The following is a 144,179-nucleotide window of genomic DNA, read 5'->3' on the forward strand; positions in this document are numbered from 1 at the left end:
AAAACACCAATCATTCAAAGAAAATTCAGAATTGGACACAGTAAAAGGTCACGACTGTCTCTGAAATTCGTGCCAGTCTTTGTATCAGGAGCTTCACAAGTTAGTTTTGGAATTTGCAAACAAAAAGCCTCTGCAGGTGTGATTTGAATATCTGGATCTAAATATCAGGGAATAACCTTTATTTATCATTTGTTCCAGTGGAGAAACCTCCATTGCATGCCATCATATCGCTACATTTCCCTCTGGTCTCTTCCCACATGTGTTTCCAGAGGTCACCATGCTCCATTGTCCCATATCAGGATCCATGTATCTGTTTTAGTGTATTATTTTCTCTAATCCTTCTCCAAAAATCATGTCTTCCTCCATCTCTTTCTTCCGCCCCTGAAGCCACATGTAAAGCTCATGAATAACATTTCTCTGCCACACAGGGAAGCAACAAAGCAGCAGATATTCGTGGAATGTGTTCCAGGTTTGAACACCCTGGGGTCGCCCACTGTGGGTCGCCCACTGTGGCTCCACCACAACCAGAAAGTGGGTGGAGCTTTTTGCCATGACATCACAGGAGGAGAGGAGCAGTATATAAGAAGTAACAGAGTTCAGGCACCTCCAGGCAAAACCACAGCAGCACATTAAACACACCTCTGTAACTGGATACATAGAAGATCCTCCATGCAGAGCTCCATCCTTCAGATATCAGCCATGACTACTCAGAGCAGCATTCTTCTCCTCGTCACAATTTGGGCTTCAATGCAGGATGGTGAGTCTATTTTTAAAAATGCATCTTAAAAAAACAGGGATCCTGCTTTAGTAGGATGTGCATAGGTTGAGCTGGAAGTTCATCAGCAGCCACGATCATCTGTATTTCAGCTAAAAGAGTGTTTTGTGAGGCTGCTTTGGAGACTGTGACTCCCATACGTACTCTGGCATTAATCTCAGTCACACTGTGCACACAGAAGCAATGATCGCTGCATGTTGGTGCACATACATGTTTTGGCAAAAAGCTTGTGAAACATACTAGGATCCATTTATCAAACAGTAGTTCAGTTTAGCTTTCAAAGGTTTTTTTTTTTTTTACTGTTGTGTTGACATACAGTTTGGAAATGAAAGGCAGCAATGATAGTGACATATTATGAAAGTTTTGCATTTGAAACAATGATGATGTTTGTGACTTTTGTGGATTTTAGCATGTCATAGCCAAGAAATCCCGATTATTTTATTGTTTATTTGTTGATGCGCTCGGTGTTGTAGAAAAAAAAATTGAATTTGTGAAGAAAATGCAAATATATAATTTAGTGTAACACATCTGTCTGTGCTATTACTTTGAAAAACACACGTCAGATAGTGACATGTGGCTGAAATTGATGCTGTGTTTGTTTTGCTGTTACTGACTGACTCTTTGACTCTGACCAGGTTTGGGTCTTCCGGTGACGAAACAGCTGGAAGTGGAGGTCACTGATGGTGTCCCAGCACACAAAGTGAGGACCAAACGCTGTGCCTGCAGCAACCTCCTGGACTCTGAGTGCCACTACTTCTGCCACCTGGATATCATCTGGGTCAATACACCCAGGTGAGCATGAAGGGAAACAAAGATGTTTTGACACATGTGGAACTGCAGTGTTATCAGTTAGTGAGATTGAGCTGGATTGCAACACCGAGCATCTCATTATGAGCCCAGAAGCTGCAGAATCATCCCGCTATCACCGTGCAATTAAATGCGCAGTGGCCAAGTATCAAAGAGCAAAGTCTGCAGAGTGTTTAAATCATGACTTTACCTTCCTCCCTCTGCAGCAAGACAACAGTTTATGGCCTTGGCAGTGCTTTGTCTCGAAGCAGAAGGTCCACCAGCCGTTGCGCCTGTGCCAACCCCGACGATCAAACCTGCACCACCTTCTGCCATCTCAGGTGAGCATCTCCTCCAACCAAAACAGTTAAAGTCTCAGAAGTTCTGTTTGTAGAGGCAGGTGTTATCTTTCTTGAAGGAGGGCAGTGAGTGGAGGAGTGTAAGGGAATAGCTGCTGCTATTATTAGCCTAAATGTGTTGTTAGTGTGCCAGTGAGGGTGTGATCACCAAAATAATACAGCTGAGGGCCTGAGGGACTGGAATAAATCAAAAGTTGGCACAGGTTGTTTTTTCATTGGCTCTGAGGAGTGAGATGTGTAGGAGGCTGGTGGAGGGAGTGAAAAGTTAACTAAGTAATATGTAGAACCAAAGACAGTAGGCAACACGTGAGAACAAGCAATGAAATCTGCTGATCTGGTCGCAACATAAAATGCTTAGTGAGCCCCGTAAAGATAAGATCTGTTTTTTAGGTTACTGAGATTGTTAAAAAGAATTAGATGTTGCCATGCAAACAGCTACAGGAGCATCAATAAAGTATTTTAAAGTAGCAAACAGGAACATAAAGTGTGTTTCAAAGTTGGGGGTCAGGTTGGTTAACTCTGTTGTTTCCTTGTTTGCAGCTCCGAAGGCAAATCTGTGAAGAGACAGCAGCTCCACATACTCGACATCCTGAGGTGAGCTTTGAAAAAATGCTAAATAAAACAATGAGGACAGTTTGACTTAAATTTTGGCTACATTTAGTGACTGACTTTTTGTCCCCGTGCAGAGCTACAGTCAAGAAAGCTCCAGAGGCCCCTGATTCAGGCAGAGATGAGTCTTCTGGAGCTCAAAGGAAGATCACTCGCTAAAGAGAGTGCTGAGGCAGTGAGAGTGAAAGAGAGCAGCGAGCACCTGAAAAAATGACCCTCCATTTATAGAGAGGAGGGAAACAAAGGGCTGCTGAGAGACGCATCCAATGCAGGAAGGCCAAAGTGCCACAAAGGTGTCTGTTTGTACCCGCGATGACAGAGAGGGCGAAAAATGCGACAGAGTCCTGCAGATGCATGATGGAAACAGATGTGGAGGATGAGAATTGATAGGAGCTACTATCAAGTTCTGTTTGACTCAGGCTGTCTGGTTTTAAAGCGCAATTGTCTCTGTGTCACTGTGCAAATCTAATAATAATAAGGCCAGACAAGCACTGAGAAAAGCCATGGAAAGGACATGCATACTGTACATGCAAGTACAGGAATTTCTGGCTTACATATCATATTTATTGTTTGTTTGTTGCCTTGTATTTTGCATTTGTCACTTATATATTATAGATCATAGAGTTATTTATAAATATTACTTTTGTTATGGGATACCTAAAGGATTTTGATTGAAAATTACTGAAAATAGTGTCTCTGTGTCATGGAATTTTGCTTGCAAAAGGAAATAAATTTGAAATATAAGTCTGTTTTTGTAGTTTTTGAATGTAAATTATAAATCTAGTTTCAGGTAGCCTGTCTAGTCAAGCTGTGCCTACAATAAAGGCAAAAAAAGCCCTAAAAATGATGTTTGTGTGGATTCTCAGTCATCCAAGTCATGGTAATCATAGGAGCATCAGTAGAAATCAACTGTTGATTACGATCTCGAAAAATTGTGTTTTCAGACCGACATCTTCTTTTTGTGTCATATTTGCAAATTTATAACCTCCTCTGTTTGCTTTAGCAAAGCAAATAAAGTGACTACTGTGAAAGAAATCGTACGTAAAGTCTAATTTCAGGCAAAATAAACCCTCCCGGGCAGCATGTGTGATTCAGTTGTGCGAGTAGCAAACACATTTCTGACTTCTAAGAGGAGGCCTGACGTGGATGAATGGTTCAGGAATTCTCGGCTCACATCAATAAAGGCGTTTACCTGCTATTCAAAGGGCGGTGCGGCCTGTGTTATCATAAGGATCTGTGGAAAGAATGCAGTGTTTTGTAACTGGAGGGGGTGAGAGGGGAGGTACAAAAGAGCACCGTCACCCTTTTACAGTACATACGGTCCATGCAAACCTGAACATGCAAGAAGGAAACGTCATTTAAAGAATAAAGCGATTTGACCTGCTTTTGCTGTCTAATTAAATAACACTGATGAGCAATAGCATGTGCATTTAATTTTGGGAGTTTTTCTGTTTGACTGAGTCGCATTTCTGCTTTTTCTGAGGAGACCCCCTGCAGCCATCTTTCCCAAACAGGCCTGAGCAGAGCCACAGTGAGGCTTCAGGCTGCATCATAAATAGGCTCCCCGCATCCACGGAGTTCTGCAAAACTTCATCTGCTACGCCACCATCAGCATCCGGAACTAAACGGTCATCTGTATCTTGCACAGCAACCCTGAAAACACTCGGTTCCAAAGACGAGTTAGAAGGAAATGACAGGAAGCCTTTATGCTGTCACTGCGGATTGATGTTGTGGTGATTCATTTCAAACTGAGATATTTCCTTGTCCCAGTTGCGAAGAACAATAGTAATAAACACAAGTATTGACTAGACTGTAGAGCGATAAAGATCATATACAAGAAAACACTGAAATGCTGATTAAAGATTAACTGACAAGAGGGAATTTGACTCCATCAGCTCTGCTTTGAGAAAACCTCCAGCTGCCGCAGTGGAAAACTCTGTCCATGGTGCTGGAACTGGAGAGACACCAGTGAACCAACTGACTGTCGCCACCACAGATGGATGGATGAAGTTTACTGGTTTCCAGCAACACTTTGTAACTGTTACCAGTTCAGTGAGTGATTCTGTGTAGAGCCTGTTTAAGCCGTGTCCAATGATCAAGCACATATTTTTAAATATTGCTTTTATCTTTGTTGCACAATTGCAGTTGTCCGTCAAATTGATAAAAATGTCAATGAATTAACCAGACTTTATTTGTATAGCACTTGTCATAAATGTGGGCTGTAGCATAAAGTGTTTTCTGGGACAAACAGGAGCAAACAGCGAAAAACAATCCCCACCCAATCCTCCTGTAAACAATATGTTTTAAATAAAGGACTCAATAAAACAAGGGCCTGAGGATGTACATAAATAAGTGAATACTGTCATAAATGCAAATAAATGCAATGAGGAAACACCAGAAGTAGGGCAAGTTGGAAAATGGAAATAACAGTGAAGTAAACTGTTAAAAGGCAGATAAAACACACTAAAATGTATCAATATAGAGACAAATTTTAAAAATGAATAAATAAATGTTAAAAAAAAAAAAAATCAATAAGGTCTATTGAAAGCCATATTAAACAGGTAGATCCTGCTGTTAAAAATATCAACACTCTCTGCTGCCCTCAGGCCTTCAGGAATGTTGCTCTAGAGACCATAATAACAAAACACTTCCTCATTGTGGGTTTTTGTCCTGGCTTTGGGTTTAATTAAAAGGACACAACTAGAACACTCTACGGTTCAAGGGATAAAAGTAAATCAAATAAACAAGTAGGACAATTAAGAGTTTTATAAACCAAGAAAAGGATCTTAAAATCAATTCCAAAGCAGGCAGGCAACCACCGCAGTCTCATTTAAACTGGTATAATGTGTTCTCTTCCTCTGTCAACACAAGCAGTTGCAACTGAGATTAATTCTTCTTGAGGAGGGCAGATAACAGAGCATTACAAGCCTACAGGTAGTTAAAACTTCTACTTGCCTGACAATATACAGAAATGGTCGCACACAAGCAACGTTCTTTAAATGATAAATGCAGTTATGCTTCTAACGTAAGCCTCAAAACCGAGATGTGAGTTGAATATGAGTGTTTTTTTTGTCTTTAGATTATATGTTGAAATTGCAATGTAAGTGTAAAAATGTGGTCTAATTTCTTCTAAACACCACAAAAACACTAAACATGTGTGTGAGCTGCACTGGATTCAGTATTCTAGTAATTTAAAAATACTGGTCTCACAACCTTGCATTGTTTGCACAATTCTACATGAGATAAAAGCAATATTACTGCAGTTGTCTCATCTCAATAATGCATCTTCATCAGGTTTCTGTCTTACAAATAATCCCAGGTATGCGTTAAGTTTAGTAAATCAAGTATGTATCAAGATATGTATTTATTTGAAAGTGTTTTTGTGGCATTATTAGCAATTATAAGCAATTTTCCCAGTGATAGGTAGCAACAGATTTACTTTATAAACCTGTTGTTCCTAAGCTGAAAGACAAAAAACAACCACAGAACAACAATTACACAATGTAAAACACACACAAGATGATAAATTGAATCAGTATTATAAATTCAAAACTATGATTGGTGGGGATATTTTTGTTGAAGCTAGATACTGCAAAGTTTTTTTGATATGGATTCCGCTTCCGAACTACTTAAACCTAGAAAGGAGAGACGAAAAACGATATTCCTGCGGTCACCTCCTGTAGATTCTCTGCACCACATCAGAATAAAATAAAAAGTCATCAAACTTGAGGATATTATATTTTCTCAGGATATTATTATGATGATCTGTGGGTTTTTTTTTTTATTATTATCTCTATGTGAAAACAGTTCTTGGGAAATGAACCAGACATAACCCCACGAAGGATTATCAGTGGAACCTGCCTCTCCCCTTTACTTTATGGAGCTGTATAGTAATTCTCAGCTGACTGCTCAGCTCAGCTGCAACTTTAGTGCTTTGCGTCACTCTCACCACTCTCATAACCTGAACAGACAGCTGTTTTCAGTGGCAACATTTTTTCTAAAACGTCTATGTACACTGCCTGCACCAGCACCAAACAGCACACTAGAGCTGGTGAACATGGTGGAACATTTGGTAGCAAAATAATTCTTCCACAGGAGATAGTGTGGAGACAAAACACAAAACTAAAAGAGAGTGACTATTGGATATATGTTCGCTGTCTACAGATAAATGGCATTATTGCTGTGTGTGAGCCAAATGTGTTAAAAAAAAAGGTCTGTCTAAGAAAAAAAGCTGGTGAGACAGTGAAGTTGTCAACAGTAAAAATATGTCACTGCAACTTTTGAATAAAGACAGATAACTCGCTGTCATATTCAATTCTTTTTTTCCTGTGATGTTTGTTGAATTGTTGCAGAGAGAGATGAACCACTGTTACTGTTATTAGTAGCACCTATTGTCTTCCCTCTCAGAGAAGAAACATTTAAGGCTGTATAAAAAGGCAAAGGACTCTTAAAGTCTGCTTGGTTAACAGTTTATATTGGCAAAACAGACATTAATTCAGAAACTGTAACAATGCCACCCATTTTCTTGGATAAAAAACTATTAAAAGCAATAGTAGAAAGACTGGTGTGAATGAATCAATATGACCAAAAATATGATCAGACATTCATGCAAGTTCTGATGGTAGATAAAAAGAACCCAATTAAACACTTTATGAAAAAGCATGGTCATTTGTGCATTAAGGTTAAGGATGCAATGTTACACATCTGTGAGTGGGAAAAGCATGTGAATCCCAAGGATGAGCAGGTAATTTGAAGGTGAAATTATCATCAGGTATTTTGAATCAAAGAGATGACAATCAGGTGAGTGGGCACCTGTTTTATTTAATGGAACTTGATCTATGAAAGTCTGATCGTCACAACACATGTTTGTGGATCATGGCACAAATATAAGAGATCTATCAAAGACTTGATGCTCATAAGGTTGGAAAAAAAACTTCACTGAATGTTTGAACTCCACCAGTCTGCAGTAAGACAGACTTTATACAAATGAAGGTAGAATCAAAACCAGCGTTGTCCTCCCCAGGAGTGGTTGATTGACAAAGATCCTTCCAAGAGAAAGGCCTGTAAAAATCTGCAAGGTCATAATGGGTTGGATATCGAAAGTCCTCTCTCCTATTGATTAATGTTGACATTCATGAGTCCAAAGGTTTCAAAAAGACTCCTGCACACTGTATAATTTGCAAAGATATATTCACTAGTGATGTTTCGGTACTACACCTTCATTGAGCAAATGGTTTGGTACAAAGAGAAGCCATCTAAAACAGGGAGTGGCTGTAACTCCACCAATGAACATTATTCATATACCATAGGGAGGCATGAATTACAAAACATTCCACTGAATCACAGTTTTAAATAACAAAGAATCATAAACACATGCCAAAGCCTTTTTAAACAGCACTGGAAAATCCTTGTATATAAAGCCCACCAAGGGCCTAAAGCACATTCTCAAAAAAACCTAGACATGTAGGTTGCATGTGTAGAATGACCTGCAACTGCAATGAAGAAAATCCCCCCAAATTACAGCTTAAGTAGATAACATTAAGCAACACAAAGAGGTAAGGTGAACATCAATTATAAATCACCACAACAATACAGTTCCCTCCTCAAGTACAGTACAAGGCTAGCTTTCCTGAGAATTTAAACATTTTTTTTGTGAGTTTTGAGATTTTTTTAAAATACTTTTCTGAGGTTTTTCTTTTAGGATTTGGGACCCTGGTGGGCTTCAAGCATTCATAACCTACGATTTTACTAATGAAGAACATTGCTGCCTGTCAGCAGTTTGATAAAGAAGCTGTTGAAGAAAATGTTGACAAGATTAAAATATAACTATGGTTGAAATGAGAAGCGGTATATATGAAAAAAGAAAAGCACTGAACTAGCAGAAGAAACTGACCTATCTGTAAGGCATGTGGTGGTTGATGGCATCATGGTGTGGGTTTGTTTTCCTGCATCTGGGCCAGAATGGCTCACCACCATTGCTGGAACAATAAATTCTAAATTTTACCAGTGAACTCTAAAGAACAATGTCTTGACAATATCTAGACATCTGTTTGTGAACTGGATCTCAGTGGAAAGTGGGTGATGCAGCAATACGACCACCCTGAGCACGCAAGTTGTTCTACCAAACAACAGTTAAAGAAGAATAAGGACATGTTTTGGAAAGGACAAATCAAAGTCTTGACCTAAATTCAGGAGAAATATTGTGGAACCACCTGAAGCAAGCAGTTCATTTGAGGTAGTATGTACGAAGGAATGGACTAAAATTTCTCCAAGTCATGTACAGGATTGATCAACAGTTACCAGAAACATTTTGTGGCTGCACAAGATACTACTGAGAGCAAAGTTTCACTAATTCTAATAAATAAATTACTGTTAGGAAGCATGAGCTCATTGCCAGACCACATGCAGATCTTTTGTGTAGAGAGGAGGACTACTTTGTTTTTCTGTTTAGTTGAGTGGCTACAGGGAAAATTTTTTAAAGTTGCATTTTCTTGCCTAATTAAAATGACCAGCCTGTTTAAAAAAACCATAAAGCTGCAGAAGTCATCATCTGACTTTCTTCCTGCAAAGGCCATCTTGTCCTGGAGGTTAGAGAAGGGGCACAGCTCCATAGAAGCTCTTTTGTCAGGTTCACTGGGTAGGTGGGATCTCACATGTGATTTGATCAGTGATATATCCTGGTTGGTTAGTTTAAACTGAAGAGGCAGCCCCTTTCCCTACATGTAACAGGATACTGGGAGAGAAGAGAGGGAATGGTGTTGTTCAGAAAGCAGGACAAAGCAGCACTCCTGACTGCTGAATGCAATTTGTGGACGTTTTCAAGTAAGGTTTTTGTTCTTATTGCTATTCCTTTTGGAAATGTGCTGTTTGATTTTTTTAGTTTTTTAATGCAAATGAATACAGCTTCCAATTTACAAGTGCATTTTGTTCACTAGCATGATCTTTGTTTTCCTCATGCCGTGCAAGGCAACCTAGAACCCTCCTTGCAACAATTAGAAGGATGAAAAATTATGTCCCATTTGTTTAACTGGGGTGGCACAGTGTTGAAGTGGTTAACACTGTCGCCTCACAGCCAGAAGGTCCTGGGTTCAATTCTCGACCGTGGGTCATTCTGTCTGGTGTTTGCATGTTCTCACCAGGTGTTTCCTCCCACAGTCCAAAAACATGCTGAGGTTAACAGGTGATTCTAAATTGTCTGTAGGTGTGAATGTGGGTGTGCTTAATGTGGTTGTGCTTGTTTGTCTCTGTGTGTGGCCCTGTGATTGGCTGGAAACCTGTCCAGGTGTACCCTCCCTTCATCCTAAGTCATCTGGGATGGGCTCCATTCAACCACAACTATCTTTATTATCACCTGTTGATTATCATGGGTGTATTGCAAGTACAGTACTCAAAACATGAAGTCCTCTTCCCTGTCCAAACAAACTTGCGCCTCTTCTTCTGTTGCTATCTCTTGTGTTGTTTGGTTCTTTTATATACTTTGTGTGACTATAGTGTTGGTCTGTGAGGAGTAAAGGTTAAACATTATTGCTTTTAGTTGCCCTGCTGAAGAAAAAATAAACAGATAATACACTTGCATTCAAAACTACAATGACAACAGCCCCGTCCAACCTGAACTCTCTCACTCAAGTCGACACTCCCTTACTGCTCACTATGCTCAGCTAACAAAAGGCACCTGATACAACCACCACAACAGGGCCGGTCAAGAGATGGACTCTTGTCCTCTGTGGTTCTCCGGTGGTGGAACGAGTTACCAATCTCTGTTCAATCTGCAGAGTCTCTCTCAGTCTTAAAGACTAAAAATCCTGTTCTTCACTAAACATTTTTTGCACTTAATAGAAAGCAAAAAAAAAAAAAAAAAAATTCCAATTACATCTGCACTGCCTGACTGCCTGAAGGCACCATGGTCCTATTATCATACTTGAACTTGCTTTATGGCACTTATCCAGGTTGTTTTCTCCTGACTAGATCCTCAGCTATTATGCTCTTCACCTGTGGAACACCTGAGGTCTGCTCAAACTGTTGGATCTTTTAAATCAGACCTGAAACCTATATTGTTTACTGACGCTTTCTCTTAGATGCTCAGTCTATTTTCTTGTCTTTTAATGCACTTTTAAGATATTAAAAACTACTTTTATGTTTTATTTCTATAATTTTAATGTATGTCTACTTTTAAAAGATTTTTCTGAATGTATTTCTTTGCCATTGCAAAATACCTTGAATTGCCTTGTGTATGAATTGTGCTATACAAATACATTTTATTTGCCTCGCTTGTGTTGTATCTACTCTCAGATGTATGTCGCTTTGGACAAAAGCATCTGCTCAGTGAAACTGTAGAATATGTAATACCAGACTTAAAAACAGAAGAAACTGCTGGCACACATTACAGCATGATGCTGCTGCTTTAAAATTATAATTAAATTGAAATGATCTGCTACAAGATGAGAAGGGTTTACTTTACAACACAGCATAAAAAGGGATCATCGAAGAGATATCTAAGATATGAACATTCATAGCTTTACAATCAAAAAAATTCTTTTTTTAACAGCTTTACTTTCCACGTCATTGTTCAGGTTGACCCAGGATGATTCAGATTCTTTACGGAGTTGCCAAACATTTCATTTAAGGATATACATGATTCTGTCAACAAAAATAAAATCACTTATGCCGTGTAAGAAGTGTTTTTGGAATGTCATAGTAAGGATTTATTAAATACTTTATTAATTCATCTGGGACATCCTGGTGGTCAAGTGGTTGAGCTACATGCCATGATTGCAATGTCCCCAGGTCACATATGTTGAGACTTTTGTACTTCTTAAAAAATTTTCATTTTTATTTCACAAAAGAGGCCAAATACTCTCTCCAGGCTGCTGCTTTCTGTAATCCATTTAACACATTTCGATGTCTTTTCCATTTGGATAAATAATGACAAAAAAAATCAAAACAAAGCTGAATTTTGTACATTGTGACTTAGAGCAGTTATATAACCAACACTGAAAGGTGTAATTTTCCCCTGATGAATTCCCTGTCTCTCTGTAATCTTATCACGAGATGCCGATATTGCATATATGAAACATGAAGTCATAACTCAATATTTATTCGGAAGAAAATCTTTCCATAAATACCATGTCTTCCTTTGCAGGTACAGTACAGTCTGTGTCGGGGGAAACCGTGTGCTCTCTAAAGTCATGACTTTGGGTTTAACCTCTCTACTGCTGCTAATATCACTGGTGTAGTTCCTAATATTAACACAGAGAAGTTTAACCTGACTGCTCTCCAGATATCACTCATGTAACTGATATATTTATATGCCTTAAGGTTGACTTCATACATGTGTAGCATAGATGTACTATTAAGTTACAATCTCATTCATTCATATGAATGAAAAGCACTAAAACTCTCTGAGAGATTCATTTAGTGTACCCCCAATGACCCCGGTGGTACATTTATCTGCCAATGGTCACATCACATAACACGGAAGCCATGCTGATTCTACTCACTCTGTAAACATTCCTTAAATGCTTTAGTGCATTGCGTTCTGTTTAACTCCACAGGCATTTTTGGGTCACAGCCAACTGGCATTGATCAGGATTGGAAACAGCATGTTCCCTCTCCTAAAATAGCCCTCTGTATCGTACATCTTTTCAGCTGAGTGAACGGAGCACTGCAGTAAATCAAGAAAGTTATGCTCATATGTTAACGCTGTAAAATAATAATGTGCCTTTAAGAAGTACTCCTGCTGGTCATCATAAGTCAAATGTGGCCTGCTACTGTATTTATGAGCATTTGTTATAGTACAGGAGTGCAACCTATTAGGCCTCCATATACATTCGTAAGCACCCCATTCATCAGCAGACATGTCAGACTAGGTTCCTGGATTTGATGCTGAACAACCCTGATGTGGTCAAATATTCCACAGCTGTTCCCAGAGAATGCACAGCGCAGCAACAGCCCAGTGTTTCACCCACATACACATACATACAACATGCACAAACACACAACTGTTGCTGGAGACTTTACCATGGGGGTTGTTTTGCAGAAAGGCTGTACAGCGGATCTCACAGTCCAAAAACTAACCCTTACAGCAAAAAACAAGTGTGTGTTTTACCCTCCGCTGTGCATTGCAATGATTCTTTACCACCAGGGCACAAGATCGAGTTTCCATGTGTGGGCTGAGACAGCTGTCTCTCCTGTTCATGTTAACATCGGAACTGCTTAAATCATCTGGGAAAATTCCATACTGCGCTGCACTGTGTGGTACGAAGATGTTTGTCAGAGTTAACAAAGAGGAATGGTCAACAAAGTAGGACAGAGGGATGGATGATATAATCCTTTATAGTGAGGGAGCTGTTACTAAAAACAACTATATATATTGTGATGAATTTCTAATTTGGCAACCTGAACCCAGTTAAGAAAAAAAGGAAGTTAGCGTAGAGTCCATGATCTTCAGTTCAATTGTAGATCGATTGTATGCCACAAAGACTCGCCTGCAACAAACTGAGGTGGTCTTGAGGTCAACGAAAGTTGTCACAGGAAGCATCAGCTTAAATAAGATTCTTTATGCTGCCCAAAGTGCATCATAGATCTTCCCAAAGTTTAATTATCACCTGATTCTCGCCTCCTGTCATGAGCTGCATCCCCACCATTGTGCCTGATCATCTTGGCAGGCTTTTATTTACATTCAAATCCTGTAAAGTCTTTGTTCTCGGTGCATGTTGTGACCTGAAAGTAAGGCCTCCTACCAATGATGCACCGAAGGCTCACACAACATCCTTCTCAAAGCTTCTTTTCACACTTCACATACAGGCCATCGATTTCAAAAATCTCAATGTCTAACCAACCCACATGGGCTTTTCCTATATGTAAACATCATCCTTAAAATTTATTCGTGTGGTTTTCACTCATCTTAGATTTCTTATAATCCTTTGTTGTGCCAGTTAGCACAACAAAGGTTGTGAATCTGCCAAGTCAGCAGTGACTCAAGATATTAAGGCTGGTGAAACTTTCTGGGGAGAGACCTGATCACTGTGTTATAGGTGCTTGATAAGTGATGTTGCAAACCCCCTCCTCTCTTCTAAGATGGCTGTTCCAATTTGACATAGATGGCTTCCTTTATTCCGCTCTCAAACCATCTGTCCTCTCTGTCCAAAATGTGGACATTGCTGTCCTCAAAGGAGTGTTTTTCATTCTTCAGATGTAGGTGGACTGCTGAGTCTTGTCCTGAGGAGCTGACTCTCCTGTGTTGAGCCATCCGTTTGTTAAGCAGCTGTTTAGTCTTTCCAATGTACAGTTATGGGTCTCCTGGATCACTGAGAATCTACATAGATTTCTTTTATCATTTCCAACATATTGAGTTGTTTCATCACATCTATTCTGTTGCAGAGCTGCCATGCGATGGAACAACAGCTATGTATTCCCCTATGTAAAAAAGAATCAATTCAATCTACTGAAATCTTACATAGTGCATTTATGTTTTTTCAAGACAGATAGAAATATACAGCCATTAATTGTCTTGTATGATGTTGGGCCACAACGAGCTTTAGAGTACCTGGGCATCAATTCTTCAAACTTCAGGAACTTTACTTTCCTAATAATATCCAATAAATATTTCTTCATTTGGTGTATTGATAATGGTGGCAAAGAGCACTGTCATTGGTCCAAAATCTATCGTGTTCAGTTGGGTTGAGATCTGGTGACTGCAAAGGTCAAAGCATATGATGCATCATTTTCATCAAGCCATTCAGTGACCCATCATGTTCTATGAATTAATGCACTGTCATCCAAGAAGAGATCACTCCCAACTGGATAGAAAGGTTTCAATATAGGATAAAGGTTATCACTATTGTATTGATTAGCAGTGACGCTTCCCTCTAAGGGGACAAATGGATCCAATCCACTGGATCCATCAAAATGTCTACCATGGCGTTTCAGAATCACCAGATCCCCTCATTGTAGCGGTCAAACAGTCAGTGTCACTACTCTATCATGATACTCATGATGCTTGAATTTCTACTCCATTTTTTCATGACACTGCTTGAGTGAGTGTTTCAAAAGGTCTTGTTATCACTGGTGATGCCATTCCAAAGAAAGTGCTCCATTTATGACGTTATGGGCAGTTTATCAGTGGTATCTGTTTCACTCTGAGATACCGGCCAAATCTGTATCTGCTGTTTTAGGCCTCTGGAGATAAACATACCCCTGAAGATATTTCACAGTGCAAAAGGGTATCTTAATTCAAACCTGACAAAATGTGCCCTTTCTGTTGTAATCTGAATGTATACTTATTATTGCAGATTTGGACTCTGGGTTGACTTCATTAGGTACACTTGTACAGTGTAAATCAATCCAGTACTGCCACCAAAAGTTGCATTTGTGGTGTCTACACACTTTATTTTTTGTTTAATTAATCTTTTTAACACAATGACACTTCACACAATGACAATACAGCGATAAACCAAATGATTCCCTCTGAGCAGGGACTGCTGACACAGTAACCAAGGTGTTCATTTAATAATATATTTTACCATTAGGGTCCTGGTTAGTGGTAGTTATATTCTGTCCCACTCATAAATGTAAACTGAAAGAAGAAATACTGAGAAATATACTTTAAAAAACACAAACAAAATAACATACAGTTCAGTACAAAACTGTATATTGTCATTTTTACTGTGTCAGAACCGAAATATTTAAAACTTTCTGAAACAAATTGTGTCCATTTTATTTCAGCTTAATCAAAAATTGTCCATCCGTTGTACACAAACACAATAACAAGCTACAGATAAACGATGCATTAGTCTCTGCAACATTTACAGGCTATAAAAAGTGAATATTGACTAAAGGTTCTCTGCACATGCAGGATCATCCTGCCCCAAGCTTCTCTTGTGCTTATCTAAGTTAATATATAATATGATTTATCTTTTTGTGTTACCAAACAATATTGAATACGATTACATCACTGGCATTTCATATGTAATTTTAAAAGTATAGAACAAAATTATCATCCAAAGAAATAGTTTAATGACAGGTACCAGGAGCTTAACTGTTACTGTTTCTAATCTCAAACATTAGGGAACTTAAGGATTATGGCCACCTGATAAACTATTGAACCAGGTAGAATTTCAGATATTGCGCTATTGTATTTGTGCCATCAAACACCCACAAGGACATAAAACAAAAGGGGAAAAAGATTTTATTGGTTTGGGTTTTCTCTTGGATTCCAATACTTCCTTGTATTGGTGTTTTAGTAGCTATAAAAGCTATTTATTATCTTTTATTGGGTTAATACGTTTTCCACTACCTTTACAACATAGCATCAAACTTAACCTTGATATTTTGCGCTGATGCATGCAAAAAAGATCTTCAAGCTGCAGTTTAACTCTGTGTTTATAGTTCTGGGGTAAATCTGCCTTATGAAACCAATGGAAGAGCATGTTATCACTGCAGTTGGCCAGCAGATGGCGTCTGGCTACCATAAACTCCAGACTAGAATCATTTCACTTAGACTGCAAAAAGTGTTACCTGGTTTCTCAACCACTTCAAAACTTGCTGCTCTGACTTACAATGAAATGTGAAAAGGCTGAGTATTGTTGTTTATCAGTTTCCTTATGCTTCTCTATGTTGAAAAGAGCAAAAAAACATGACTTATTTCAGCCATACAGCCATCAGCAATTCTGTGCTTTTGCATAAATTTGAGCATTTTTGAAAAAGTTTATATGAAGCAAAAACAGTTAAATACAAACCCTGCAAAAACACACAGTAAAATAAGTCCCTATTCAAATTTTTATGTACTCTTACTTTACTTGAAATATGTATTTAAAATTTTGTAATTGCAGCATGTGCAAGGAATCCTTCTACTTCATTTTAATTCAGTTTTATTATGACTTTTTTTTTAGGACTTATAGGACTTATATTATGACCAATGTGACAGGAAAAAATTGCTCCTGAATTATTTTTCAACATAGTCTCCTTTAACTTCAATGTGCTTGGTCCACCAATATCCAAGCTTTGCTATATCCTTGGGGAAGCAGGTCCAAATTTGAGCCTCCAAATACCCCTCAACAGCATGCATGGCTTCATCAGTACTCTGAAAATGGTGAAGGGGGATTCTACCTTGTGAAACTCACCCGACCTGATGGCACCAGGTCGGGTGAGTCAGGTTCATGGTGCAACAGTTCAAAGCCACATGTGGCAGCTTCTGCCACCTGTGCTGTATGAATAGATGCATTATTCTGGAGCAACAGCAGCCAGTCCAAGCTTTCCTCTCTTTTTTTCTTTGACTTCATCAAACATTTGAGTTTTTGTGGACATTGATATAAGTCTTTATAGTATACACTAATGTGCACAAATGGGACTTACACCACTTGTTTCCTGGTGAGGCTGAGAGCTTTTGAAGTTACCCTTGTATTGTAATTCAAGTGGTCTGAGAAGAAATTAGACTTCTGCACCTCTGCCTAGCTTTGCTGTCAGGCTTTAGAAAAGCTTGCCTATGATGGGAGAGCTTTGCCAATCACACAGTTTTTCATCCAGAGCAAGTGACATAGTATAAATAGCAACAAAGTCCATGGATGGGCAGGAAGGGGGTGCAATGGGTTAAATGGAGGACTTTCAAGTGGAAGAGTGGGATTTGAACCACAGGTGAAGCAACAAGTTAGCCTGACAATCTTTGCATTTGAAGCATTTGTTCGTTTGGTAGGAGGAGCTCAGAAGAGAGGGGGGCTGTATATTTTCAAGTTCTTCTGTTTTTTCTGCTTTTTCCAGATTTCTTCCTGATGCAGCTTTAAGGAGATCATTGGAAATCCAAGTAAAATCTAGAATTCTAAGAAAACTGTCAAATAAAAGTGGTGCAGCAGTGTTGATGTACCAACAACTTCTGCATGGGAGAGTCATCAGAAGCAAACCCTACCTGCATCCTCATCACGACGCCAACATCTGAAGTATGCAAAGCAGCTGGATAAAACAGAGTCACTCTGGAAACAAATTCAAGCTGAGCCACAGTCACCAAATGTAAATTTGAGAGGAAAAAAGGAACAACATTTGATGAAAAGAACATGCTGCCAACTGATTATCATGGCGGTGGAAATATTCTGGTTTTGAGTTGTCTGGCAGCCAGTAGCACGAGAACATTACACAGACTGAAGGATGGATGGATTCCACTAAATATTCACAAAGATTGCAGTCAGTCAAGAAACTGAAAACAAGCCGATTTCTACACAAGGCAATGATCCAAAGTAGCCTTCAAAATTTATCATTTAAGAAACTCAAGCTGAAAACATTTGAATGACCCTCACTGACCTCTGAAAATGTGTTGGTAGATCCTGCTGTGCATGCAAGACAGCCTAAAAATATCTCAACTTGAAGTGATCTGGAAGGAACAGTGACTGAAAAAGTAAAATCAAGAACAGGAAAACTCTCAGCTGGTTGCATCAAGCATTTAAAGGGGACGGCACAAATGTGTAGCTGTTGCTGGTATGGTTGGTTTCTACGCTTTCCATCCTTTGTCAATGTAAGCAGCCACACAATGCATTCTGGTAGCAACTCAGTACATTTTGGGTAATAGAGCATCAAGTTAAACACTCCTCATTTGCATAAAGTTGAGGTCTTGACTACTTTATGCAAACCAGCAGCTGCCACGTACCACCTCTGGATAGGCCCAAAAATATTTTAATGAATGAAACCAAATTAATCAGGTGCATGACTTATTTCTCAACTCCAATATTTTCAGAAACACATTTGTGATGATCTATTTTCCTCATAAGTGAAAGTTTCAAAATGAGCCACTAAGCAGTTCAAAATCTGGGGGCAGAAAGCCGATGAGTGATGTATTCATCCAATCAGTTGTAGCCAGAGGTTCTAGGAGGGAGCTGCTTGTATTGGTTTCCTGTTGGAGATTCACAAGCTGATCTCTATCTCGACACAAACATCCAATACTGGAAAGCAGCGTGACTCCTCGTGTTTTAAAACACCTGAGCACACATAGCATTATATTGCTTTTCTAGTCTGCTGCAGTCCCCAGTGAGGACTCTGGTCCTGTGGTCTAACTGTGTTTCACAGATGCACACTGCTGCTGAACACACACACTGTCGCTCTTGTAGCTTCGGTGCTGCATGGACACAAATTTTGCCGTATGTGAATGTCTGCAGATGGGTCAGTATGGACTCTCACAAACATGGGGAATGATTAAGTTGACATCATGCGTACTATTCCACAAGGAAAGCATGATTGGTCTTGATTATACTCCAGTGTCGATGCACACACAAACACCTTAAGGCACCCATGTGGGCGTGTAGTTGTTGTGATCATATTACTTTTTCTAATCTGTCAGAAGTCAGCTTGGAGGTTTAAACCCCAGCACTGTCAGGCTGCCACTGTTGGGCCCTTGAGCAAGGCCCTTAACCTTATCTGCTCCATGGCTGATCCCGCTCTGACCCCAGCTTCCTAACAAGCTCAGATGTGCCAAACTGCATTTCATTGTACTCTGTGCTTATGTTTTTAAGCTTATCTTATGTGCAGAGCCATGCAGATGCTTACAGATTTGGGAAGATGATGAAATTTACATCAGGCCAAACCTTGCAGACCCCTGCTAATGTGGAAAGTACAATAAGAGCCTCAAGTGTGGACACCCATGGTTGCACAGTTGTTGATGTAATGCACATTTTCTAATCTGCCTGAGTCTTCGTTCCATGCATGTCTAGTCGGATGCATCTACGTATTCTGCTTGTTGCACAGTACCGCTCGTGTTGCATTTTCACCATATTGACACAAATTTTGGGTTGCACATTGACATCTGTGGAGGAGGTTGTGCAGATTCTCGTGGTCTTGGGCAGGTCAAAGAAATGACATCACATGTACACCTGTATAAAAAAGCATAACACTTGCCTTAAGCTTTGATTTTACTCCAGTACAAGCATACACACCAACTGCTATAGACTCCACAGATGTGTAGTTGCTGTTGGAGGACTTGGTTTTATATATGTAGGTCACATTTATGTATTTCATGCATACACAAGACAGCCGAGCATGACAACTATTGATCTGATGACTAAATGTTCTCAAATTTTAGGCTGCATGTGGACATGTGTGGATCCTAGTGAACCATTCCTAACTCACGAATGGAAAAATTATGACATAGGCCTTAAAGGTACCAAATCATTTTACATGCCCCAATTACTTTATATTCTGTTTCTTATATGTTTATGAAATAGGACACAGCAACTGAAGAATGCTTCATTTTTGATGTGATTTGGGGTTTTATTAACTCATTTTCACTTCAAAATTCTGCAAAATGTGGAATGTACCTTAAGTGTTCGCATAATTGCAAATTAAACACATAAAGAACACATTTTAAAATGAGAAAAAAAGCAGAAATGAGAGGAAACAAACAAACAAAAAACTACATAACTTAACTTTTCAGCTGTACTTTTAAAGGTAACCATTTTAACACAACATTATAATGTAAGACACGAGGCAGATAAGGTGCCATGTAGAGGATAAAATCTGTATACTGGAGTTGTCCTTGCATTTTTTGTTCCATGATTCATAAAGGGAGAGCAGAGTGAGCAGAGTCCTCAGTCATCCTCACAGTGAGAAGCTGGACAATATAACGGTATGCTCCTCCGCCCCCCTCCCCACCCCCTAATCAGCGCACCGCAATGCCTGCTGGGTACTGAAGTCTTCGCCAAACAAAGAGGAGCCGCGTTTGCCACGCTGCCCGGAGAGCTGCAGCCTCCGCCGAGAACTACCAGTACCGAGATGCTCGGCTCGGGATGCTTTCCGGTAAGTGCGTAAAAATGTTTGGACCGGGCGCTGGAAGAGGGGGGAAAGTGTGAGGTGAGGAAATGACCGGGCTGCTATTTTTAAATTGGCTGTAACTAAATTCAAAGGAGGAGGCGGAGGAGGAGAGCGGATCGGGAGGGATGCAGGAGTCCCGCTGACCCCCCGGACGAGCCGAATCACGCCGCGGTGAGTTTTGCAGGAGGGAAGATTTCTCCGCAGACAATAACCTGCAAGTTGCGCTCCAACTTGGCCGATGCGAAACAAGCAAGAGTAAAAAAAAAAAAGAAGAAGAAGAAGCGCGTTTTCGATGCGACGCTGTGCGCAAATGTGCCTGTTTTCTGCACAGTCCAGAGGGTCACTGTGATTTTTCTGCTGAAATCGCCGCCGCTGTTTCGCCACCTGAAACTCCATTTTTTCCCCCCACTGATGCTCTGCTCCGTGCACAACAAAGGATGAGTGTGATCAGCAGGATGTAGATGGTGTGTGTCGATGATTGCAGTCGGTTTGTGGGCTGCACCTCCTGCTCCCTATGCCGGTTCTGTCTTTTTGCACAACTGCGCGTCATGATGTGGGGAAAGAAAGCATCTATAGGCCTCTGAAACCTTCTCCGTGCATGTGTTGCATCTTCCAGGAGGATGCTGCATTTGTCTGAAAATATCACTTTCAACATATTTGTCACTTTGAGCTGTAATTTAAAGCTTGAAGGTGCTCAGATTTTGCACATCTATACATTTAAGGGCGGGGAAACCAAATCTCCTCCACTCGCAGTGTTAATCAGCTAATTAATATGTATGTTTATATTCGCTTCAAGGCTTCTGTTATGTGTGTGAGTTCATGAAAAGCACAATGTGGTTAAAATGTTAGGAAAAACGAGAAACCTCTGCGTGACAAATCCCACTTTTTGTCTTTTGAGTTAATTATGAAGCTGAAGTTGGTTTCTGAATCGACACTTAAGGGAAAAGTTAAGGGAAACTCAACTCGCAGTGCTGTGACCAATTCTGTTATTTTTCACTGCATCTTCATAATGTAAAAGCGTGTTAGACATTGCATGTAAACGGTTATTGCTATTTGAAACCCACTTTCACATCTGGATGGCCTCTATTCTATTTGTGAAAAGGTGAGGTTTTTTTCACTTCAGACCAGATCCAGATTGAAAACTAGTACATATAGACTGGTCAGATCTCGATTAGATTGCCCTACATAAGCTAAATAGTCTTTTAACACTGTCTCTGATTCATGAAACCTTTGTTCTATTTGTGGAAATTCAAAGAACAGCAACATTTCATTACATTTTTTTTCTTTACATGAAAACCACATTAGACCAGGTCCAAATCTAATATCACTATATATAGATTGGTCAAAACTGGACTAGACTGTTCTAAAGAGGCTAACATATTATTTAAAACACAGTCTGTGATTTATGAAACCTTTATTATATTTGTGAAAATGAAAATTGACCAGTCTATATAGGGTGGTATTGGATCTGGACCTGGTCTAATGTGGTCGTTGTGCAAAAAAAGCAGTGAAATCTCCCTTTTTTGCACCAAAACATTAAAGATTTCACAAATATGAAAGTGGATTTCAGACAACAGTAAAGATTTATGCATAAAAATAAGTTCTTCCCTGTTTTAACAATGTCTCAGACATTTTATGTAAACCTTTAAAGCTGCATGAAACCCACTTTCATTCTTGTGGAGCCTTTTTTGTGTTTGTGAACATCCAAAAAAAGGGAGATTTCACTTCTTTGACGCATCAGGACCACATTAGATCAGATCTAGCCGAATTTAGGACTGATCAAATCTGCGTTTCACAAGCAGTATAAAGGTTTTACAAATCAAAGACTGCATTCTAACGAACCTTTATGCCTAGTCCAGATTTTTCGTTTTTTCCGCTGTCACACAGTAAAGGCAGAGCACACTGTGATAGGATGTTAAGGATGCAAATCTGAAATTATTTTGTTAGTCTTTCTTAACTTCTCCTATCCTGATATTTCTCTTTTAATTAACTGATGCATGATTTGGATCATGAAGGCGCCTCTGTAATATCTGCCATTGAGATATACGATCATCAACCCAAATACGTAACCTTTTGAAATAGCTTGGATGCAGAAATGCAGTTTTATTTCTCAGTGCATTGCAGAGCTGTTCAGTTGTTGGATTGATTTTAAGACGTTTATTGTATTTATGGTACGTATTATGTATGAAAAATTGTATCAGACAGGGACTCGGAATCTGTAAATACTGAATATTAAATGACTTGGATCAGATCTGGGCAAAAGTACTTGATTTGATCATCGCTTGATACTAGGAGTAGATCTGCATCCTGTCTAATGGGATCTACATGGGAAAAAACTGTGAAATTTAAAATGTTTGCATTTTCACAGATAGAATAAACGTTCCATAAATCAGAGACTGTGTTCTAAATAATCTGTAGTCTCTGTTGGAGAATCCAGCTCATATTTGACTTTTCTGTAGTGGTTTTGGATCTGAGTCAGGTCTACCTGTGAATAAAGCAGTGATATCTCCTTTTTTGCCTTTTCACAACTAGAATAACAATTTGACATGTGTAAAAGTGTGTTTCTAACCATATTAAGGGCTTACTTTAAACGTCTAACACCATTTTCCACATTATTCATCGCTGCAAATTCAGTTTCCCTCAAACTCCCCAATCGGAAACCAACTTCAGCGTCGTGCGTAAATTGTAGTATTGTGCACCAAACGTCGCAGACTACGTGCACTGACAGCGGCTTTAAGTTGAAGTGTGTTCCTGGATGTGGCTGTGTTCACCGTGGAGGACTTGACTGTGGCTCGCTCGGCAGCATCTTGGCTCGGCTGCAGGAGTTTCCTCTCGGCGGGGAGAGAATCAGGAGCAGGTCGGTGTTTGGACGCTTGACGCACGGCTCCGTTTTCCTCCTTCTGGCGGAGGAGTCTCAGCTCCGCTACTGATGCTTTTCGTACGACAGACCGAGTCAACCCGTCAGGTAATTTGTGTGTTTTTCCTCAGGAAAGAAAGCGGTTAAGTAATAGTGAGCCTCATCTCGGCGATACAATTAGAAATCTGCGCTCCATTTAGATCTAATTAGGACATGGATTGTTAGGGCAAAGATGGAAGACGTGATACACTTGGCTCATCATTTTCAAGGCAAAGTCTCATCGATATTAAAGTATAATTCGAGACATAGCAGCCTGGTGAAGCTGTTTAGATTTTTTTCCAATTAATTCCTTGTGTCATATATGGACTCTGTGTTTCTCCATCAAGGACATAATAAGATCTTGCCTCAGGGAACAGTAAATTATTCAGATTGTAAGTGTCAGCTGAAGAGAAGGCAGACACACTTCTTCCTCTATGAGAAGCTACTGCCACAATGCATATAAAGTCTTTCTAATTATTATTTTACTTCCTGCGTTTCATTTTATTATGTTTATTCTAATGGAAATGGAAGTGAAAGAGTGTGATCAGGTGCCTCCTCTTCCTTTGCATTTCCTCTGCCCAAGGCGAAATAGCTTCTGAAGTTAATTTGCTCTTCCGAGAAAAGAAAAAAGCTGCCTCATGTCTTGTGTTGCAGCTTTTCCACTTCCCACTGGAAGAAGTCCCCACTTTAATGGGCCATTAAGAGGCAACCGCGATGGTTAAGCTGTCATCTGGTCCTGATTGATTCGGTTAGACCACGAGATGAGACTGATCTGTGCATGGGATTCCTCTGAAGCTCTCTGCTGAACCTCTCCAAGAGATTTTAACCTGGCTTTGAGACTTTGGAGGAATCTAAAACAACATGCGTGTGTGCAGTGCTTGTTGATCTTCAGTGTTTCCCCCTCTGCAGTGCAGCCTGCTCACAGGTGGAGGAAGAAAAGTTTAGCAAAGGCGAGGAGCATTTTGGGCTCCTTGTAAAAAGTGGGCCACCGGTCCCTGCGGTGAATGTTGCTTTTCTGGGGCAGGCTCGGTGATGACGCTCACCCTGCCCGGATTGGGAACAGACACCCTCCGTCCGTCCATTTCGGAGAGAGGTGTGGAAGCTGCAGAAACGTCCGAGCAGAGACACTGCAGCTCTACTCGATTGCAACTTTTCCCAATTCTATCCTTGATACCTCTGCGGGACGGGCCTGTAAGTATGCTTCACCTGACTTAGATATCAGATCAGTTATCTGTGTCTCTGAAAAGGGGACAACAGTCTTAAGTAACGATTTTCTTCCACTGACTTGGCGGCGTTTTGTGCCCAAAAACCCGCACCCTGGAGTGAGAAGCGAGCTGCTATTTAAAGATGGCACAACCCAGCCAGCTGCTGCTGTTTCCGCTCCCATCGTAATTGAATCAGCGCTTTGCAGAGTGCGCCAGTGAGGGTGTGTGCGCTCCACAGAAGATTACACGGTCGGGACCTCGAGGCGGTTCTGCAACGGCCACTTTCGCATACCTGATTGGCGGCTCCTATTCCTGGTGAGCGCCTTTGCGGTACGGAAGCTGGGAAGAGGACAAAAAAAATCAAAGCGGGTATCATCTGCCACACGTGAAGGATGTGGCTTGTTAAAGGGAGGTAGTTGAGCCTGATTGTATAGAGTTACAGTCCATTATAGCGTGAATAGTGATTGATGAGGTGAGTTTGCCTCGTTTATTTAGACTTCCGTCAGAATATTTTAGCTCTAATTGGGAGGTGTGTGTCATTAATTGTGTCTTCTTCGATTTGTTTGGCCGTGAGGAGACTTGCAGCGACTTTCAAAGGCCTCAGAGAATGAGCGACAAAGGTCCTGCACAGTTCGGACACTCGTCACCTCCATATTGATCCGTCCTGCGCGTTGGAAGGCATTGAGAGGGTTAACAACTCAAAAAGGAACTGGGCCATGAACATCCCGTTTTTTTTATGGCCACATTCTGAGAGTGGCTGTGAGCGTGACAGAAACAGCAAGTGAAACAGAGCGATATTTGACGGTGGAATGTGTCCGCTAAAGCCAGTCCTTAGTTGTAGTTGACTTGGAGTTTTCCATGTATGAGGCTGTGGCTGAATAGCTGGAATAGTCTGTGTGTTCTGTAGGCCTCCCCCCTCACTGCCTTTAATCCGCTCTTACTTTCAGACTCCACAGATATTTTCTCTTTCCGTGGAGCATTCACCACTCGGCTCGATTATTTTGAGTCATCCAGCCGAGGCTGTGGCACTGGGGGGGAGTGTAAAAAATTTCATCTCAGGCCACGAATGCATCTGTCTCGTCTCGACGGCGTTGGGGTTCTCCTCAAGTCTGTTTGCATGGCTGCACTGTGAAAACTCCAAGACTTTAAAGCCCCATTCGTTTGCTCCCAGGCAGGATTATTGGCCTGTTTGATGCCAAAGTGTTGCTACTCAGGGTTCTCCTTTTAATGTGGAAGTTCACCTTTGATCCTACCAGTAAATTGGCCTGTAATAGAAGAGAACGGCAAAATTCTGATTATACTTGTACAGGTAGGAAGCAGTTTCCCGTTCGTGGATTTCACTGCCGTACAATCACATATTTCCCAGACATTGATCAGTGATTACATTAATAGTCTTGCCAAAGGGCCTCCTGCACCATCTCAGTCTGCAGGGAGTCTTTCTCTTTTCTCTCCATTGGTGGAAGATAACATGAGCCCACGAGGCAACGAGGCTACAATTTGGTTAGACCAGTAATTCACTCAAATGTAAGATGATCCGGAGGCCTGTTCGACCACCAGAAGGTTACCTTGCAGAGCTGAATTCAGCAGTAACGCTGAGAGAGAGAGAGAGAGAGAGAGAAGCTGAAGGAATTCTGAGGGCTCATTTAGGTTGGACGGTTACAGCCTGAAATTTTTCTTTCCCACCATATATTGCTTTTTGGGTTCTCAGGCAAAGCAACTATTTGTGCTTGTTTTTCTCAGCTGCCCCAAAAGATGTGGCTTCTACAGTACTGCAGCTTTTTTTATTGCAAAAAAATGCATCATTTTCATCCCGCTGTGTAATGAGGTTGGGTGTCTTATTCTGCAACAAATGATTACTTTCATTTCAGTTTTAGCAAGAATAACATCTAGAAAATGCCTGGAAATAGTTCACATAGCAGTTACTCAAAGCCTAAGATGACATCTTAAAATTGCTTCTTTTTTTTATTTTACAATAAAGTCAAAATAGTGTAAAATGCTGCAAAGCAGCAGATCCTCAATTAGAAAAGCTGCCGCTAGTGAAGGTTTGGATTTTTACTTCATGAATGGTTTAATCGATTAATCAAAAATGATTGGCTTGATCATTTAACCAAAATAGTGATTTGAGTTGGGCCTGTAACTAATGACCGTTTCCATTGTTTTATATATTGGTTGATCCTTTTTTTAAAATATCATCTTTAAAATGCCAGAAAATGGTGAAATATTTCCCCAAACTTAGCTCAGATGCTTTGTTTTAATGCCTCAAACCAAAAGAAATTTAGTATGCTGCCATGTCTGATCACGAAAAACATCAAATTCTCACATTTGAGAGTCTGAAACTAATATACGTTTCACATTTTTGCTTAAAAATGACTAATTGAGCATCAAAATAGTCTCAGATTTGTTTTCTGTCAATCAGCCAATCTATCAATCAGCTAATCTTTTTAGAGAATTTAAAACTTTCTATCATCCTTCCATCTTCTCAATACCACTTAGATCTCATTCATCATGTTTCCTGTTTTAACTTTGGCTTTACTCGGTAGTCAGTGCATTTAAAACCTGTGATGGAGCGTTTCCACATGAGATACCATCCAAAAGTGGCACACAAAGAGGACAAATTTGTTAAACCACTGACAGTTTATACCCAAAGTTGGACACTGCATCTACCCTAAATGGCAGCCTTTGCAATTGGCTGCTTGCTTTGTGATTTCAATTTGAAAGCATCTATGCAAATTCTGGTTCTAACAGCCACTGTCAGCCTCCTCTCTGATCTGTGTCATATCACAGTTAACTCTGTTTCTCCACCAGCTGTGTTGTTCGTTAAAGATGCATTCTTATCCAGCTTCAGAAACAGGAAGTTCCTCCAGTTTAAACACGTTGATTAACCTTTAAATGTGCATACCTGTATAGGGTTGGACACGTAATCAATGTCAAATCGAATTTGTGATCTGAAACTGTGCAATTAGCAGATAGCAAAGGCTGCGTCTGACGTGCAGCACATACATTATGCAGGAGGTCTGACTCTGGCTTTAAACTGCCGTGTCAATAGTTTCACAGATTCATGCCGTCCTTCTTGTGTGATCGTCACATTTCGGATGTCAAAAATATCACGTGCGGTAATACTCTACCGTGTTTTATATCTATAGCAAAGTGAATAATAATCTGAAACTTTAAAAAATGGTATCACAATTGCAATATCTGCCAAAAATAGTTCATTCTTACTTCTATAACAGACTTGCACTTTGGTTTGCTTAAGCATAGGCAAGAAATGGTTATCTTTTAGAAGTGACTTTGCAAGTAAAGCTCTTTGGTTCTTTTCTACATGTGTGATCTCATCTCGGATTGACTCCAGTTGCATGAAACAGCGGTAAAGAAACTGAAACCATTGTCATGATTAGTTGTTTGATGTTGTGAGTTACGGTTGTCCTGTGTTAACTTTTAAAAACACAAAGACGGAACTTGAACCAAATCAAAGAGAGGATGCACAATAACATGTAGAGAAGCACAAGCACTGCAGTGTGTAGTCCTAAAGAGCTTAACAACTTGTGCAGCACCTGGTCCAGCTTTAGAAGCCTGGGACCAGCAGGACAATTCCATCATTTCTCACTTTATTTTGGCAGAAAACCATGTAGCTGCCTTTCAGTATGTCACTATGTTTCTTTTATTTTTCTAAATTCTAAACTTCTCAAATCCCACAAAAATTTGCCCTGCATTATGACCCACTTCAGGCACCAAAAAGGATTTGTGTGTAGTTCACTTAGCCAGCATAAGCGTTTAATTACGTAACTGAAGTGTTTTGATGAGTGTTTTGACTTTTAACACGTGAACAGAGCAGAGATGCTCAGTTGGAACACAAAGTCTGAATGTGTGCCAGGAAACCGTTCTCCAACCACCACCGGCGTGACGTAACAGAAACGGATCCACACTTCAGTCATCCATTTTTGAGATCCCTGTAGTGTTCTTTTTCATGTTTTTACCAAACTGTGTGAGATGTTCTTACACATTGAGCTTCTGAGGGGGCTTTGTTGTTTTTTCCTGCTTCCCACTTTCTCCACCCTCGTTCAAATACATAACAGTGCAAATTGCCTAAATCGTTTTTCCTGTCTCTTGTTTCATCCAAACTCACATGCGTCTTTTTTTTGTCTTTAATTTACTGTCCTAGAAAGGGGGGAAAAAGGGAAACCCTTAAAAATGAAACATTTTTTCCTAAGATGTGATATTGTCCATCAGGCTTGGATACACAGAGATCCTGAGCTGTGTTCTCAGGTCTGGTCATTCTGCTTTAATGTGTTTGTGTCTTTGCAGCCAGTTTCTGGGAATCAGTAGAACACCATTAATTTTTGATCGTAACTCCTTCTTGGCAGTGCTTTGACTCACCCTGATGTCATCTTTCCTTTTTATTGTTTTTCTCTTTCAGAGGGGATGAGATGGGTGGAGCTGCCATCATCAGCATGCTGGAGACCTGAGAACATTCTGCTGGACTGAGGACCTCGACCACCCCCACCCATGACTTTCTACACTGTACGTCTACACCTTGTTATATTTACACAAATGTACAATTCATGATGGTAAAATCACTCACAAAAAATATCAAAAGGATGTGTATTTAAAGTATTTAGGGGTAGAATAAAACACAAACGTTGTTTTATAAAGTTTGCTGCATAATCACCAACAATTTTCATAATCAAATAACCAGTTTGAGTCATTTTTAGGGAAAAAAAAATCTTAAATTTGAAAATTTTCATCTTTTTTTACCCCCTTCATAACATTAAACTAGATGTCTTTGGGTTGTCGACATAACAAGACATTTTAGGACGTCAAGTTTGGTTTTGTGAATTGCCGTTCGACATTTTATCAACCAAACAACTAATCGATGGATTGATCACCAGAAAAATAATTGTTAGCCGCAGTACTTAAAAAGCATATTTCACTATGCAACAAAAGACGTAAGTATAGTAGATGGTAAATATATTTTATTGCTTGATATTTTTTTAATGCTTCTCAATTCTTAAAGTGTTTAAGAATTGGTTCAAGTAAAGAAACTTAAACGTATTATTCACCATGCTGTATTTACCATTTGATTCTTTTAGCAAATTAAAAGTGACTGCACATTTTGTGTCTTTTCTCCCTTGAAATTTGCCTTAGATTTATTTTTTGGATTACTGGAGACTAATTAATGCTGTTAGGATGTGGGGCTGCCTCCTAACCCTCTGAACCCCAACACCCAGTGGCAGGTTTGAAAGACATGTTACCTTTTACAAATTTAAAATAACACCATTTATCCAAGTCAAAAACAGAAAAAACAGAATTGCTTAATTTTGATTTATGGTCCATGTGTGGCCATTGCAAAGGAAAAATCAACCAAACCTAAGCTTCAAATTATGATATTTAATCAAAATCACTTTATTTAGCATGTTTCATTTAAAAATACGCCAAAAATACATTGTTTGCTCTGACAAGATCCACAGAAAACCAAAAATTCTGTATTCCTCTCCACAGCTGTGAAGCCATTAGTGACTCGTTGTGATCAATAGTCATGTGACAAAAATTCCCAGATTTTTTTTCCCCAGAAAAACTGCAGGCTGTGCTTATGCAGAGCAGATAGAAGACAACATGGAAAGAAATAAAAATTTAAGTAGTAGAATATTAATAGTATGAAGAGACCTCATTTAACTTTGCAAGGTGTGCCCTGCCTTTTGGATAGACAGATGGAGTCACCATTTTTTTCAGTATTGTCAACATCAGAAAAGAGTTGCACATGCTGATTCCATTTTTTTAAATCTGTAAAATAAAGAATCAAAGAAACTTAACTTTTGTTTTAATTGGCATTGTAGCTCTGTTACACCAGACAACACAGACATTTTTGAGTTCTCTCTGCTGGTTGTGCTATTTTCATAGCAGACAGTGAGTAAAAATTTAGCAAAAAATGGCAAATAAAGACCAGAAACTGCTTGAGGTTCAGAGGGTTAAATCCTAAACTTCAGCGTTGATTGCATAAAAAAAAAAAAAAAATCACTTGTGTCAAAGTTTTAAAGGAGACACAGAATAACAGCGACAAATACATTGTTTATCTGAAAGTGTCTCTGCTCACATGGTGAACTGTTGTTGACGCTCCGACTGCTGTTTTTCAGGAACCGTTGATTGGTGTGCCTCAAACTCTGTAATGGAAAATCGCGGTGAGTAGCAAGTTACTCGTTGAGGTTTGTTAAGTGCAGTGTTAATGCTGTGGAGAGAGCTGTAGATCCACTCATCTGGCTGTACATCCACTGTGTTTATGGGGTCTGTCTAGCCTCTGCGTGTTTTACGAGCCACTCAGGACTACAGCCATACATCCTCTCAACATCAAGGATCAGTGTCCCCTCCCAAAGCTTGGGTTTTTCAGGGTTTTCCTTGGTTGCCATGGGTCTGTGTGTTTATATGCGAGCGCTGTGTTGCAAAAGAGAAGCTCCAGTTAACATCTATTGTGTCAAATTCCACTGAATTTATTTTTTTTAATAATATGAGTTGCTTTGTATTAAAATGAGTTGCTTTAGTCTCCTATTGGTAACAGTTTTTGCACAATCGTCTGGCAACACTGGTCCTTCCTCCTCTTATAAACCTGGTGGCTGACTGACTGTGCAGGAAAAGGAAGTAATAACCTCGATTATGTGTACAGGTGGTTTTTGTTCACCGTCACCTGTAGCTGTGCAGTTAACAAGTTCCCTTCCTTCAAACAAAAGCTGCCTGAAAAGCACTTAGAATGTCATAAATACACTCTGCACATTAAATTAAGTCCCTTTCAGACTTGCATTCCTTTCCAAAAACCTGACGGATCTGAGTGTCGACTTCAGGTCTGAATGCTCACTCTTCTGTGAGTCGCATTGGAACTCTTGCAAAGTTGGACATTGTAACATTTCTTTATCACGTTCAATGCGGCACATACCTGAACTGAATGCCATCGCATTCATGGGTATGCACGTACAAGCAACTTGCTTTGAGCTGTGCTTTGGAGAAGACATTTTCCAGATATCGGTGCCAATACTGACCCAAAAATATCACACAGAACACAAAAGACAACAAACACCTCTCTTATTCACTTTGCTCCACAGTTTCTTATCTGTTACGTACTAAAATGTTCATCAAAATATAACTTTACTTCGTTGAATGAAGCTCAGAATAATGGGTCTTAACAACATTGAATGTAGTCTGGGTTTTGGCAAAATGTTAAAAGGAGCTAAAGTTCAGTTTGTTGCTTCCAGCTGTTTGTAGGAGTCTTTCCTCCAAATGTATTAAATACCTGCAGCTTTAGACAGCAGCAGAATCCATATAGAGTCGTGTGCATTAAAGTACATGGAGCAACAGCAGTCGCTTTATAAATTACCTAATTATAAGAACAGGGATGCAAATTTTAATCAGTTTGGTTAACCAGTATTCAGCAGCCTTATCAATGAACAATCGATTAATCCATAACACGAAATGAACTCAGTCGATATCATCCCAACTACAGTGTTAAACAGTAAGAGGCTCCATCTGTTGGTGCAATGAGGTACTACAGCTAATCTCCAACACATTTTCTGTCATGCATGTCCTTTGCCTTTTGCCACATCAGTTGATATATTTGAAACTGGTTAAATTAACCAATTGTCATTAACATCCCTAATTTTAAATGATCCTTGACATGGAGATGGGATTAATGAAGATTTAATAAAAGACAGTTTGTACTTGTCACACACAGAGTACCAGCTCCACCTCGGGATATTTTGACTCACTGCTGGTAAAGTAATAGTTAAATTATCATCACACATTGACACAATTTCAAGCATTTAGGAAACCATAAATAAACTAGACTATTAGCGATTTGGACAGCTTGATAATGACTTGATGGGCTGTTTAATCTTGCGTGAATGACAGATATTGTTTGCATACAGTGACTCTCTTTGTCACTGTTGTGGGTATGTTGGAATGAAGCCATGACCAGAAGTGACCGATGTCTGAATGACAGAATGCTGTCACTTAAACAGATTGATGAAGCAGCATCTCTTGTCTGAAAAGGGTTTATGAAGCTTTCGCCTGCAGCCTGTTAGCCTCAGCTGTCAGGATTCTAGTCTAGAGGTAACACAGTCGGCCCAGTAGCGCCTCTAAAACTCACTAACTAACATGCTACATCTAATTTAAAGTTTATTATGAGCCAATCTCTGTGCCAAGCCAACCGGATGATGAAAAATAATTGCCTTGATCCCTGTTCTGCTGCATATTAACTTGCATATACACTCCCATGAGCAGTTCAGGTGATGGCTTAAATCAACACGTTTTTAAAAAAGGTTGGTTTTATGTCCTGAATAAGCAGTGAGCTTTAAAGCAGCACTCTTTCAACCCTCTCCCCATGTCGGACAGGCCTGGATACGTATGTGCTCGTACATGCTTACCTGACTTTTTCTGGCTGCCTGATGAAGTAGCCTGGCCCAGTCTGTTATCCAGGTCAGGCCAACAGGTTCTGGGCTCATGCGGATTGGCTCAGTTCTCTCTGGAAGCCGGCCCGGTGTGGAGGCTGTATGTGGGGCACAGGGAGAGAAAAGGAACGCTGCCGAACACACTAGTTCTCCATCTTTAGAAACGGCCTGAGATGCAGCCAAACGCTCAGAAAACTCTGATCTATCCAGGCATAATGACACAGCTTGGTGCACTGGATTCCTCTGAGGCACAAAACAAGTTTGGGTTTTTTTTGGTTTTTTTGAAGACACTCAAACCTCAAAAGGAATCAAAGCACTAATTCAGGGGGTCCAGCTCGCGCTCCTGCTTTTCCTCTAGTTTAGAGAAAGTGGTCTTTTTTTTTGCTCTGCCTTTCTATATTCAAGCCCAAAACAGGACAGCTCTCCTTGGCAAACATGTTTCAAAGTCATGCTAATGCCTTCAAGTCTGTTCAAATTGTGATAAGAGACTTGGAGATGTGAGTAAAATGGTGTCTGCAGGAATTAAAAGAGGTGAGCAGCATGATAAACACCCTGCTAGTTCTGAACAACAGCGGTGGCCTAATATTAGTGTGCATACAGAATACAGAAACTTTGCCATATAGCTGATCAACACATCTTTCTATTCGTCTGATCAGTTTTGTTGACTTGATTGACATTCTACTGAGATTCATGTACAAATGTTGAGAGGGAGCAGCATCTCTGGCATACTTGACCTTTACGCAGCTCCTGCAAAAATCATGGCTGATCTCATGTAACATCTCTCCTGATTGAAAGAATTGATTGAAACTGTTTGTTTTTCTCCTTAGAGGTTTTGCTCGTCAGGTTAGAGGCATTGCTAATTACAAATGTTCCTATACTGTATCTTCTGAGCTTGCCAGCTCTAGAAAGGCCTACATACTGACGCTTTTGTGTTAGCAGGATAATTGTTTTGTGGACATGCAGTGTGGTCAGAGCTCTGTGGCTTCAAGTCTAGTTTCCCCTGTGATGTTGAAGTCTTTTCCTCTTACTGTCTGGCCTGAATCATGAAAGTCTTTCTTCTCTGGAGACACACTATACCACGAAGCATACTTTTACATCATACATACATTATTGCACGCACACATCGCACCGCATACCACAGCGCTCCCGTCAAAATTGAAAACATAACTCGTCTTCCTCCCAGGAATGGTAGGCATCTGTCAGTGAATGCTGACCTGTGCTGTGAGCCAAGGAGGGAGGGTCAGCGAGTGAAGGAGAGAGGGAGTCCAGCTCCTGGAGGGAGGGAAGGTCTTAAGGAGATTGTGAGAGGGAGGGACTGAAGTGGAAGGCATCGAAGAAGAAGGGCAGATGAGAGAGAATATAGAGAAGATCTGAGAGAGCAAGAGGACTTTGTTGAAGAAGAAGAAGGAATGCAGGTGCAGCTGCTGATCTGTCCAGCGTAGTGAGCACGTTTCTGGGTGCAGGACAGGTAGAGGCCCCTCAGGGGCTGGATCATGGGACAGAGCCTTCGTGTGGAGATCCCAGCTCAGGACCCACAACAACACAACAATGGCGGTGAGTTTCTGGACTCACTTCTGCACTCTCCTCAGTTGTCTTTTTCTTCCCTCCACTCCTAACATGCACAGCATATAATTATTTTCCTCTTTGATAGTTTTTCAGTGAGGAAAGATGAGGTTTGAAGATTGTGTAATCAACTTTGCACAGTCTCCCCTCTCTCCCTCCCTTCTTCCCTCCCTCAGCCCCTCCTTCACTTTCACCACCACAAGGAATGTTAAATCACTGGCATCACGTGGATAAATCTCAACACTGTTTTTACACTCTCATGCATGTGTTGCGCACTTATTTTCTAATGTTACAGTGGAAAATTAGGTCGGGATTTATGTCTGATTTAGAGTTTTTACATAAATTTCAAAAAAATCACAGATTAGTGCAGTTTTTTGGACAAAATAATCACCTCCCAGACATGGATTAAGACTAATCATAGACTAAAGAGAAAATTCTATGAAGTTTTTCACTGAAAAAAATTCTTAGTCTTTCACAAGGCTTAATCCATGTCTGGGAAACTGAACCTTTGAGTTAAACAAATGAGACCACAGTAAAAAAATCGCTCATACTATGGCATGTTCCGATGCTATTTCTTTGGCTTCCCACTACTAGTGAACAATTTAGTGAACACAGGTTTCCACAATGAGCAATCACAGTGATTCTAACTGCACTGTGCAGTCAATTAAGCAGATTAAATTTCATAATCTGCCCTGGCATGGGTTGAGGTTATAATAAGGCTGGAGGTATTTCCCAACTGTTTCACCTCCGCGGACTCCGGTTTCTTATGTAAGGGTTACCGGTGTCCTTTAAAATAACAAACTACTTTAACTACACGCTCACCTGACCTGACTAGTCGTGAGTCATTGAATCATGAGGTCAGAGGGATTCTTGGGGAGATGTTTCACAGATCAATAGGTGTGGCTTCATGATATGATGGACTACGTCAGAGGAACACATAGAAAATCACATCCCCATGTTTCCTGACTGGTGCCTTATCTTGGCAGAGCTCATGATTGCAGAGCATGACTTCAACAATTGCAGTTTGGGCCTTGTTGTGAATGGAGTATGTTTTATACCATCATTCATTAGTTTCACCGGTGTCACCCACCTTTAAGCAGCGTATTTCCCTGAGCTGGACTGTGTTATTGAGTATGAGGGGAAGAGGCAGTCTTTGTTCTCAGGGAGGAAACGGCACTCCACCCTGATTCTGTGACTGTTTCCAGCTTGCCCCCCCTCAACATAATGTCTGTACTTTTTCTCCCTTTGTAGCTCTTTTGTTTTTTTTTCCCTTTACGTCACACACAGCTGTAGTGCCACCACACACCAGACCTCCTCTCACTACGGTTGAAACAATGGCTTGTCGGAGAGTTTTTCTCAGTATCTGTGAAGAATAGTTTTGAGTGGATCCACAGCTTTCTTGAATGTGATAATTGAGTTGGATGATCTGTACTTTTTTCCTCTTTTTTCTTCTTTTTTTGTGATGGTAGATTGACACATTTTGTAATCAGGCTTACGTCTCCTAAGGACATGGTCAGTCATCTTTTTCAAGCGGATGCTTGCTGCATGTCCTGAGTCCTGTGCGATCGTCATCTCTGCAGTGCTTTGGAGTGTGCAGGCCTGGCACAGCCAGCTCTTATCCTGCTTCACTGGCTTCAGCTGAGCCACTGTATCAGAGGCTTCTCTGACAGAACAGTCTGCTGTCTATGAGAACCTCAGTTCTGGATCACAGAGACGCTGCCTTAAGCAATGCTTAATCTGGATGTTATGGCAGCTGGTCTGAATCTTCAGATTTCTACCTCGCCAAGATAAGCTGGATTTCCATGGTGTGGATATGTCCCTTTAACCCGGAGCCTCTCTGCTGTAGTTTGGAGCAGCTCTTCTGCATTTTCTTCCTCTGTGATCTGACTGCTGGAATATACAGGATAGTTGATTTTTGGGGTTGCTGAATGCTCCCTGCTTCCCCATGGCATGTTGTTTAAGGTCCCACCACCATGGAAGCTGGACACTTAACACCTCTCTTCCAGGTAGATTCTGTTTGTCTGAGTGTAGTTTAAAAACTTGCACTTGAATTCTGATTGTAATTGTTTTACCACCCCAGGTTTTGCAGTTTGCCAGGCTTCTAAACTCTGTGTTACAAGCATTCAGTTCAAATTTTACCCTGCCAGCAGTGTGGAGTTAAACACTCTGTCCTTCAGCTGCAAAAATGGGTTTGAGTCTTGTGTCAGCAACCATCCACCATGCTAAAATGTCCCTTAGTAAGATACTGAAACGCTGCCAGCTCCAGGAGTGCTGGGATGTAGCTAGCGAACCCCGACTTGCTGTGTGTTTGTGAAACGAAGAGTCGGTTTCTATCCAAGTATAATGTTATTGTGTTCCTGTGTCCTTTATTGGACGGCTAAGTAAGCCACATCAGTATTGTGTGAGAGCATATTGTTGTGGGAATCGAACTGCAAGGCATTACTGTCGCCTAGACATCCTGTGTGTGCATGAAGCTGGACCTTTCAGATCGGACTCTGTTCTCCCTCCGCTGGTAAATATTATGTCTGCTGAATCCAGCAGCTGCAGCTTGTACAGAGAGCGAATGTTTGAAAGTCTCTTCAAGCTCAGCACTCTGTCAGGTGGCCTGTCAATCATGTAACCCAGAATATTTAGCCATTACTGCAGAATGCCATTTAATGGAGCACTTCGAGCCCTGGTGACATCTCATAATGATCGGCGTTCTCTAAAAGGTTTCACTTTTTGGCTGCTAATTCTATGTATGTATCATGACTGGCAGCCTTTTTCTGCTGCTTATGACTGCATCCATGTGTGCCCTGCCTCTCCACAGAGGACTGAAAGGCTGATAAGGCACTAGTCTCCATCTAGCTAAGGAATGTGAGCACTTGACAGTGAGAAATCCTGGCTGAGTGCCAGTGTCAGACCTCTCCTGTTAACTGTGGATATGTGGAGGAGTCCATGAGCTCTCAGCATCACCCTGCCAAGGCACACTCAGTCCCAGAGAACTACCAGCTAAAGATAATAACAGCCGTAATGATCCTGGCCCTGGTTACAAAGGCAGCAGATGAGCTCGGTTAGAATAGAAAGTTCTGCTGTGGGGTGATATGCCTGCTGATGGATCTATACTCTTATTGTTCATGCCACAGTTTCTGGTTTTAAAAAAAATCTTGTTAATGCCTTAATCGTCTGAACCTCAATCAGTTTCTGAGCATTTTTTGCTCCTGTCATATTTGTACTCACAGGCTACAACATAAAATCCTGCACCTCTATGGAAACAGTCAGGGATGTCCTGATCAAGTATACCATTTTCCTAAATGATACACACTTTATGTATTGTAAATTAGCTGTAGTACCTGGTTGTGCCACCAAGTGGGACCTCTGACTATTAAATACTGTATTGACCAAAGGAAGTGGGTATTTCTGTGTTGGCAAGCAGAGAATATTGAGCAGGTATAGCTAGTAAAGAGGCACCATGACAACGTCTTCTGTGAGACTTGATGACCTCCATCCAGCGCATAATTCTTAAACTAAGTTGAGACTGTTTAAGGCATTGTTCCTATGTGCCAGTCACAGCTTGTATCATGTGTCTGCAGCTTCACCACTAATAACGTGTTGCCAATAAAGAATTTGCTCAACTTATATTATCAGTTATTCAGTCATGGATTGATATTGCGGTATTTAGTAAGCTGTTTATTCAAATTTACAACACGTGTCTGACAGCAGTTGCAAACAAAGGATGAGGCTTATGATGATGCCCTTACAGATCATTTGAATGGTGCCTGGATTGGACTCAGTCTGGATCTAAGGATGGAGTTTGGGACATTATTTGAAACAACACAACCATATTTAAAAGTAGACAGAGTTTAAAAATGTAAAGAATGAAATTAAATTGGATTTCTTTGATTATTTATTCCCAAAAATGGGAAAAAAAAAACTTTGAATCAACATGTACTACATTTTAAAGCTCCTATTAGTGCTACTGATACTGGGGAAATGGTGGTTCTTCAAGCTAGAGATACTTCACTACTTATGTGTTTCCTATTAGTCTCTGTGTAAACACTGCCTGCAATTCAACACAGTTCAGTCACTCAAATTTTGTGATGGGACTTTTGATCTCAGTTGAGTCACTAATGGCTTCACGGTTGCACCACGGAATGCAGGATATTTTGTTTTTTGCGGAATCTGGGTAGTATAAATGGTTTATTTTTGGTGAGTTTTTTAAATGAGTCGTGTAGAATAAAATGATTTTGATGAAATATCACAAATTTAAGGTTAGATTTGGTTGATTTCCCCAGTGATAACAGAAGATATTATGTCTTTCAAACCTGATGGGTGGTTTGTTGGTTCAGAGGGTTAGAACGAATGCATTTCTATTAAATTATTATTTTTTCCTTTTTTAGATGATGAAGCTGAGCAGCACCACAGCACAATGGTGGGAGAGGGGGGCAGCATGGGGGACAGCACCCCTCCCCCAAAGCGCAAAGGCAAGTTCTCGACCCTTGGCAAGATCTTCAAGCCGTGGAAGTGGCGGAAGAAGAAAAGCAGCGAGAAATTCAAGGAAACTTCCGAAGGTTTGTGCTGTAAACTCATTGTGTTTGTGGTATGAGTGAACCCCACCCCTCCCTCTTCACTGGCCATATCAGTTATATTCAACTTTCATCAGAATTCCTCAGTGCATGTGTTCCTGCTCCAATGGCCAGTTTGACTCCCTTGATATATTCAATGCACATAAAACAATAAGCTGCAAACACAATATCCTGTTGAGTGATGGTTTCTAAGCTTGCATCTTCACCTTCTGGAGCCTGAGGTCACCGCAGTGTTGTTTCTTGGGGAGGGAGGACATTTGATGTGTAATTCTGTTTGTTGTCTGCAGAGCTGGAGAGAAAGATGTCGACGAGGCGTACGCGACAGGAGCTCATAGAACAGGGAGTGCTGAAGGAAGTCCCGGACAACGGTAAGAAGACTTCTGTGATTCATCTGATCTCTTTACACAGTGGTGTCTGTTTCTGACAGCAACAGGCCCTGAGGCAATCACACCCACGCAGGCGCTACAGTTAAGTCATCAGTGCATTATGGCAGGAACGCTGTCGTCCCTGCATCCGGCAGGTGTCGGAGACATATTTAAAAAAGGCAAATTTACTTTCACCTTGCTGTTTTTCAAAGTAATGCAATATCTGTTTAAAATGACATGCCACTCTCCAGAGCTGAGGGAAAGTGGAACGAATCGCACCCTGCAGCAAAATAGCTCTGAGAGGGGTGTGTGCGAGCGTTCTGCAGGCCCCGCTGTAGCAGAGGCCCATTTATTAAACCTACAGCTGCTCCTTCATCACACCAACAAACACTGACTCTGTCTGTGGGGCTTGGGCTAAGGACACCTTCCTTTTTTTAATATGGAATGACTATGTTGGTAATTTTTTCAACTAATTTTGCCGTCAGAACCTAAAAAAATACCCATCAGTTTATCTGAGAGCCACCAGCAGAATGAACAAGCACCAAATCTTGACTTGACATTTGAGAAACTAGAAACAGCAGGTGTTGTATAATCTAATGGATCAATTGACTCATCATCAGTTTAGTTGTTTGGCATTGAGTTCATTCAACAGTATCAAAGAAGACAGTACAAGTATGTCATTGGTGTAATTTGATTAATTTAGAATCGCCAGATATTTGATGACGCACACACTTGATGTCTCAGAATAACATTGAAACTTGTCATTTTTGACTTGTGTATTCATCGAGGATCAGTCTGACTCACTGGATGTAGACTTCAGGTGTAAGCCTGCAATTTCCTCTCCTCCCCTTCCATTATCTGCATGTAACTGTTTCCAGTCTCAAGCCAGCAACCAACCAACATGTTGAAGTACTGAGAAGATTATCCAGGTCATCAAAAAGCTGTAGTTGAAGGCAGCTGGACTTGTCTTTTTGGTGTTTCACCTCTCTTTTGGAGCTTTAGAATGAATTTTTGACTAAACGGTGTCACAGCTCATGTCAGATTTATTTGTATTTTTTTGGTTTTGGAACCGAACTGAAGAAGCCTCTTAGATGAGAGGAGAAATGTTTTCCTGAACCAAAAATAGAAATCAATTTGCCTTTTACCGAAGCTCTTCAGAACATGCTGGAAATTTGAAATTTTGCCGAAGACTTGGATCATGAAAGAGGACAGCTTTGCTTATGTTTTTTTGTTGAATTAGCCACTTCGCCCCGATGCATGTAGAGGTCTCACCACAATCACAAACAACATCACTATTTTACAGCTAATCTACTGCTGCTCCCTATAGCAACACCAAGATGATTGCTTTAAAGAAATACAAATGAGCCATGTCTTCTTTTCGACCCATCGCAGAATTATAATGAGGTTCCATCAGACTGTTCTCCATTTCTGCAGTGCTGAGGTTCTAAATATTGCTATATGAGACTAAACAAGGTTTTCTGGTCCACCTTTTCAGATGGAGATGCACAAAAGCAGTCCTATGTGAAGAATGGCCACACTCTGCCTGTTGGGGTCGGAGGAGGAGGAATCATCAGCGGTGGCAGGAGTCCATGCAATCAGGGCAAACTCCCATCAGAGTCAGACTTTAGGATGAACCCTGCTTGGCTCACCCATCCAGACGACTGCAGGGGCCGCTCTCCCTCTGACGGAGACCGCCGCGGAGTCTTGGGCCCCAGAGGAACCGGACATCACGACGACGGGCGGAGAAGCGGAGGGGTGGGCGTCCGTTCACACGGGGAGGGCGAGTGGAAGCCTAACATGGCCTGGCAGGGCCAGATTCACGGCCAGATGGAGGAGGGCAGACGTGGGGGCAGGCTTCACCCCGAGGACGGGCAGAAGAGGCCGGGGCTCCAGAAGGCCCCATCGGAGGACGGCAGAAGGAGTCGGCCTGCAGAAGCAGACTGGAAACCGACGCTCCCTCGACATGCATCTGCTGAGGAGGGAAGAGCTCGCAGGGGTGAGTCATTTTCCACCAATTTTGAAAAGCTGCAATCACAGGATCCCTGTTGAGTTATTGTCACCAGAAGAAAGTTACAGAAAAAGTGCACATTTTACAACTCCTCCATACGTGTTCGAAGATAGCAGGTGATTCTTCAGTCGGTGTATTTTTTTTGTCCCTCCCTGCTCCTTGCTGTCACTTTCCTGCTTATGTGCTGTCCTCCCCGATATAGACAGACTCCTGTCGGCTCCCAGGGGTGCTGCTCCAGCTACGCTTCCTATTTAGGAACATGAGGGAATAGCTCGTCCTCTCTTCTCCTCTCCTAATTAATGTGGCACGATCACTATACCCATCATTGCCCTTTAACGCTAACACTGTCAGCTCAGTGGTAATTGGTGAAGAGCCACAGCTAACTGATTTCTCTGAAAATAAAAAAAAATTGAGAAATAATTGTGTTTTCTGTCACTTTTAGATCTCAGTTGTCCAGTTATCACTTGTCTCGCACTTAAATTATTTCCAGTTTTATCATTAATTCTGTGCGAAACTATGTCAGTTAGATGAGATCATAAAATGCGTCATATCGAAAACCACAATGCAAAACTTTGTTTGATGGATAGATTTGTAGGTGAGCAGATATTTTCTTTCCTTCATGTGTCCCTGCTCGCCTCTATTCTCCATCTCACCTTGTATTTTCCTTTTTTTCTTCTCTCTCTGATGCTACTTTCTCTCCCACTCTCTTTCTATCTTTATCCTGCTTTCTGTCCTCCTTTTTTTCTGTCTCTCTCTCTCTCCCTCTGTTCTCCATTCTCACTTCCTGCTTTTCCGCCGGATTATTTCCTCTCCGGTCGCATGACGTCACCGTGATAAAGGTTCATCTGTAAATAAATAACCCTGAACTTCAGCGCTGCAGCTCTGAGGAATGGCGTGGGAGCAGCGGCAGCGTGGGGGCCGCTGCAGGGTGGGCAGAGGGAGGTGGGTTTTTGGTGGTAATTGCAGCCGCCTACTCTGTTTATCTTCACAGCTGATCCCTAGATAATGCAATTCTCAAACAAGTGCTATCACAGAGAGCGCTTGGAGTGGTGAAGCGGCAGAAAATGGCTCACTGCTCAGTCTCTGAACTGAAACATTTATAGCGATGCTGAGAGGTATTTTATGATTCAGCAGTGGAAAAGATAAAAGTATTTTTTGTAATTCCCTGTCATGTAGAATACTATGTGGGAGCCACAGCTGCAGATTTTTGTTTAAATTTCTCAGTCTATATTAAATACTGTAGTTTTCAACGTTCTGAACTTCAAGCAGTTTGTGGGTTTTTGCTCGTCACATTTTTAGTCACTGTGGGCTAATTTTTTTCAGCAATTTGAAGTCCTGCACCTCTATGCAAACGGCACAACCATGGCTGGAAGTCGAGAGAACTAAAAAACATTGTTTGTGCAGTGTAACAAAGTAATAATGCCATAAATGATAGAAAAGGAAAAAACAAATGAGTTTCTAAAAGGAATCAATATGTACTTTATTTTGCATAAGTTTATATCTTACCGTATAAATACTTTTTTATGACTTAATTTTTTTTTTAGATTTTTCAGTTTAAAATATGTTTTTAAAATACAATTTTTGAATGTGTTTTTGTGATATATATAAACTACATCAGCAAAACTGCAATTTCCCTGTGGGGTCAAATAAAGCATCCTATATATGTAGATTGTTTTGTCTAACAGTGTAAGCAGGTGTTACCAATACTGGGAAAAAATTGTGGCACTATAGATATTTCACTACTAACAGTTTTAATTTATTTCCATTCTTGTCTCCTATCTTTCCTGTATATAAACAGCCTGCAGTTCAGCAAGAAGTCCCCAAATTTTTGTCAGATGACTGTTGGTCACAGCTGAGTCATTAATGTTTTCCTGGTTGCAACAAGGAGCACAGAATTTTTGTTTTTTACAGATAAGTTTAGAACAAACTGTACATTTTTGATATATTTTTGAAAGATACATTTAGAAAAAGAATGGATTTTATAAAATATGATTCTACGCTTAGATTCAGTTAAGTTTTGCAATGGAAGGATGCATCACCAATGAGTAATTCAGGAACTGTCACAAAGTTGAAAATCACTCAATTCCTTATGTTTTTACAATTTCTGGCTCTGATCCATGGTGTCGTTTTGGTGACTGGTGGTTTTTGGGGCTCACAGGGTCAAAACTGTTTTAAGTATGATTAACAGATTCCTTTGGTTCTTTGTTTTCTTAGAGTCAGAGAGCCACTTTGTTCCGGACCCGGAGGCCCTGCGGGACACCCTGCGGGACACCCTGCGTGAACCTCTGCCACCCAAACAGTCGGTCATGCCTCCAAAGTGGCTGATGAGCTCCGCCCCTGAACCCGGCAGCGACGGTCCACCTCGGACACCATCCAACCACCCAACGAACCAGTACTCCTCCCCCTCGGCTCTGACGTCCAAACCTGTTCGGTCTGTATCTTCTGCGGGTGCAAACACCCAGCAGTCTTCAGGCCTGACCTCCACCTCTCAGGTCACCAAGCAGCCCCCTCTGCCTCCACCCAAACCTGTGAACAGGAGCAATGCAGCCATGCTGGGTAAGTCCTGCAGACGTGTGCCAGATTCTGTTTAAAATCAAGTTTGTACCTTGTTAACGTGTCCATATGGGGTTTTTTGTATGCTAGAAGGGTAATCCTGAGCAAAATAAGCAGGCAACACCATTGCTGAGTATTTCCTCCAGTCTCAAAAACACAGATTCAGACTTCTAGGGTTTCATGTCACAAACCTAGAACCAATCCAACTTGCAACGTGCAGTTTTACAGTGTTTGAGCAAATAGTGGTCGGTAAGCTGGTGTGTTTGAGCTGCCGCAAGCAAGAATGGGTGGCTGAAAATAGAGGCAGGAATCCAGTTATTCTAGAGGACGCTACACTGTAGACTTACTTGTAAGCCATGTTAAGGTAGAAAGCAATGATTTTCGCAGAAAGCGGCTTCTAAATACGTTACCATGGTCCTCAGAGATGAGTTTTTCTGAGTTAAATCAAAAACTGGAGAAGGACTTGAACAGACAATGAAGGAAAAGCACTTCATCTCATCAACAGTTACAAATGTGCTTCATGAACACTTACATGTCTGCTCACTTAGCATGTAGTCTTCCCACTGGCACATACAATATGTGCATTTATGAGTCAGTGCACAACTGACGGTAAAGAGAAGTCTTGAACACAACGAGCTACACACACACACACATGAAAACATCCTGGTAATGATGTTATCTGAACAGCTTGAGCAGCTTTTCCCCAGCTAATTACTTATTACGCCTGGACTATTTTAGCTGCAACTTTTCCAGCGTTTTACACTCAGAAGATAACAGGGACTCTTGTGGCTGTGGGCCGCTGCTCCCACAGATGCAGTGTAGTGGTTGTTGTTGTTGTTTTTGTTGTTTGCTGTGGGTTAGTCTCATCTGGGATCTTGCCTTAATTCCCTCTTGGGCAAGGCTGTCTGCTTTGATTCATTTTATCAGCACATCTGATGATGTTGGTACCTTTTTTAAAAACATGTTCTGCATTCTGCAGTTCTATTTGGTTATCAGTCGTGTTATCAGTCAAATGGGAAGAGAAATATTACAATATCTTTACTGGAGGAAAGGGAGAAGCAGTATTGTTCTGGAGTACAGCAGATGAAACACAAATGTAGTTTAGAGAACAAACATTTGTTAGTGCACTTGTTGACAGTTTATTGAGCCTAAACATGAAGTCAAAATAACAGAGAATTAATATTTTAGGGAGCTATTGAGCTACATTAAAAATTCATCTGGAGCCAGGAGGCAGTTAGCCTTCTTTTGTTTTTATGCTCAACTTAATGCACGTTAACCCTCTGAACCCCGGCCAGTTTCAAATTTTCACTCACTTCTAATTGTTTACTGTAATCTAATGTCCTGCACCTCAATCAAAACAGCACAACTATGATTAAAAGTAGAGGGAACTCAAAAATGTCTTTTGTGCAGGATGACAAATTTATGTCATAAATCATAGTAAATCTTGATTTTTTTTATTTTACAAAAAATGGAAAAAAATGGAACCAGCTTGTACAACTTTTTTCATCAGTCCACAGTTGTAAACGATACTGGAGAAAAAAAATGGTTGCTCTTCATGCTATACCATATAACACTATGTTTAGTATAGATATAGTTTAATAATGTATACTATGTTTTACTATATTTTACTGGTTGAATTTCTTTTTTTTCCATATTCATCTCCTACCTGCTCTGTGGAAGCACGGCCTCCAGTTTAACCCATTTCAGCTGAACTGCTCATCACATGTGGTTGGGTTAAGAACTGTCAAAAAGGTTAACAATTCAGCATATTTTTCAGTTTTTCCAGTTTCTTACTCTGATAAATGGTGTCATTTTGGCATATTTTTAAAAAATCTAACACGTCTTTGAAACCCGCTTTTGAGTTTTAAGGGTTCAGAGGGTTGAACAAATGAGATACACCAGATTAGTAAACTCTCATTAGGAGTCGTTCTTCATTTGCCCTTTTTTTTATTGGTTTTTATTTAACATAGAGACGTAAGATTCTTAGCAATTTACTCATCTCACTCCTGACAAGAAACATATAAGTTTATATGTACATATGGTGCTATAATATGACATCATAGTAGTCATAGTTGGTGGATTTTTCTTCATATTAGATGAGCATTTAGGGCAACACTAGCCTTCCCTCATAGTGTACCACTATTTCACTACCTAATCACCTACATACAGTTCCACCATGTAGCTGCATTCATTTAACGCTCCAGCTGAAGGCCTCCATCTCCTCCCTGTTAGTCTCCGCCCTGCAGGGGGGAGAAAACGCTCAGCTTCCACTCTACTGGTCCTGCTGGAAGCGAGAGTGCGACTATGATGTCTACCTGTCCCTGCCTGTGTACCTGTGCCGGCGGGCCGGAGGCCTGCGCTCAGGTAAAAGGATGCCCTCCGATAGCTCTCTGACCAGGGCGTCAATGTCTGAAATGCCCCCCTTCAGAGTCTGCATTCTTCATCATGTCGCATCCTTTTTCTAGCTGGCAGCACATTTCCTCCCCAGTGCCTTTAACTTGTCGACTGGCCTTGATCGCTTCTCTTTGGATGTGGTATATAGGAGCCGCATGAGCTGATAATGAGCGTGCTTTCTGTGTTTGAGAGGCAACTTCTGTGTGAGTGAGTGCGAGTGCAGTTGAGTGTGTTTGTCATGTGGATGAGGGAGAGCCTTCAGCGGGTTCCAGCTGCGGCCTGCAGTGCATCAAATGAATTTTATAGCTCTAATCCACTCTGCTTCTGCTCAACTGGGATGGATGGAGGGGGGTTTGAATGTTTGGGAGGGTGGAGGGGCAGTAGGGTTCTAACATACGGGCTTCACTTACTTTAGAGACGAAGATGTAATCTGCAACTGTAGCCTACTGCATGTTTCCAGTCTGTCAGCACTGTTCTCTAGTAGCACGGCTATGCTTTCGACGCTAAGCTGTTCTACAGAGTTTTAAGAACCATGTAGCAAATAGACAAATCTGCATGCTCATAATTGGAAGGTTTGCATTTGAGCTTCCTGCGCTACACACTGCTAATAAAGAAGTTTTCGTGGCAGGTTTTGAATCTGGCTGTGAAGAGCATGTAGGCTGTTTGCATCTTCTTTGTCCCTGTGACCCAGAGCACATGCTGCACACTGGTCCCTGTGTGCCTTTATAGCCCAGTCATGTGATCCGACACACTGTATGTGTGCAATAATGCTCAGTCAGACACGTAATCCCAGTTTTGTTCATGTGCGTTCCATCATGTCGGGGTACATAATACATGTATGACTGATGCTTATGCACTCATGTCACAGAGGCAAACTAGACTGAAAAATAAGGCACTCGCTAGCTGCTCACTCATGTATAAGATGCAGCTGTTTTGCTTTTGCAGGATATGATTGGATCAACAGTTTTTCTATTCGCAGGTGACTTCATCCAAGCCACAGGGGGCGCCAGTCTCGTGCCGGCCAAGCCCTCCCCTCCGATGCCCCCCAAGAGGACCACCCCCGTCACCAAACGCAACACAGAGGACTCGGCTTCAAACCAACCCATCAACCCCTCACCGCTGTCTCTGGAGGACCACAGCAGCCTCCCTGTGGGCTTCCAGCTGCCTCCCCCGCCTCCCTCCCCTCCCCTGCCGACTCACATACCACCCTCCCCGCCCCGGCAGCACATACACACCCACCACCTGCACCATCAGCACTCCTACCCCCACCCGCTGCCCCAACCCATACCGATGCTGTTCGACCCTCCGAGCCCGACCAATGAGTCTCCCCAGCGCCCGGCTCCTGTACCGCTGCACATCATGATCCAGCGGGCCCTGTCCAGCCCCGGTCCGGCCCAACCGCATCCAGACGGGTTACAGCGGGCACACACTCTGCTTTTTGAAACCCCTCCGGAGTACCAAGGAGATCGTGGTCGCCCCCTGCCTGTCAGCATCCAACCACTAAAACTGTGAGTTTTTTTGCACGACGTTTTTCAAGACAAAATCCCAACTCTATACAATCAGAACAAGATTACCCAACAAAGTGGGACGCTGCAGAAGCAAGTCGTCTTTCTGTAGGATTTCTTTCTACATGAGATCCAGCGTTTCATGTGACCTTGCGCAGCTTTTGCATCCATTTTTGAAGTTTTGTACTTGATTCATTTCAAAGCTGGAGACAATCTCACCCTGATCACTGTAAAGTCTGGTATAGCTAGAAGACTGAGGGTGCTTCCTGATTACAATAAAGTATTAAATGCCGTAGGTTGGATACGTACATTTTCTTTCTCACTGTGGGCTCATTTTTCACTGCAATAACGACTCCTGCACCTCTATGGAAACGGCACAACCATGGCTAGAAGAGTGAACGTATTTTGTACAGAATGACAAAGTTAAAATTGCATAAGACATTAAAAATTTGAAAAAAATAGTGGCTCTACATACTATACATATTTTACTTTATTACATTATTCATTTCTTTCCTTTCTGCTCTGTGTAAACACATCCTGCAGTTCAAATGAACTTCCAGATTTAAATTTTTTTTGTCATTTGACTATTGGTTCCATCGATTCACTAGTGGATTTATGGTTGTGCTAAGGAGTGTGTAAAGTTTTAGAATAGGATTAATGCAAACACTTTTTTTTAGCAAATTTGCAGCATGCAGAATAAAGTGATTCTAATTAAATATCACAATTTTAAGCTCAGATTTGGTGTTTTTTCCCCACTAAACCAAGACTCTCATGTGATTAGTTCAAGGACCGTCAAAAATTAAAAATCACTGAATTCTTCCAATTATTACTCTGATCGTGCCATTTTGGAGATTTAAATAAATAAATTGTCTTTCAAGCCCACGTGCAAAAATTTGTTAAATAAATACAAATGTTTTACATGTGTTAATAATGCTCATGTGTATATTTATATTCCCTTTCTGTTAGATCTGAAGACGACTACTCAGAGGAGGAAGAGGAAGAAGAGGACGACGAGGAAGAGGAGGAGTATGACGGGGAGATCCCTCAGCCGGAGCTGGAACCACGGAGTCGCCGGTGTTTGGTCGGTGACGCCGGTGTTTGCATCATCCCAGGAGGAAACAGTAGTGAGGAGGAGGAAGACGAAGAGGATGAGGATGAGGAAGGAGAGCATGACATGCATGGGGAAGACACCGACTCGGACGGTCCTGATCTTCAAAAAGATGAAGACTCCGATGAGGATGAGGAGGATGAGCCCCCCCTGAGTAAGCATGATCACTTTATAATGAAAAAATCTATCTGAACCCCAAGCGGTTATTTGGTTTCTTTTTATTATTTTTTTTTTTTTTTTACTCCTGTCACATTTTTCTCACTGTGCCTTCATTTTGTACTGAAATATAAAATTATCACCATTTTGCAAACAAGACAACCATGACTAGAAGGAGAGAGAACCGAGAAATTCATTTTGTGCAAAAGTAAAAGATGAATGTTTTTGATTATGTATGGTGACTCTACATACTACAGATATTTTACTACTTATATTTTTATTTGTTACCCTACCTGTCTCCCATCTGCTCTGTGTAAACACTGCCTGCAGTTCAGGCGATTATTCACCGAACTTTTGTCACGTGACGGTTGATTGCAGCCGAGTCCCTCGTGGCTCCTCGATTTCACTTGTGTTCCCAGAATTTTTTCATTTTTTTGCAGAGCCACTCTTTACATAGGACATGTAAAACACAGTGATTCTGGTCAAATACCACGGTTCCAGGCTTTGATTTGGTCAATTTTGGGGATGAAACCGAAAGATGTACACTACCAGTCAAAAGTTTGGACACACCTTCTCATTCAATGGTTTTTATTTAATTATTTTGTACATTGTCGATTAATACTGAAGACATCAAAACTTTTTAAAAGAATACATATGGAATTATGTTGTAAACAAAAAAGTGCCAATCTTCAGTATTAATCTACAATTTCCAAAGTAATACAAATAAATAAAAGCCATTGAATGAGAAGGTGTGTCCAGACTTTTGACTGGCAGTGTATATGATAAGTTCAGGTACTTTAGGAAAAAAGAAAATCCAAAGATTTTTTTCAGTTTTTACAGTTTCTGGCTGTGATAAATGGTATAATTTTACAGATTTATTTATTTTTTTAAAGATGCCTTTCAGACCTTTTTGCTGGGCTTTGGTTTCCAACCAGGCAGTTTTTTGGACTCCTTCACACCTGACCGTACGTCTCTGCTTGGCCTCTATCCAGGTGCTCTGGCCAGTCGGGTGAAGAGGAAGGACACTCTGGCTCTGAAGCTCGGCAGCCGCCCCTCGGCCCCCGACAGGGACAGGTTCGCCCAGGAGAGGAGCAGCAGAGACGACCAGCCTCCGGGACAGACGGGCCTCACCTGGCAGAGCAGGGAGCAGTGGGAGGCCATTCGCACACAGATCGGCACTGCACTCACAAGGTAACAGCAGATTTGTCACTTTCTTCTGTTTCGTTTAAACTGACAACGGCGACCATGTATTTCCTGAAGAATCATTTCTTAGATCTTTGTCCTACTTACCACCTGAACGACAAGGTGATGAAATTGTGTAAAAATAGTGCCTCTTTTTTTTCTTCTTCTTTTTTTCCTGCTGCAGGCGACTCAGCCAGAGACCCACTGCTGAAGAACTCGAGCAAAGAAACATCCTTCAGCGTTAGTATTGGCTCTTTCTTTTCAATTTCTGAACCAAAGAATGCTACCAGTGAAAAGGAGGGATGCAGCTTTGAATCAGCTGCTCCTTGACTTGTTTGGACTAATTTGCCTCGGGGTTTTGGCAGAAATACTCCCCCACTCCTTGGTCTGATGCTTCTGTCTATGAATGATAAAGCCACTTTTTATTATTCTAGCCACGTCTTTGCATTTCTAACAGTAATTTCCTCATGCATTAACAGCAGCATGAGTTTTCACCTGAAAAGGTTACTTGAAACACTGATTACGTCTAATTTTGGAAGCTGCTTTTCACTCTACCTTTTCCTGCACATCAAAACCAAGCTTTCATAGCCGAGTCTAAATTAAGCTCTGTTGTTCTTTCTGTCCTCGTTCTTTCTGCAGCCAAAAATCAGGCTGACAGACAAGCTGAGGTTCGAGAGATCAAGCGACGGCTGACCAGAAAGGTGAAGCAGCACATCTACTACAGACATCCAAGTGTCAGATCATGTATTTGCCGGATATTAAACTGACATAAAAAATCTGTTTCTTGTAGCTGAGTCAAAGACCCACAGTTGCAGAACTACAGGCAAGAAAAATCTTGCGATTCCATGAATATGTGGAAGTAACAGACGCCCAGGACTATGACAGGAGGGCAGATAAGCCGTGGACCAAGCTGACTCCAGCTGACAAGGTATTCAGTTCAGTTCTCAGGCTTTATTGGTACAACAACATTCAGATACAGTACGACAAACGGAGAAAACAAGATGTTCAGAACATTGTTGCAAACATAAAGAACATTTGTATGAAATAATAATAACAATAATCTCCAGAAAACCTCATTAAGACACCCAACAAATTCCCCTGCAGTGAATTATGTTTCACAATATATGAGCATCATGTGTGATGTTTTCTTTTTAAGGTCACATTTAACTGAAATATTTTATTTTTTTGCCTAGGCGGCCATCCGGAAGGAGCTCAACGATTATAAGAGCACTGAAATGGAGGTTCATGAAGAGAGCAGAATTTACACGAGGTACACCTTCATCATTTGAAATTTGACTGTATAACCCTTCAGATTACAGACTTAGATTTTATTTAATTACTCTACTCGAGTACAGTTTTGAAGTACCTGACCTTTACTTGAGCGTTTAAATATTCTGCTGCTTTATACTTCTGCAAGTTTTTACATTACAGAGGGAAATTTACATTTGGTTTACAGCTGTTGCTACTTTATTCGCCTAAAACCAGGAGCTTTTAAGGGACAAAAAATGTTTAAATGTTAAACCTGCGGTGACAAACCTTTTCTGGTTTGTGATCAGGAGATCTTCTACCTAAGAGGAATTTTCTTCTGACTCCTTAACATTGTTGCATTACAACTGTCTGTCAAAAAGGTAAAATATTTGAGAAAGGTCCTGAAGATGAAGAATATACACTACCGTTCAAAGGTTTGTGGTCACCCAGACAATTTCATATTTTTCATGAAAACTACCATGTTTATCCATGTGCTAACATAATTGCACAAGGGTTTTCTAATCATCAATTAGCCTTTCAACACCATTAGCTAACACAATGTAGCATTAGAACACAGGAGTGATGGTTGCTGTAAATGTTCCTCTGTATCCCTATGTAGATATTCCATTAAAAATCAGCTGTTTCCAGCTAGAATAGTCATTTACCACATTAACAATGTCTAGACTGGATTTCTGATTCATTTAATGTTATCTTGATTGAAAAAGACTGCCTTTCTTTCAAAAGTGAGGACATTTCCAAGTGACCCCAAACTTTGGAATGGTAGTGTATTTGTGTTAAAGTTTTAAACATCTTATACATTTATGTGTCGCTCTTAGGATAAACACTGTAACCCTATCTTCACTTTGACCATTGGCACCAGTGAAATGCTGCTAATGCAATAATCCATTATAGCCTAATGATAAAATATCAAGTATTAGTAATGAAAAACAAAGGAGTGTTTTGACTTTTATTGCTATAAGTACATCTTGGTTTTTACTGTTTCTGTACGTAATACAGCAGCTTTACCTCATTGTAATGGAACTTGATGTGACTGGCAACAACTGCAGTTTAATACTACAACAAATGCTGCTTGTGTTAGAAATGCAACATACAAGGAACCACCATATCCGTTCAGCACTCGAACAACGTTGTGTTGCTTCAATAAATGAATACATTACAACGTTCTGCATATATTTGCATACACTTGCATAGCTTAAAGCATGCATTCCTTCACACCTAAAGCTAACAAGTTCAATATGTGATATGCGAATGGCTGACGTGTTGGATTGAAAAATATGTGCTAAGTGTTGAGCTAATTAGGCTACTTAACAGATAGCTGATTATTCTTGTTAAAACATAAATTCACTGCAAAATACATCGTAGCAACCTGATATTTGCATCACAGGTATGTTCATATGAATTACATCTGATTAAGGTTTCACTAAGGCTTGCAGCATAACTTTGCATGCTAATTAAAAGAAACTGATGCTTTCAAACTTTGGTTAACATTTTAATGACTGTTATTGCCGTGAGCATATACACCCTTCAGCCACAACATTAAATGAAGTGAATAACACTGATTATCTCATTACAGTGGCGCCTGTTAGTGGGTAGAGGTTTCCTAATACAATATCTTGATGTGTTCTAAGCTGACAAAAATGGACAAGCATAAGAATCTGAGATCCACAGAAGAGCTACGAGCACGAATTGTTGATTAGCGGTAACCTAAATGCTGGCTATGATAGAAAGGTGTCAGAGCATTGCAGCTTCGTGTTGTTGTTGTTGTGTCTGTGCTCACACTTGTCCACCACCAAAAGCTCCTATAATGAGCATATGAGCATCAGAACTGTACCTTGGGAAACAGAAGAAGATGATCTCATCTGATGAATCATGTTTACTTTTACGTCCTGTGATTGGCTGGGTGAATGCACATTGTTTAACCCAGGAAGAGAAGGAAACTTTGGGTCCTGCCATTCATGTGGATGCTACTTTAACACCTACTGCAGACCATGTACATCCTTTCATTGCAACACTATTTCTTTATAGCATCTTTCAGCAAGATAATGCTCCCTGCCAGTCTGCACACATTGCTCAGCATTGATTTGACTTCAAGTTCCCCAGATCTCAATCCAGTTGTGTGTCTGTGGAATGCACTAAAAAAACAGGCAACTTATATGACATATAGGATCTGCTGCTGAAGTCTTGGTGCCACAGGACACCTTTACAAGTCTTGTGGAGTCCACATCTACATCATGTTAGGCAGGTGGTTTATGGTATTGTGGCGGATCGGTGAGTATTCTTTTGTCATGCTGGCGCTTCTTTTTCCATTATCTGATTTCATGGTGCACACAGTCTGAGTAATGTCTCACACAACTGTAGGGCGCAGCAAAAGGAGTTCATTAAGGCAACTCTGCCTGTCAACCACAGTTTCAGTAATGCAGCTGTTTCATTTTCATTCGCTCTCAGAGGCCTGCCTTTGAAATAAATACAATGCATTTTCTGCGAGCGCTTCCCAAGAAAAGCTACTCTCTGTTTCACTTAATGTGGATTAGCAGCAGCGGAGGTTTACATTAGTGGCGGCTTTGATCCGGCGAGGAGCGAGAACAGTAAACAATGAGGCTCGTATCGGTGAGATTAAGTTAAAAACTGCAACACTCGATTACATGCGGTTATTGTGTCCAATAAACTCCTCGTGCATGTGAAGCCAATTTAAATCCTGTGCTGGAACTGAGCATTCCACCACTAACAATGAAACCAGTATATAGAGATTTAATTACAAAACTATAAATACACTGAATGACTATAGCTGGAAAAAAAGGGTTCTGTAAATGGTATTAAAAAGCCAATTAAAAGCTTAAGCATTGCCTCATGAGATCTCTGTTTTTGTTTTAGGTTCCACCGGCCTTAGCGTCCCAACTGGAGGATAAGGAAGCACTTAAGATCTCCGTGGCAAGAAGCTGCTCCCTCTGCAGACGCATCAGATCGCCCCTCCTTACCAGAATGTACTGTACAGATTATCAGGGAAAGCCTGGAATTGACTCGCTTCTCGCTTGCCCTCCATCGCCCTCTCACTGCATTGCTTTCACTTAACTGAGGTGGTGGTTGGTGGCTGCTGGTGGTGGATGAGGACCAGATGCAGTATTTCTCCCAGACGAAAGGGGGATCCACGTGCCAGTGAAGCGGAGAAGACGGCAGAGGGCCGACCGTCGCTCTGCCGTGGTGTGGTACCCCTCAGGGACTCGGATCTAGTTACAACCTTTAACGCGGCCTCATTCTGTGTTGCCTTTTTTTCGCCTCTTTACTGTAAATAGAAAAGCTAACTCATCTCGTAACGGCATACAATAATAACGGTAATAATAATGATGATAATACTTCACACAGTAATAATAAGACAATAGAGGCTGCATCAGGAGCGAGCTGGAGGGTGAAGACTGCGATATTCTGTTTTAGGACTCTCTGGGATATTGTGTGTTTTATATTAATTGTGTACAGACTGCTATTGTGATACCATAGAATGAAACTGGGAAAGCTCTAATTGCAAAATATTCTGTAATGCACAAGACGTTTTATATTGTAATTTTGATCACATGAGTAGTGACAGTTTTTATTTAAGCCTTCTTTTTTTTTTTTTTTTTTTTTTTTTTTTTGGCTTGCCTGTATTTGTGGTTGTGATGTGAGGTGGCCTTTAAGCATCGAACGAGTTTATTAGAGGTGCCGGTCAGGAGGCTGTTGGTGTTTTTTTTAAGTGTGCCAACATACCTAAAGGACTATAGGATTCTGGTTTTTCATATCACCGATTTGTGCAATCCACTGCATGAGCCAACACACAATCCAGCGCCGTCGGAGCTGGATAATCTCTCTTCATTTATACTTTTTTATGAGTTTTTGTACTTCCCTTTAATGATTGAACATGCAATGCATTCTGTAGCCATTTTGAATAAGGTCATGCCGATAGCATCTATGCTAAGAGTTAAATGTAAGTTGCTGTTGAGTGTAGATCAGAGATTTATCAAAAAATCTGAAAATGTATAAACGGTCGACAGGGAGTCAATTTGGCTGGAAAACCTTTGAAACTGCAGAAGTGTTTTATCTCGTATTGTTGTCTGGCCAGTAGCTTACAGGGTTCTCTATGCTGTGTACAGGTCGATATAGGTTTAACTGATGCTTCTGTATATCTTGTCTTCCTTTCATTTGAAAAGAAATTTTAAATAAAGTATTATAGGTTGCTATTTTTTTAAGCACAGAATATTAGTTTATGATTAAATGCTACAAGAATGGGAATATGAAAGTTTCTGTAAAACTAAGTTCATCTTTAATTGAATGTGGAACTGTATGAGCTGACGGTTTTCTTTGTAATTGTAAATAGTCACATCTGGATCTAATTAAAAAACATATAATTCCTTGAACCTCCTGTGAAATGACTCTGTGCCTGGCTCTTTATTCAAAAGACCTGTTTTATGTAATGCTTGTGTTCAGGTAGAGATTTGTAGGGAAATTTTTTTATCTAGAATCTCCAAAGTAAGAATATAGGTTTGCAGCAACACCTGGTGGCAGGTTTAATTTTTTTTATCATTGTTAGAAGCTAAACCTAGAGATTGTTTTTATATACACTACCATTCAAAAGTTTGGGGTCACCCACACAATTTCATATTTCTATGAAGACTCACACTTCTTTTCATGTGCTAACATAATTGCACAAGGGTTTTCTAATCATCAATGAGCCTTTCAACACCATTATCTAACACAATGTAGCATTAGAACACAGGAGTGATGGTTGCTGGAAATGTTCCTCTGTACTCCTATGGAGATATTCCATTAAAAATCAGCTGTTTCCAACTAGAGTAGTCATTAATAATATCTAGTCTGTATTTCTGATTAATGTTATCTTGATTGAAAAAAAAAAACTCATTTTCTTTCAAAAATGAGGACATTTTAAGTGACCCCAAACTTTTGAATGGTAGATTACCTTCGCATATATCTATAAAGTCCTTAGAATGAAACACTTTTTGTCCAAATTCACATCCCTTCTGCTTGCTTGAATTGCTCTCTAAATATCTACTGCACATATCAAATGAAACTCCATAACCTGACCATTCCAACAATGCTCGGTCCTTGTTTTGAATTTGCATCAAATTCAGAAATACAACTCATGAACTCGTCATTGCATAAATATGCTAATACCTAATATATCATTTGCCTGGTTTTCCACCTCTGTGATTGGACTACTGTATATAAGCTCTTCAGTGAATTAAATAATGGCATATATTTCTGTCAGGCACTATGCACATCTTTTTTCTTTCTTTTTTTTTTTTTTTTTTTTTTACGAATTTCTATGTTCTGCAGCATCCCATCATCAGTTCTGATATTGCCAGATTCCAGACACTGTCCACTACACAATTCTGAAAAGATATCTCAACTGCCAGCTTCATATGGTGAAATGCATGTGTGACCATAACCATTTCATAATATCAAACATGTTTCCCATGATATAATGGCTAATACATTAAAAACAAACAAAAAAAATATCTACAACTATTATCATATCAAATGATGGAAGATCTAGATAGCCTGGACTGTAAAATATGCAGCATGAATAGCTATACCTTATATTGACTAGGATAAGAGCTTGTTTGATGGCTTGTTGTTTGGACATGTACAGAGGAGGGATAGTGAATGTATCGGAAGAAGGATGCTGAGTTTTGAACTGGCAGGGGACCTAGAGAAAGACCAAAGAGGAGGTTTATGGATGTAATGAAAGAGGACATGAAGTTAGTTGGTGTGAAAGAAGAGAATGCAGATAGGGTTCAATGGAAGCAAATGATTCGCTGTGGCGACCCCTGAAGGGAAAAGCTGAAAGGGAAAAGAAGAAGATTTGAAGAGTTATTGCTGTAAGGTGAGGATGTTGAATTGTTGCAGCTGCATAAAGGCCGGGAAAAGGACAAAACACATTTACAGACTGTTGAGCAACATTAAAATATAGATTGATATAATGAGAAAACCAGCATTCACAGATCATGACACATAGACAAGTACATGCGTGTACACAGTGCTTGGTTGAAGGGAAGTAAAATATGAACAAAAACTAAACAAAGCAATAAATATTTATAATTTTGGACACAGATTTTACTGAGGAATTACAGACATGGGGTCTCCTAGAATTATCGCTATAAATGCTGAGCTGCAGCTCTGGGTGTTACTGTCCCTTTAAGGAGGCGGAGCTTCTGCAGCCTCCAAAGAACGTGACGTCTCGCGTGTGGTGAAGACCGGGAACAGGCGCTGCACGTTCACTTCTGGCCAAACTACAAACTTCTACATATCTCAGGTCAGTAAATTATCTCCTCCCGAACTGTCCGTTATGGTAAAACAACTAATAAAATACACCACGCTACTGATGCGTGCGCAAGAAATGTAGTAAGTCATGTTACTGTGGTTCATTCATTCCTAAATGTCACGCTAACACCGCTAGCTAGCTAGCTGCCACTGGCTAGCAAACAGTTAGCTAGTTTCATACAGAATAGCTTTACTTTGATGGAATCCAGTTAACACAAGTTCACTTGTAAAGCGGGTCTTTTGCTCCCTGCTTTCTCGTGTTGTAGCAGCTAGTTGTGTCAGCTTTGTTTTTTACTTACAAAATATAAACTGAAGCTCAGCCATGTACAGCTAGCTAACTCCAAACGTTAGCAAGGACACATGGGTGCTGCCAACGTTAGATCACACAGCTTAATTTAAACTAAATGATCACACAGACTGCACTCTCCAGACATCTCCGTAGCATATCTTAGCGTCTATCATACAGTGTGAAGGTGTCACTGAGAGCTAAGTTTGACTTCAGAGGGCTCAATTGAACTGCAGCAATTGAGCCCTCGTTTTTGCAAACGGTAGTTTCATGTCAGCATGGCAGCACAACTGTCTCTGAGCAGAGAGCCTGACACTGTGCCAGCCACTGAAATGACCCTTCGACAGCTGTTGAACCACAGCAGCTACTGCTTAAGGTTAAGACTAAAATAAAGGTTGTTTGTGCCTGGCTATCAACGTGGGTTGTTGGTAGACAGTAGTGCTGTCCTCTCAGAGTTTTCAGGTCTGGTACCTTTAGAGGTGTGCATGGATTCAGAAGTGGGGTGAATGTGGGCCTGGGGTGAACTGTGTGCCAAAATAATGCAATATTTTGACAGATATTGTGATGTGAGTCACGATTTTAGTAGGAATGGATTTTTTTTTTACAGTTATTTTCCACAGAAACACATAAAACAACAACAAAGATTTGACTTTTGCTGTGGTCTTACCAAACAGGCATTTTCCCATATGTGTGGAGAGTATGATTTGTTGGGTTGGGTGTCTCTCATTGTTAATCGACATGCTGTGGTACATTTTGCAATTTATTGTTAATCGCTATGTTTGGGACAACAGGCGTCTACAAAATGTGGTAGCTCATAAATGGTGTAGCTTGGTTCATGTTTGTTTCTTCCCAAATTTCTTTTAAAAAATTCATTGTGGTAAAGACATTTCTGTTGTTTCTTAGCAGAGATTATTCTCTATGTTTTTTAATTTTATTTTTTAGGTTTGACAAGGAATATTGGTATCGATTGAGAGCAAGAACTAGTATTACAAGTTCAACTGAAAATTTCATTGACATGCATTTATGTTTTGCACATTCAATGAAAGGAGCTTTTCAGTATTTGTCACATCTAACCAGTGCTGGGGACGGGACATTGCTCAAGACCACTGAAAGCCAAAGTACTGCATTTTAAAATGAATTTCTTTCATCAGGGTTGGTTAAAAAAATAACAATACCCTTAATCAGAAAATTCTACCAAGAAGCAGTAATATCGTGCCCCTATGTCCTCAAATACTAATATGTGTTTTTTGTTTTGTGTGGTCCATAGATAGAGGTTTTGTGGCATTTAGCAACGATCCTGCTTGTTTGTTTTGGGGATTTTTTTCAGTCTTCTTTTGCTTTTAAAACTTCATACTCTTAGGTCGTCCTTTAAACAGCTGTCATTCGTGGTTAGTGCTAAGCATGCCTAACTTGACGTAGGAATATTCACCAGTGTCTCCTCTTTATGTTCAAAAGTGCCGCTGCCATGCCTGCTAAAAAGACCACCACCAAGAGGAAGTCGGAGGCGATCGTGGACGATGATAAAGACTCCAAGAAAGTAAAAGGTAAATTGCTGGCTTTTTTCAAAAAGGGTTGATGGAGGCAAGTAGACTAGATTCAGGTGTAACTGATTGCTTGACCAGATGGAAAAGCAAAATGACACTCAATGTTAACTGACACTATAGATGTATTTCTAATTTGAAGAATTAAATTGCTGTTGAAATAGCTCTAAGAACACACTTAGAGGAAGGAGGACATTTGTTTGAAGAAATATCATACTGTTTAAGTATTTTACTATTGCCATCTAAGATTAAATTAAATTGCTTGGTATGTAATTGTGCGTGTGTGTATTTGTACCAGTTTCCCACAGGAGTCATTTGAAAGAGGCCGGTCAGGTTCTTGTTTTGGGCCAGGGTGATGTCGGACAGTTGGGTTTAGGTGAGGATATCATTGAGAGGAAGAAGCCAGCCCTTGTGTCCCTGCCAGAGAAAGCTGTGCAAGTGATAGCTGGAGGCATGCACACTGTTTGCCTCAGTGACACTGGCCATGTAGGTGGACATTTGTCATATATTTCTTTTATAGAATTAACATTGCATGACTAACTTCTGCTGACATTTTTACGAAGAGGTCCTATGTGTCAAATGTCTTTTTGTTTGCTTTAGGTTTACACTTTTGGCTGTAACGACGAAGGGGCCCTTGGCCGGGACACATCAGAGGAGGGGTCTGAGATGGTTCCAGGAAAGGTGACGCTGGATGAGAAGGTGATCCAGGTGTCTGCAGGAGACAGCCACACAGCTGCACTCACTGAGGAAGGAGCGGTGTACATCTGGGGTTCCTTCAGGGTAAGTTACCTGCTCTTTTTCACCGCCTTGTTCTGTTCTTGGAAGTGTGTGTGTGTGTGTGTGAGAGATTTTTCCCTACAACTAAAGATTTGTGTGGTGTTTTTTCTTCTGTTACCTTCCTCCATATTCATCTCTTTCATTCTACTTTAAATATTTGTTCTCTCTCAGCAGCTCTGGAAGTCGCTTTTCCTTGCAGGTCCCTTTATAAATTTAGATCCTACATAGATATTATGTTAAATGCTGTTCTTAACGCTTGACAGATAATGTCCTGTGGACTATTTAAACACTTAGCACACATTGGCCCAGAGCTTTGAGACAAAGCATATTGATAATTTCCAGGGCTTCTCTGTCTGTACTCAGTATAACATCCACAGCCATACAAGCATTTGGAGGTATATTTAAACTGAACGGCTTTCTTTGCTGGACCAGAGGAAGCACCTCATATCTCCGTGCCTATAAGTGTTATATATGTATCATATGCATTGGATTCAGAAAGTATTCAGACCCTGTCATGTTTTGTACAGTTCAGTATGATTTTTAATTTAAAATCAATAAATTCCCATTTTTTCCTTTCAGTCCGTATCCCATAATGAGTGAAGTGAAAAAAATGAAATGTTTGCAAGTTAATTAAACATCAAAAATGGAAATCTCTCACTCATAAATCTATTAAGACCCTTAATTCAGCATTTTATACAAACCACATAGTCTGCCAGAAACTTGGGTGTCATGACTGATGACCAACTAACCTTCAAGGCACATGTGGACTCTGTTGCTTGGTTGTGTAGATTTGCCCTGTACAACATTAGAAAGATCAGACCCTTACTGTCTGAGTATACAACGAAACTCCTAGTACAGGCTCTTATAATATGACGCATCGACTGCTGCATCTCCTTACTGGCAGGCCTACCTGCATGCACGGTGAAACCTCTGCAGATGATCCAGAACGCAGCAGCACATCTGGTTTTCAACCAGCCAAAAACAGTATGTCACCGCACTGTTCAGATCGCTTCACTGGCTTCCAGTTGCTGCCTGCATAAAATTCAAAACTCTGACACTTGCATTCAAAGCTACATTGAAAACAGCTCCCTCCTACCTGAACTCTCTCATTTAGATCTACACTCCGTCCCGCTCGCTGCGCTCGACCAACAAAAGTCTCCTGATACAACCACCACAACAGAGCTGGTCAATAGCTAGACTCTTCTGCTCTGTGGTTCCCAGGTGGTGGAACGAGTTACCAAACTGTTCGATCTGCAGTCACTCTCAGGCTTTCAGAAAAGAGAAGACCTAGCTCTTCACTGAACACCTTTGCACTAGACAGACTGCAAATAATAATAAATTCCTATTATGTCCTGCATTGCCTGTAGATACCATGGTCCTATTATCACACTTGAACTTGTTTTATGGCACTTATCCAGGTTGTTTTCTCCTGATTAGATCCTTGCTTGTGTTGTATCTACTCTCAGATGTACAGTGATTTGGATAAAAGCATCTGCTAAATGAAATTTAGAATTGTAGAACCCCCTTGTAACCTACTTTCACTACAACCTTTTTGTAGCAAATGGTACACAACGATTTGTCAGTGTCACCTGTTTGATAGGATCTGAACACTAAATATTTCCTCACTACTGTTATATATATATATTGAATGTTTTATATATGTGCATCAGATGAAATTTGATAAATTGTGTCTACAATTTTATCATCTCTGTTGCTGAATTCGATAGTATCTCCATCTCTCTCTTTTTCGTGTTTATATTCCGTCTGTTTGTATTAACTGTTCACTATATTCTACTGCAGTCACCTTTTTAAAAGTCAGCCCACTTTTAATATGCTGAAACCTTGTTTTCCAGGATAACAATGGTGTTATTGGTCTTCTGGAGCCCATGAAATCATCTACTGTTCCAGTCAAAGTTCCCATGACAGAACCTGTTGTGAAAATTGCATCTGGTAAGAAAGAGTTTGTCTTAGTGCCATATGTTTTTATTTGCTCACATTATATGAACTTCTAACAGTGTTTTTGTTTAATTTGGATGAATCTCTTAATAGGTAATGATCACCTGGTACTGGTGACACTGGAGGGAAATCTTTACACATGTGGCACAGCAGAGCAGGGCCAGCTGGGAAGAGTGCCGGAGCATTTTTCAAACAGAGGAGGCAGGAAAGGCCTCGGTATGTGGCTTTTTCCTTTTAATGGAACTAAAGATTTTACATTTACAAGAATCCCTGATTATATAAACAGTATTTTTTCTTTCATATATTGTCTGTAATTTCTATTACTGCGATGTTTTCATCTGTCTCCTGTGATTTCAGAGCGGCTGCTGGTGCCACAGATGGTGAAAGTCAAAGGGAAAGTCCACTTCATTGATGCCTTCTGTGGGGCCTACTTTACCTTTGCTGTATCGAAAGAGGGGCATGTTTATGGATTTGGCCTCTCCAACTATCACCAGCTAGGTCAGTGGGACTTGTCAGTGTTTTTGATATGATGTAAATGATCTAATTGGCTTTAAAGCTTTACCTATACTGATATGTGATGCTGCTTTTTGTCTAGCTGTATGTCAGTTTCTCACACTCTGCTCCCAGCTAATTGCATCAGATGACATGAGGTAATTGTGTGCAACGTTACACTTTTTTTCCTTGTTCTCCTTTTTCTAGGCACTAAAAGCACCAGGATGTGTTTTGTCCCAGTAAAACTGACGTGCTTCAAGAACTCTACCACCTCCTGGGTGGATTTCTCTGGAGGACAGCATCACACACTCTGCCTCGATGCTCAAGGTAAGCAGAATGTTTCTGGTGCTGACTTCCAATTTGTGGCTGTAAAAGTTAATCATTTTTGGTTTGCTGACTCTGACAAGCATACTAATTTAGTATGACATACAGCTGATGTTGTAAATCATGTTTTAGCAATCAAGCGTTGGACCTAAAGTGGCCTCTTCTTACATTTCCTCATCTTTTAGGGCAGGCATATAGCCTGGGCAGAGCAGAGTATGGCCGTCTTGGTCTGGGTCAAGGGGCTGAAGAGAAGAGTGAGCCCACACCTGTGATGGGGATGGAGCCGGCAAGAGGAGTGTCATGTGGAGCATCTGTCAGCTACGCAGTGACCAGAGAAGGTGAGAAACAAAGCAAATGCAGCAGAGGATTAAGTGATCAGCTTCTAACTCTGTTTCTTTAGTCTTATATAACTTACTTTAAAGCAGTGAAGTGCAAGAAATCCTCATACCTTGACAACAGAAGTGGTTGTTTGATAGTGTGTTACATATGATGCTTAAGTTCTCCAATGAATCTTTTCTGTGGTTTAGCAGAGGAATTTATTACTGTTGCATCTGAAAGATATATATATATATATATACTGGAAATTGCACATAAACATAGTGTCCTGTCACACGCTTTGTATGCACAAGCATCTACCTTAAGCTACTTTGTGACACGTTCTGTGACAGTAAAGCCGTGACATGTCTGTCATAAATGGTCAATTATCTGGAAAATGAAATCATAAGCTTATCTAAATATAGCTGGAGGTACAGTAATAACTACTGTTACAATACTGTCACAAAATGGGAGGGTCCAGCCCTACTTTAAACACCAGTAATTTGACCAAGGAGCTACCTCGCACCTAATTAATCAATAGTTATCTGGTTAAAACTGCGTATAATCTTGCACACTGCTTGCTCGGTGAGCGAGAATGAACAGCTGCCTCACAACCCACCAGGTTTGTTTACTTTCTAGAGCTGCTTCTGCTAGCTCTGAAATGTCTCAGGCATGAGCAAAGCACATCAAATGTTTTGCTGTTGGCTGAAGTGTGAACACAAACATATGAGAGACTGAAGTCAAACAGGATTGTTTCTGTTTTTGATGATAATGCCACAACAAGAATAGAAAATCTTAGCATGCGGCTAATCTTGCCACACAGAGGGAATTTGAGAGACTTTAAGGTTCGTTTGAAACCAATAAACAAATATGGGGGGGGTGTTACTGTTACTAAGTCGGTGTTTAGATCTGTTTATATCTTTCTGCTCTCCATATCCACATGAACAGCATTTTATTACCGACAAATTCCCAAAAAAGCTGTTGTCATTTACAGAATTTCAGTTGTCAGATAATGGAATGAGTATAAAATTGTGGTTTGCAGCCCATTAACTGTCTAAGCAGGAGTCGCTTCATAGCCATTTCTCAAGATGCTGCTCTCCCCACTACTACTACTACTACTACTACAACTACAGATTTTTATAACTACAACGTTGTCTGACAAACTCACCATATACACAAGTTTAGAAACAGCAGCTGTGCTGTTGGTAATATTTCCATGTCAAATTATCATGCAGTGAGAAAGTTAGAAGCGATACATTGTCCCAATCTCTCAGTGTCAGCAGCTGTGTAGCCAGTTGTTTTACTCCAGCCTGTCAGTCAGAGACAGAGGAGGAGGTGTGGACAGCAGCAGCTCATTTCAGAGGCAAACAGTCTGTTTAGAGCAGCCCTAAAACCAGGGGTTATAGAGTCATGGTAACCTGAACCATTAAACCATCTTTGCCACGTTTTTTAGCTTACAAATCAGAAGACACATTGTGGGGGACATGTGAAACTTGCCTTCATTTGCTGAGAAAAGAGACAATATGGGACCTTTTTAATGAAAAACAATGGAAAAAGCAGCAGTCTTGAACCTCATTCTGAAACAGCTGGGGCATATTTAAGTTCCACAGGGAACAGATTCCAGCAGTGGGCAGCATATTGTCTAAAAGTAATTTCACTGGCTTTAGTTTGAAATCCTCGCCACCACTAACTGACTGGTCTTCACAGATCTCAGAGGACCAGCTGACTTAAATTCAGTTCTAGGGTTTGCTGCTTTCCAAGTGTAAGAGCAGATGACATGAGATGATGTCTCTGTTCACATATGCTTTTTTTTTTTTTTTTTTTTTACATTGTAGCGCAGGAATTCATTGCACTGTGTGACATGCCTTAAACAGGTGTTGTACAATGTAACACAAACTATGAACCAGGATTTCATTAGAGCAGTGACTCACTGTTCAACAACAAATTTCACCTTGACCGATAGTTGTTGTACAGTTTAAGAGGTGAAAAAGGATTCTCGCTCTTCTCACTTTTGGATGTGCTTATTCATGCACACTCCAGGATCAGTGTATGCCTGGGGAATGGGCACCAACCTGCAGCTCGGCACAGGAGAGGAGGACGACGAATGGAGCCCCGTGAAGATGACCGGCAAACAGCTGGAGAACCGTGTAGTACTGATGGCCTCCAGTGGAGGGCAGCACACAGTCCTTTTAGTCAAAGACAAGCAGGACAGCTGATGTCCTTCACTGATGGAGGGAGATGGGGTGTATTTGGATCTGTGTCAAGGTTGGGCCTTTTTCAGGGTGCCTAAATCAGAGGGCGGGGTTAATCTATATATGACTTCCTGTGCTGACCCGAAGTTGCGTTAAGGTTCAGAGTGGAGGGGAGCTTTAAGGTTCAGCCTCTTTTATGGGAGCTCATCTGTTCTTAGCATGAGGAAATTGTTCATGAAAGTTTTTGGTAGATCATGACAAATGAGAGACTATTTTTTTAAATCTAGTTTTTGATGTTCCTTTGAATTATTTTCATTAAAAGTCATTTGTATGACTGTAAGATGGTATACGTGATGTTTGAATGCTGACTGCATGTACATAAAAGAAATGAGAGTGCAAGTTGTTTTATGATTTTCCCAAACAATAGCGTTTTTAATGTTTTCGTTAAAGCAATAATTCGATTGAGTTTGGTTCAGACAGAACATTTATACTCGGCGAGTGTAATGTGTGCGACTACTGTTCATTTTACCTGTTCATGGAATTGCACACAAAATTGTGACTATTTGGACATTTACACATCATACTGTACCCTGCATTTTGTCTGTCTGAAATAAACTTTTTTTTGTAGCTTTTGAAGCCTTTTCTTACTACAAGTAGCAGTAATATTGTGAGTATAATTGGAATGAATCATACCAACAATTGACTGGTTGCAGCTTGTCAGATATGAAGCTTTGCCGCTTTTCTTTGGCTTACATGGTGGGAATCATTCATTTACACCGTTGGCCAGACAACAATTTCAATGCTCACTTTTCAGCTCTGGAGAATTGATTTTTTTAATATAGTCAGACTTTATATAGGGAAAGCGTGTAAGTCATTTTTGTTAACGTGAACATGTGGTGCTTTTTTTATGTGCTCGTGTTTTTAACCTTGAAACTGCACTGCACTGATGACAATCTCTAAAACACAGATTCAGATTTCTAGGGTTTTATACATAACAAATCTAAGGAACAGATCCTATCAGCTTGCGGGGTCGGGCTTTCTCTATTATTCTTTTGAACTTTTATTGCAAAACTGCTTCTAATTACGCAAATTTGATACACAGATGAGTTTTTAAGAGTTTGATTGATCTGACACAATGCAAAATTTGTACATTTGACCCTGTTCAATTTTCTGTGGGTCAGATGAAGAATCTGGGTTGCCAATGAAATCACAATGTGAGGGATAGCCTCATTAAACAGTTTTCATTTTTGACAGTTTGGTCAGTATTTGTGCAATACCTTTGTCACTGAAATGGGAAATGCTCTTTTAAGATGCATTTTTACATTGATTTTGTTTGCACAAAATTACTTTTGTAATGTTGAATTCAATCTTTTTTTCCCCCGTGGTTGTTTTCAACTGCTGAAATGCCTGCAGAGGCGAAAATCCACACTGAAAAATTAGTTTAAGATTTGAAGTTTTCATGAGCCTGGAAGACATTTGGTAATAAACGACAGCTACATCAAAACTTATTTAAGTGCAAAATCTAAACTATTTGACCACTGCTCTAGAGGATATGGGCACATTTTGAGTTTCAACACTTCAGTGCCTTTAAGAAATGGGAGTGTGCGCACCTATAGTCAACGTGGAGGTAAAATTGGGGGGAAGAAATAGATAAATATGTACTTATATTTGGCATAGCTGCATTTTAGTCCTATGTTATTATAGCAAGTGTCCTTTATCTGTGCAACAGAGCAATGCATGCACATTATTTTCACCGCCACGCTGTCCCTTTTAGCCTTTCACTAAAATAACTGCCATTATAGTGTAAGGGCCCTCTGTTGCACCCTAGTTGCTTTATGTCGATTACAAATGCAAACAACGCATTCAATACGCATGGAGTCATGAATGTAAATGGGAAACACTTGAGGATGCAAATGATGATACAAGTGCAGACATCAAAGCTACATGCTTTTGTTTTATATGTGCAGTGAAATGCGCCGGGTCCTTCCTCGTCTCATCTTCCTTTCATCTGACCAAAGGGACTGAAGATGAAGTGTAAGAGCTGAGTCCTCATGGCAAAAAGCTTCTCAAAAAGCTTTGAAATGCTAAAGTATCTTTCATGAGCAGTTAATTGATCAGTAGGCCTCTTCTCGTTTGTTTGGTGACTGCTATTTGCTCTGTGACAAAGAAGAAGTGTCAGGCATACTTCAGAAGGCAGGGTTCACTGCTGATGGTAATGGATGCGGAGTGGCTGCAAGAGACTTAAAAACAAGTGAAGGTTGAGCTTAAACGTTTGCAGCACTTCAATTTTTTGGGTATAAAGCAATGTTCCCTCTAGTTTTTCCGGAGTCTGAGCAAACACACAAACTCCCTGAGCGTCCCTTGGACCACTGTGAGCAACATCAGACGTGTGCACTGTGGTCACACCAGCATCACATCCATTCAAGTTACATGGTTCATTAAAAGAATCAAATTACAGCATTTACATTTCTGTTAAAACACTTTGTCAACAGGAGCCAGTTGAAGGCTGCAGTGATTTTAGTGACACTACAATGTATAAGAGTGAAGTTATTGAATATTTGTCTCTCTTTACTGTTGCAGCGGTTTTGCAAATTGCAGACGGACCCTGTTCACTCCATAGACACCAATGTTATTCCTGTAGCTTGAAAGACAGCTACTTTTGATAAAACTGGGCTTGTAGCACATTGTCTGCCTTGCAACAATGGGAAAGAGGCACCGTTTATGTTTTGACAACCTATATCTAATGAGTTATTGATGCTGGAAGTCCGAATCTGTGAATATCTTTCCAACTTTACTGAACTTGGGGCCACTACCACCTAAGGAGTGATATATTTAATTTTGAAAAAAGCATTTAGCCATACTTAAAGCTTTAAGTGCTTTATTAACACGGAACTAAAAATTTTGTATTGTTTTATTATCACAGGTTCTGTCTGAAAAGAGGTGGCATCATTTTAAACAGTGAAATCAAACTAATAAAATGTAATGACCAACCAGTGAGCAATACTGGATTCTGCAAAAACATAAACAACTTTTTTAAAAATCTAAATCTTATCTTAACACAGTTATTGTATTAACTTATTTTTGTGTGTATGCATGTATTTATTGATTTATTTAGTACTGTTAACATATCAGAGTTCTGAGTGAATTTTTCTTAAGATAGGCAAAGGCCATTTATTGATTACATATAGGCTATTAAATGTTTCTTAAAAACTAAAAAGCATTTTTAAAAAAACAACTTAGGTATTTATTGAGTCACTAAAATACTGTAGAGTACAGACCACATCAGCATGATTATAAGCATCCTCTGGTAAATTAACAACCAGATACTGATGTCTCTCACCATATGGACTTCAGGAGATGACTGGGGGATGATAAACTGTGACCTACTGGTTGGGTTCTCTCTGTTCTCATGTTTCTTACATGTTTGTCCCCTGACAGCCGGGTCCTAATGTTTTTTGAGCAACACACCATACTATGACGTTTTTACAATGATGGTTCTACTATGGAACCAGTTTGACATGTTCAGGTGTTCTTTGTGTGAAAACTCAGAGATTTCAGGTATCAGAAGGTGGTTTTCAACTTTCTTTGTTAACTTTCTGCTTCAACTTTAAACTAAATTTCCTTCACTAACCCAGCCCTCTGGACTTCCAGTAAGCTGTGTTCCTATTGGCTGTCCAGGTGGCTGCTAGGTGTTATCAGGAACACCTGAGCAGCTCAGTGTCTTCCTGCTTTATTTAGCTGCAGACAAACATTTCCTCTGTTTCTCTTCACCACTGAACTGGGTTTGGCTCCATTGCTTTAATTTGTTCTTTAGGCGTTGGCTTGCAGCTTCCAGCAGTAAAATAGACTTTAATGTGTTTCTTGGTGTGTTTTAGGGCTTTGTACTGGATAGTTGTCTTGGTAAATGTGGTTCTTTAGCCACAGTTAGCACATGGTGCTAATGTGTGCAGTGATTAGTGGATTTGGTACAGCTGAGTTGTATCTTTATCTTGGCTGTAGTGAGTCTTCAGAGGTTTTTGGTCAGACACATTCTGTATTCTTGTTTGAGAACCAGCGTTGGTTGTCCAGAAGGTAAGAGTTCCTGTCCTGATTCTCTGTTCTCAGAGGTTCTCTGGTAGGCTGCAGGAGACTTTAGCGTTTGGGTTGTGCTAGTTTGGTTTTTGTATGGTTTCATCTGGACGACTATCTTGAGGCCCCTCCATGTGGTTTAGTGAGGTTTTCTGCAACAGTTCTACAAAGCAACCTGCAGCAGAAGAGACTTTGAGAGTTTTTAGGAAGTTCTGGAGACCAGACTTTAGAGCAGCAGAAACATTTGTCAGCAGTTTGAGCAGGAGAAGGTGAGCTTCAGAGTAGAAATGAGAAGGAAACCTTCTTGACCCGTGTGGTGAGGTCCTGTACCAAGAGTTTGAGCAGGTTGTGAAGAGTCTGTAGTTCTTTGGTCTGAAAGCACAAGAAGAGTCGACTCATTAAAGGAGAAAACAGGAGATATTGTTGGTTCTTCTGTCGTTCTGCAGTTTCCTTAGACTGAATATCAAGTTTATATTTTAAATGATTTCCCATGTGAGCCCAAGAAGACTTCAATAAACTCCCTCCATCCCCTGGACACAACATATTTTATTACCATGTTAAATCTTTTTTTTTGTTTGTTTTTGAGTTTTAATCATAGTTTTAGCATAGTTTTTTCTCTTTGCTTGTTTAGTTTTGTAATCTGTGTGAAAGGTGCTAAACAAATAAAGCTGAATTGATAAACTGAATAATTGACTAACTCATGATTGTGACAACAGAAGTATTTTCACTGTGATTTAAGGGTTTGTTTCAATTTTAAGGTTGGGGTTAAAATGACAGAAAAAAAGATTAGAGATATAAACTAACAGTAAAAAAAGCAATTAAATCAAAGCAAAAAACCTTTAATATAATAGAACTTTTAAAAAGAAAATTAAACATTAAATACAATTAAATTATATCAGATGAAATATTTAATTAGATAATTAAATGGAAGACACAAAGCATGTAATTATGAAATTAAACAAAAAAATGTAAACAAAAATATTAAACATTAAAGATGAAATATTTTAGATAATTAAACATTTAAAAAATACAATTAAACAAGAATATTACACATTTAGAAAAATACAAAACATTTAATTAGATTATTAAACCTTTAAAAGTCAAAACATTTAATTAAAAAATTAAGTGTTTAATTAGAAAATTACATCTTAAAGACAATAAAACTTTAAATAGGAATTAAACAGAAAATACAATGAAGGATTAAAAAAGAAAATTAAACATTAAAAGGTGGTAAAACATTTAAAAAGAAAAACCTTAAAGATTTAATCGAAAAATTAAACATTGGGAAAGAAAAGGAAATTTTTCAAACAAGCCGATAAAACATTTGAAAAAACAACAAAAACATTAAAAAGACAAAACATTTCGAAATCAGATCAGACATTAGAACAGAATAAAAGGTGAGAAAAGAGCAAAACTAAACATTTACGAAGAATCAAACTAAAGATAAAACCTTTGAAAGGTCACCAGTTAAACTTTAGAAGATCAAATTAAACAGAAGAAACAATAAAATGATCAAAAGAGCAAAAACAGATAAAGGCCTTTAAGTGTTTTCTAGTCTGAAATGAAAACATCAAGTTGTTTCTTCAAACATTTCCTCTTTCTATGTTCTTGGTTTGATTGTAGACAGTTTACTAAGAACTCATTTCAGAAAACTGCTTTCCAGATAAAGTCTAATAGTAGTTGACGGCATTTATCAAACTAATGTTACCTTCTGATCTCCACAAACTTTACTGTTCAGTGAAGAGAATCAAAGTTTGTTTAGGATTTCTAAAAAACCCACAGGTGAAGGTCTGAGAAGAACTCCAATTGATGGTCTAAATGTGAAATCAAGACTCATGGTCACAAGTTTTAAGGCTTCTGTTAACCATAAAGTTCAAACTAACAGAGAAGTACTGAGAAACTTGTAAAATTTCAGCCCTCAGACTGTCTGAAGGTTCAAACGAACAGAGAACTACCCAAGAACTTAGAAGATATCAGTCCTCGGGCTGTCTGAAAGTTAAATCTAACAGAGACGACTGTGGGACTTAGAAAATTTCAGCCCTCAGACTGTCTGAAGGTTCAAACTAACAGAGAACTACTCAGGAACTTCGAAGATATCAGTCCTTGGACTGTCTGAAAGTTAAATCTAACAGAGAACTACTGTGGGACTTAGAAAATTTCAGCCCTCAGACTGTGTGAAAGCTCAGGTCCTGAGGACTCGGGAGGTGTGGAGGCTTGGAAAGTCTTGGAACTGAGGGTTCCACCCTCCAGCACAAAGGCTGAAGTCCAACCTCCTGAGAAAAACGGTCGAGTCGAGATTCGAGTTAAAAAAAAAAACTCGAAAATGACAAAAAATAGATGATAAATGCGCAAAAACCAGAAGAATTTGTATCTGAGCGAGTAGCTCAGGAGGATAAGAGGAGAGACTACAGAGCGGAGGGTCGCAGGTTCAAGACCCACCACCGGCCTTTTTCTTTCTTTGTCTTTGTCAGAACTTTGAGAAAATTTAAGAAGTGTCTGGTCTTGAACCAGCGACCTGCAGCTCCATAGGCAAATCCTTAACTCACTGAGCTACAGATCAGATGAAAAGAAATAATTTCGTCGTCCCTTTGGCATCGTAGTTTCCAAGTGACCACACGGGTGGAGCCAAGGCGGAGTCTGGGTGGAGTCAGGGCGGAGAGTAGGCGGGGAGGTGGGTGGCGGCCTCCCCCCTCTACTCCCCCACCTCCCCCTACCGCCCACCACACCTTCACCCGCCCAACGAGTTCTTCGAGTCTCGATGAGTTCCTCGAGTCTCGACAGGTTTTCCCCGAGTTTCTTGAGTTTCCACGAGGTCGGAGGCAGAACAAGTTGTCATGAAGAGGTGTTGAAGTCGGCCAGGATGGACTGACTTTTTACAGCGACTAGAAGGAAGACGCCTAGAAGAGCAGGTCTTTAACCACCATCCATGAAATCCATGGAGTCGGCTCCAGAGAAATGAAAGAAGGTCAACTTTTATCAACCTCCATCCAGATGTTCAACTCGATATCTTTACATTGAGATTTTTAGCACCACAAACCTTTAGTATCACACTTTATTATCCTTTATTAGGACTTTCATGGAATCCACCAGCAGATTTAGTTTTTCTTGACAAACTTTATTCTTGTCGTCGTGGGACTGCAGTATTTAAAACTGTTCCTTCTATCTGACCTCATGTTTATTAGTTTTAGTGGAGAAAGTTATTTTAGTTGTCGATTAATCTCTTAAAAACCAAGTAATAAATTGGATTAGTCAAGAGGTTTAAATTTACTTTGTCATATTTTAAATATGACAAAAAAAAGTAAAAATAAAGCATCGTGAGACAATTTGACCTGTAATTGGCATTATATAAATAAAATTGAATTAAAATTATGTATCTTGTAATGTTGGAGTAATTCAGCCATATATGTTGGAAAACACATTTTCTTTGTCCATGAATCTGTCGTTTTCTCCAGTAATTCATTTCTTGTTTTGGTTTATAAAATATCAAGCCCAAATATATTCAGTTTACTGTCATAAAAACCAAAAAGATTTACATTCATGATGCAGGAATCAGGCAGTTTTTCACTTTTTATCTTAGTTTAGTCAGAAAGATAGTTGATAATGTGTGAATTGTTGCAGCTTGTGAGCCGTAGAAGGTTTTAATCTCTGGGGCCAAATGTCAAAAAACATTTAGAAACCAACATCAACAAAACACTCAACAAAGATTTGAACATCATTAAAGGGAAATCCAACTTTTGCATGACAATGTCGAATTAAAGGACATTTATTTCCAATATAAATGTGTGATATTCATCCTCTGGAGCTTTCTCTTCACATCACTTCCACCTGCACTGGTTTGGTCAGGAGCATGTGCAACAAACATTTGAAAAACTGCACTTTAACATCAATGAATGACACTGAAGTTTAATCTCTACATAAATGAGACTGAGTCTGGATGTGCTGCTGTCATTAACTGCTAAGTTTAGGGAAAGTTCAAACAAAAGAGGACAGTTCAGAGAAGACTTGAGAATGAGCTTATTTTGAACAAACATCTCAGACTTTCTGAGCTTCAGCACCTCTAGCAAGATATTTTAACAAGTAACTCAAGAGATCCAGAAGCTGGAGAGAGTTAGCTTTAGCTGAGCCAAAGAACATGTGGGACGCTAACCTAGCAAACATTTCAGACTTTTCTCTGTGAATTCTGAGAAATAATTTCCTATTTAATGACAGAGCTACACATCTTAACTCAGTCTCATTAAAACAGACTCTAATTCAGTGTCATCCATCCATATTAAAGTGCAGTTACCCAAAATGTTTGTTGCATGAGCTCCAACAAAACCTGTCCAGGTAGAAGGCCACTTTGACAAACAGGAAGTGGAAGATTCCAAGCAGATTTATAGAAGGGGGAACCGGACTGTACTAAGTGTGGTCGAGTATAAAGGGGTGTTTTGTGGGTTTTTAAGGCTGATAATGATTATTAGTGAGACATTTGGAGTAGATATTCATTTGCAGTAAATGAAAGTATTTAAAATCTTGAGTTAAATTTAGAAGAACACAAACTCTAACAGAAAACTTTGTTGATACGTTTTTGTTTTGTTTACAGATGTTAAGTTAAAGAAGTCTTATTTGTTACATATAACCAATCAAATCAGTCCAGAAGACAGAGCGACCACAGGTAGATAAAGGTTCAGAGCCAAAGTAGCACCATTTTTAAATGTATTTATTACCGTCAATCAGTAAAAAAATAAAATACTGATAATCAGTAAATCAGTCAGCACACAATTACTACAATTCTACAATGTATGTCTCTTTCCTTTGACTTGTTATTTGTACAATATACGATGTATATGATGGCGTTTTTTCATACCAAAGGCTGTACTATGATGTTTTCTAAGAGACATAATGTGCTACTCTGGTTGTTCTGGCCCTGGGCCACTGCACTCCTCCTCTGTTGTTTTCTGGATTGTACTCAGCTGCATGCCTTCGTCCACCAGGCCTCTGTTGACTCGTCCCGCCTGCCGTCTCTGGAGCTGAAGCTGGATTGGAACAGACCAAAGTACAGTCCAATCACGATGCCAGCTGCCTCTCAAAAGGCTCCTTCATCTGGCAGGTGGCAGCACTTCTTCTGAGGGGAAGCTGAGCTGGCCCGGCAGAACTTTGGAGATGTGTTCCAGTGGTTGGTGGATGTGTGGGGAGATAGAGAGGGACCTTTGAATTGTTCAGAAAGGAAAACAGGGAACCCACTGGTAGTTTTAGTTTAGGGTGCTACTGCGGTGTGTTTTGGGGTTTTAAGAGGTGAACAGGAAGAGGTTTTTTTTTTATATCGATTATCTTTTACTTTGTTCCTGGTTGGAATGCCCATCAATGTCAACATGAAGTTCACTTTTAGTTCTGTTTATTTATTTTTATTTTACTAACACTCATTTGTTTTTAACCCCCTCACATGTTGTGTTATAAACGTACTCTTTCAAATAAATTCTCATCTAACCCTCTGGAAACCAGCGTTTGGACTGTTTTTGTGTTGCTCCTCACCTACTGACAGCTGTGGACTAAAGGCTATACTCTGACGTTTTTAGAGCGACATGCTATACTATGATGTTTGTTGGGCGGCACACTATACTATAGGCTTTTTTAATTGACATATTACTGTGACTTTTTTTGTTTTAGTCTTTTTTTTGTTTTTTTTTTAGCAACATATAAGAATTCGAACAGTTTTAAAACTTACTATACTTTTACTTGTGCAATGAAATTATTATTCTATGGCATTTTTTAGACGAAATACTCTGATGTTTTCTTGAATTACATACTATTTTGACAATATACTGCACTATGACATTTTTTGAACCACATATCATACATGACAATTTTAGGCAACATCCTATCATTTTGCGCTTTTTGAACCACATAATAATCAGTTGGTTTTTTTTGCTGACATGCTGTACTATGAACTACAGGCCATACTATGTTATTCTTGAGTAAAGCATACTATACTTTGACATTTTCTGAACTACATCCTATACTATGGCGTTATACACAGAGTGCTTTGGTTACATGTTGATTTATAATCTAGATTTTTTTCTGTTTTGTTTTTTGACGGGATTACCACAGACCTGACCGTGAACACCGTTGACACCCACCTCAGGGAGACTAAGATCTCAAGGCTGCTTGGTCATGGTCTTTCTGGCACGTACTCTTCCAAGATGAGCCGGGAAGTTTAACACTGATGGAATGACACCAGGTCTAAGCCGACAACTTCCAATTTCTCCTCAACCCATAGTCTCTGGGAAACCTACATGGAGTAAGAAAAGTAGACAGAGAAGTAATTAAGTCTGTACACAACATATTAAAAAGAAATCATGCTAATAAATTAAGTACAAAGAACCGAATTCGCCAATATACTGGAGACCAGAGCTATTTAATTTGATAAGTATAACCTTGTTTAGTAACATTTCAATTATTTGAGAGCAATCCTAAAGAACTGCCTGTAATCCCAATCATAAAATGGGTTTGGAGGAAGAACATAGATGGTAATCTGGATATACATGAGTTAGGCTTTATAACTACTATTGATAGTATTGGTGGTAGTAATAGCAATGTGACTACTACTAGTAGCAGTGGTGGTACACTACTGCTGCTGATACTGGCACTGCTACTACAAATTGTAATACTATTACAAATGCTGATACTACTTCTACGACTCGAACAGCTATTTATACTACTACTGCTGCTTGTACTTTTAATATTACTACTACTGCTTGTACAACTATACTACAGCTACTATTAACCATTTAAGCGCCAAAGTCGCAATATTGCAACAAGCAACATTGCTGAACATAACAAGCCATAGCTGCAAATATGGTGCCTCATGTAGTTAGTACTTTACACCAGGAGATGGCGGACATCTAGGACTTCATTCTGAGCATCATTTGTGGGCGTGTTTTCATTCAAAGTTTTGGAGTTTATGGAGTTTGAAAACCGCCTCCCGGTCGAGGAGACGAGGGTCGCAGTCGGCGCGTAACAGAGCGCAAGACAGCGAGAGAAAACTCACCATGCCAAGAGGTCTGTTCGCTGTTGACAAAGTATTAGTAGTAATGGCTGACTCAGATTCTGAAGAGGGATATTCACCCTCTGATGAAGATGTTCAGTCGTCCAGTGAGACAGAAAGTGACGCTGTGTCCGTGCGCCATGACAGTCCACAAGCAGCACATACTGGAGCCGATCCTTTGCTTCACCGTGTCCGGGGTGGCAGGAGGGGACGTGGTGGGTGTAGCAGGGGTGGTCAAAACACCGCTAATGGTGAGGTGGGTAGCGGGGACGCAAAAAACCACGGAAATAGCGGCAGACGCGTGCGAAAATGCACTGATAATAGCGGCGGCACCGCTGTAAATGACGATCGTGATGGCTGGGTTTGCTTGAGAGATGAGGAACAGTATCACAGGTGGATCAGACATTTTGATGAGCCTGTTGGGTATCGTGGAGACAGGAATCTGACAAATTCTGAGCCAAGCAATGCCATCTTGATCGATAAACATCTGTAAAAGTTATGTAATCCATATGTCCGCCGCCTAGTGACGTCATAATATGCAAATTGGATGAGTGAATTTACTCCCATCACAAACTTTGGATCATACTGATGATTTTATTCATTTACCGTATGCCTTTATCTCTAATCATTTCAAAGTTACAAGAAACTGAATATTTTATTGAAAAAAACTGTGGCGCCTAAAGGGTTAATCGTCTGGTATTTGCTTGTCAAGCTGCTAGCTCGCCTTCGCGTTTTGCTAGTGGCTAACTAGTTAGCTCTCATAGACTGGAAGCTCTCAATAAGATTTAATACTGGAAAAAGAGCCCAAAACTATTCTTACCTATGAAAAGTCATTCCAAGTTTCCTTGTCTCAATCGTACGACGCAGTGTGTAATTGTATGCAGCACAGTGAGACGGCATACTTGTTTCCGTTTTCACGCCGTCTACATCAACGGAATGCACTGAAACTTTGCCCCCACTAGCTTAGCCTCGCAGTACCACGCAGCTCAAAGGGGCGTGTCCTATCTACTCATTCATATCTATGAGAACAAGGGTAGCTGCACATAAGGACGCCTGTCAATGACGTTGATTAGCTGCGTAAATACCATTATATACAGTCTATGGTAAATGCGTATGTGAATCGCATCATTGGCTGCAGCAGCCAGTCACCGGTCACTCACTGACTCACATTGAAAAATAGCACAGAATGAATTGTTACGCGTTTATTTTATTTACAATTTAGGTTGGATTTTTTTTTTGTGCGCAGCGCAGATTTTCTGTGCACGGAGACCGTGTCAGCAGTGCGCAATTGCGCACGCGCGCAGCTTGGGGGTACAGTGGTATAAAACATATCTGAATTTGTTCTGGGTTACAAAAGAAATGCAGCTTCTTTTCACACAGTATGTGTTCTGCAAATGCTTTGAGGAAGGTTTTATTGTTCTGCAAGGACACCAAAGGTCACCTTTTTTTCAAAAACAGTTTAAGTGTGAAATATTTGCTAGGGTACACTGGGGAAAAAAGCATGTTTGAAAAACTGGAAATTTGCCAGAAAAAATACTCTACACGGTGGAATATTCAACCATTTAAAAACAGTAAAAACTGAACATAACAGCAGATATACAGATATATATATATAGCTAAACAGGGAAAGTCTTTGGAATAACAATTTAAAAATTGAAAAAATGAATTCCAGCAAACATCTGTAAAATAATTATATTTTTTGCTGATTTAACTACATTAATAATAGTGTTAGTTTGCCTGTTTTTTATACAGTTATAACATGTAAATTAATACTGTTTTTCTGTGATTTTAGTAGTTATCTGTAATTTAAGATAACAAAGAGAATGTTCAAAAACTTTCACTAAATGCTGTTTTCTAGCTCAACTTTACAGTACTTTGTCTGATAGCATTTTTAGCATTTCTCTTTTGAGATGTTGCCAAAATTCATTAAATAGCTGTGAAACCCCAGCTGTTTGTCAAACCCCAACAAATGTTCATTTTATTATCTATTTTATTTCCAATTTAATAACTTATTTTATTTTTGTTCAGGAGCTTTAAGTCTGCTATTTTATAAACCCCACAACCACATGACATTTCTTAAATCTGTTAGAAAATAGAGTAGCTGCAGTTTGAGAGCCTCCAAATCAATAATGTGGAATTCTTTTAAAGGTCCCATATGGTGAAAATCCGTCTCTGCTGTGTTTGTGGTTTGTTAGAAACCTTGAAGTGTAAAATAAAAGCTATTAAGATACGAAGACATTTACTTTTGCCATCTCTGTGGTATTTTTAGACAAAAAACTGAAAGACGCAGTATAGCGACGTGAGAATTTGATTAATTAGCTGAAAAGGGGCACAATATGGGACCTCTAAAGACAAAAATAGACCCTCTCTATGCAGACGTAGTTAGACCTAAAAGGGACTGATTAACGCACCGAGATTAGGAGGCTGTTGAAAAGATGTCAAGAATGGATGCTTTTATCGGTTCTCACGTGTTGGAGCATTCAGAGTCTGATAATGCTCTAAAACCTTCACATACAGCACAAAGAGAGACACTCATACAGGAATCGACATCCTGTGATTAGTTCCTTTCACTTGTCGAAAGCAAAACTTGTTTTTTCAAAATGGATGTGGGCTGTAATCTCCTTCTCGTTAAACTAATAGCAGGGATGAGCAAGGATTCTCAGGTACCTGCGCTGGTCCTCTAATGGCAAAGTGAGTCAAATTAATCTCAGCAACCGGCTCATCCACTCACAGGAATGTTCATATGGCTTTCATGGGCTTTTGTTTTGGGAACACAGTCTATGTTTGCGATTCACACCACACATGTGTAATAGACTCTTGACAGGCTGCATGATACATTCATGAGCAGAAACATCGTGCTATTAAATTTACAGCCTCACAAATTTAGCTCATTTGGCTCTGCATTGATTGTGATGTGGCAGCTCGGAGTCACCCTGCTGCTTGTTCAATTAACTTGTCATTTCCAGTTGTACTGAGTGTTGTTTCTCAAGTATGTCTCAATCAAGACATCTTAGGGTTTTTGATTACTTTAATGCTTTGGGAGGCTGGGTTTTTTTTCCATCTATTGGTCCATCATAATGGGAATCTAAAGAATATTGTGCGGCAAGAACCTGTTGTCCAAATCGATCCCCTCGTACTCGGCTAGACACAGTCTCTACACATTTTGGAGAAAACGCCAAAAAATGTAGAGATGTAGAGAGAGAGGATGGATTGATATGAAATGTAGCATGAAACACAACAAGGTGTTGTGCACAAAGCACTTCAAAAACACTTTTTCTTCCATCATTGCTGTGGTGAAATGACAGAGTGGGTGTCTGTGTGACATGCAACCCACATTATTTCTTGCACCATATAGAGATAAAAAGAAACACTTACAGACCCAGACAGTGCATTGTTTACAGCTTGTATTTCCAGGTGAAAATGAGCCTACGGTGTACACAAGAAATGAGACCTCTCCAGTTTAAAATCAATTTAATGATTCAACATTGTATTCCTTCCTAATAATTGCATAGCTTTTAAGTTGAACAGTTGAATATCTGCTTTTGCGTAAAATTACACCTCAGATTTCATAGAATGAAAATGCATGCAACAAAAGTCAGTATCAATTATTTTAAATGAACAGATTTCTGTTTCATTTCATTTCAGCTGCTCTTTTCTGGAAGTTTTTTTTGCAGCCCTTACTTTTCTCATTAAAATACCTCAAGGGTGTTCTGTTGGATTGAAGTCAGGAGACATCCTTGGCCAGGTCATTGTTTTCGATTTTTCTTCTTTAGGATGTCCGGTGTGATTTTGGCAGTGTGTTCTGAATCATTATCATGATGGAAAATTCCTTTTCTGCCAAGTGTCTGCAAACTGGGAATCATCTTGTCAGACAGTATTTTAGGATATCCACTGACATTCCTGTTGGCATCTATAAATGTCACCTGCCTAACGCGTTTTGCATTTGTCAGCCATGTGTATCACACGCCCACCTCTGTGCTTCACTGTCAGGAATATGCATTCGCTGTGGTAGTTGTGGCCAGATTCACGCCAAACATGCTGGATCCCACCTGATGCATTTAATCTTGCAGCTTACTGCCTCAAAGCAAGCAAGGGTTTTTCTTTTAGGGTCCATAGAAGTTGACAGTTATGCAATTATCTTCACACTGTATGAACTGTCACAGAAACTCTGAGTTCTTTTGATAACCCCTGTTCAAGGTTTGAAGCACCAGTCCAGCTATTTTTCAGAGGTAGACTTTAAAAATAGTGCACCGTCCATGGAGTCATTTTAGAAGGACGTCCACTGCAGCCTTGATTAGCAGCACCAGGTCTCATTCTATGACCCCTAATTAATGCTGCTACTGGGCTCCATCTGATTTTTAGTTGGTCACTGATCTTCATGTATCATTTTTATCATTTTCCATTTTGTGAAGTCATACCCTAACCCTAAGCCCACACAGCCCATACAACCTAAACTGAGTCAGTACAGTTCATTTTATAACCGTGTTCATGCAGTTAGGCTGATTGGAAATCACAGGTAAAAATGTTTTTAGTTGTACGTCATAGATTACAGGTGTATTCACTTTTGTTGCATTAAGTTGCAACTTCAGGGCCTGTATTTTCCACTTAGACTTTCTAAAGCATTTTTTAAATTGTTAATAAGAATAAATACGCAACTTGTCAACTTAGAAATAATACAGTTATAAAGTGATGATACAATATGAAAACATTTAGCGTTTCAGTGATTTTTCATAAGGACACATTCACCTCTGTTATATACTGTACTGTACTATATTGAGGTTCATCTGTTGCATTTGAGAAATACTGATCTGCAAAAGTGTATGACAAACCTCTCAAACAGATTTGTTGACAGTATGTTGACAGTAATTCATGTTTATATCGTCACTCGTCCTGCTTTATGAAGAGCTGTGGTGCCAAAACAAGAACAAATTCCCCTGATGTTACTGGTCCATTAAGTAACACATGGAGCACTAAATGTATGAAATACTCCACTGTCTACATAGCTGAGCATGTTGTTTGGCTTCAGCCTCTTGAAAGCTTAAATAAGAGAATGGCTTACCCTGAGAAAACACGTACTTTCTGTTAGCGTGTCCACAGGAAAGCAAACAGGGTATTATTAGCAAATGAACAGCTCTCTTCCTGTTAAGCTGCCGGTACTCCATCGCCTGCAGAACACATTTGTAATTACTGGTGATTGCCTTGATAAATTGGAGTCCTTGTCTAGCGGGTTGAGGGCTACCAACAGCTGTGCAGGGGCTTGAAAGGAGGTCTAATCTCGTGACGTGACACGTGTTTACAATTGAGTTGTGTTGACCAGATAACAGCAAGTATGAGGCCTGTTTATGAAGCACTATGGTGTGTGACTCACCCCTTCACTGAACCATGCTGCCACTGTGGCATTGATTGCTCGTTAATTATGCCCATGTTGATTATGATGATATAGAGTACCTCAGTGGACGGCATTTTGATACAAAATGATTGATCCTGTCAACGAATTAAATTTGCTTGCCTCAAATCTCAAGGGTTGTGTGATATTGTTTAGGGAAACATTGAGAAGACAAAAGTTGCAAAAATATGAAATGCAGTATGTCATTATTAATAAAGAAAGCCTTAAAAAGCAACAAAAGACAACATCACATAAAAGCAAGTCTGTAAAGATAGGCTTTAAGAAATGACTTAAAAGAAGTCACTGACTCTGCAAGTCTCATTTCCTGATTCCACATGTCATTCCAGAGCATAATTCACCTTCAGATTTTAGTCCTAACTTTGGAGGAGTCAGAAGATCCCCATCTGAGTATCTAATGCTCAGAGCAGGTTCATATGGGGTCAATGTTTCGGCAACATTAGGGCCAGACCGTGACAAGCTTTAAAAATATATCTCAAAATCAATTCTAAATCGAACAGAGAGTCGATCAAGAGAAGCCAAGACTGCGATGATGTGATGATGTTAGCTGCTACCATTTGGCAGCGAGAAAGTGGCTTTTGGTTTATGCAAGATTGGAGGTGGTTATGGTATTCGAGATTAGAGAAAATAAATGCATAAATGACTTTTGTTGGTCAGAGTGTCACATCATTGCTTTGATTCTGGAGATTTTAATCTGTTTATTCATGTATTTTGCTGTAGTGCAAAGGTTAGAATGGAAATATTTCTTCCAAATTTCTGCCAACAGGCTTCACATTAGCAGACAGGAGACCAAGGCTGCTCTCAGTGAGATTGATACAGTTTGGGGGACTAACAGTTAAAGAAAATGTTGTGCTATCGAGTTGATATCACTGAGGAAATTTGAAACAGTAGCTAAGTGACCTTCACAGGTCACCACATCTAAGGAGATGGTGTACACCGATGAGCCACAACATTATGATCACTGACAGGTGAAGTGAATAACAACGATCATCTTGTTATTATGCAGTGTTCTGCTGGGAAACCTTGAGTTCTGACAGTCGTGGATGTTTGACATGTACCACCCACCTAAACATTGCAGGTCAAGCCCCTAGTTTCAAACAGAGATAAAGTGAGGGGACACTACACCCTCAGTTTTTTTATTTGCCAACTTGTAGTTGTCACTTCCGGCAGATGCTGATTGAATCACATGAGGCGATGCATTGAATATTAACCCACAAAAGATTTTATACATTTAGTAAAATCAGCAGAGTTCACATTTGCTGTGTGCATTTGTAGTAAGCATGAAAAGCTTGATAAGAAACAATACGATTTAAAGTGTGTTACATGATTTTAAAAGCTGCACAAATGTAACATTATTATCTAATTTTGACCTGTTGTGGGGAGGACATTGCAGTTTTTTTTCCATAAATCTAGAGGACATATTTATAACCCTGGGGAAGGCCTTGCTTTGTACCAAAGTGAAATATAAGATTCAGCCTTCCCTCCACTCCATCTCTCCCTGAGCATTTTTCAGTCCATTATAACTGCTGGCAGATGGCACTCAGTTTCAATCTGTGTCTCAGCTCTTCATTAGCGGGAAAAAAGCATCAAGGAAAACGGCTTCATAGCTCTTTGCACTTCTGGCATTTTGTAAACATTTCAGAGGACTATCTGATGGCCTGATGATCTGTCGTATTCCAAGCGTGTGTCACACAAAGCAGTGAACCAAATCGTCAAGTCCGTGAAAAGAATTTCTGCATAATCACTGTTCTTGTGTTGGGTGCGTGTTTAGTTTTGGGTTCTATGGCAGTGACTCAGTGCTGACAGGTTGTGCACTTTCAGCCAGGACGAGGTATCATGTGGAAAGCCTGATTTACATTATGTAGGCGTCTACTGTGAGCTGTACTGAGGTGTCTTTTATGAAATATTTATATGGCTGCAGCATTATGGTGTAATGGAGCTCAAGTTGTGGTTTTATCCAAGCTGCCAGATATAATTGTCTTTCACCAGGCCAAACAACAAATATGTCTTTGCAGCGATCTGAGGACCAAGACGTTTCCCTACTTCACCCTAACCCTTTTGTTGTTGGATAACCAATTCAAGCTATACTTTACTCAAAAAGAGGAGGACAGCAAAACTTTGCCTTTGATTGTCTAGTTTATTATCTACACAGCTAGGTTACAGTTTAAAACAGGAGTGAGTACACACTACTGCAATATCACAAAAATCTCAAACTATTCAAAATTGCATTAAATCTCAGTAACTGGATTAATTTGCACTTGGCAAGTAGTGTTTACTCATATGAATATCAGAAACCAAAAGTTTAGAAAGACTATATTTAAAACACAGGCCTCAAAGTAGGAATTTGATGCAAAGGGGAACACACCTGTGATTACAGACATACATGTTAGAAACAAAACAAACAAAACTGAGTACACTTGTGATTTCCTCTTTGCCCGATTACATGAATGTACTCATAAAAAAAATGAGCAATACATACCAGAACTTTCTCAGTTTTTGGGATTATGCGGTGTGTCGATCTGCATGTCTTTATCATGGCTCCACATTGGAAACAATCACCACAGGACCTGAAAAATCACATTGTAAGACTTCAAAAAAATGGAAAAGGATACAGGGAGATTGGTGAGAAACTACAAACTCACCAAAGCACAGTTGCAGCAGTAATCAGGAGTTACAGAACGAAACCTATAGCACTTAGGACTGCTAATGGAAGCAATGGTGGTCATCCTCCTAAAATGGTGCCATAGATAGTGCACTACCTGCACAATGTAGCTCTGAAAAATGGATGGGGAGCTCCTTAAGACTTGGCACAGAGGTTATCAACAGATATCAGAGTTTCAGCGAGAATGGCATTGCATAATAGCAGCTTCTAAGAACAGCGTCCAAGAAAAACGCCATTGTTTGTTTTTCAGCATAAAACTGCAACCACATGACAAGAAGCCTGATAAATATTGGGGGCTCATTTTTTTCATTAGATGAGAAGATAAACTTGTTCAGCTTAGATGGGGTCCTATAGACCAGAACTACCACAGTGAATGCATTGTCCTGACAGTGAAGCACGGAGGTGGGAGTGTGATGATATGGAGCTGCATGAGTGCAAAAAATGTTGAAGAGATGACATTTATAGATGCATCATGAATGCCTGTGGATGTGCCAAAACATTGTCTGACAAGATGACTTCCAGTCTGTAGAAACTTGGCTGAGGAGAAATATCCCAGCATGACTACCATCCAAAGCACACTGCCAATATCACACAAGTTTTCTAAAGAACAAAAAGGAGAAATCTGACCTGGCCAAATACGCCGCCTGAATTGAATCCAAAAGAAACATCGTTGGGGTATTTTAAGAAGGGAAGAATAATACAGCTCTTCCAGAAAAGAGCAACTGAAAAGCATCTATAAAGAATGAAATTTGTTCAACATTGATATCCTCTAGTGTTGTACAAGCAGTGAAAAAAAAAATCTCAGTAGAGTTCCTTCTACATGGCTTGCATTTTTCATTTAGTTAATCTCACTTCACTACGTCACCACCTCTGCTGTATACTGTAACCTAGCCGTGAGGATAATCAGCTACATGAGCAAAGGCCAAAGGTTTGCAGAATAGATAGCAGTATTCAACCTAGAAAATCAATCTCAGTCAAACAGTGAAGAAAATCTTGCTTTAAAACTACTGTTTGCGCTGAGCTTTTGATCTGGCAGCACAGAGAGCTGCTATTAATGCTTCACTGAGATTCTCTGTGTTCTCATTTGCCACTGTTCATTTAAGTGTATGAGAAACCATTAGTTAGGGTCAAAAGACAAAAGCATTTAATTATCTATGCGTCACTCTGCAGCTGGTCTGTGGTATCTCTAAGTGTGACTGTACATGTTGCATAGCAAATTATCTGATCCAAGCTCTCAAAACCCAGAACAAAGCTGTTTCTGCGGGGGGGGGGGGGGGGGGGGGGGGGGGATATCACAGTTGCAGTTTTCATACATGGCTCTACTGTAGATCTGATTGCTCGGCAGAGTAGATCACTTTGGTATTCATATTCTAAAAAAGGCCAACATACAGTGTAACCATGTCAGGAGCCAGCTCATAGTGTTTGACTGAATTATTCATTCTGTTGCTTTGTCTTTTACACAGTGAACATATAGGCAGAGCCATGTATATTTCATAGGGAACATGGTATAGTGCATGCTCTGCTCTGTGGCACAGAGGAAATCTTCAGCAAGCCCTGATCCTGTCATTTTCCCCATCGCAATTGTCGCTCTCTGTCTGAAGTCCTGGTGGGAGCGTTATGATGTCTTACATAGGAGCCACTGACAAATCTGGAATGAAAATCTCACAGTGCAGTCATCTGAGTGATATATTTCAGCATTTACAAGCATCTGAAAGAGAATGAGAAAGATTGATGCCATCTGATCAAGGTTTCTATTCTCTGGAAGATCATCAGTCATTCAGAGCGGAGATAGATTTTACAGTGTGCAAGATGTCAAAAAAAAGACCATATGAATATATAATCCATTGGTCAGAATTTTTTTTACAAAAGCCAACATTCATCATCTTTAACACATCTTCTATGGGCCTCACTGGCATTTACAGTGAGTGTGTTTCATTTAAGTGTTAACTGCATTTGTAATAATGTCTCTCACTCAGGATTTGTTTCTCCTCTGTTGACATTCCAATGTGAGCCACGCTGCCTGTCCTCAGTGGGGATCTAAATTATGTTTAAAAGACAGCCCAGTGGTTAATTGGATTCTTTTATTCTCCAAGATGAGTGTACAAAAAGTCATTAGTGATTTAAGTGGCCGATCTGAATGATTAACAGCTGTGATAGTGTAGCCGGTATTAATTTTATCTTGAGAGTCTTTCTGTGTGTTTGAGTCCTCATGGCAAAACCTCATCTTGGACACACCTACTGTAGCTTGAACTACCACAAAGGCAGTTATGTCTTTCTGTTTGTCTGTCTATGGATAGATTTTTGAAACATGACAGCATTGTAACCACACAGGATGCAGTGCTGTAATTTTACAGGTGTGTAGTTAGGATTGAAATGTAGAGTTTGAAGATGGGTTGAACAATTAATACTCATGTAATCGTGCCAAAACGTAGTAAGGAATTCTCAGTGTAGGAGCAGATTTGAAATATCCTCTGTAAATTACATTGGTGTCAGTGGGTTTCACTTTTAATTAATTGATTGTCTATTTTACCTCTATAAGGTAGGAACCTTTGTGGCTAGGTAGGGTTTCCAGCCGGAAGGGGACAAATCAGTTTTTGACCGCTAAACGCCTAACGCGGAATGCTGTACGCCGAACGTCAACTTATGAATGGGAATTTGTGCACTTTGGAGTTTTCTGGGAAACCAATAAAGACACAATGTTCAAGGCAAGTTAAAACGAGTTGGACTTTCATTCGTTAGTTCGGTTATTAAGCGCGTCAATTCCGTTTTTATGGTTCCCGGTTGGAGGCTCTCAGTGGCTTAAAGTATTGGCTTAGCCCCTTTAACACAAGTCAAAAACTGATATGAAAAGTTCAACAACGGCTGCTAGGACTTTGTTGTCGCGTTTTGCTGGTGAGGACGGGAGGACAAGGGAGGCATGGCGGTGGCGGAGGCTTGGAGGAGACACCTGAGCGGAGCATCACCTGTTTACCTGCGTTCCTGGACCCAGCTGCGGGAGAAGAGGAGAGACGCCGGTGAGGACGCGGAGGAGCTTCACGGTAGCGGCTTTGAATGATCAGTCTTCTGAAATAGGTATGTGTAGCGCTACCATTTATAATGATGGCCATCTAAAAATAGCGTGCACACGTTATGGTGTAATCCCAATGCATTAGTTGGTGAAGTGGAAAAACATTTTGACTGTGTATTAAGTGAACTGTCGGACTTAAATGGATGATTGCGCGTTGGGTGACGTCAGTGTGTCAGCTGTAGCCGGTAAGCTGGATACTGAGGCCGGCTGTAGTGATACACTGACTGGCAAACAGGTGGTTAAACTGACTGTTAAAGGACTTGCGGACAAGATAGACCGACTGCGATGTGGTAGAAAAACTAAGCTAAACAAAGCAACCGCTTTAAGAAAAACGATAAAAGATTTAATGCAAAGTGGTAAAACTGATGCGGTACGAAAATCTCTGAATGAGTTTTCTGAACTATGTGGTGAAATAAAGTGTATGCATGATTCTTTAATGGGGTTGTTACCACCAGAAGAAAAAGAAAGACGTGAAACATGGATGAAGGCTAAAATGATGTTTAACGATGAATTTGTTTACAGTGTTGGAGAGTGGGTAAAATCTAATGAAAAAGATGTGTCTGAAACTGGAAATAATACTGGTGTTGGTGGTGAACATGATAATATTGAACCCAATGACTGTGTCTCTAACGTGGGTAAATATTCAAACAAAAGTTACACAAGTAACAGGTCAAGTACTGCTTCCTCTGTAAAAATAAAAGTAGCTGCGGCAAGAGCTGCACTTTTGGCCTGAATGGCTGCTTTAAAGGAACGACACGCACTGGAGGAACAGGAGCAGCAAATCAAAAGGAAAAAGGAACAACTTGAGTTGAAGACGGAACTGGCTGCATCAGATGCTATGTTGGCAGTTTTGCAGGCTTCTGAGGGACAGGGCCGTTCTCAGGCATCAATGGATGACATGAACTCTTATTTTGAAAGAGAAAAAAGGAAACTGGTACAAAATGCACTCAGCCCAATGGCAAAGGAGTATGAGCCGGCATCCTGTAAAACACGAGCAAAGGGATTGGTCAATGCCACAATTTAAACAACCAGCAATGGAAACAAAACTCAGTTTTCATGAGTTTAAACACCACTATGTTGATGATTGTTGCAGCTGGTGTGATCCCGTCACAAGATAATCTTTAGTAGAATTAAAGTAGTATACTATATTGGCTTTACTGTAAACAAATGAATTGATCTTACTAGTATTGTCTGTGCTGGTCTGACCCAACAGATGTACACTTTGAGTGAAAGCCTGCCATTCCCAGGATGCATTTCACCTGACTTTCTCCCCTTCTACTACTCTGAGCAGCGGTCTACATGCTGCAAATGACAAATTTTGCATAAAGTAAATGTTCTTTGGTTGAATTTGCCCATTTAATGACAGCACTCTTCTCCATGTGAGCAACTGTTTCACCAAAACAGTTCACTTGTTACTATTTTGCAGGAGCACCATCACGCCATCCTGGGCTCAGCACCGCCAAAGGCAACTGTCATTAGTTTAAGGAAATACAAATAAGTGACTGCATTTTTTTTTTCTTCTTAGAGCAGAATGATGATGAGGTAAGTTCCAGTAGGTCTGGCTATAAGAGACTATGTCAGCATTGGCAAAGCCTGGTGTAGCTAATTCATCTGTACCACGGAGCACCATTATTGTCCAAAAAACAATGAAGACACATCACTGTCACAGGTGATTTATTCTGTCAAGAACCCCTCAGGGATCGAGAAATGGGCCCAGCAGAGACTGCACTTCCTGAGGAAGCTGAAACAAGCCTCTCTCCCCACCAGCATCCTCAGGACCTTCTACAGAGGTGTGCTTGAAAGTGTTCTGACAGACTGTATCTTAACATGATACTCCAGCTGCAGTATATCAGACAAAAACCCCTGCAGAAGATAGCTAGGGGAGCTGAGAGGGTCATCACAGTATCCCTCATCTCTGTTCAAGAACTCTTAGTTGCTGCAGGAGCAGGGACTGACCATTGTCATGGACCCCTCACACCCTCTTCGAACTGCTGCCATCAGGCAAATGGATCCAGAGCATCAATGGCAGAATCACCAGACTGATCAACAGCTTCCTCCCACAAGCTGTTAGGAGGCTGAATGTTTGATCTGGAATTTGCACACTACAGCACCTTAGTTTTATCTGCAGTTTTTTTTGTCTTTGCAATTATTTTTTTAGGTCAGTGAAGAAAGTGGGGAGAAGAATGGGGGAAGACATGCAGTAAAGGGCTGTGAGCGGGAATTGAACCCAGGCTGCATCGGGAACTACAGCCCCTGTTCATGGGTCGCCCGCTATTACTTTAACTGACATTTTAGCCACAAGCTGCTACTATGGACACTTTAAACAGAGACAGTTCCAATTTCATTTTAACTGTAACACGTATCAGGATGTGTGTGTTTCTTTAATTATGGCCTTTTTTTTCTTCTGTTATTGGATTCCTCGTGAAATGCCCTCTCATTTTGCATGTACTACAGTTGTATGTACAGATAAATGACAACAAAGGTTGATTTGATTTGATCTTTGTGATACTACATTTTTAGATGATTACACAAGTAGCTACTCTGTACAAAGGGGTCACACCAGACTCATCATCTTGCACGAATGTGACGCTATCGTGCTGACAAAATTAAATCTCTGCAGAGATAGACAGGCAGACATGGAAAATAGTGTGGCACAGTGGTGCGTGTTGCTATAGATTGTGAAACAGAGCAAATGTCACTTGTGTCAGAATCCAACTGGTGGGTCTGGAAGGTCATCAGTATGCAAATTATATGCAAATTACGTGTTTCCTCCTCTTACGGCCAGAACAGTTGCACAAAGTTGAAACCAGTAACACTAAAAAAACAGTGACAGCACAAAAAATAAATAAATGACTGTAAAAATGCAGACAAAGAATAAATCAGAATAAATCACATTGTGATTGGAAAGCACAAAATCTAAAAAATTTAAATTAAATGAAATTAAGTATTTTTTTTATTGTCTCTGCTTTCTTTTTCAGTGTAACTTTTGTTTTTTTAATGTCAATACAGCTTGTTTAAATAGAAATACATTCATTTATCCATCTGTCTATCTATCTATCTATCTATCTATCTATCTATCTATCTATCTATCTATCTATCTATCTATCTATCTATCTATCTATCTATCTATCTATCTATCTATCTATCTATCTATCTATCTATCTATCTATCTATCTATCTATCTATCTATCTATCTATCTATCTATCTATCTATCTATCTATCTATCTATCTATCTATCTATATATTTCATTTAATGCAGAATTTTATTTTTGATATCAAGCTATATTGTCTCACTGTTCTGATCCCGTACATACCCACACTTTGCCATAATGACACACACACACACATAGAGACTCACAAGATGGAAACAGAACCAGCTGCATTTTTGCAGCTGGTACCTAATAGACACTTACTTCTATTTAAATAATATCCACAGAGAAGTTGTGGAAGTCATTAAGTCGTCAAAGGCAACTCATTATTCTTTGTCTTCTCATAGAATTTGTTAATACGTATAGAAAAGGGCCAGAAACCACAATATCATCTCTGATTTATTTCATATTGTGTCATTTTCATGCCTGTGACCATGACCATCTGGCCACCAGGAGCCCCTACTTCCTGTCAGTACCGACCTGATCAGTAATCAATACTTGATCTTACCAACTAATTACATATGAAACTCAAATGTTAACAGCATGTACAATATCTGATCAATTCAATACTTTGTTGTTTGACCACAGAAAACAAAGTCTTGACTTAAAACGGCAAATGAGCCACAAAAATATTTCAAAATAAAAGCATAAGATACAACTTAAATGCAGCTTTTTCGATAAGACGGCACTCTCAATGTTTTCAAAAAACAAAAGCAGTTATTACATTTATAGAATTATGTTCTGTATATACAGTGTCAGTGAAACCATTTTGAAAGATCAAGCACTGTTTTCCTGTACAAAATAAATCACTTTTTGCAAAACGAGCAAAACACAAAGCTGAATAAGGCATCACGGTACGTATTTTCATTCAGCTGAACGTACTGGGCTTTTGTAAATGCTCTTCTTACAGTGATGGAAATAAAAAAGTTAGAGATGGTCCTCACACGAGACAGAAACATTTCAGAGACTTAGAATGGTTTGCCTAACAAGTATAATACTTAGTATAAATAGCTATATAACATTTGATTTTACCTATTGGTTACAAATGAAGCTTAATGGTACAACAGCTTGACAGCACATTGAAATAAAAGGAGTCACATTTTCACCGAATATGCATTTACGAAACAATGTTTTCTTTACATTTGATAGAGCATAGATGCCTATTTAAACAAAACTGCATTGCTGTTATGGCAAAAAGACAGGCATCTATCTGAGTGTTCTCTCAATTTGTTTGAAAAAACTAAATTGCTGCCCTGATCTCCTCCTCTAAGTGTCCAGCAATCATGAATGGAAAATTGTCCATTAGCTTTAATATGTATGTGAAGATTCATGCTGCTGGCTAATGCACTCGTCCGGGCTTGTTTCTCCATGCAAGTTCGAAGTCATTCAGTCACCTCACTATGACGTGAAACAGAAGCTCACTTTCCCCTTCAGCTCCTCACCTCACTGTCAGGTGAACACTTGGTTTGCAAAAACACAGCAGTCCAAACTGCTACAGGAGCGGAAACACTGAGTCAGCTGAACAGTTGTGACTGCTTACTTACGAAGGCTGTGTTTTCATGTTATGTGAGGTGTCATTCATAGCTTTTTTTCACGTATTGATTCGATAAAAGTAGACAAATTCAGATTGAAACATGACTCTGTTTCATACAGAATGTTCCTCCTCTTTTACAATAGTGAATTATGTGGCCTTGATCTGTAATGACATCTCCTTTTACCATCACAAGAACAAGCATCAAACTGAATACATCCTGTAAATGAAATCCAGAGACCATGAAACTATAGCGTCAACTTAACATTCGCATGATTAAACTCTCATTACCTCCTCAATGAAGCTGTGTGACAGCACTATTAGCAGTTTAGATATATAATACAGACTGTCAGACACATTTTACATCATTTGGGCTCTATAATCTAATTAAACTTTAAAGCTGCCATAAAATATTACTACATTAGCAATTTATGTGTAATGAAAGGAGTTTGTTAAAGTGAAAACCCCACAAAGAAATATCACTGCTCTCAACAGCAGTTGAAACTAGTGAAGCATTTAACACCTTAAAAGCCAGATGCTTCTTTGAGGAGGGGGTGGAGACCAAAACAGAGCTGAATTACATTTGTTAGGCTGCAATATAAATGGTGTTAAATGTTTTAATCTGCTGGACATGTAAATAGGCAGCTGTTGGCAACTTCAAATGTCATAATACTGTACATCAACTTTATCTCAAGGGTGTCAGATCAACAGTTTAGGAGACGTAGCCCTTTATATGATAAGTGGTCCCACAATTTTAGGGATCACAGAGTATTTTTACAAGCTGGCACACACCTAAATAAAGCTGCGAATCAATGAAAGTCAGCGCCCACAGGTTTGCAGACGCCAGTGTTTTCCCCGATGCTACTCTGCCAGCTCTGTGCAGCAGCTATCATCACTTTTTCTGCCACGGGGGATTTTCAGAGTCCGTCTGGTCTTCCTCAAAGAAAACACTTGCTCTGTTGGTCAGGTGACCGTCTCAGCCAATCAAACCTTGGGCCCTGCTTGGCCATAAAAAGACACCTTGGTGGCGAGGCCTGTGTGCTTACCAGCAATGTCTTGCTTGGCAATCTCATCATTAACGGACTGTTTATACATAGGACTATGAGTCTGGGGCTGTTCACCTAATATGGATGTGAACACCTCAGCGTTTCCTATTTCGTGTTAACTTGTGTTCAAGTAGAGAGAAAACAGTGAAAAACATCAGTTTTCTAATATTTTCTTGACTCCTCTATGTGAGTGTTTGCTGACAGAGGTGCATTTTGCATGTATATAAGTATGTTTGTGTCCATTATCTCATGCACAGGCACACACGGGAATGTTTGTGTTCATCTTGAAAGACAATCCCAAAGGAGCACGCAAACCAGGTGGGACAAAAGAAGTTTCAATAAATGAAACCGAAAACACAATCAATCATTGATTCTCTGTGGACTCAGACTCCTGTGGTGAAGCACTGCGTGACCTCAGTCCGGAGGTCATCCTGGACTGTTCTCCTCCCCAGCTGATCCATGCCTAGTCAGGCAGGCGGCCTCTCTCCCGTCGCCGGAGCACAAACAGACGCAGGTTCCCTCGTGGTGTTTCGAGCTCTGGAGAAGCTGCTCTGCTCCAAGCGGGAGCGATATGGCAGGCAGAAATCCCTGAAGCACCTCTTGAAGTTCTCATCCAAAAAGGCATACAGCACTGGGTTCAGGCTGCTGTTGGTGTAGCCCAGAGCGATGCACAGGTGCCAGCAGGCCACTACCATGAGGTTCTTATGGTCAATATCCACCATGGTCTTGATGATGATGAAGATGTGGATGGGAGTCCAGCAGATGATGAAAGCCGCCACCACCACCAGAACCATGCGGGTGATCCGCCGCAGGTTCCTGTCCTTCTCTTTGGAGCCGGAGAGCAGACGGACACTCTTCAGCCGTAGGATCATCAGACCGTAGCAGATGGTGATGACCAGGACGGGCACCACGAAGGCGAAGATGAACACACAGATCTTTGTCACTGTATCCCAGTACCACTCCGGTTCAGGAAACCTGAGTGCACAGGCAGTGTTCCCTAAGCAGTTAAAACAATTAGAAGCTTATTAGAAGTGTAGAAACTCATTTAAGTTAATAATCCAGCTCAAATGTTTTCTCTCTGACTCCTTGAAATCAACCCTCCGAAGGTGAAAGAAGGCCAGTGTGAAGAAGTGAGGTTTTCTACACAATGATGGTACTTCAGAGTGTGCTTGAGCAACATTAAAATTCTCTTACCTTTATCTGTCACCTTGGTAACGGCCATGATCATCACAGGAACTCCAACGGCAGACGAGAGGATCCAGATACAGACATTGATGAGTTTGGCTTTGGTCGGAGTGCGGAAATCCAGAGCCTTCACTGGATGACACACAGCGATGTAGCGGTCCACGCTCATCATGGTGAGCGTGAAGATGCTGGTGAACATGTTGTAGTAGTCGATGGCGATGACAACTTTACACAGCAGCTCCCCAAAGGGCCATGTGCTCATCAGGTACTTGGCGCTCTGGAAGGGGAGGGTGCTGGTGGCGAGAGCGTCGGCCAGAGCCAGGTTGAAGATGTAAATGTTGGTGGCCGTCTTCATCTTGGTGTATCTGGGTGGAATCGAGAGGAAAAGCAGCGAGCACTTATATTAAGTCTGACTCACAGTCGATGGGAACGACTGTTATTTGGAAGAGATTGAATTTTCTTTTTCAAGGTCTGCCTACTGCTGTGTTGCAAAGACAATGTCTCACATGGCCGACTCGCAATTTCCATTAAGAGTTTCAAAGTTAGAATTCATTTTATAGTGTGATCAAATTCATTGTAGCTATTCTCCCTTGAGAAAATGTTGAACTGAGCCTAATGAAAGAGGCTTTTAGTAAGGTTGTTATTGCAGTACACTAAATGCATGACAGCTTCTGTGCTCTAAAAGACAGAGCCTCAATTAAACCACCTGTTTGATGATTTCAGCTGTAAAATCCTTCAAAAAAAAAAAAAACTCCTCCTTGGTTCCAGATTTACAGTATTTTGCTCTTTTACTCAAGTCTGACCACCAGCTGAACCGACATCCTGCTGTTAGAAGACGGACTTCTCTACATGACTCCGCAACATGACAGTAGCTGGTCACATTTAATTAAATTGTGTTTTCCGAATGCTTTTTGCTGTCAGACATCACATAGTAACAAGCTCAGTGACGATAAAGGAAGACAAAGGGATGCCTTTCCTTTTATCTTTTCCCCCATGGAAAGAGATTTATAAAATTACACACCGTGTGCTGATCTCACTCCCAACGTAATTGCTTTAGCAGGAAGTGTGATGCATTTTGTATTCTCTTTGTTTGGAAACTGAAAAAAAAACAAAGAAACTAATATTTCACACATCACTCCAGGAGAGTCGGGTGAGCTGATTGATTCAGGCTGCAGTCATCACATCACTGCTCACTCATTTTGGGCTGCATTAGTTCCACAGCAGATGACAAAAAAAAGTCATCAAAACCATGAACACACTGGATTATTAAGACACATTGCATTTGAGGGCACAACATTTCTACTTGCAGATTAATCAACTGAGTTCCCAATTCCTGCTGCTGTGAAGTCATTTCAGTGATAAAGTATAGATGGAGGTGCTCCCTCTCCTCCCCTCTTCTCTTGTGTGTGTGTGTGTGTGTGTGTGTGTGTGTGTGTGTGTGTGTGTGTGTGTGTGTGTGTGTGTGTGTGTGTGTGTGTGTGTGTGTGTGTGTGTGTGTGTGTGTGTGTGTGTGTGTGTGTGTGTGTCTGTGGGCGGCTGTGTTGAAGATTGGCTCTCAGACACAGTGAAATTGTGGGCAGTTACAAAGGACCATTACCAATGAAGTCATACGGCACTGAAAATATTGACTTTTTCTTTACATATTCTCGTTTTATTCAATATTCCAATAAGTGAGTTTGCATAAAATAATTCCTGATTATGTAAAAAATAGAAATTTCGCACTGATTTTTGGTATTTGCCCAACAGTAAGTGATACAGAAATACCAAACTAAGTTGCAGAATGTGCATTTTTGTCTTTTTTCATTCTATTTTTTTTTCTGTTTCTAATTGGTTTATGGTTCATGGTGCATCAGCTGTTTCTTACCTGACCACCCCATACATCACAAGCACGTTCCCCAGCAGTCCCACCACACAGATAAGAGAGTAAAGCGCCGTGATGCAAACGGCGATGATGAGACTCGTGGTGTCCCTGGTTGCAACCCTGCTGGTCTCGTTGCTTTTTGGAGGCGCAGGCAGCAGATCCTCAGCAGAGAACGTAGCGTTGAAAGGAGTTGCAGACACAGAATAGAGCTCCACAAAGTCGTCGAGTGGAGGAAGAAGAGTGGGGAACTCCATCTCAACAATTTCAGGAGAGGGATTTTAGCGCGCGGAGAAGATTTCCAAAGCAGGTGCACAGGAGCGCACGGAGACTGGACAGTAAATTGGTAACGAGGCGCACAGGAGATGCCTCTCTCTCTCTCTCTCTCTCTCTCTCTCTCTCTCTCTCTCTCTCTCTCTCTCTCTCTCTCTCTCTCTCTCTCTCTTTCTCTCTTTCTCTGCCTCCTCCTCTCCCTTCCTCTCTCTCTCTCGTTCTGCGTGTCTCCTCCGTTTGGCGAAGCGCTCTGGCGCACAAAGCGAGATGTGAGAGGACTGTTCCCCTTCCCGACTCTCTCTTCCTGCCTGAGGGGATACCATCTTTCAAAGTGCTTTAATTAGGCTATATCTGACATTAAATAATGCTCCATCACTCGCGTTTTTTGATTCCCTTTACCCAAAATATCAGCGTCTTCTTCCAGCTGCCGCCAAGCAGCCCATCAAACAAGGTCAGTCTTAACCAATATGAGCAGTTCTCCTTCTTGTGGCTTCAGAGTCCAATTAGACGCGTCTTTATTGAGCCATTCCTCCTGTTTTCAGACCCTGACAGCTTCTCCCACTCTCCGTGGGCCTGTGCCCTTCATCAAGAGAGCTCCATTATAAGGCTGACTGTTTTCACCAGCCAGTCACTTTCGCAAAAATAATCTTAATAAACCACGTAAGTGATGCAATTACTCTGAAGTAATAAGAAATTGTCATCCTAACAATCACATTGGCTTCACGTCTAACTAGTTTGTATCATGTACAGCAAACACACTGATTAAAAGGTACAAACATGCATAAACACTCATCTGAGAACATGTTTGGTTTGAATAACATATTTCTCTGGGGCATTTCTTATCTAATGATTGTTTTCACTGATTAATCTATCAATTATATTCTCAATGAATGAATCAGTCAGTTGTTTAATCTATAAAATGTCAAAAAGTGATGATCATTGTCTCTCAAAGCCCAAGCCGATTTGCATAAATGTTTTGTTCACAACTCAAAGTAATAAAATTTATTATGATAGAGGAACCAAAAAATATTCAAATTAAAGAAGCTGGAATCAGAGAATTAAGACTTTATTTCTTCCAAAACTATTTAAACTGATTAAGTGAATATCAAAATAGTTGCCAGTTAATTAAATAGTTGACATTACAGCTCTGTCAATGTATGAAGTTCCCTTTTGATGGGAAAACACTAAATGTCTTTATTTCCACCAGGTTTATAAGTGACGACATTAGTCTGTAATTGCACAATTTTTTGACCTTTAATACCAAGTAAGTGTGTTTTCTTATATTTTTCTTTCAGCATTAATTTAGCTGCTTTTTATAGCTGATGAACATGAACGTCACGGACCATAAGGAATAAGCAACTGCATGTGTGTCCTGAAATCTGCACACGTGCAAGGCATAACTGTTTTTCCAACACAGTCAGATTAAACAACTCTCTTGGCTGTGTCTATAGTGTTCATAACTGCAGCAGTCTTTATCCACTGTACAAAGTGACCTTTACAAATCCCCCTTTAAGCAACCACCGTCATCGCCGCACAAAGCAGGGACAGTGAAGAGAATAGGGCCAGCGAGGGGAACCAAATCTCTAGCGTTTCCCTCCCTACCGTTCCTTCTAAATATAGATCTACGTGTCTCCCGAAGATTAAGAGCAGCAATTAAAATTATCTCATTGACTCATTGACTCAGGCTCATTTGTTTTTCATTGAAGTGGGATGTTTGTCGAAAGGATCTGTTCAGCGTTGGGGTGATCCACACATGACCATAATATCAAGATGTGTTACAGGGATGAGTTTTTAGACTCAGCAGGCAGGGCTCTGTGGATGGCAGTGTGGATCTGTCAATTGTTCAGGTGGATATCTAGACTGAAAACCAAATATTCTTTGGATTGCTGTAAATTTTGGTGGGTATTCATGGTCCACAGAGAATAATCATGTCATAAGTAAGAAATGATGTCAGACACAGCCTTGGTTTTCAATGCCAGCTATATTACTTGTATTTCATGGTTAGTTGTCAGTGATTCGCATTTAGTTCAATGTACTGCTCTGTACAGCCTCACACAACTGCTAGCATCGCTGTGCATTGGAATAGATGAAAATCTGATAATAAGTCATAACGTGGCATCTCAGAATACAGTCTCTTTTTGTTTAAAAATTGTGCGTTGGACAAAGGGTCTCTCAGCCAGTGTGCATCATCAGTGATGAATAGCATATATTATATATCATATAGTGTATGTGGTATGTATATATATATATACATACCACATATACACATACGGAATTATGTAGTAAACAAAAAAGTGTTTTATATTTTAGATTCTTCAAAATAGCCACCCTTTGCTTTGATTACTGCTTTGCACACTGTTGGCATTCTCTCGATGAGTTTCATGAGGTAGTCATCTGAAATGGTTTTCCAACAGTTTTGAAGGAGTTCCCAGAGATGCTGAGCACTTGTTGGCCCTTTTTCCTTCACTCTGTGGTCCATCTCATCCCAAACCATCTGGATTCGGTTTAGGTCAGGTAACTGTGGAGGCCAGGTCATCTGATGCAGTACTCCATCACTCTCATACAAATTCCAACACAAAACTTCATTCAAATATGTGTGTTTATTTCTGTTTTATACATGTTAAATTAAAAGAGAAGCTTGTCCTGAGGGGTTGAGTATAATGGCAGGTACGGGTTTAAAAACTTAAAAATTGTATCAAAATTTTTTCCATGAAAAGAAAAACTTGGGATGCCCCAATCATTTTTTTTTTTTGCCCCAGTTGGATCAAAGTCATTTAACATTTACCATCTGTTGATTTCAAATCCCAATCCAATCCAATTTTCCTAGATAATATATATTTCTAGTACATTGAAGTTTTTTGTTAGTCCAATGTATGTGCTTTACAACTAGATCATTTAGCAATGCATTAACAAAAAAATGCATTTCTGCAACCAAGCTGTTCCTTAATGTTACACAGGTGTTCACAGACCTTTCTGTAACCTTCCAGTGGGACACTGCCTGAAATATAGTGTTAGAGGGTAGGTTGTACTATTGCTTCACAAGAAAAACAGTCCACATGCATGTCAGAAAATATATTGTACATTAGCTGTAGTACCTGGTTGTGCCACCAGGTGGAGCCTCTTACTGTTTAATATTGTAGCAACCCAAGGAGGATATAAATGAACTACAGGCAGCTTCATGTTGATAACCAGAGAGTACTGTGGGGGTTAAGCAAGCAACGGGCACCATGACAAAGATTTCTGTGACACTTAATGGCCACAAGCTCAAAACTTTGCATTCCTATTGTGCTGCCACAAATTGTGCTCCACCTTTACGACACTTGTGTGATAGAGCACGTAAACTAACAACTGTTAAAAAAAACTGTCAACCTGCTCACAATGGAAAGCTGAAATATTGGCGTATTTCAGCCAGTTCTGTAGAAGAACTGGAAACACAACCCCACTCTGCAAGTTGACAGGATTTATTCATTAGGTTTCTGATTTCATGGTTTTTAGACTTTCACTAGTTTCAAGATGGAAATGCTCATTCATGGCACTGACTGCTTATTTTCCTCATGATGTGCCTTCCAGTACTTCAAAAAACACCACACAGACATGATAACAAGGTATAAACCTTAAATTTTCACCAGAGGGGGTCTTTAAAAAGTTTAGCGTGTATACGTGTGGGTCTCCGTTAGAGACCTAATGCTACAATCACTCTTAATTTTGAAGAGAGAGTTCCTTTAAATGAATTTAAGATGAGAGGAGGGAGGCAGCAGGGGCGGAGAGGTCACAGGGGTTATCAAACAGACGTTCACAGCGTGTTTCATTGAATTCAACCCACAATGTCTCCAAAGGGCTCAGCTGTAAATTGTGGCCTCTGCAGTTATCTGGGCGTGTATATATCCGCAGCTCTCACACTGAAGCACTGATCACAGCATTCAATATAAACAACAATAGTCCAAGTGGGACAGCTCACCCCGCCGGCGTGCAATGACTTACACAGCAGTTCAGAGCGTCAATTCGCTCAGTTTAATTTCTGCTACTGCTGGGTGGGCGAACAGTACACCACCTGCTTCGACTGCAGGAGCTGTGATGATGTACAGGGTTACATTAGAGGACTATCTGTACCCGTAATGAAGAGGACTAAAAATACTGTAAAGTATGAGTGCAGGCGAGGCGCTCTGTGTAATGGCAGCAGGCTGGGTGAGCATGCTTTTCGCTCGGTACACAGGGCCAGTGGGAAATGTGTTGTAAAAGAGAGAGAAATGGGTCCAGACATACAGTACCCAGTAGGAACACAATGTTGCTGTTGTGTTTATATTTTCTCCTCTGCCCGCAGGGAGAATCACTCATGATTAGTCTGTACAGGCAGCATGATTACCAGCATCACTCATCGGCCCAATGGAAACCTTGGGAAGCATTATGCCGCTTCCCCGAGCCCACCACATTCATAGCAGGGAATACAGAGTGAAAACTGGGCTTGTTGTTGGGCTTTTTTTGCTTAAGATTACAGTGTAGATGTTGCATATCTGACTTTAAATGACCACATAAGACAAGTAGACACTTATTAGTCGCTGATTCCATCTTAGTGAATAATTCTAACAGATTGACTTATCGGCTTCTATAAATATTACTGTCACATTTTATATGTTTCTGCTGTTATGAGTTGATGTGCGTTACATTTGCTGTCAGGCTGCAATATCTCAGGTACAAAAGCAGTTCTGATATCAGCTAGTATACTTCATAACGATAGAAAGGTCAGCGAATAAAGGAAGGGAAATGGTTTTTATCTTGACATTTTATTCCTTCACGCTGCCAGCCTCTTTCCATGGCTACAATTTTACACGGAGGACAAACTACAAGTAAATACATTAGCTGCAGGTTTGCACAATTCTTGAAGTCATCTGTTTGTTGTGTAGCCGTCAGAGCTGAAGCACAGTGGAGAGTCGAGCTTCTGCTGGCTGTCACATTGTATCGCTGTTTAACAATCGCACAAAGGTGCAGTGCAGCGGTCTGCTTTGTGCAACCTCTAAGTCGTATGGACAGCGTTTAGTTTCCATATATACGCTCAAGTTCAAGCAATTTCTGTTACAGTGTCAACCAATATGTTTTTTTCTGGGGCAGTTCTGATGCCGAGGAGACCGATCATTTTCTGAAAGCTGAAAATCTTAGTGTCAGAATTGACAATAATACAAACCACAACCATAAAACTTTACTGAAATGTCTTTGTTTATTGTAATTTTTAAAAAATATATTTTTAATCAAGGAAGAATTTTCTTCTTTTGTATTTGTATTTTGTCTTCTAGGATGGCACTAAGCCCGGGATGCAGCAACAGTGTCCCTGCAAAGTAGCAGAGGGGGATTGTTTTGGTTAAAAATTTGTACTAAGCTAGCCTGCCTCATTGCATAACTGAAATCCTTAGCAGAACTTCTTTAAGCATACTAATACACATGAGCAGAACAAGTCCAATACCTAGTTCTTGTAATACATCCATGGTGACAGCACATACCTGATCCGTTCTGGTTTTGCACCATAAGCTATAATATTGTCGAAAGGTAGAAATATAAGGTGGTTCTAAGGTGGTGGTTACCAAAATACCCAGATTTTTGAGATTAATAAGCCACCTGCCCTAAGCTGCCTGAAAGAAAATTTTAGGGAAAATTACTTTTTTATGTTTAACTTTCAGTTTTGTAATCCTAAATGCATATGAAAACGTGACTGTCAAATTTTTGTTCAGTCGTTTTTAGCATCAAATGATGAGCATTGGAAGGTTTTTAGGAAAAACTCCTGCAGAATCGGAGCAAACTTGTCAGAGATTGATCTTGTTCAACAAAGTGAAGAGGACTTAGAAAATGATACTGTGTACATGGTGGAAAAGAAGGAGCAGGAGGTGGAAAATGTGCAGCAGAGTGAGATTTTTACATTTATCGGGAATCGGTCAAAAAAATGAAGTTAATCAGAAAAACGCTGGAGATCAGGTGCAATAATCGGCCTGGTCAATAAACATTTAAACCATAGTTTCTATGTAGTGTCATTATGTTATTGTTCCACCACAGCGATGACACATTTTCAGTCAATACCTATGCGAGGCTGACCTTTCGCTGCTGCTCTATGGAAAACTGCAGTTTCCACTCACTGAAACTATCAAAATGATGCCAATGAAATGAACTCTGACAACCTGACTTCACAGTTATATTAGTTTCTCTCAAGTGGTCAGTTTTCTGTACAATAGTCCTCAGGGGACGTGACACCTGTATGTTTTTTCCAGGTCATATTCTTCATGAATGCATGGAAGATGTCCTGGTATGATCAATATTCCCCGCAGGCATGCTTTTCAATGAGCAAACAGCGAAAATATAGAGAACGAGTTAGTCAATAAACACTCTGGAGCTGACATTGTGCTCACTTTCATTCACAGCACTCAGAGACTGTGCAGCCAGCAACCTGTTTAGTTTTGAATAAAGTCAGAGTTTTGTTAAAAATAATACGATGTGTTGAACAAAAACTGTGTGGGAAGAGTCTACAGCCATTAACTGCAGAGACACATAGAGATAAAGAAGATGATGGGCCTGGAAACATCATGTCAGTGGAGCCTTTAAGCTAAAAAAAAAAAAAGAAAAAAAAAAGGCTATTTTCTCGTGTCAGTGACAGTGTGTTCGTTTATGTATGATTGATTGGTAGAGAAGTCACAGAAGCCCTGCTGTGGTGTCATGCAGTTGTGTTGCACAACAGAACAGACCATGCTGAGACCCACAATGGCCCACATCTGCTTTAGCTGCCAAGATGTCTATCCTGCTCAAGCAGAGACACACAGCAAAAAAGAGTATTTTTAAAGCATCTTCAAACTCAAGAACTGCAGCATCTTTACATCATGCAAGAGTGTTTTCTTTTAAATCATGGTTATTCATAACAAATATACTGTTGATATGGCTGCAGCACAGATTGGCTACTACTACATATGTTTTAAATGTAGGATTCAGGAACTGCATGACATTATTAGTGGTGGGAGGAGGCTCAGAAAAAAGGGTAGGGTTATGGATTTTTACATTTGTGCTCAAAATTTTGGTTGAATCTACATTTCTGTTGGTAGCACAGGAGGCTTTTTCAACTTTTTCAACTCTTCACAGAATTACATTTTCTTGTATCTTCAGCACTGTCATAAATATTTTGTGTTGCAACTGTGTGTCCTAGAAAAGAACTTCTCGCAGTTGGATTGTGGTGGTAAATGTTATTCAGAGGCAATGGCCTTTTCTTTTGCTTGTTAACTAGTTTGTTTTTGTTATTTTTGCATGAATGAAGCGGTGCATTTATGTAAGACACCAAAGTCACAGCGGGTGTGGGGTGAGCATAGATGGTGGGTGTACAAAGGACAAGACTCTTACCTACGATATTGGGGTTCAGACTCCGATCTGTGGTTAGAATCTATCTAGAAAAGTATGTTTTTGATGAATTTTAATTGGAATCTTTTAGAATTAGAAGAGCCTGAAGGAACATTTGGAGATATTCAAGGAGCATGGCTTGCTCACCAAGTTCTTGAAAGAACCTTTAAGGACTCGATTCGGAGAAGACATTGTTCTAATGAGTCAAAAGAGGTTACGTGTTAAATAAGTATTAAATAATGCAGCTCTTTTGAAATTTTAGTGTCTACTTTTGTGTATTTGGGCCAACTGCAGTCTTGTCTGACTTAAACACTGATGCCAAGGTGCCTATTTGCTTAAGCGTAAAGATTTTATTTAGGAACATCTAGAATTTTGTCTAATAGTTTTTTTTCTCATGTTTGGGGGTAAAAAGAAGATGAAGCAGAAGAAGTTGTTTTTTTTTTAAAATATTTTTATTTGTTTTTTAAGTAGCCTCTGCTGCAGGTGCTCCACAAGGAACCCCAAAGGTTCCTCTACAATTGCAAAGGTGAGGAACCCCCAAAACTTCTTGAGGCTTCAAAGAAAGTAGTTATGGGTAAAAGGAAATTAACATCGGAACAGACCATCATTACTTTCCTGATCAAGCAACTAAGCATAAAAAACCTCTGGATTGTTCTTGTTGTTTGTTTTTATCTACCTGAAGAAACATCCACATTCAGTCAATAACCGCTCCACAGCTGAATGACCTTGGGTTCTAAGAATACGAGAGACTCTGGAGAATTTTCAAATGCAATCAGTCTCCATTGTCCACATTGAAAAGCTAGTGAGAGAATTGGAAAAACTTCAGTCAGAATGTTCTGTCCGCCTACTCAAAGTTTTTAATTAAAAAGTGAGAAACATTCCTGTAACAATGAGTCAGTAGACTCTGTGATTCTAAACAGCTGCTCTACTGATGTCAGTGCAAAACAGAATTAATGCTACACCTATTGTAATCACAGTAGTACCAGGCTGCTTCATGGCATCCTTCTCAGAGTGACGGTGGATTGTGTTTTAATAACAGATAAGGCCTTCTAGTACAGAGAAGGGCAGGGTGGAAAAGGTTAATAATGTTACAGCAGATGCAAGTCAGTAATGTTGAGATTTAAAATGATTTAGTATTCAGCCTGCCTTCCTGCCACATTTATTTTCATACAATCCCTCATTTGGTAACAACATTCACACATATTTCTCTCAGGCTGATGTCTTTCTGATAATGCATAAGGGTTTAGTGATTCCAATTGGACAGTGGAAAGGTTAGAGATAGTGTAAGTGGCAAAAAATTGGGTCCTCAGACCTTTATGAGTCTGTAAACTACTGAGTTGTCAGCACAACATAGAAGTCATTTGGAGGAAATTGAAACGTTATTTGTGTGGTGCAGCAGCGTCCTTGGAGAGATTTAGACTTCTGCTGCAATTTGTTGGCTTTTCGATGAATTCAGACCTGGAATGTGGCTGATAAACTGACACTTAAATGTAAACACCTTGTGGGATACAGCACAAAAAAATAAAAGTGAAAATAAAATATGAATGTCGAATTAGTTTACAGTTGGTTGAGCATGCCATTAGAAACTAATTAGTCACACTAATAGGGGCTATGCTTTCTAAGATCATTTGGAACGCCTCTGCCTCTGATTGCAAAGTTACTGATGCTTATCAAAATCATTTAGAGTCCTTTTTCCCTTTCTTAAAATTATAGAGGTAATAAATCCTTTCTCTGAACTCCTTGCAGGACACCTCTCCTGGCATGATAGCTGTGACTGACAGTTATTTACTCTAGCAGTTGTTCCTAAATGAAAATCTCAGAAGATGTTATTTTCCTGCCTTTGTGGCGGTTTCTTTCTTCACAGCAGTATCCGGCAGTAACGGGTGAAGGTTCAGCAGTTTCAGCTGACAATTAGTTATGCAACAGCGATTTGTGTGGGTCTAGCACTTGATTAGTTTCCTGATTTCCATCTGGCGGAGGCAGTCAGCACAGTTTAGGGATGACAAGACAGAGGCAGCGCGCGCTAATTGAAAACGTTTGCAACATAGATTGTGTCAGTCATTAAATGAGCACACAGTTTTTCAGACTCCTGCCTTCAGATTCGAAGCTTTAGCAGAGCTAATAGGCTTTGTTCGTTGCTTCTGTTTGAGGGGCAGAGATGTGAAAAATGATGCCTGAATGGAGGCAACAAAGCCGAGCAGAGAGGAGGCAGACAGCCTTCAGCATGGAGAGACTGACATCTACTCTTTTTAAACACTGTTTGCTTTCTGGCAGCTCTTCTTTTCAAAGAGCAACTTAGTCATCCACTTGGGGTTATCTGCAATAGCAGCGCTTCTATCCTTGACCCGTACAAAGCCAATTTATCTCGTCTAAATTGTATGTTCTCTGTTACCACCAGCAACAGTAGTTAGAACAAGAATTTGTGCTTTTGCAGCTGATATACATGTAATATTTCTGGGAAGTCTGATTTGAAAAGGTCAAACTAGTTGCAAAGAGATTTAAGCTGCTTGTGTAATTAGCCTGCTGCTTTGTAATTGGATAGTGTTTACATAATGGACCAGCCATGTCTCCCAAAAGTTATGCTCCTACACAGCAAAATTCAATTAAGTTTCGAGGGAAACATATTTACTGCCAGATTATGTTTGTTTACAAGATATCACAAATCAGTGTATCTTTGCCATTTATCGGACCACTTTCTCTCTCTTTTTCAACCAACCAGTCAAATAATATCTAGATGAGGCAGGACTCATCAACGCAGTAGCCTCACTGCCTCTACTACTAGTCCTTCACACATTTAAAACTGCTTTCTTCTCCCTTTTTGCTGTCTGCATGCTTTCTAAATCTCCCTCACCATTTGAAATAACAGCAACCTCCAAGTAGCAACCTACACACTGATCTATTGAAGTTTTACTGAAAATTTGCAGTAAGTCAGGTTTGCTTGGTTCTCCCCTATTCTGTAGGAGCGCCATCACTACATCCTGGGCTTAGCACCATCCAAGCAATTCATTTAAATAAATACAAACAAGCCAGTGTGTTTTTCACCCCATCTGTGGAATGATAATGTGGTGACGCCAGATCATTCTCCATCTCTGATAAAAACTGTGGTGATCTGCCTGGCTATGCGAGACTATCAACATAGTACCCAAGAAAACTTAGAAGAAGCCTAAAGTTTGCTGTGAAAACATCATAACTGAACTCAAAGCATGATTTTTCCAAAACCTATCCACACAGCAAGGGAAAACAAAACTTAAGTGTGAGAAAAATCATCCAAAAGGGAACACAAATCAGTGAAAGTCCTGTTGCTGACATATGCCATCATCCTCCAACATCCTTATGCAAACTGTGTGGCTCTTTAGAACTGGAAATATTTTCTGCTATGTCACAGTCTCCCATTTCGGTAAGAAAATATGTTTCTTTAAAAATAAAATCATGCTTCTTTCACTGGGTAGTTAAGAATGCAGTGTATTAGTATAGAATTGAGATAGAACTGCATTCACCTTGTATAGCCAGAATGTGTAGAATGGTCTGGGTAAACCTCAGTATAATTAATTTTTTTAAATGCTTAATGTTTTTTTGTTTTGTTTTTTAAAACCAGTCACAGTTGTCTTGGATGGCGCTAAGCCCAGGATGCAGTGATGGTGCCCCTGCAAATAAGTGACAGGGATTATTTTAGTGGCATGTTTGAAGCACTGTCATTAAAAGTGCTAATATACCTGAAAAAAAATAAGCACGTCTTTGTGATGTTATGTAATTTTCATCAGTATTTGCCATTTTCAGGCTGTTGTTGTTCCCACCGGTAAGGGAAGTTTAAAGTAACTCACAGATAATGGAAGGAGAGGAGAAAGCTGAAAGCGTGCAGAGCAAATAGCAGTTGATATCCAGTATGTCCAAATAGAGTTGCATAACTTAATCTTCAAAGCACAATATCTTTAGACTTACAGTGCTGTACAGAAATACAGAATGACAACAAAATCTGAAAATAGTGATATAATATCCCAACATTTGTGTTTTCTTTTGCATTTTTACCTGATTTTTTCATCGACTCAGGTCTCCACATACACATAGTTTCATCTCACCAACATGGAAGCTGCCCTTATTATTACCACTAGAGTGTCCTTCAGGGTCACTGGATATTTTCACTAATTCAAAGTGACAGTGGATTATGGAAACAGGTGACAGGCACAAATGGAAGGAAACGAAATACAATGTACCCGAGCAGTGCACACACATATGCAGCTACATGGACAGAGAGACTGAGACTGGAAAAATGTACAAATACTTTAATTATCTAAACAGCCAGTTAAAAATTACTACTCGCATGAGAAAACAAGCGGGGTGGTAAAGGCTTATGTAACACTGCAAACAGGCAAAGATCACATCTAATTATACACATGGCTGTTGGAATGGCAGATGATCATCGGCTTTCTCTGTGACTTGTTGAAAGGGAAATCAGCCAAAAGAGTGAAAATGTCCCAGATGCCAGTTCACCAACCTATAAAAGTTTTTTTTTTTTCACATTTTCACAGTGTACATGAATATGTAAAGCCTGAGTTCAAGGTGTAGAGCTCTTGTTTTCTTTTTTACCTGGCATAACCCCAAAGCTGTGAAAGATGAGGAACACCTCAAATGTGATGATGTAAATGGATTTAAAACTGGGCATTTTTCATGTTATAAAAAGTCGATAATGCTGTAACATTTATATATATTAGGTGTGAGTAGATTTTCAAGGTAAATTGTCAAGTTTAGGGTCATGGCACTACCACTGTTTCTCAGAGGCTGGATGTTTCAATCATTTACACTATAAACGAAAAGAATACTTTTTTTCAAGTTTTTAACTGTAAATGTTTTGTACTGTTGTTTTACAGGTTCTCTTTTTTCGCTAATTTATGGACATTAACTGATAATATGTGAGAAAAAGGGAATCAATCTACATGTTAACTGTAAAAAAAAATTGTATTAATGATATTGTGCTTTTTTGACAATTTTTGACTGTAAAATTGCACTATTATCTACAGTTTTAAAATGAGCAAAAATGTCATTATGTTACAGACATTTGCTGTTATCACAAAGAAAAATTATGCATAATAAGGACTGAAAAAATAGTAAAAATATTTTTTAATTGTTATTTTACAGAATTTTCCCATTTTGTTAAATTATACATAGTATCTGGTAAAATCACAGAGAAAAATATTATTTTACATATTGACTGTAAAAAACAACTCAACAGAATGTCCATGAATGTTACTTTACAAATACAAATGTGTTTAGTACAACGTTTGACTGTAAAATTACACAGTTTTACTGTATTCAAATCAGCTAAAAAACTTTCATTAGCTAAAAACCATTTTAAAGTTTTTGAATGTTACAGTTTTGTACCTGTTTTACCATTTTGTTGCACACTTGCTGCCAGATTTTCACATTTTTTAAACAGATTTTGTCAGTTGTCATGCATTTTTGTCTCAATTTCCATGCCTAGGAGTTAACAAAAACTACAACAAAAAGATCTCCAGATTACAGCTTCTGAAATGTCTCAGGTTGATAGGAGCCATGTCATGTGTAGTCAGCCTATTTAATCGTGTATGTAATTGGTATTTGTAACAATAGGTATACCAAACACTGGCCTCAAACTGATTTGTAAATTAATTATTTGTAAAATCAAGTGAAAAAGTAACTAAACACATAGAAAACACAGACTTAATTATCTGATGGAGGGCCCACAGATAAAGGAGGTATAGTTGAACGCAGCCACAAGAAAAACTTGCTTTTTCAGTCATTTATTCAATAAATAACTGTAATATTCTGCTGTCGAAAAACACTAAGTGCACCCTTCACCTCATTGCCCTCTTTAGTAAAAAAAACAAAACAAAATAATAATAATAATTTTTGTTGGCAGTTTGCTCTGCTTTGGCTACACTTTCATGCAAAAATCCTTTCAGATGCAAGCTGTTCAAAGGTTTTCTTGCATGTAGTGTCACTTCTGGTTCAACTTTGGGACAGATGGCTTATTATCTTCAAGCACTCTCTGATGTGATGTAGAAATCATAGTTAAATCAATGACTCCAAGCTGTGAAGCAACTCCAAACCACTGTATTTCACAGTTGGTCTGATGTTCTTCTCATGAAAATGTGTCTTTGGTCTGCGCCAAACATGTCTGTCATTACTGTGACCAAACTGGTCTGTCTGTAATTTATCTGTCCAGAGCACATTACTCTACAACGTCTGCTTTTCCCTGTATCTCCACCGTGCAAGCTGTGGACACCAAAGGCTTTCTCCCAGCACCTGAAATGAAGGTTTGGGCTTCAAACAGGATTTTGCTGACGTGTTCAATCCTGGACAAACTGGCAGGCATTTGATATCTATACGACTTGCAGATGATTTTCTTAATCGTGGAATGATTCATTTCACTTGGAAAACTTTTAAAATCGCTTGCCAGACTCAAAGGAATCCACAACACTTGTAGATCTTGGCATATGTCACCACATATGTAAACAGCAAAGATAAAACCCAACCCTACAGTCGATGTCAGAGATTTAAATAAACCAGGTTCAATCTGTCACCCCCTAAGGAGCTTGTAATCATTACCACCTAATCTGGAACCTATGGATTGTCTTCAACAATCATAATTCCTCGCAGAACTACTCCACAATCTTAGAAAAAGCAAAAGGACTAGCCGAGGTATAATGGCAGGAAATTGGTGTACAGATCTTGTAGCTGCTGTAGCAGTGAGGTTACATGTGGCTAAAGGTGATTATATGGAGAGTTTGCAGCAAACAAAGCAAAAACATTGATTGGGTCAAGCTGACAGGCAAAGACAGATGAACTAAATGAGTTCAGCAAGAAAAAAACAGGGCTAAGAAAAGAAACAGATGGTATGAAAACATTAAAAAAACAGCAACAACAGATGAATTTGAGCGCAGATGTTTGAAGAAGATTGACAGAAAAATGGATTTACACTGGCTGAAAAAGAAGAGTAGAAAGTTTAAATTAGAGAACCTGGCTGATCAGTGAGGCCAAAAAAAAACTGAAGTTGGTAAAATGTGGTTGTCAAGGAAACAGTGGTCCTAATCTCCATATGAATTGTGCCTGAAAGAGCTGAGGAGAGCACTTGTCTAATTCTGCCTTTTGCTGTCCTCTGGGAGGCCGGCTGCCCTGGTGGTGACATCTGGAGGATGGTGACACACACTGAGATGTTTACATCGACGTTCAGCCAGCAAGGACAGTGCACAGTGAATGTGACGAAATGGAAACTGCAGTTTAGCCAGAAGCCACCTGAGAGCTGTCTCAACAAAATGATGAAATGAAAGGAAATGTCTGCCGTCCACAGAGACACTTTTTAAACTAGGTAATAAGCGAAAACAGTGAGCGGGTCGATCCATCTGTTAATAAGAGAAGCTGTTTGAGTGAATAGAAGCTGATTTGTATTACATCTGAATTTCAGAATCCACAGGCCCGCTCTCAAGCAGACTAATACATCTTAATTTTAGTTGAGAAATGAATTAAAGACTGTTTAATCCTTTTAGTGGCGACAGACGGGAGGCAAATTTAATGTGAAGTACCAGTAATGAAAGGCATTATTTTGCGTCAGCTTAAATTAGCCCTTTATCTGCCTTTCTGTTCTCTTTACAAAATGAGATTGCAAATTAAAACATTTGGAGAGGAGCAGTATTTATCTACAACCCCTGCAATTTTATGTAATTACCTGGTCTCTGTATGTATGTGTATTTTCACTGGCCATATTTTAAGCAGATTATTTTCTTGTACTTCGTTCCCATCTGTAGAAATGAACAAGACATTTTGGATGTCACAGAAGCTGACTTGCAAATGTACAGCAGGTTCTGTTGGCAAATGTGCTGGAAGGTAACAATTACAGTGTCTATTAAAAGTATTAACCCCACTTGGAAGTTTTCACCTTTTATTACTTTTTAGCTTTGAATCATGGTCAATACATTTTGGGGAAAAAATCTTTCAAGTCAAAGTGAAAACAGATTTCTTAAAAGTAATGTTGATTAAGAATCTAAAAAATAAAATTATTGCATAAGTATTCACGTCCTTTAAAGTGACTCATCTAAATCAACACAGGTGCAGCTAGTAGGTTTTAAATGTCCCACAGTTAGTTGAACAGAGATCATCTGAGTGCAGTGAATGTGTCTCAGTGATTGTATTATAAAGACACTTGCACCCAGTCACGAGTGAATCAATACTCCTGAATATAATGACGCCATGAAGACAAAAGAACTCTCCAAGCAACTCCATGAGCAGGTTGTTGAAAAGTCAAGGGTACGGATACAAGAAAATTTCCGAATCGCTGAATATCTTGCAAAGTACAGTTTATTTATCATCAAGAATGGAAGGAATATGGCCCATGTATAAATCTGCCACCCAGAGCGAGCAGGCTGTCCTCAGAAACTCTGAAGGAGTTACAAGCTTCAGCACCTGGGATGGGACAGACTGCATACAAAAACTGGTTCTGGTCCAGGAAAAATTTATGGGAGGGTGGCGCAGAGAAATTTACCATTGGAAAAAAAGCTAATTTTAAATCTAGACTAGAGTTCAACACAAGATATGTGGGAGACTTTGAAGTCAACTGGAAGAAGGTTCTTTGGTCTGATGAGGCCAAAATTGAGCTCAGGCTAGATACTGTGTGTGGCGGACACCAAACACTGCACATCATAACAAACAAGCCATCTCCACCGAGAAGCATGGTGGTGGCAGCATCATGATGTGAAGCATGGTGGTGGTGGCATCATATTGCAGGGGATGCTTCTCAGCAGCAGGCCCTGGAAGGCTTGGAAAGTTAGAAAACTGAATGCAGCAAAGTCTAGTAAAATCTTGGAGGACAACCTCATGTAGTCTGTAATAGCACTGTGACTTAGGAAAAAATTTGTTCTGGACTGACTGAGTCAGAGTCCAGACACTAATCTAATTCTGAATTTGTGGCAGCACTTGAAAATGTCTGTTCACTCATAGTCCCTGACAAAGCTTTTGCAAAAAGAAATGGGGTAAAACTGCAATGTCCAGATGTGCAGGGCTGAATGAGACCCATCTACAGTGGCTCAATGCTGTAACTGTGGCCGAAGGAGCATCTATTAACTATATGATGATGATTTAAAATGTATCAATACTGAAGCAATCAGTTATTACTCCCCCAAGGAATGCAGTGGAGTTTTGTGATGATCGCCGTTGCTTTGTCTGTTTTTCTGTCTGTCCGTTCGCAACATTGCTCAAACACGGACTAACGGATCTGGATGAAATTTTCAGAGAAGGTCAGAAATGACACAAGGACTAAGCGATTAGATTTTGGCAGTGATGCAGCTTATAGTCTGGATATAATTGCGAGATCGCGACACGGCATCACTGTAACTATGACAACAAGGGAATGCTAGTCAGCTGCCTGCTGATGATCACATGGTTGCAATACTCCAACAAATCAATCGCTGCGGACCACAAATTGTTTTAAAGATTTCATCCATTGGAAATCATACATCTGAGCAGCCTTGGCGGAGTACTGCGCTCTCTGAGTGCTTTTCTTGTTTTCTATTTTATAATTTTAATTTACATTATTTTGTAAAAATCTATTTTCATTTTGAAATGACTCTTTTTTGTAATTTTTTGTCAGAAAAACACAAATTATTGACCATGATTCAATGTTCAAAAGCAAGAAATGGGAAAACTTCCAAAGGGGTGAATACGTTTTAGAGGCACTGTACTTTTTCTGTACAGTTTATAGTAATACTCAGTATATTTACTTTACAGATATCAGGGTGCTATCAATCATCTCACCTCATTCTTGGCAAGAAAGCAAATTAATGTACTTAGTGACAACTTCTGGATTTATATAAATGATGCTAAGAGTGTTAGCTAGAAATGCTGTAGTGTCTAAATAGAAACACTGAGCACAAAGAAAGTCTTTTTAATGCTGGTGTCTGTGGAGAAATGGTGTGACTAACATGTGTGTTAGTTATTATGATGTGGCTATACTGTATAATTTGTCAGTAAAAGCCCACCAACTTTCATGGTGATGATCCTTCTGTGGTAACCAGGCAACAAAAGATGATGGAGAGCCACTGCAGCATTGACAGAACAAAAGGATGGACGCTAGGCCCCAGCAGCCCCCATGCATGCATGTTATCAATACTGCCAGGTGTACATGAAGAGGACAGAGCTGAATTTGAGTCACAATTCACACCTGTGATTGATTGAAACCAAACCAATAGCTGAAAAGAAGGCGGTGACCTAAAGGAGCCATGAGGGCACTTGAAGGTCAGGGACATCAAGAGAGCAGAAGACAGGAAAAAGATAAAGCCTAAAGGGAATGGAGATAGAGAGAGAGGAGAGCCAGTTACAAATAAAATCAATTTTCCCATTTTAACTTTCAATGTCCACGCAGAGGGCTTTGTTTCCTCACTGCTTCTCATTGTCAATAAACAACAGTGTTTGTGTAGCTTCTGGGGGCAGCAGACATGTGCCTGAAGGCCTCAGCAGCATCCAGCCTCTCTTGATGAAAACACCAGCATAATTAACACAACCAGGTACTGTGTGACAGGTGCTGCTGCATCGTTGGCATACCTCAATAATTTAACTATTTCTAAGATCATTTTAAGTTGTTTAAAATAGGTCTAATTCAAGAGGCGTCTGTCTTTCAGAGAACCTGCAGGTTCATGACTTAAAGGTCCAAACAGGATAGTGGGGGGTGGGGATTAGATTTAGAGAACATCTGATGCACGAAGTAGTTCCCAAGGCCGACGTGACATATAGCTGGGTTAAACTCCGGAGAGACGAGAGGGGATTATACCATCGAGTTTCTGCAAATCTAGGATTGACATAACCTCTCAGGGCGCCAAACATAAGATGATAAGATTAAGCTTTGATGATGAGTCTGGAGAAACTGGGTTGTTGCAATATCAGAGAGTGACATTATACAGAAAAAGACGATGAATATTTTATTTGAGTGATGTTGACAGCACAACGTGCACGGGTGAAATGAAACGAATAATCTGTGGCTTGAAAAATACATGTGACAAATAAATTCTGTATTGGAAGAAATAAATTAATAACTGAACTATCACTTGAAGAAGGTTATAGAGGATGATTATATGCGTATTATATGATCAAGACAAGGTCTGTATTTTAACAACACAGGGAAATGAGGATTGAAAAGCAGGCAGTAGAGCAGCTAATTGGAAGCTTCCTGTTTTCAGTGGTCAGTGAGAGAAGGCCGGCTGCAAACCAAAGCCCTCATTAGATTCTTTCTGCGAGGCTGGACAGAGTTTGCCAGAAACACTGCAGTGAGATTATAGTCAGCCAAAAGAACAGAAGTGAGCGTGAAAACCGCAGCTGGCTCCGGTTCCTCCTGCTTGTCCCTGCGATAACAGCGAGGACAGCAAGGTGCTTGTGTTTTCTCATGTGCATCAGCCTCTGCAGAAGGATCACTGATTTGTTGGCTCCACATAACCATCGGGACGGAGCTGTAAACAAGGTTGTATCACCACCGTCTCGCCAACAGGATTTGCCGCGGCATCAATTCCTCTGTAATAGCTTGTATGTCATTAGAAGTCACATCATATGGAAACCACTCACTTTGTTGTGAAAGGCAAAGGAGACAAGGACGTTCCAAGGCTTTGGATAAATCCCACTTGTGAGGATGGACAAAGAAAAGTTGGATTCACTGATGTTCTGAACCTCTGTAGAAATCTGATATTGTTATGCCAACCACATATGGCTAGCGGCATGTTTTTGGGCGGTGATATTGCAGACATCTACCTTTTCCCGCTGACACTGTATCCCACACCAGCTTGTGATACATTCTAGTAGTAGAGTCAAAAACAGAGACCTCAGGCTCTTATGAGGATTCGAGTTACAGTGTCAAGCTTTCTTGTCAGTGTATGCAAAGTAAAGTTTCTGATACAGTTAAGAAAAATTCTATAAGTTGGCAAAACCTTCAGTACAAGCCAGCAGAAAAAACTGTTTTGTGTCATTCAAAAACAAAACAAAAGCTGTCACTTAAATTTCTCTTTAAGGGGAGATGCAGTGTTCTGCCTTTCTCCCTGCTGCAGTAGAATACAGTTCACCAATTATTATGAAAGTGTTTTTTGATTTTGAAGGTCGCAGCAGTTTTTCCAGGACAGAAGCGTGACGCAAACGAAAGCTTTCTACTTATTTCAATTCCTGTTTTTCTCATGGAGGCAAGATGTATGGAGATAGGTTATTGTTCATTTTATCATCCCTTTTCCTGCTTTAATTCAAAGTCCGTTTTAGTTTTTCACCTTCTCAAGGCTCCATGAGGTTCATTGAATCATTTCCAATGGAAGGACTGGAGCAAAATTTCCATGAAAATGCCTTCAACCTCAATACGCTTTTTATTAGTGCTGTGAAGGACCCTCTGAAATGAATATGACATTTTTTTCTTCTTTCAGGGGCATTTGCATATTCAGATAATATTTATTTTCTTTTTCTCTATACCGCTTTATCCTGTGGAGGGTCGCGGGGGTGGATGGAGCCTGTGCAAGCTGTCTCAGGGTGAAAGACAGGACAACACAGACAGACAGACAATCATGTAAGCCCACTTCAGAATCATTAGTTCAACTATCATGCATGTGTTTAGATTCTAGGAGGAGGTCGTCGCACCTGGTGAAAACATGAAAACACAGAAAGGCCACATCAGCCAATAGATCTGAACCCAGTTCCTTCCAGCTGTGCCATCCGCTCAATAGTGGTGCCTTGGTCTTTATTTGTTGGTCAAATTTCATTTTTCAACCAAACAGCTGCACACCTCTAACAGGCAGACTTTTGTTTATCTATCATTTATTCCTCTGAAACAGGGGTGTCAAACATATGGCCCGCAGGCCAAAACCGGCCCACCAGAGGGTCCAATCTGGCCCATAGGTTGACTTTGCTAAGTGTAAAAATTACAGAGAAGACATTAATTGCTTTTTTTTTTTTTTAATGACTGCTGTTTTAAAATTGTCTACTGTACTGCCACAACTTTTGTTGATTTTTTATGCATAAATTTTATACATTTACAAGGCAGGGAGATAACCTTCTTCCTTAATAGTGAGTCAGTTTGGTGATCAGGATTAATACACAGATCTGGAAATAAATGTAAATTTAAGATAATTTCTGAACCTTGACAAACTGTTTTGATCATAAAGTAAACTACTACATTGTTCAGTTCCAGATACTTACAACTAAATGTTTTGTGCCTCTGCAGATACACTGTGATCTGTAAGTTGTAATGTGTGAATGATAAATTGAAGCATAATAGTGTTGAAATTTAACTTATTTTTCTTTAAAAATTGCAGGCTGTTCATAATATTTTGTAAAAAGATAGTTCATTAAATGTGAACGTTTTCAGAATATACTTCATTGGACTAAAATGATGAGAAAAATTTGGAGTTGTGGTTATTTCTAAGTTGGTATGCTGTGATTTTACTGATGCAGCACAGTTGAGATTAAATTGTTCTACATGTGGCCCCGAAATAAAATGAGTTTGACTTCTAAAATTTCATATTTTTTCCAAGTTGGTTGTGCGGCTCTTGCAAGGGTAATGTCCCTTTGTCTGTCAGTCCATCCGTTGCATGGATTGCTAGAAAATTATGCACAAATATTCCTAGTTCTGTGAGGATGAACCCTGTTAGCATACTAGCATTGGCTTGAAAATGGCACCATTATACTTATTAAACAGAGCATGTCAATATTAAGCTTATCTCATTTCTCTGTCCTGAGCCTCCTCATCATCGCGGTCCTGCCTGTGACATGGAAATTAATCTTATTTCGTCATTTTCAAGGACGTCTCGGATATGAAAATGCATCTCGAGGAGAGAGGAGGCTTGCTTCGTCACTGTGTCTTTTGTGAAAGTCTTTTTGGGCACCAGTGATGCATAATAGAGGCGTGGCACACAGAAAATACAAACTACATCAGAAGCAGGACTGACAAATGTGTGTATAAGAAATGTACATCACTCAATCACTATATATATCACCCCTTATTTGTATCCAGTGTCACATGTTAAACAAAGAAATCCAAAATGTATTACATCTAGACATTCTTGTCACGTATGCCAAATTGTGAGTGGAATTTTAAGAATGTGTAAAATTTAATTTGCCATGAGCAGCTATGTTCATGTGACAAATATCATAAATTACAGCTGCAACAGAAACAATGGACAGATGATGCATCCCTGTCACTTGTCATATTTAATTGAAGTCACTTTAAAACAACGGCTCTGAGGCAAGGATGTCTCATTTAGTTGAATGTTTTTTTTGCCTCGACTCCTCTCTCCTTGTGTCTCTTCCTTGAATCATCTGGTGGGACTAAGAAGCGAAGAGGAAAGTAATTGAGGATGTACAGACTGAGAGAAATAAGAAGAGGGACTGTTCAACGTGACCAGCAAATAGCATGACTGTAGATTTTTTGTTTTGTTGTGAACATTACTCTTCAATTAACCTACATGTCTATGGACAAACTACGTTGTCTAGTTTATTACATCCTCCTTTCTTTACTGTCTGGTGAAGACTTTAGCTCTTTAGTTGTTCTTTTCAGATAGTCTCTAATTGTATTTTAAGTCTTCAGTCAGCAGATAGGTCGGTATTAACAACTTTACGCTTTGCCACTTGCACATTTCCTGTAAAATACCATTACAGACAGCTTTGCCTGAAGGCTTTCTATTGAAGTGGATGTGAGTTTACCCAACATTCTACCTGAACAGTTGTAAAGAAAGCTGAGAGAGAACAAACATGATTCCTCAGCTACAAAGATCTTATTTTGTGTATCTGTTGGGCTCGGCTGGGTTAAAACAAACAATATAAAGTTGACGCAGCAGGTTCTCTGTTACCCCACATGATGCCACTTTAGGATTTTTTCACAGTACTTTAAAGGTCCCTGTCATTTAGGGCAGCCTTGGAGTAAAGAGGGAAATTTTTCAGGATCTAAATGGACTCCTGCAGCTCGTCCTCAAATGCTCTCTAGCAGACCGCTGTGACTCTGTCTGGTCCAGGTCATTTCACACAGCGTCTAGCAACCATGCATAATATATCCGGTACTATTTGAACGCCACTCCCCTGGCTTCCTTTAATAACAAACATGACTCACTCCAATCACCTAACAACTTACAGGTGCTTGCAGGAGACTGCATGGGTCCCACTTATGCAGCCAAAACAGCTCTGACCAGTCGAAACATGAACTCCACTGACCCATGAAGGTGTCCTGTGGTATCAGACACTAAGATGTTAGCAACAGATCCTTCAAGGCCTGGATGTTGTGAGGTGAGGCCTCCATGGATTTGTCTTTCCAGCATATCCCTCAGATGCTTGATGTGACACTTTCTTCTGTTGCTTCCATGTTCCAGTTCTGACATTCATGTGCCAATTGTACATGCTTTCAGCGGTGGATAGGGGTCAACATGAGAACTGTGATTGGTCTGTGGCTACATAAACCCATGACAACCTTTCAGTAGTAAGCATTAAGGTAATTAGTAATTAATACTACTGTAGCTGTTGTGTAGGATCAGACCACATGAGCCATCTTTACTAACCTCGTGCATCAGTGAGCCTTGATGCACTCATGACCCTGTGGCCAGTTCACCAGCTGCCATTCTTTGGACCACTTTTGTTCACTACTGCATACTAGACACCTAACAAGACTTGCCAGTTTGGAGATGCTCTGACCCAGTTGTGAAGTGACCAAAATTTTTAGCCTTTGTCAAAATCGCTCAGCTCCTTACACTGCCCATTTTAAATGCTTCCAACAACATAAAGACCTGTCTCTTCTTTATGTTGTTAGAACAAAAAGAACTGATTGTTCACTTGCTGCCTAATGTAAGAACCAGAAGAACATTCTTTGGTCTGATTAGAGCAAGCTGAAGCTTTCGGCCATCAGACTAGATGCTATGTTTGGTGAACACAAATGCTGTGTTGAACTCATAAACACAGCATCCTCACCTTGAAGCATGGTGGTGGCAGCATCATAACATGATGCTTCTCGCAGCAGGTCCTGGAAGGCTTGTAAAGGTTAAGGTTTAATTAATGCAGCAAAGTATAGGGAAATCCTGGAGAACAACCTGATGCAGTCTGCAAAAAACACTGCAACTCGTGAGAAGATTTATTTTCCAGCAAAACACTGACCCGACGCATACAGCTAAACTTAATGGTTTGAAGACAGCAATGTGAATGTAGCAGAGTGGCCGAGTCAGAGCCCAGACCTCAATCCAGCTGAATATTTATGGCTGGACTTTGAAAGGGTTGTTCACTCACAATCCCAGTGCAACCTGACAGAGCTTGAGCAGTTTTGCAAACAAGAATGCCCATATGTGCAAAGCAGATTGAGACCTATCCACACAGGCTAGGTAACCACTTGTGCAGTCACTTACTTTACATTTTATATTTGTAATTATTTGAAATTACTTTGTAGAAACCTGATTTAATTTTGTCATGAAAGAGTTTTTTTTGTATTTTTTTCCATCAAAAATGCTGATGAAATTGACCATGTTTTAATACTGAAATGCAATAACAGAGGAAACCCTGTGAAGGGGGTGAATACCTTTTACAGGCATTTATTTACTTCACCTGTCAGTGTTTTTAATGTTGTGGCTGACTGGTATATACTGTTTTTACAATCTAGTGGATTTCACCATGGGAGACTGCTGGAGTCACACCACATTCATTAACTGGCTGACTCAAACCTCCTGAGAAGAGGTTGGTCAGTTTGACAGGTTCAGGAACAACTACAGCTCCTGACTAATAACCTCTGAGCCTTTCCCTTTGCACTGTACAGCTGTTATTTACCCTCTATACAGCAGATCTGAAGGCAGTAGCTGGGCTTGGAGACTATATTCTCTAAAAAAAAATGAGATTTAAAGCAACAAGGCAGGTGCATATCCAAGACATGAATATCCATCCCTCCTGAGTCAGACAGCTCTCAACATCAAATGTATTTCATCCCACCACTTAGGAGCAAAGGCAGTGAAACAGCATTTGCTTTTTTGAGAGACTGTAGAGACTGTGACTGAGGCAGTTTGCTCCTCAAGAGACCAGAGTTATAGATCCTTCATTCCCTCTCTTTGTCAGCACATTTCCTTTTCAGTTTATTGCAATTCAAATAGTCTCAACAAAGACGTAGTAATTGTGAACATTTAATATTTTACACCCACAGACAGTGTTATTAAGGAAGGCTTAAAACATTTACAAAATAATTACTAAGGCACGCTTACGTTCTACTTCAACAAATGCAGATTGAAGAGCAGATTTTAACCGACGCAATGACAATTTTTTTAAAACCTATTTGCAATGACCTGCTGTTATAATAGGCCATCACATTTGAAAGAAGATTACCTGACGCAGCAGGTAATCGTCGCAAAACAATCAAAGAGTTTTTAAATTTTATGTTTGAGAGCATCAGTTACAGGCACTCGTGGAGGGTGAAAGACTCCACCCGGGCGCTTGAGTGCAGGAATGGCACGATTTTAAAGGGTGAAGACAGTTTGGATACTTTAGACATTTCAAATTGAAAAGTTTCACGGTGAGATAATGTTTCCTGGCAGCAGGTTGGCATGACACCACAGCTTTTAAGGTACATTACAGAGGCAGGGGGAACAAATCAGATTACAGGGCTCAAACTTGAGGTTTCTGACTCCATGAGCTCTTACCATATTCAGTCACTTCTGCATTCGGAGAGAAAAACTCAGATCACAACCTCAAAAAGTATGTGACAGATTTCCCTCTAAACTCATGCTGTGTGTCTCAGTGTTCAATAAATTATTTAATATAATATTTGAAATGGCTTGTTACTGTGTTTGTAACATTTATCCTCAATAAATTCCCTTTCTACAGTGATACTGAAGTGCCTAAGCCCAATCTTTAGATATTTAATATTTTTCCATTTATTTCTTTGTACTTCTACTCCATGACAATCCAGTGAGGAATACATTTCTTTTTACTACCCTGCATTTATCTGACAGTTATTCTTATTAGTTAGAATACAAAACATGCAACCGACTTATACAATATCATGTATTGTTATTTATTACCTACAAGAAATAAAATATAAATAATCAATATTAGCATTATCATTAGCTCAATCGACTGTACCAGTAAAAGCTGCTTAGATATATATACATTGGTAATATTCATTCAATAATATAATGGCATGAGACTCACAGAGCTTTTACTTTTGATAATTTAAATAGCTATTTACTCTGACATAGGTAGCATTTTCAAAGTAATATTTTTCACTAGGAATGTAGTTTTTTTTTGCAAGGTGTTATGGTCCCTGCTCCGGCCCCTGTTCTTCTTTCTTCTTTCTCCCTCCTTCTTCCTGTCTGTCATCTGTCTGTCCCTATTCTCACTCTCTCTGGTCTCTCTCATATCTCTCCCTCACTTGTCTCATGTCATCTCTCTCCTTGTCTTGTACCTCTGGCTCCCTCTGTCTGTCTGCCTGTCTTCCTCTCTCCTGTGTCTCTCTGCTCTCTGAATCTTCCACCTGCCTGCAGTCTGATTGCAGCAATGAGAATCAGCTGTTGTAATTAGCTCACACCAGTCACCTGTTCGCAGTTCCACTTCCCTGTATTGAAGCCAGCTCTGCCATTCACTCCCTGCTGGACCATAGACTCTCATATCCTGCATCAACTCATGACCACCACAGCTTCTCGGACACGACTCTGCCCTTGTACTCCTGCCAGTTCCTGTTTGGATTTCCCACCTGGACTCACCTTTCCCTGTTTGGATTCCCACCTCTGTTCCTATTCTGTCTCCAACCTGTGGATATTCTGTTCTGTGTTCTACCATCTCCAGAGTTCCCTGAGTCTGCTACATAGCCCTTCAGTTTAGTTTCTTCCCATTGTAAGTACCCTGATGGATTAGTTTAGGTTATTCATTTATGGTTTTCTTAGATTTCCCCTCAGTTGTTAGTTTAGAGTCTTTGTTGAATTTTGTAGTCTAGTCTGTTTTCTCAGTTAGATTTTTGCTTGTCAGCTTTCAGCCTTTTCTCCCTGCCTGTTCCTAGTTCCTCCTTAGCTTGTATCTCCAGGTTTTTATTTATTCTAAATAAAGTCCTTTCTCCTGTTATAACCAGTTTGTCAGCTTCTGTGCCTGCATGTGGGTTCTCTGACCCCTCCCATAACACAAGGAAGTATTGCTATTTATACCTCAGTAAATAATCCGGATAGTTCTTCCACTTATACATTTTTTGTAGATTTGAACTCAATTTCACTTCTGTTGTTTCAAAATTACAGTGCCTTCAAACAAGTTTCCCTCTTTTATTGCTTTTCACTCCGCCAAGGAACAGCGGAGTTATGTGATGATTGGTGTTTGTCTTTCTGTTTGTCTGTTAGCGATATTGAATCAACACTGACTAACGGATTTGGATGAAATTTTCAGGGAAGGTCAGAAATGACACAACGACCAAGTGATTACATTTTGGCAGTGATGCGGCTTATAATCTGGATCCATGAATTTGTTAAAGGTTTCTGTATCATTGCGAGATAGCCTTGCCACCCCAGTTCTGAACGATCTAATTCAAAAATATGTATATGAAAGATTGTGGCCGGCCGTAAAGAGCCAAATAAGCCGAATAACGAGCATGTAATTTTTACTAATGTAGCTAGCTAATGTTACAGAACGGCCACAGAAGGATGGTGGGGGATCGTCTGTGGAAGTTTTTCTTTTTCTTGGATAATTACACACTGGTTCTGACAACAGACTGTAAGTCAAACTAAATCACACATTCACTAAGACTTTACATGACATTAAAGTGTAACCAAACCCTCAGTCACACCAGGTTTTCATGCACTGTTTGAAAACTACATCCTGCTTGTTTAATGTTTTTTTTTTTTTTTTTATAATTTTGGTGTCAAGGTCATAACACCAACATTGTTTCATCATAATACAGTCATATCATTTAGTTCACAGCTGAAAAAACGTTTACATGTTAAGTATCTCTTTAAAGGTTTAAATTGTACACATCAGATTGTATCATAGTTAATAATGAAAATTATCAAAGAAAAAACATAATTCAGTCGGTGTGATTCTTCTAGGAGACGGTAAACAATGAAGGGAACCACCAGCAGCTTTTCCCAGCCTAAAAGAAGAGAGGAGATGGAGGAGGAAGAGTTCAGAGAAAGAAATGAAGGCATGCAGAGCTCAGACAGCGAAAGGTAAATCAGACTATCTCTGGTCCAGCTGGTCCACATGCTATGAATATTGTGTTAGTATAATATATCTGAGTAAGAGGTACAGCTGTTGCAATAATTACCTTTTTGGACAAATTATTATCTGATGTAGTTAGTCTTTGAATTTTAAGATGATAAGTAGATCCTCAATTCTTAAGAATATCCAAATATTGGAATTATAGAATCATTGTTAGATATGTCTCAAATAAAGAGCATCAAAAAATAAAACAACAAATCTAAGACAATAAATAAAATGATCTGGATGCTGACTCTGTTCTAGATGAATTAATAATGTAATCATTGTGGCAGGAAGAACATAAGCATAGATCACACAAATGCAGATTTCCCAAAACAGTGCATAAGAGAGACATTGTCTAGTCTTAATCTAATTTGTTGCTAAATTTTAGAAACATTTTTAACATATCTAGCATTTGGTTTCTTCAAAGTGTATAAGGTTGAATTTATTTCAGTTTAAATCTTTTCCCCTTTCTGCCAGACATATCAAATCACATATTCTGATTGGCAGCTAATAAGAACAACTCATGTTTAGGATTGGCTGACAAATACAAATGATATTTAATTATTGAACATACTTATTTCAGCAGTATTTGCGTCAGTTTGATAACGCTTGCAGGTTGGTTTCATCCAAATCCCTCATTCCATTTTGAGTGATGTTGCTAACAGACAGACAGACAAACCAATGCCAATCATCATGACTCTGCCAAGGCTCCGCCTCCTTGGCAGAATATATATATATATATATATATATATATATATATATATATATATATATATATATATATATATATATATATATATAAAAATAAAAATAAATTTATTTTTTTTTCTTTTTTTTGCACCACCCCCTAAAATGTATCTGCCACCCTATTGATTTTTCTCTAGATCTGCCCCTGGGTCACGCGTTTCGGTATCTGTGCATAACATGCATTACACACGCCTGTGCTCAGCGCAAAGTCATTTTGTTTGTGGGTACATCTATATTAAATTAATTTCTGCCACAAATTTTTTCAAGATTTCAGTTGTCGGAAATGATACGGCTGAGCAGCCTTGGAGGAGTACTGCACTCTCTGAGGGCTTGTCTTGTTGTAACATTGATTTATGGTCAGTTTATTTGGTGTTTTTATTTTTTTCTGACAAGAATTTACCCCCCAAAAAAGACTCTTTAATGTGAAAGTGAAAGCAAATTTCTATGAAGTATTTTAACGTAAAAAAAAAGTATAACTATAACGTCAACAATTCAAAATAGGCTATTAGTTGCAGGTGTCTCATCATGTCTCTATGGCTTCTCCAAAATTTTATGTGTGATGTTGCTCATTTGAGGCTTCCTTTTGGATACTGGCTTGGGAAAGCATTCAAACAGTGTCAGCAGAAGTAATAGCAGTTGCTTTGGTGGATGAAATAACTAGAGGATTTAGTAAACTAGGAAGAGCTATAAGCAATTAAGTTGTGGAGTATGAGAGCATTGTTCATTAGAGACTGGCGGTCAAAATTTACCACAACTTTGGCTTCAGGCTGCTCTGACATGATGATAAAATGGTTTAGTGTATCCGGTTTTGGCGGCAGCGCAACAGTATGTTTGCAAAGCAAGTCTCCCATAACTCCATTTGCTATATCTTCTGGCGTAACTATAGATATCTGCATTGTCGTTTTGCCCAGTCAAAACTCTAATTCAAGATATCTGTAATAATATTTTGATTAGTCACACTTCCAGTTCAAGATATCTATGATGTCATTCTCACCAGTTGAAACCAATGTCTAGAAAAGGACAATGTAGATATCTTGAATGAAGGGGAATTAAAGATGTCTTGATCTAGAAATAGGACTGTTTAAAATTAAACTGTAGATGTTTGAAACTGGAATTATAATTCGTCATAATTGTAGATATCCACAATTCATTTGCAGATAAATGCATCTGAATTGTAGACATCAATCTGTAGTGAGAAACCCCAAACACATGAATGGTTACAGCGACTGTCATTTGTCCTTGGAAGAAAAGCAATTGGGATATTTGAATTGTTCTTTTTGACTAGAAAGAGTTGAATTACCTGCAATACATGTGCAATTTTAGCTGTAAATTAGAGAGCCATACAATGAAATAAAATAAGAGGTGAACTCATCAAAATGCTGCAGTGAAAAACATCAGAGCAGGAAGACTTCTGCAATTCAACAAGGAAATAAGCTTTCAAGAATACAATCAGTGCACTCCACATGATTACAAGAGGAATGAATAAATTAGAAGAATTAGTGGCTCTCCTGTGTAAGCTTCAATTTTAACCTCTCCAAGACAGAGCAGATTGCATTAACCTATCATTAAGACATGTCCAAAAAAATAACCGAGTGCAAATATTGAAAAAATCCAGTAATGTGTGCTTTCCTCTGACAGAGATGTAGTGATTCCCACATGTTCTTCAGAAGAGTGAAATAAATTCATCCTGACTGACAGTCACTTTAACTCCCGAGGTCTGGTGTGTTTTGAAGCTCACTGAGTTATCTGATTGGGTGATGGCTGTATTTGGCTGACAGGGTTGGATTGGCAGAAATATTCCCAGGAGTAGCATTTATACTGAGTTTACATCACAGCGTGCCTTTGATTCACTTGACAAGCCGTGACAGCTGCACATGTAGAAATTTGTATTATAGGTCACGTCGGCAGGAGAGACACAACCAAACCACTCGTGTATCACTTCTGTGTGAGAGCACATAAATTACAGCGAAATCTCACCGCAAACTGTCAAAAATAAATGACAGTGACTAAATTAACACAATGCAGTTAACAGTTGCATAGTCTTAGCATAAACCGAATGCTTCTCCTCTCCATGAATTTACATTCCACCATTACATGCTACTAACTTTGTGTCTTCTCTTGTAGTTTGTATTTTGTAATCTCAGCAGGTATCTCTGGTATCTTCTGATCGGTTACTTTCCTTGCTGAGTTCCCCAGAGCTTATTTTTCTCTTATGTGTTGCTTTGCTCAGCTATCCTTTTCTCACACCCTTTTATCCTCACCCAGCCAGTCCAGGCAGATGGCTGCCCTCTCTGAGTCTGCTGGAGCTTTCTTCCTGTTAAAGGGGAGCTTTTTTGTCCCACTGTTATCATATTGCTTGTTCAAAATGAATACTTAGATTTGCTGAGTTTCTCTCAATATGTCACCCTATAGCATAATGATGCCACCGCCATGCCTCGATGTAGGAGTGATAACAGGAGGTGATCAACAGTGATTGGCATTCACCAGGTATAGTCTTATTTTCTCTTGTGGTTTGTGTTTTGTCCTCTCTGTAGGTATTTCTAGCTCAGGAGCTTTATGTTTCTGATCTGCTGTTGCTTTCCTCACCTAGTCCCCCCCGGGGTTATTTTTCTCTTATGTGTTGTTTTGCTCTGCTATCCTTTTCTCTCATCCCTTCAGGGTAAAAGGGAGTTTTTCACATCACTAATGCCAAAGTGCTTACTTAAAGCTAACAGTTGGATTTGTTGGATTTCTCTATAACATAATATTGTATAGTCTTTACTTCACTGTGTCCTGAGATGATTTATGCTGTGACTGGCACTATGTAACCCCCTAGTATGATGATGCCACCCCCTAGTATGATGATGCCACCGCCATGCCTCAATTTTGGAATGATATTGGGTGGTGATCAGCAGTGGCATCTGGCGCTATTCAGATGTAGTCATCTCTTCTAGTCTGTATTTTGCCCTGTTTGTAGGTATCTCTAGCTTGGGAGCAGCATGTTTCTGATCTGCAGTTACTTTCCTCACTCAATCCCCACTGCTTATTCTTCTCTTATATGTTGTTTCTCTCTCCTATTCTTTTCTCTCTCCCCTTTATAGCCTCCCTCCCTGAGCCTGATTCTGCTGGAGGTGTCTTCCTGTTAAAAAGATTTTTTTTTCCTACCACTTTTTACCAAAGTACTTACTCAAAAGGAATAGCTAGATTTGTTGGGTTCCTCACCGTAAAATAATATTGTATAGTCTTTACCTCACTATGTTGAGTGCCCTTAGATGATTTCTGTTGTAAAATGGTGCACTGCAACCCCGGTGGCATGATGATGCCACCGCCATGCTTCAACGTAGGAATAATATCAAGAAGTGATAAACAGTGACTGATGCTCATCAGACATACTGCTTGGAGTTCTGCCCGAAAAAGTTACATTTTTCTCACATCAGACCACAGAATCTTTTTTTCCACGTTCTCTTAAAGTCTGTTAAAAGCCTTTTGGCAAACTGCAAGCCAAACTGCTTTTTACTCAGGATGACTTCTGTCTAGCTGCTCTATTGTAAAGGCCTGATTGATGGAGTGCTGTTGAGGTAGTTTCCTTTAGGCAGGTTGTCACATCCCTGATGTGGACTTCTGAAGCTCGGTTAGAGTGACAGTTGGGTCCCTGGTCACCTCCTTGACCAAGACATTTTGTGCTCAGTTAATCAGGACGGATGGACAGACAGCTCTAGAATGATTGTTTCTCACTTTTTCCATTACACAATTACATAAGGCCACTCCACCCTGGGAACAGTCAAATCTGTAGAAGTGGTTTTATATTATTGCTATTGCTCTGTGCCCCACCACATTTTTATAGTGGAGGTCTACAGAGAGTTCCTTGGACCTTATTGCTTGGTTTTTTGTCCTGTCATGCAGTGTGAATTGTGAGGCCATGCGCTTTTCTAAACTCTCACCACTTCATTCAATTTGTCACAGGTAGACTACAATCAGGTCTCAAGGGTAGTCAAATCAAACAGTGAGAACCTGACTACACTCAGGAATGCAATGGAGTGCTACAATGAGGAGTCTTAATTAGAAATAAGAGACTTCAGTTTTTGATTTTTATAAAATTTGCATACAACTTTTAAAAATATCTCTTCACTGAGTGCAGTATGTGTGCAAAAATGACAATTTTGTTCATTTGAGAAGAAATCTACAGCACAATATATGTGTTAAAGGCCTGAATGCATTTTGATGCGCTATAGAGTGCATGTTATTGCAGATCTTTTTCCTAGTGAGTCCACATTTGTATACCTGCCATATATCAACCTATGCTGATGACTGTAAAAGTCTCCAGACGTCAGAAACTGTTTAGAGTATCTGTACACTTAACCCTTGAAATGATTTGCTGCATACATTTCATACAGTTCTTATACAGTTCTTCACCTTAACATGTCAACATCTTTTGACAGCCTTTTGAAGATCATTGGCATTAAATATTTAGCAAAGAAACAAAAACTGACAGACTATCAACATATCAATGCAGCCGGTTTTGATGTAGGCTTTGAAGTCTTGTTTTTCTTCTTTAGATTAAAGGTTGACGTACTCGTGGTCTTTTAAATGTCATCTATTGTTATAGTGACCCCCACTGGATTGATCTCCACAAAGTCTGACTTAAAACTGCTCTGTGTTGTGTATAGTCGGTGCTGGAAAGGCAAACAAGGCTAAACTTTCTGTTATTATAAATAATAACAGAAAAATTCTAACAGTTTGGAGACTGTTCCAACAGCTTTTATTTATTCAGATCAAAATTCACCAAGTGTTGGGGATGCAGAGGTCACGGAGTCGAACAGCTGCCACTACGTGAAAATATGGGGAATTATGTTGCAGAATCCATTAACAAATTATAACGGAGAGATAATTTGCCCTTTACAGATTTCATTCGCTTGTGAGTGTATTTCCAGAATTATGTGTGTGTTAATGGAATTTTGCTTTTTTTTTTTTCTGCGTCCTTGTTTTTGTGAATCTGCAGTTTACATTTTCTGGCTTTAGGTGTAGATTTTAGGCTCAAAAAGGGATGTTGAAACCACTGCAGACTAACACAGTCAGTTTTTATGCTTTCTGAGCTTTGCCTGTGCATCAGCAGAGGACTTTTAATGGTGGAAATGATGCAGAAGACAGAATGAATGCGGTTTAAACTCACAGGAAACCAGATGGCGGATACTCAGCCAGAGGGCAGCTGGGAAGCTTTTCCCTTCTTTCTTTCGTCTCCTGAAATACAGACTGTGTTTCTGACATTACCAACAAATTTTGCGCTTTAGCCTTATGCAGGAATGTCTTTAAATACAGATGATGGATTGAGTGTAATTTGCACATTGCTCAAGGCGCAAACATATTTATCATCAGGAAGTCGACTTGTTTCCTGGTGATAAATACTGCTGAATGGTGTTATTATCGTCACATTGAAGCCGAAGCAGCACCTCCCTCTGGCTCTACTAGCCTGTTAGACCGACACTAATGAGCAAACGTGGAATTCATGGTCACTAACCTGTGAGGAGACTGATTTAATTGTGGGAACTGATGCTGCCTGTGTGTGGAGTTCTGATGAATTGTTGCCCTCTACTGGACGCTTTCAGTGGTGCAACAGCAACGTGCTCACTGCAGGATTCTCATTAAAATTGTGTGGAGTTCATTTGTACATACAAATTATACAATTATGTATGTTGGAATATTATCAAATTGTACATGCAATGCAACTTCTGAAAACGCTCAGCTGCTTTATTTTACGCTGCAGTTGGGATTTGTCATTTGTATTGTTTTGTATCTGTGCTGTTTATATGTATAAATGAGATTTTGCTAGACAGCAAACAATATTTTATTGATAAAAATGAGCGAAGAGAGTCTAAATTAGACCAATTGTCAATAGATTTGGAACAAAATATCAATAAGGCAATGTATATCATGTCACTTGGTCTTGTAATCCAGGTGATGTGTGCCAAATTTGAGATATGTTCATTTTCAAGTATGAAACTTGGGTAGCCATTGCAAAAACACTTTCTATTAGCTATTTTGCTTGACGTCATATTTACTTGGCGACAAGAACTCCCTCGGGAGGATAGTAAAAGTAGCCGGGGTGTGTTTTAACAGTCTTGAAGACATTTTTAATACACAAGTTAAAAGGAAAGCAGAGTCTATTCTTATGGATGCTACTCATCCTCTTAATCAGGAGTATAAGTTGCTCCCCTCTCCCATTTCTTACTGTTTTATTTTTATTTTTTTTTTACATTTTTAAAACATTTCTTTAACATAGTTTTTTATTGTTTTTATGGTTTGCTTATTCTGAATGCTTGTGCATAACAAATTGCCCTTCAAGTGACAAATAATAAACTTGAAGTTGGAGTCAGTGGTGAATTCACAGACAAAACCCAGGCTAGACTTCATAATATTATGTCTGTTGCTGCAAGTTGTCTAGAGTCTTAAAAGTTTAGCCCTGACAAAAGTGAGTGTAAAGAGTTGAACAATATTCAGTATGACTGTCTTCGTTTAAAAAGACAATTTAGGAGCCTATTATAGAGATTACAGAATTACTTATAATGCAGAACTTTTAGGATATATTTCCCTTTACAAGGATTGCATCACAATAGATCACTTCTGCAATACACTGAAAAAGAATAAAATCACAATATTTGTTAAAAAAAAAGCAAAAACAAAAAAAGGCAAAAAGCAAGAATTATGTATTTATTCACTGCATTGTGCTGTCAATGTGTGTGACTGTGGATTTAGGATTAACAGAACACATGAAAGAGCAAAAAATCAATCAAACAAAAAAAGCACAGAAACTGTAACTGCAGTCAGAATAAAAAAAATGGGATTATTAGTAAGGCCGTACTTTCAAAATACATATTTAAATAAAGCTTAACAATGATCTGTATATTGCTATGTGAGCGTTGCCAACTTAACAGCCAATTTTCTGTTTCTGGTCCATATATTAGATTATTGTAGATGACTGTTTTGAGATGTATATGGAGAATCGTAGAACTACTGTATAATGACACCATCCTTATCACCATGAAGGCACCGTGATATCATAAGTGTCCAACATTTTGATCAAACTACCCTTTTAAAAAGCAACCACTTTGATGATTTCTGCAGTTTTATTGGAATTGGATATGTACAAGGTGAACAGCTGTAATATGACAGCGTATTAAACGGGTCATGAGTGTCTCTATTGTGACAGCACCATCGTTATTATTGATGAGTTACAACCGGGTTGATTTAATGTGTCAGTCATCAAACTGACATTCATGCTCAGTCTTCAAATCCACATAAAGCAAACTGATTATTGGCACATGCTTAGAAATCTCAAAATTTCAAGTAAAAATTGTAACAACACCATCAATCTGTTGAAATCGCTAGCTGCAATTATTTAAAAACGTCCCTTCCCTCCCATTATAGAAAATTAGCAGGTCAATATGCTCAGAAAAAATACTTGGTTTCACCTCGAAGGCATCAGCAGAACTGGAAAAACAGAAAAAAAAAATGAAGCATTATAAAATGTCTCTTTATTCAGTTTTTCAACAAAACACAGACGAGTGGCTGAGAAGAACTTACCTTCCAGCGGTTGCCACACTCGTTGCACAGAACAAATGTGGTCATTGGCTCGTCAGCGCTGCGTGTCTGCACCTAAAACAAACACACATGGGAGGTTTGTTGTGAGCAAAACACAACACTGAAGCAGTTTATATAATCCACAACTGAATAAAGCTGTAACACAATCAGCTGGGAGTATTTATGGAATATGTCAGGCCAGTACTGGCGTCTCATAGCTGCACTTACACACAAATAATTATTAACAGGCTAAGAGTGGTTTCTGCAACAGTAAATCATTTCTTATTTTTCTTTAACGAAAGGCAAACAGCTGATAAAAACCATATATGAAAGACGCAAATTAACTCAAACACATCATGCTGTGACAGTTTTTGCTGCTTGACACAAAAAGAGACCTCACACGTTTCTCATTTCCATAACTAATCTACTAGTCTGTCTGACAGAAGAGAATTTACCCAGATTTAAGGCTTCTTGGATAATTCTGTTTTTTAGAACTTTATTTACAAGATACAGAAATCTGTTGATATGTGAACTCCACATGTGCACAGCAAAATGAGACACAAAGAGAAGAAAAACACTGAAAAAGAAGATTTGGTTGGAAAAAGAAATGCAGCATCAGTTGTGTGGAATTATTTTGGCGACAGAAAAGATTATGTTGTACAAAGACTGGTACTCTGTTGGCGTCGTCTTAAAACTGTTGCCACCACACGGAGCAACACAACTAATTTGTTTGACAAGTTAAATCGGCATCAAAAAAATCTGTATGACTAGTGCAAAGCCAGATCTGAATGCCAACCAAAGCCAAAAAACACTTTTTGATGCCTTTGCCAGAATTATACCACATAAGAAGGCTATTTTCAGTTTTTTTTTCCGATATAGATATGCTTTCCAACAAAATCCCCCCAATCATTCTAGAATGAGTCATTCTTTTCCAAATAGAGTTATTCAAACCAACTGGTGACTTTTTGTTTTCATATTGCAATAAATCCACTGCTCAAACAACTAAGGGAACATTTAATCATCACAGTTCACACCACTTCAACTAAACTTCTGAGATATCGATCTGTCCAGTTCAAGCGTAAGTGATTGGTCCTTCCCCTCCTCTGTGGGTAAATAATTTTGGTTTCACTGTCCATTCTTACATAATTTTGTTCTCAATAAATTACAGTGTGATTTCAGTGTTATCTTAAATTTTCTGAGCAGTGTATAAAAATGTATGTATCACAGAAAGAAAACATTTTGCGATGTCAGTTTATTCCAGTATCATGCAGCCCAATGTTATAGTATCCATTCCAAATCCGTCATAAATACCAGGTAGTGTAACGCACATTATAATTATGTAAAGGTATTACCTTCTCTTGCAGATATTTTTCTAGCTTGTTGTTCTATCATTACATTTGTCATACTAGTTAAAATATTCTGAAATTACACTTGAACCTAAAGTTGAACTTACAGAAACAATATGACACAAGCTGCTGAACACTCTATATAATATTTTGAAAAGTCCTACTAAAGCTAAACTTCATCTCACTTGAGAGGGTTAGCTGTGCATTTCCATCTGCTCACCTGGTTGTAGGTGCAGTTCTTCTTCTTGCACTTGCTGCACTGCAGCAGGTCGGTGGTGGTGCCTCCAGTTTTGGCCATCTGGTGCTCCCTGATGGCCTCCTGGGTGAGAACGTTCCTCAGCTGTTTCAGCTCGTCGCTGGCCATTTCCTTTAAAAAGGAGACACGGCAAGGAAGCGATGGAAGGAGGAAACAGGAATGTCAGGCGTCATCATGCACAAAAACAGAACAAGGACTTGATCAAGGAGCAAAGAGTGAAGTTGCGTTTTCTCGTACCTCAGCAGACATGGTGGCGATGCGATGTAAGTCGATGCTTCCTGCGAGGACGTTTCTGCGAAGTCCGGGGTTCTTGGGGTCCTTCAGGTTGCTGATGCGGCTCCGCACCCTGTTCTTATATTTCATATCAGTGGCCTTTGTCTCCTGGTAGATATGTGCGATCACACAGTCAAGGGCCTGTTAATTCTACTGTAGAGCATGTGTGATAGTAATCATATGAAACAGATGAATCACTGAAACCAAACCCTAGCTGTGAATAATTCACTAAACTGAAGGATATGATGTTCAATCTCCACTGCCATCCCATCACAGTTAGCTCCAAAGTCTTTGTAGTCATCTGTGAAGTGCAGAGAACATAATTTGCATCAATCAGCCAACCACATTCATATCCGAGTGTGCTCCACATGCAGCGTTTTTAAATATGGATATTAGGACATTAGTGGCTGCTGTCAGTTACAAAGTGTGGCCTCACTGTCGGTGCGCAGAGCAGCTGAAATCATCTCAATGCACTTGTCTCTGACGGAGTCTCCGGTGGAAAGGTGAGGGGACAGCGGACCCCCAGAAGAGCTGAAGCTGGGCGACATCGGGCTGGTCGGGGTGGTGGGGGTCTTAGGGGCTTCAATTTTGCCTTTCCTGTAGAAAAAAAATATATAAATCAGTTTTATCATCATTTAATTTCATTATAGACTGTTTAGCACACTTAGAGCACTTTTCAATTATTTATAATTTCATTTAACACTTTTTATCCAAAGCGATGTACATCAGAGTAGATACAACACAAGCAAGGGTCTAGTCAGGAGAAAACAACCTGAATAAGTGCCACAAAACACATTTATCCACTTTCAACAGAGCACCACTCCTAAATATCAATGATGCTTCATGAATTTTTAAAAATATGTATAAATAATAACCGTTGTGTTCGTTTGGAGTTGTTTCTTACCATTAGCTAGTTGTCAAACAGCAACACCCAGTTCATCAGCATCAAATCAAAATTAATTCAAAATGAATTATTTTTATAGCACTTTTAACAAAAAAATAATTCCTGTGCACATTATGAGACAAGCAATAAGGAAAAAAATGCAATAAGCAAGACAGAAAACAGGATGGAAGCTTGCAGGATCAAGTACTAAAATATTAGGACCACTAAGAGCAACCAAACAACACTGAAAACGTGTACGTCTTTAGATTTTTCCTAAAAATGTCAACATAAGGAGACCATTTAATTGCAAGAGAAGGCATTTCCAAAGCTTTGAAGCTGCCTTCAAGCCTTACTTTGTTTTATCCTGAGCTAGACTGAATATAAAATAGTCATGAGGCTCTACACCAGAGGTTCAATTTCTCAAAATTTTAAGGCTTATGTCACCACATTTCAGGTGAATTTTACTTTAATATTTGACTCTATGTACCTTTTACTCATTTGAATGAAGCAACATTTTAAATTCGTTGGAAGAATTAAAAAGCTGAACTATTATAATACACTGCAGACACTATTCCTAATGTCAACATATATAATAGAAATTGTCATTATTTGCATTTAATTCATAGTTAAATTCAATATACATACAAATAAACATATCTTTGTTGTGACCCAGCTGCTGCAGCTTATAAATACAGTACAATGAAGTCTAGTTTCTGTATTACACTGAGTGACTGTTGCCTTATTTTGTGTTTATTTCAGTGAGTAAATCATTTTATACTTGGAGTAAAGACACCACTGCAAAACTTATTGCATTTAAGCAGCAAACTTGAAAACTCTCCATATTAAACCATTGGATCCACCCCAAAAAAAATCTGCTGGATTGAATGTGACTGCTTTGGTCCATTGATTTTACCACAGAAGCTGTGAGTATTCAGCTCAACTGTCTGCCTGCAGAAAAGCATTCAGGATAATCAGCTACATAAGACCAATGGCACGTCAGACCAGGTAAATTATTGATGAGGTTACCACTGCTGTGCCTGATACATCAACTGCATGCAGCCCCTCCCTTAGTTTGGAGTCGGCTGCTGTTCGGTGAAGCTGCTGTGATCAAGTCAGAGAATCGAAAGCAACAGTCTGACAGCAGATCTTAAGGTTTATGTGCAAGCTGGTGATGATGGAGGAGATGGAGCTCAGTTGTAGCAGTGTAAGATCTGGATTTCAAGAGGCGGAGGTCGGCTCCAGTGAGCTCTGGTCCAATTTAAACCCTGAGCAGCAGCAGACAAGACTATTAAAATACCTGTCGATGCTGTCAGTAGAGGGCTTCCTCTGTGGAGGTCTGGGCTGAGGAGGTTTGGAGCTGTGAGACTCTCTCCTTGAATAATGCAAAACCAGAGTCACTCATGTCATTTTCCCCTTGTAGGAAATCTACAAAATCTTTTGTTATGAGGTCAGAAGATGACAGCAGATGAAATGAGTCTCATTTACCTTTCAGCTGTGAGCTTCTTTGCTGGTGGTGAGCTGCTTTTCTTTGAATCAGTCGATTCCCGTCTAAGTAATGAGACACTTTGAGTAAATCTGCGTTTAATCTGGATTTGATGTTCCAAGTCTGACTGGGATTGAAGGTTATGTAAACCGCCCCTACCTGTCAGGTTTGGACTCCGTTGAATGACGTTTCACAGGTTGGCTGGACTTTGAGTCACTGGAATCCTTCCTGCAGCAGAAAAAACAGATCTGTGACACTAACAACTAATTTTGAGTACAGAAAACACACACACACACACACACACACTTGGGTTATTGTTGAACTGTGGAACTCCTTTCCACACCTGTGCTTTTCTTTTTTCACCTCCAAACTGGGCTTTTTGGGAGGAGGCGGTTTAGAGTCAGACGAATCTTTCCTGACAAAAGGAAACGTTAGTGTGATTTTGAACCAAATCCAGCCGCCGAGAGTAAAAACTAGTACTCATCTCCTCATGCACTGAATGTTTTTCCAGAGCCACAAAACCATCAGAGTACAACACCTGCAGTTCAACAGACATTTTTGCGCTCATGACTTGCCAACCTTTCTCTCTTGGCTTCATCTGAGTGCTTTTTAGACACTTTGCTATCCACTGAGTCTTTCCTGCAACAAGAACAGCAACAGAAAAGCATCAGACACCAGCTAAAAGTGCCAGAAGGCTTCCAGTAATACATCACCATACTAATACAACGCCGCAGTTTTAAATGTAAAACTAAAGCAAAATGGAGATTACAGTCTGAGGTCACTGCTCCTCCAGCGACAACAGGAAACTTAATTTTCACAGACGAATGAGAGACAGAATCACTCCCAGATCGCGGACCTGTCTTTCTTTATGTGGTCTGACGTCTTTTTCTGCGGGGGAGGCTTGGAGTCTGTAGACGCCTTCCTGCTGCAGCAAACAACACAAGGATTCAATGCAGGGCAGAGAACTCCAAATGTAATTATGGGTTATTTTCTCCAAACTATTCCATCTCAGACACTCCATGCAGAGAACTCATCCGATCCAGACCTGTCTTTTTCCTTTTTCCCATCCAGTGAGGGACGCTTTGTCGGAGGAGGAGGAGGGTGAAGGTGAAGAGGCAGTGGAGGAAGAGGAGCGTTGGGGTCAGGAGGCTCCTTTCTAAATGAAAAGACGCCTTTGAGCTACTGCACAATGGGAGCGAGGGAAATATCAGAGTGATGCAACACGAGTGGGCATGCAGGGCCTGACCTTGGAGGAGGAGGATGAAGGTGAAGAGGAAGAGGAGTGATCGGAGCGTTTGGGTCCGGCGGAGCTTTCCTGATGTGAAAATTCAGCATTCGTTTGAGTCTCTTTTTTCGGCACAGTTTAATTTTAAAAACTCATGCACCACAGTAGGGACAGATAGATTATTGTGGCCGATATTTGGCATTTTCCCGATATTTTTATTGACCGATTATTGATAAATTAAATGTGCTACTTCAGGCCTGATGCAGCCTTCTCCGTTTGTCTATAAACACCCTGGGGTCTCAGAAATGTCGCTCAAGCAGAAAAACTGAATCAACTCCTCTCACAGTGGCTAAGGCTAAGCTAACAGCTACGTTAGAAGGCCGCTACAGATTAACCTGAAACAGAGTCTGGAAAATAATGCTTTAAGATCTGGATGTTAGTGGGGAATAAAAGTGAGAAGACACTAAAAGATTAAGAAAATAGAAGAACAGCAGACATAACTGCAGAAGACAAACTGATCAATCTCAATCGATCCTACATAAACAGAGGAAAGTGTCCTAATTTAATCACTCCTATTTCTATTTTATGTATTCAGTCACAGTCACCCTTATTGATGATACAAAGGTTCCCTGCTATCTCATGTTGTAAATTCATTATATGTAATGTATATCGGCTCCAAATATCGGTCATCTGTCTTTCTTGATTACCAATAATCAGCATCGATATTGGCCCAGAAAAGAAAAGAAAAAAACAAAACGTATCAGTCGACCTCTACTCCTGACCTCTCTTTCTTTACTTCCACCGAAGGCCGTTTGGTTTGCGGGGAGCTGGGTCGAGGAGGACGAGGATGTCGGGAGGAAGAGTCTTTCCCGTCCTTCCTGAACACATGTCACAACAGCACAGATCAGAGTCCCAGATGATGCATCATGCAGCTGCTGGAGCACATAAACACACACCTGACCGACTCATCACAGCATGCACGGTGCACAGCAGGCGTGCGGTTAGGCCATGACTTCAGTTATAAAACTGCAGGAGCAAATGTCAGCGCATGTGAGTAACTCGGTCAGTTTTATGTCATGCAGTAGCAGCAGCAACTTTCACTCTGTCGTGCTCTTCGGCTCCGGAAGTCCTGACCTTTCCTTTTTCACGTCCAAAGACGGACGTTTGATGGGAAGAGGAGGCCGAGCGTGTCGAGGAGGAGACGGGAAGCGGGTGGGATACAGAATACTGCTGTCCAACACTCCTCTCCTGGAACAAATGATTCATTCTGAAGCTCCACTGCAACTCCATGATGTGTAATTATCACTTTTTGAGTCATTACTTCCTCACCTTTCAAATATCGGTCTGTGAGCGTCAGTATGCTTCTCACTGTCTCGCTGCATCGTGTTAATCGGCCTCTCGTGTCGACTCTCTTCCCTGCATTTGTCCTTCTTCATGTCACCTGAACCGTTGTGCTTCTTCAGCTCCTCGGGGTGTTTCTCTTTCTTGAGCTCTTCCACATGTTTCATCTTTTTCGGCTCCTCGAACGGTCTTTCTTTCCTCTGTTCGGACTTGTGTTTTTCGCCTTGCTGGTCCTGCGTGTGCTTCTGTTTCTTGTTATCCGTCTCCGGTTTGGGACTTTCCGCAGGTTTCTCTTTTCTGATTTCTTGGAGATGCTTCTCATTTTGCAGGTCCTCGCGGTGCTTTTCGTCCCTTGGGTCATCCACGTGCCTCTTTTTGTGTTCGTCGTTGTGTTTTTCTTTTCTATCAGAGGGTGTTTTGTCAGGATCTGAGTCGTGTTTGGGTTTGACATCCAGTCTCCTGTGACTAGCAGAAGGAAGAAGGAAGAATCATGTTTACCTCTGATCAAGAGCTAAACATTTACCTGTTTTCTGTCTTCCCCATTCAGATGGGAGTGATACCAAATGCAGAGATTTTTTTTTATATTAAAGAAATCACATATTCAGTGTAAATTTCTGACCAGCAAAGGTGATATTGATACCAGCTCAGCTCCCTAAAAGGAAAAAAAATTCAGTGTACATGAGGCATTAGAAGAGAAATATCATTAATTTCATGATTTTTTTAATCTAAACTTAAGATAATCTGTTAGAGGTGCTGATGGTATATTGTAACTATTTCTATTTTTTTTTATTTTACTTAACATTTCAGCCTCAGCGACAGAACAAGACAAATTTAATATCTCCTGCTTTTATCTGTTTTATTTTTTTCCTTTTCCCACATGGATAACATCAGTCTACCTACAACTGTCAGAGGGTAGAAAATTGTACTTTTTTAAAACGGTGATGCAATTAAACAACAAAGAAATGAAAATGCAACGTCTTAAAAGCTGCCACGGCGCAGACACAAATTATTTCTTATTATTTTTGCATCATCCTTAAACAGCTGCTGTGTTGTGACCGCCAGGGAGTAATTGGCCTCGACAGTTTCTTTGATTTTGTAATAGTTTTAAGAGCTTTTCAACAGAGCTGTTGTCACTTTTGAGGCTGACATTTTTCTCAAGGCCAATAAAGAAAAGTGCTGTCTAAAAGCCTAGTGTAATGGAAACTCAGCGGTCTGGCTCTGACTAAACAGGCCTTGGAGGTCTGCAGAACTTTATTTCGTAATGCATGTGCTGTGTCTGAGACGTCATGCACCTGTGTCCATGCAGCAGCTGCAAAACCACTGACCTGCTGTGTCTCTCTGAGGGGGAGCTGTTGGAAGACGCTGCCGTTTTGCCGGAGTCCAAGCCGTTTTTCATTTCAGTCGGTTTCTCAGAGTTAGAATGGCCAGAGTCTGCGTGAGTGCGTGTAGGAGGAAGAATCATATCAGCAAATCATCTTAAGTGCTTCAGCAGAAGGCAGCTGGACTTTTTTTTGGTTCTTGTATATGTTTCACTTTCATTCAATAGGCTTATTCCATTCTAAGTCACCAGGTATTTATTCTCAACCCCAAATCAAGTGACTCAAGGCTGATTTGTGACCGACTCACATGATTTAAGGTGTGGTTATGAAACTGGGGAGGGATCTCAGGACTGCATTATAAGTACCGGATAAGTGGGGTCCTAGTCTGACATCCCAGGCTGCTCATTTCAGTCATTTCATTTCATTTCTTCAGACTTTGCCCTTCTTTGTGCAATTGGTGTGCTATTGTTTTCTTTATGATGGGAAGCAAAGACAACCTCCTGGCAGTGACCTATCACACTGAAAATTTAAACTTTTGCCAAGGATTGTGATTGTGCAGTGCACACAGTGGATCGCACATTTTAATGACAGTGCTTGTAGCCTTGCATGCAAATTTTCCACCACAACTATTCCACCTCAAATTGCTTTAACAATTTCTTTGATTTTGTAATTACTTTAAGTGCTTTTTGACAAAGCTGTCACTTCTGAAGCCGACAAGAGGCTGTGAGTCTGCAGATGTGGGGGTGAGACTAAATACCTCGACTCCCCACCAGTCAGTCAGAAACTTCTTCAATGAGAAGTGAAATGTCTTCAGGAACTGAAAAAGAAGTCTAGCTGTCCTCTACTGAACTTTAACTTACTATGACTGAGAATCTACACAGACATATCAGCAAATCATTCAGTCTGCTAATCTGTTTATTGCACAAACTGCTGTAAATCCATGTGTATATAAATCAGTAAATCTTTACCCAGAAGTCTTTTCCAGTCTTTTATGAGGACCTTTGCCAAAGCAATAACTTCTTCATCCGTGCAGTGCTTCCTGATACCATTCACAGACATGCCGATTCTTGTTTCCTGACAAAACATTACACACAAAAAGCACATTGTGAGCTTTAGTGATGGTGCATTTATGTCAGCTGTCGTGTTGGTGTAAAACTGAGTAAAAATGGTAAAACTGGAACACACCTGGAGAAGTTTAAGTGTCATATTGAAGCCTTGGAGTTCTTTCAGGAGGTCCATAGCGCCCTCCTGCACACATGAAATATAGCTATTGTTACTTGTAATGTGGAATTAGTCCATGTGTTCTTTTAGAAAAATGTAATAACGGTGTGAAATGCAGATTTGACAGCATGCAAATGTGAGCTCTGCGGAAGGAAGCAACGGTTTCACTTCTGCATTATTGTGCTCATCTGCAAAATTCAAAACATGCATCACGACAGACATTAAATAAGCCTTTTTTCCGCCGTGACTGCAGCTCATCCTGACAACAAACTAGACGTTACTGCAGCAGCATTCTGGTCTGCAGCCCTCTAGTTGAGCTGTGCAGGAGCGCCATGAAACATTGCCGTGTTTGCAGATTTAGTCACAACACACGCACGACCTCACTCCCAGGCCGCGTTGTTTACTTTCCGTTGTACACAATGAATTACTCCTCAATATGTCAACCAGAGGAACGTCTTTGCAATAGGAAAATTTAACCGACAAAATGAACTCGACCTACAGATTAGAGGTTGCAAGATCATGCGAGGGAAAAATACGCAAACCCCTGCGCCAAACACCTGTTGATCATTTGTTACAGTACAGTCAGGCTCGTGTTACACTTCTGCCAACTTTCCAAACGCACAAATTCACCAAGAACTCAATCGAAACTTCGAGGAAGCTTATTTCACTTTTGTCGGGGCCTTCTGCGCAGCACGAGGTGGCAGGACAACGCGCCACCTGTGGGTGTCAAAATAGAGTCTCTCACCGTGTTATTTCTAGACACCATCTTGTCCAGTTTTTTTGCAATCCGGATGAGATCTTCCTCTCGAGTCATCGCTGCATTTAGTCCGCCTTAAACCAGTCACTTACGTCGGCTGGGTGCTTCTTAAAAGCAACTTTCAAATAGAAAAAGTTCGGATCTACTGCAGGTCGGACTTTACGCACGGCGCACTCCATTCAGCCCCAGAGGCGTGTCCTGCTGCAGGATCCCAGCTGACCACCGCGACATATGACAACAACTAAATATAGACGTTGTAGTAGACGTATGGACAACACAAATAGCTGCACTCAAGGGTGATTTATGCGTAAAACCATTTGTTAAACCTGAAAAACACTCCTCAAATCAACCAGGAAATCAGTGACTTCACTTTTTCTATCTTGAATCCTACTGCCTGTTTTATTCCTCTGTATTCTGGTTGCGTTATACCACTTCGTGTTTAAGATTCTCCACTCAAACCAGGTCACTGTCTAATGATTAATCTTTCCAGATTGAAAGCAGAGCGCAGTGTGCACTCAGCTTATTTGCACACCAGTACCAGCTGCAGCTGCTGTGCCAAAGAGCAGCCTGACACTGGATCAGTGTACTACCTGTTTACTATCTCACACACAACTTCACAACACAAGATACTCACTTAGTATGAATCAAAGCAGAAATATTACGCTTCTTTTTTTTTTTTTTTACTGTAGAGAATAAAGTTAATGTTGTTTAAAAGGGGGGAATGCGCCTGGGGTTGTTTAGACGTGTTTGCCACCAGAGGGCGCTGTCAACTAGACTGAAAACACTTTTCAGTTTCTATTTTCTGTCACTGCTCCTGATAGATTAAAAAAAAAAAAAAGCTTGTGCAGGGTCCCTCAAGTGAGCCTTTTCAACAATATTTAGATCTTATTTTGAAATAACCTGTTTGCAGAATACATATGATTGATACGTGCAATATTGCACATTTATAAGACCTTGTATATTTTTGGTTATTTATTTACTTTTCTACTGATATTCCTTAAATGTTTGCACTATCCCCTTTGCTCATGTATCCATGTAAATTTCCCCACTGTGGGATTAATAAAGGCTTATCGAATTGAAATATTCAGAGCTGTTTTCCAAAAAAATCCAACGACACCCAGTGATGACATTATCTTAATATTGATCCGAAGTTATTTTATTTCACATGACTTGAGGCTGTATTTGCACCAGTCTGTGTTGCTCACACTCATCCTTTGAGTGCCGTGACTTAGCAGAGGTCGTATAAACAAACATTCAGGGAATAAA

At 39.9% G+C, this 144,179-nt stretch overlaps 5 protein-coding genes and 1 long non-coding RNA gene across 15 annotated transcripts; 3 read left to right on the plus strand and 3 right to left on the minus strand.

The window, feature by feature from the left end:
• The first annotated feature begins 444 nt into the window (after positions 1-444).
• LOC111565721 (endothelin-2) lies at positions 445-3,273 on the plus strand. Its single transcript, XM_035946265.2, has 5 exons — positions 445-757; positions 1,411-1,567; positions 1,789-1,902; positions 2,461-2,514; positions 2,607-3,273. The coding sequence occupies exons 1-5, from the start codon at positions 670-672 to the stop codon at positions 2,686-2,688; spliced, it is 495 nt and encodes a 164-aa protein (XP_035802158.2). The 5' UTR covers positions 445-669; the 3' UTR covers positions 2,689-3,273.
• Positions 3,274-20,264: 16,991 nt separating this feature from the next.
• Positions 20,265-55,893, plus strand: phactr4b (phosphatase and actin regulator 4b). 8 transcript variants are annotated; one of them, XM_035946267.2, is made up of 16 exons: positions 20,265-20,298; positions 28,829-28,932; positions 30,543-30,587; positions 38,783-38,953; positions 39,256-39,336; positions 40,829-41,329; positions 43,556-43,897; positions 46,127-46,258; positions 47,268-47,796; positions 48,760-49,055; positions 50,050-50,248; positions 50,424-50,479; positions 50,879-50,940; positions 51,030-51,167; positions 51,433-51,509; positions 54,380-55,893. In XM_035946267.2, the coding sequence occupies exons 3-16, from the start codon at positions 30,575-30,577 to the stop codon at positions 54,393-54,395; spliced, it is 2,613 nt and encodes an 870-aa protein (XP_035802160.2). In that variant the 5' UTR covers positions 20,265-20,298; positions 28,829-28,932; positions 30,543-30,574; the 3' UTR covers positions 54,396-55,893. The 8 variants fall into 8 exon arrangements, with proteins under 8 accessions (XP_035802160.2, XP_023121678.2, XP_054869801.1 ...); XM_023265910.3 differs by lacking the exon at positions 20,265-20,298 and adding an exon at positions 20,322-20,484; XM_023265911.3 differs by lacking the exon at positions 20,265-20,298 and adding an exon at positions 23,099-23,278.
• A 1,805-nt stretch (positions 55,894-57,698) lies between these two features.
• Positions 57,699-66,327, plus strand: rcc1 (regulator of chromosome condensation 1). Its single transcript, XM_023265918.3, has 10 exons — positions 57,699-57,809; positions 59,559-59,647; positions 59,943-60,130; positions 60,245-60,424; positions 62,275-62,371; positions 62,471-62,593; positions 62,735-62,875; positions 63,077-63,196; positions 63,379-63,531; positions 65,549-66,327. Exons 2-10 carry the CDS (start codon positions 59,569-59,571, stop codon positions 65,722-65,724), a joined length of 1,257 nt encoding a protein of 418 aa, XP_023121686.1. The 5' UTR covers positions 57,699-57,809; positions 59,559-59,568; the 3' UTR covers positions 65,725-66,327.
• Positions 66,328-73,112: 6,785 nt separating this feature from the next.
• Positions 73,113-77,744, minus strand: LOC129349631 (uncharacterized). The gene is made up of 3 exons (XR_008602694.1): positions 77,613-77,744; positions 75,885-76,036; positions 73,113-74,955 (listed from the first exon to the last, which is right to left on the minus strand). It is a non-coding gene; the product is annotated as an uncharacterized LOC129349631 (long non-coding RNA).
• Positions 77,745-91,456: 13,712 nt separating this feature from the next.
• oprd1b (opioid receptor, delta 1b) lies at positions 91,457-97,089 on the minus strand. Its single transcript, XM_023265902.3, has 3 exons — positions 96,702-97,089; positions 94,847-95,202; positions 91,457-94,649 (listed from the first exon to the last, which is right to left on the minus strand). Exons 1-3 carry the CDS (start codon positions 96,950-96,952, stop codon positions 94,120-94,122), a joined length of 1,137 nt encoding a protein of 378 aa, XP_023121670.1. The 5' UTR covers positions 96,953-97,089; the 3' UTR covers positions 91,457-94,119.
• Positions 97,090-131,925: 34,836 nt separating this feature from the next.
• On the minus strand, positions 131,926-143,268 carry tcea3 (transcription elongation factor A (SII), 3). Of its 3 annotated transcripts, none has more exons than XM_055013978.1 (21): positions 142,902-143,268; positions 142,121-142,183; positions 141,904-142,009; positions 140,942-141,047; positions 139,605-140,081; positions 139,410-139,523; positions 139,058-139,153; positions 138,297-138,365; positions 138,096-138,206; positions 137,907-137,972; positions 137,630-137,689; positions 137,394-137,465; positions 137,210-137,278; positions 137,053-137,115; positions 136,865-136,939; positions 135,121-135,281; positions 134,924-134,985; positions 134,649-134,798; positions 134,376-134,522; positions 132,813-132,884; positions 131,926-132,719 (listed from the first exon to the last, which is right to left on the minus strand). In XM_055013978.1, exons 1-21 carry the CDS (start codon positions 142,968-142,970, stop codon positions 132,711-132,713), a joined length of 2,217 nt encoding a protein of 738 aa, XP_054869953.1. In that variant the 5' UTR covers positions 142,971-143,268; the 3' UTR covers positions 131,926-132,710. The 3 variants fall into 3 exon arrangements, with proteins under 3 accessions (XP_054869953.1, XP_054869952.1, XP_054869954.1); XM_055013977.1 differs by having other exon boundaries at positions 137,907-137,975; positions 142,902-143,267; XM_055013979.1 differs by lacking the exon at positions 137,394-137,465 and having other exon boundaries at positions 137,907-137,975.
• Between the last annotated feature and the right edge of the window lie 911 nt (positions 143,269-144,179).

The sequence above is a fragment of the Amphiprion ocellaris genome, chromosome 9 (assembly GCF_022539595.1).
Source record: "Amphiprion ocellaris isolate individual 3 ecotype Okinawa chromosome 9, ASM2253959v1, whole genome shotgun sequence".
NCBI lineage: Eukaryota > Metazoa > Chordata > Actinopteri > Pomacentridae > Amphiprion > Amphiprion ocellaris.

Bases quoted from the DNA above. Each gene is read 5' to 3' on its own strand.
- oprd1b (XM_023265902.3), bottom strand. From the start codon at position 96,952: ATGGAGTTCCCCACTCTTCTTCCTCCACTCGACGACTTTGTGGAGCTC. The intron at 95,203-96,701 runs GTAAGAAACAGC...GATTCCACCCAG, and splicing joins GTGATGTATGGGGTGGTCAG to ATACACCAAGATGAAGACGG. The intron at 94,650-94,846 runs GTAAGAGAATTT...TTAACTGCTTAG, and splicing joins TACCAAGGTGACAGATAAAG to GGAACACTGCCTGTGCACTC.
- phactr4b (XM_023265909.3), top strand. From the start codon at position 34,334: ATGGGACAGAGCCTTCGTGTGGAGATCCCAGCTCAGGACCCACAACAA. The intron at 43,898-46,126 runs GTAAGTCCTGCA...CCTCCCTGTTAG, and splicing joins GAGCAATGCAGCCATGCTGG to TCTCCGCCCTGCAGGGGGGA. The intron at 47,797-48,759 runs GTGAGTTTTTTT...CCTTTCTGTTAG, and splicing joins AGCATCCAACCACTAAAACT to ATCTGAAGACGACTACTCAG.
- rcc1 (XM_023265918.3), top strand. From the start codon at position 59,569: ATGCCTGCTAAAAAGACCACCACCAAGAGGAAGTCGGAGGCGATCGTG. The intron at 60,131-60,244 runs GTAGGTGGACAT...TGTTTGCTTTAG, and splicing joins GCCTCAGTGACACTGGCCAT to GTTTACACTTTTGGCTGTAA. The intron at 60,425-62,274 runs GTAAGTTACCTG...CTTGTTTTCCAG, and splicing joins ACATCTGGGGTTCCTTCAGG to GATAACAATGGTGTTATTGG.
- LOC111565721 (XM_035946265.2), top strand. From the start codon at position 670: ATGCAGAGCTCCATCCTTCAGATATCAGCCATGACTACTCAGAGCAGC. The intron at 758-1,410 runs GTGAGTCTATTT...GACTCTGACCAG, and splicing joins TTGGGCTTCAATGCAGGATG to GTTTGGGTCTTCCGGTGACG. The intron at 1,568-1,788 runs GTGAGCATGAAG...CTCCCTCTGCAG, and splicing joins ATCTGGGTCAATACACCCAG to CAAGACAACAGTTTATGGCC.
- tcea3 (XM_055013977.1), bottom strand. From the start codon at position 142,970: ATGACTCGAGAGGAAGATCTCATCCGGATTGCAAAAAAACTGGACAAG. The intron at 141,048-141,903 runs GTAAAGATTTAC...GCACTCACGCAG, and splicing joins AGACTGGAAAAGACTTCTGG to ACTCTGGCCATTCTAACTCT. The intron at 139,154-139,409 runs GTCAGGACTTCC...ACATGTGTTCAG, and splicing joins TTGGACGTGAAAAAGGAAAG to GAAGGACGGGAAAGACTCTT.